The following is a 144,179-nucleotide window of genomic DNA, read 5'->3' as shown; positions in this document are numbered from 1 at the left end:
CTCCTCTTGTTTACACGGACGGGAATCCCGGGAAGGGCAGTGACCCCACCATGCATGTTGTTCTTGGTGGTGAGGAGGGGACCCTGGGCCCCTTCTGCTGATGTTGGCGTCGGGTCCACAGGGGAAAGGGGCACTAAGCAGGATGATGCCGCGTATGAGGTTGATTCCTAAGGGTACTGAAGCCTAGACCAGAAAGATACCCAGCTCTGAAACCTGGGTCTGGAACCCCTTCCCCTGAACATGCTCCCTCACTTCCCCACCACCCCTGGAGCATCTGAATCCTTAACCTAATGCTGAGGTATTTGGAATCTGAGAACTAAGCAGCTTTGAAATGTAACCCTACCCCTGAGGTAAATCAAACAAGCAGGACTTTAACCCTATATTCTGCATCCTTTGCCAACCTTTTTAGGACACCCCTGAGCTCTAACCACACCACCATCCCCTGTGCCTAAGGTTCTCCTGCAGGAGGTAGCGTCTGCCCTCCATCTCCGCAGCTGCTCTCAGGAGCACTCCAGTCCTCTCCCAGTCCTAAGGCCTCTCTCCAGGACTCTATCCCTTCTCTCCCAGAATTCATCCCCGAGCTCTAACCGTCCCTTCCCACGCGCCAGGCCCTCCCATGCCCATTAGCCACTCCTCTGCCCCCTCAAACTCACTCCCAAGGGGTCTAGAGTCCTCCCCAGTCTATATTCTCTGATTCCTACTACGGGCTCTGGTCCTTTCCCTAAGATAATCCTACCCTCAGCCTAGGACCATCTTAAGATAGTTCAGGTCTCTCCCCTGAGTCTGTGTCCTCACCTCCCCCAGGATTCTGTCAGAGGTGTTTGAACCAGAGTGACTCCATTTTGAGTGTGGCTTAGGAACATGAGGCTGAGACTTGCTGGGCTGCATTCTGAGAAATTTAAGCATTCCGGGCCTCTAGATGTTTACGGTTAAGGGACAAATGAATAATGGTTACTCAACAGACCCAGACGTGGGAGTGTTCAGATATCCTGATCTCTGGAGAACAAAGGCATTCCTAGTTTTGCTTTAAAGACAATATCAATTCTTGCAAAATAATGAAGAAAAAGGAATCCTTTATCACAAACCCTTGTAGCAGAGCACATCTCCCCATATATGTGCACACTGGACCTAGGGTGGATGCGTTCCTCCCAATTTCAGGAGTGTCCTACACTGTCTATGGAGCAGCTGTTCTTTCACCACTTCTTCCTTTCTGTTTTTGAGATGGAGTCTCCCTCTGTCACCGAGGCTGGAGTGCAGTGGCGTGATCTCAGCTCACTGCAACCTCTGCCTCCTGGGTTCAAGTGATTATCCTGCCTCAGCCTCCCGAGTAGCTGGGACTACAGGTGTGGGCCAACACACCTGGCCAATTTTGTATTTATAGTAGAGATGGGGTTTTGCCATGTTGGCCAGGCTGGTGACTTCAGGTGATCCACCCGCCTCAGCCTCCCAAAGTGCTGGGATTACAGGCATGAGCCACCACACCTGGCCCTACCACTTTACTTTCTTAATAAACTTGCTTTTGCCTTGCACTGAGGACTTGTCCTGAATTTTTTTTTTTTGAGATGCAGTCTCGCTCTGTCCCCCAGGATGGAGTGTGCAGTGGTGCGATCTCGGCTCACTGCAAGCTCCACCTCCCGGGTTCTCACCATTCTCCTGCCTCAGCCTCCCGAGTAGCTGGACTACAGGCGCCCGCCACCACGCCCAGCTAATTTTTTTGTATTTTTAGTAGAGAAGGGGTTTCACCGTGTTAGCCAGGATGTTCTCGATCTCCTGACCTTGTGATCCGCCTGCCTCGGCCTCCCAAAGTGCTGGGATTACAGGCGTGAGCCACCGCGCTCGGCCGCTGTATTCTTTCTTGTGTGAGATCCAAGAACTCTCTCCTGGGGCCTGGACTGGCACCCCTTTCCTGTAACAACTCTACTCTGTGCCCTTACCTCTTCCCCAGGACCAGTCCGCTCACCTCCCTCCCGCCCTGTCCCCACTGTGGGGCACCGCCAGGATTTGGCAGAGGTCCAGTCTGCTGGCGCGGTTCCTTCTCGAATAGGTTGTGTTTCAATATCCAACCAAGAGACCCGCTCATCTTTGATTTTCTTTATTAATATTTGACAAATAATAATTGCATTATATTGATGGAGTACAAGGTGACGTTCTGATACGTGTATACAATGTGGAATGATTAAATCAAGCTAATTAACATATCCATCACCCCGCTCCCTTATCCTTCTTTGTGGTGAGACATCAGAAACCGACCTTGTTACTGTGATTTTAATCTAATCATCCTGGTGACTGTCTAGAGTGGCGGCATATTGTAGTTTTACTCTACAGTTCCTTGAGGAGCAATGACATTGAATACACTTTCACTTATTGGCCATTTGGTGATCTTCTGTTGAGACGTGCTTAAGTTTTCTCCCCTTTAAATTGATTTTTTTTTTTCAACTTGAGGGATTCTTTATATTTTCTATGAGAGTTCCTTTGTCAGGTGTACTGTAGAGCAAATATCTTCTTCCAGTCCTGTTTCTTGTCTTTCCCCTATCTTACCAGCATCATTTGATGAACAGAACTTTGTACTTTCGATGAAGTGTAACAACGTTTTGTTTGCTGTGTTTTGTGTACTAAGAAATCATTGCGTAACCCACGGTTGTGACAATAATCTCTCAATGTTTTCTTCTAGAAGGCTCAATGGTCTTTTCCAGACTCATTGCACCCACAGGGGGTTTCCTTGTAAAAAATTCACTAATGGCAACACAAATGGTAGTAATGAGCATAAAAACAACAGTTAATATTTATTGAACTTATACAATATTCCAGTTACACTTTCAAAGACTTTACATGTACCAAACATTTAATTTCCACAATAGCAGTCTCAGGTAGATGTGACTATCCTTATGTACAAATAATGCACAATAGTGTCTGTGTGCCGGACAACGCACAGGGGTAGTGAGCCTTTGGCCCAGTAGTCTCACAGGGAGGAGGGCGGGGGATGGTGGGGACAACTGATAGAGTGGGTGCCATGACTAAAGGCTTTCTCACATGTTACATTAGCAGGGTTATTCCACAGATGCCACGGAATAAAGACAGAATGGTATTGGTAGTCTTTATGTATTCATTAAACTAACCTACACAATAAAAACGTCTACACCAAAAACAATCATTAAGAAAAAGTGATTTTTCCACAATTCAAATTTGTCTCTAGAATGACTTCTGATATTCTATAAGCAGAAGAGTGATCAGTGGGCTGGATGTAGTGGCTCATGCCTGTAATCCTAGCACTTTGGGAGGGCAAGGCAGGTGGATCACCTGAGGTCAGGAGTTCAAGACCAGCCTGAACAACATGGTGAAACCTGTCTCTACTGAAAATACAAAAATTAGCCAGGCGTGGTGGTGCACTCCAGCCTGGGCAAGAGTGAGACTCTGTCTCAAAAAAAAAAAAAAAAAAAAAAAAAAAGAGTGATCAGTGAAGGCTTTCTTATGTTAAACTGTACCATGATTTTTCCTCGTGTTGAGGAAGGAATGGATGTAGTCTAGAGGGCTTCCTACATTCTTTGTACAGCAGTCCCCTCTCACCTGAGGGGAATACGTTCCAAGACCCCCAGTGGATACCTGAAACCACAGATAGTACTCTGTTTTTTTCCTGTACATATATACGATACTGTATACTACATTTTTTCCTGTACATACGTATCTAAAGTTTGCTTTATAAATTAGGCACAGTAAGAGATTACCAACAAGAACTAACAAAATAGAACAATTGTAACAATATACTGTAATAAAATTACATGAACGTAGGTATCTCTCTCTCCCAAAATACCTTATTGTCATGTAGATCTTAGCAACCTCAGTATATGATTTTTTTCTTTTTCCTTATTGAGAACTTTCACCATTTCACTTAAAAGGAAGCACTTTGTGGCTTCTCTTTGGCATATCCGAATCACTGGCATCACTAATCTTGCTCTCTGGGGCCACTGTTAAGCAAAGTAGGGACTGCTTGAGCTCAAGCACTGTGATGCTATGACAGTCAGATCACCAAGACGGCTACTAAGTGACGAGCAGGGTGGGTAGCGTAGACAGCGTGACTGTGCTGGACCAAGCGACGATTCACAGCCCTGGCCGTTTGGAGCCGGACAGAGAGATTTCATCACGCTACTCGGAAGGGCCACCATTTGAGACTTACGCATTTGTTATTTCTGGAATTTTCCACTCAATATTTTTGAACTGCAGTAGACTGCAGATAACCAACTGTGGAAAGCGAAACCACAGATACGAGCGGGCTACGGTGTTCAAGAGGCTCTTCAACTGTTGTGGATCCTCTGATGTTCTCGGAGATGGTTCGGGTGGGTACATGCCTTCCCGCATTCCTTACATTCGTAGGATTTCGCCCCGCTGTGTGTTTTCTGATGTTGTGTAAGCTGATGGCCGTGACTAAAGCTCTTCCCACATTCTGTACACCCATAGGGTTTCACCCCGGTATGAATTCTCTCGTGTTTCACAAGGCTGGACCCATAAATGAAAGCCTTCCCACACTCCTTACATTTGTACGGGGTCTCGCCTGTGTGGATTCTCTCGTGCTGAGTGAGGTGGTAGCCACAGTTGAAGGCCTTCCCACACTCTGTGCATTTGTACGGCTTCTCGCCCGTGTGTATCCTCTCGTGCTTAACGAGGCTCGAACCCCAGCGAAAGGCCTTCCCGCATTCCTTACATTCGTGGGGCTTCTCACCGGTGTGGATCTTCTGATGCTGAGTGAGGTAATTGACTCGAGTGAAGGCCTTCCCGCACTCTTGACATTCATAGGGTTTCTCACCTGTGTGAATTCTCTTATGCTGAATGAGGCTTGAACCACAAATAAAGGCCTTCCCACAGTCTTTACACTCGTAAGGCTTCTCCCCACTATGAATTCTCTTGTGCTGAATCAGTTTATACACACGGCTGAAGGTCTTCCCACAGTCTTTGCATTCGTAGTCCTTCTCCCCAGTGTGGAATCTCTGGTGCTGGGTGAGCTCATCACCACGTCGAAAGGCCTTTCCACAGTCTTTACATTCATAGGGTTTTTCACCAGTATGAATTCTCTTATGAATAACGAGGCTTGAGCCCCATCGAAAAGCCTTCCCACAGTCTTTACACTCGTACGGCTTCTCCCCCGTATGAATTTTTTGATGTTGAGTAAGCTGATTGCCCCAACGGAAGGCCTTCTTACATTCTTTACATTCGTAAGGTTTCTCGCCAGTATGGATTTTCTGATGTTGACTAAGTTGATAGCCACGACTAAAGGCCTTCCCACACTCCTTACATTCAAAGGAATTCTCCTTATGATGTCTCTGATGTGGTCTAGGAGGGGTACCTTCTCTAGTAGCAGGCCTTTTTACATAATTGATGATCATTTGATTGACATACCTCCCTCTCGAGCGCTGCGGTCTTTCAAGCGTACCTTCACATATCCAGTTACGGCCAAGGGATTTACTTCTTCTATCTGAATTCCTTTTGGAAGCCCTTATTTCATGAATGTTCTTTTCTGAAGGTAAACCCTTATTCTCATATGCTGACTCCAAATCTGGGAAAAAAGAACATAGTTTGTTTCCTTTAGAGGGACACAAGTACACACAAACCTAACCACAAACCAAAAACTTGTCTAATAGAAATAAAAATTATCCAGTAGAATAAATGTGAATCACCCAGGGCTCTTGTTAAAATGTAGATTCTATTTCTGGCACAATACTTAATGAGAATTCCTTGGAGACATCTGTTTTAAAGTCAAACATGAAAAAGGTCCTGACAGTTAGTCCTATTATATCCTATTTTGAAGATGAAAACAAGTATTTGTAGATGATGTGATGATATGCTTGGAAAATCAAAGAAAATCAAATATAGAAGTACTGTAACAAAACAATATGCAGTTGGATAGCTGTGTGTAAAGCATTCTGAAACTGATACACATGTATGTCAGTAGTATTATTAAAAGTAACTGGGTAAAGGGCTGGGAGTGGTGGCTCATGCCTGTAATCCCAGCACTTTGGGAGGCCAAGGCAGGCGGATCACCTGAGGTCGGGAGTCCGAGACCAGCCTGACCAACATGGAGAAACCTTGTCTCTACTAAAAATACAAAATTAGCCAGGTGCGGTGGCACATGACTGCAATCCCAGCTACTTGGGAGGCTGAGGCATGAAAATTGCTTGAACCTGGGAAGCAGAGGTTGCGGTGAGCTGAGATCATGCTATTGCACTCTAGCCTGGGCAACAAGCATGAAACTCTGTCTCAAAAAAACCCAAAAAAACAAAAAACAGGCTGGGCGTGGTGGCTCACGCTTGTAATCCCAGCACTTTGGGAGGCCGAGGTGGGCGGATCATGAAGTCAGGAGTTCGAGACCAGCCTGGCCAACATGGTGAACCCTTGTCTCTACTAAAAATACAAAAATTAGCTGGGCGTGGTGGTGGGAGACTGTAATCCCAGCTACTCGGAAGGGTAAGGCAGCAGAATCGCTTGAACCTGGGAGGTGGAGGTTGCAGTGAGCCGAGATTGTGCCACTGCACTCCAGCCTGGGTGACAGAGCTAGACTCCGTCTCAAAAGAAAAAACAACAAACAAACAAACCCCATCTCTACTAAAAATACAAAAATCAGCCAGGCATGGTGGCAGGTGCCTATAATCCCAGCTACTTGGGGGGCTGAGGCAGGAGAACTGCTTGAACCCGGGAGGTGAAGGTTGCAGTGAGCCGACAGAGAGAGACTCTGTCTCAAAAAAAAGGAACTGGGTAAAAGAATACAACATTCAAAAGCAACAAAAAAGATCATCTACAAGACGAAATTTTAAAATGTGAAAAAGTTTAGAACAGTAAGAAAAAGTTTAGAACTTGAGCATCAAGGAGGGGGCTAACTGCAAAGGACTGAGAAACAGCACACGTTTAAATCTATGAGTTCATAATGATGCTAGAAAATGTTAAATGGCCAGCTTTGGAGCATGCTAGGAAACCAATCCTCTATTATAAAAACTGACAATTGGGCCGGGCGCGGTGGCTCAAGCCTGTAATCCCAGCACTTTGGGAGGCCGAGACGGGTGGATCGCGAGGTCAGGAGATCGAGACCATCCTGGCTAACACGGCGAAACCCCATCTCTACTAAAAAATACAAAAAACTAGCCGGGCGAGTTGGCGGGTGCCTGTAGTCCCAGCTACTTGGGAGGCTGAGGCAGGAGAATGGCGTAAACCCGGGAGGCGGAGCTTGCAGTGAGCTGAGATCCGGCCACTGCACTCCAGCCTGGGCGACAGAGCGAGACTCCGTCTCAAAAAAAAAAAAAACAAAAAAAAACAAAAAAAAAACTGACAATTGGCTAGGTGCGGTGGCTCATGCCTGTAATCCCAGCACTTTGGGAGACTGAGGTGGGTGGATTACTTGAGCTCAGGAGTTCAAAACCAGCCTGGGAAACAGCAAAACCCTGTCTCAGCAAAAAAAAATATATATATAAATTAGCCAGGCGTGGTGGTGTGCACCTACAGTCCCAGCTCCTTGGGAGGCTGAGATGGGAGGATGGCTTGAGCCCGGGAAGTCAAGGCTGCAGGGAGCCCAGACTGCACTACTGCACTCCAGCCTGGGTGACAGAGTAAGACCCTGTCTCAAAACAAAAACAAAAACAAAAACATAAAAGACAAAGAACAAAATTTTATCCTTATCCGATATGAACAGTGCCACTGCATGAGCAATTAGCAGATGAAACAAAGTTTGTCTTTAAATTATAACGGCTCATAAATGAAGGGGCAGTGATAGGCGTGCAGCATTTGAGCCCCCAGTGTAATGAATGTGAGCACGGTGTGATCTCGGTTCATTACAACCTCCACCTCCAGGGTTCAAGCAGTTCTCCTGCCTCAGCCTCCCAAGCAGCTGGGATTACAGGCACGACCACCATGCCCAGCTTTTTGAGACTTGCTCTGTTGCCCAGGCTGGAGTGCAGTGGCATGATCTTGGCTCACTGCAGCCTCTGCCTCCCAGGTCCCAGTGATTCTCCTGCCTCAGCCTCCTGGGTAGCTGGGATTACAGGCGCATAGCACCACACCGGCTAATTTTTGTATTTTTAGTAGAGACGGGTTTTCACCATGTTGGCCAGGCTGGTCTTGAAGTCCTGACTTCAGGTGATCCACCCGCCTCGGACTCCCAAAGTGTTGGGATTACAGGCGTGAGCCACCATGCCTAGCCTTAAAAATTTTTTGATTGAGTATTAATCAAATTTATAACAACCAGAAGTCAAAATGCTATTGAGCCAGCTGCAGTGGCTCACGCCTGTAATCCACCCTCTTTGGGAGGCTGAGGTGGGTGAGTTGCTTTAGCCCAGGAGTTCAAGTTCAGCTTGGCCAACATGGCGAAATCCCATCTCTACAAAAAAACACAATAATTAGCCGGGTGTCTTGGTGTGCACCTGTGGTCCCTGCTACTCAGGGAGATGAGGCGGGAGGATTGCTTGAGCCTAGGAGGTTGAGGCTGCAGTTAGCCATGATGGCGCCACTGCACTCCAGCCTGAGTGACAGAGTGAAAAAAAAAAAAAAACTCACCAAAAAAAAAAAAAAAAAAAGGAAAGGAAACGCTATTAATAAAGACTTTATAAAGAGAAAGGAATAAAGAACAAACAGGAAACCAGATAGGTAGGGAAAAGGTCATATTTTATTTATTTAGTTATGTATTTGTCTGAGACAGATTCTTGCTCTGTCGCCCAGGATGGAGTGTAGTGGCATGATCTCAGCTCACTGCAATTTCCACCTCCCGAGTTCAAGTGATTCTCCTGCCTCAGCCTCCCAAATAGCTGGAATTACAGGCATGCGCCACCACACCTGGCAAATTTTTATATTTTCAATAGAGGTGGGGTTTCACCATGTTGGCCAGGATGGTCTTGAACTCCTATCCTTGTGATCCGTCCGCCTTGGCCTCCCAAAGTGTTGTGATTACAGGAGTGAGTCACTGCACCCGGCCTTATTTTTCATTATTTTTGAGACAGAGTCTCGTTCTGTTGCCCAGGCTGCAGCACAGTAGCGTGATCTTGGCTCACTGCAACCTTTGCTTCCCAGGTTCAAATGATTCTTCTGCACCAGGCTCCGGAGTAGCTAAGATTACAGACGTGCGCCACCATGCCCGGCTAATTTTTATATTTTTAGTAGAGACAGGGTTTCACCATGTTGGCCAGGCTGGTCTCTAACTCCTGACCTCAGGTGATCCACCCACCTCAGCCTCCCAAAGTGCTGGGGATTACAGGCAGGAGCCACCACGCCTGACCGAGAAAAAGTCGTATTTTAAGTTTCTGTAGGCGTTATGCCTGGAGGCAAGCGGGACATGGTGGCTGGCAGGATGGAACCTGGGGACCAAAACTGTAGTGATTTGATTCTAGCTCCTGTTCCCTCTGTCTGACCACACCACTTTGTGCCTCAGTATCCTTATCTCCAAAACAGACAATGATTGTGGCTATCTCATCTGCTTGTGAGAATGAAATGAAATGTACTTACACACACAGTGCTTAGAACAGTACATGGTACAGAGTAAGCATATATATATATAAAAATATGTGTATATACGTGTGTGTGTGTCTGTATATATATAAAACATATATAAATTCCTATTTATTTATTTATTGTTTTAGCAATGGGGTCTTGATCTGTTACCCAGCCTGGAGTACAGGGGTATGATTATAGCTAACTATAGCCTTCAACTCCCGGACTCAAGTGATCCTCCTGCCTCAGTCTTCCGAGTACCTGGGATTACAGGCAGTGTCACCATAGATGGCTTAGCTATTAATATCATTGTTGTTATTTTGCTAGAAGAAAAATAAGTTTCCAGAGATGTTTACAAGATATTGTCATTCAATGTTTAACTCAAAGCTCAGGGATTGTAACTTTCAACCTCACTTCAGGTACGATACGTAAGAAATGAAATACGCCCACTTTGGTTTTATACAAATTCTGTCTGTCTAATCTACTCTACTTCAAACATATAGGCTGGTTTACTAGAACAATTCAGGGCACTGTGTCCACATGTTTTCCCTAGATGTGGGTCCCTAGAGTACCAGAGACCACCAATAGCAATTTGGGTATTGTCTCATAGGATAAACCGGTTCCTTTGAAGATGGTCATGAAATAAACATCCCAGAATTCCAACACATTCCACCGACATTAAGGAAGAGAGATGATTACAGGGGGAGTCGATGAAGGTGGGAAGGTAACCAACAGATGGGAGGGGAAGGTGTCTGATGCTCATGGCCACACCAGTAAGGCTCAATACATTTCTTTTTTTTTTTTTTTTTTTCTGAGACGGAGTCTTGCTCTGTCACCCAGGCTAGAGTGCAGTGGCCGGATCTCGGCTCACTGCAAGCTCCACCTGCCAGGTTCACGCCATTCTCCTGCCTCAGCCTCCCGAGCAGCTGGGACTACAGGTGCCTGCCACCATGCCCGGCTAATTTTTTTGTATTTTTTTTTAGTAGAGACAGGGTTTCACCGTGTTAGCCAGGATGGTCTCGATCTCCTGATCCGCCCGTCTCGGCCTCCCAAAGTGCTGGGATTACAGGCTTGAGCCACCGCGCCTGTAATCATCTTGCGGTCTGAGAGATCCATTCAATAATAAAATTTACCCCCCAGCTTCCCCGGCAGGAACACGACCTCTGTTCAAAGGTCCTAATCACAGCCCCATCCCCTTCCAAAAGTCCCATCAAGCTTGGGATCTGAGCACATACTAAGACAGAGCCGGCCTGGCTCAATACATCTCTTGGGAACAGGAAGAAGAAATTCGACTGGTTTCTTGAAAGATGGTCCTGAAATTCATAGTGGCGAGTGGATATTCCAGGAGGCAGTCTAAGTTATCTGAGGTGTGCAACTCACCCAGTGAGACCAAGTTACTGTAGTTCTCCAGCATCACATCCCAGTACAGGTCCCTCTGAGCAGAGTTCAGGCAGGCCCACTCCTCCTGAGAAAAGTCTATGGCTACATCGGCGAATGTCACCAAACCCTGAAACAGAAACCCACATATGCATGATGAAAGGAAAGGAAACAGCTTCCAGATGAAGGAGACAAGAGGCCCCCTCTGGGTAGGGTGAACACCTGTGACATGCGCACGTGGCGGTAAGGACATCAGCGTAACTGTGACGGAAGCAGAATGCCTGCCTGTCACTGAAGAGCTCTACCGCTGCAGAGAAAATGACTTGGACTGTGTAGAATCCTCAATTAGTCAAACCTGCCAGGAAGTGGATAAAACAATCCAAGCTTTCTTCTCGTTGACAAGCAGTGTCTGCTATATGTCTGCCTTGTAAGTTCTCAACAAGTGTGGATTCCTACAGCATTTTTTCTTTTAAGGGGGGAAGAAAAACCAAGATTTTTGTTTAAGATCTTTTATTTTAGAAAATAGGGTTTGCCAGGTGTGACGGCTCACGCCTGTAATCCCAGAACTTTGGGAGGCCGGGGCAGGTGGATCACCTGAGGTCGGGGGTTCAAGACCAGCCTGACCAACATGGAGAAACCTCGTCTCTACTAAAAATGCAGAATTAGCCAGGCATGGCAGTGAGTGCCTGTAATCGCAGCTACTCAGGAGGCTGAGGCAGGAGAATTGCTTGAACCCGGGAGGCGGAGGTTGCGGTGAGCCGAGATCGCGCCACTGCACTCCAGCCTGGGTGACAAGAGCAAAACACTATTCCAAGAAAAAAAAGAAAATAGGGTTTGCATGTTTGAATGTTTTCAAGCCTCAGGTTTATCATGCCAAACTACATTTTAAGCAGTCTTCCTTTTAAGCATTAAAAAAAATTCCCACACAGGGTAAGTCAGACTGTTCACTGTAGTTATTCACTTAGGCTGACCAAAACACCCAAGGCTTTCTCCCGTTCTGGGGTATGAGACCATCTCCTACTTCCACACTGGAAGATCTTCATGTTTCCTACCATCTCCAACCCAGTCTTTCCCCTGTTCCTGATTTTTGTTTGTTTTTTGTTTTTGTTTTTTTTTTGAGACAGAGTCTCGCTCTGTCGCCCGGGCTGGAGTGCAGTGGCCGGATCTCAGCTCACTGCAAGCTCTGCCTCCCGGGTTTACGCCATTCTCCTGCCTCAGCCTCCCGAGTAGCTGGGACTACAGGCGCCCGCCACCTCGCCCGGCTAGTTTTTTGTATTTTTTAGTAGAGATGGGGTTTCACCATGTTAGCCAGGATGGTCTTGATCTCCTGACCCTGTGATCCGCCTGCCTCGGCCTCCCAAAGTGCTGGGATTACAGGCATGAGCCACCGCGCCCGGCCCCCTGTTCCTGATTTAGAGGATAAGGATGTCCGATGATTTAGGATCATCTTGTGGTCTGAGAGATCCATTCAATCATAAAATTTACCCCCCAGCTTCCCCGGCAGGAACACGACCTCTGTTCAAAGTTCCTAATCACAGCCCCATCCTCTTCCAAAAGTCCCATCAAGCTTGGGATCTGAGCACATACTAAGACAGACCAGTGAAGATGAGCATCCCCTCTTATCTACTCAGAAAGCACGCTCAGTGGAGGATTCGTTCCTCACGTGGTCACATGGGACCAACATATCTAACCCATCGAACCACGGACTTGACTTAAGTGTGTCCCTCAAAGGACTTTGCTGCTTCACTGCTCCAACACTACCTTGGTCCCAAAAGGGAGCAAATAGGAGATTCTGAATCATGTGCTCTGTGATTTCCCCAAAAGGCAGATGCAGAGCTACATGGCATTATCCTTCACTGGAACAGAGAGAACTGGGAAATAGGTAATTATGAAGAGCTTGACTAGATAAAAGGCTTCAGATAATTCACAAGCAGATGCACCAAATGCAAATCTCACAGCTCAAGAAGGAAAGAGAAATACACACTTACCTGGGCCATGGTTTTAGAACTGAAGAACTGATCAGTCCTCTTGGGGTTTCCACTGAAGAAGACAAACTCGGAGGCTAGAGCTAGGGGCGGAAAAAGAGAGATTAAAACCAGGTGCACCTGGGGTCCCCATAGTCCCCGGGGATGTAATATGTAATATGACCTTTTGGCTCCTGTCTTGGCTTCCCAACACAAACACATAACCGTGACATATCTGGGAAAGGTTAAGAGTATCATGGATCAGGCTGGGCGTGGTGGCTCATACCTGTAATCCCAGCACTTTGGGAGGCCGAGGTGGGCGGATCACGAGGTCAGGAGATAGAGACCATCCTGGCTAACACGGTGAAACCCTGTCTCTACTAAAAATACAAAAAATTAGCTGGATGTGGTGGCATGCACCTGTAGTCCCAGCTACTTGGGAGGCTGAGGCAGGGGAATAACTTGAACCCAGGAAGCGGAGGTTGCAGTGAGCTGAGATTGTGCCACTGCACTCCAGCCTGGCGACAAAGCAAGACTCTGTCTCAAAAAAAAAAAAAAAAAAAAAAAAAAAAAGAGCATCATGGATCAAACCTAAACCAATCTCTCAATGAAACCTCAGGAAACCTAGCTGCAGGCAGCAGAGGAGGCTTTACTTTTTTTTTTTTTTTTGCCTCAAAGACAGGCCCAGACAATTTAACAGGAGGACTTCATTTCTGACCAGCTCCCTATCGGGGACTGATGGGTGGGATGTAGTAAAGAATGTGGACTTGCCCAAAAAGTAGTCTGGCCTTTGCCCTCTGCTGCTGAAAGTTAATCAATATTACATCTAAGAGGAATGTCTTTGTTTCTGATGGGGGCTTGCTACGCCAGAAATACTAATCAAGTGATTCAGGGTAGGAGCTTTCGGTCATGCAGTACCAGCTGACCTGGAAACTGACATTAACCATGTAGAAATCAATCAACCAACCAGTCAATCATGTCTACATGCTGAAGCCCAATAAAAACTTTCAATATCAGAGCTTAGGTGAGCTTCTCTAGTTGGCGATAGTTGGCGCCTGTTGTCACACACCAAAGACAGCAGAGTAATGAGTCCTGACTCCACAGGGACAGGACACCAGAAGCTCTGTGTCTGGAACCTTCCTGGACTTCAACTTATGTACTTCTTTTTTTTTTTTTTTTTTTTTTTTTGGTGAGACAGAGTCTCGCTCTGTCACCCAGACTGGAGTGCAGTGGCCGGATCTCAGCCGCTCTGTCACCCAGACTGGAGTGCAGTGGCCGGATCTCAGCTCACTGCAAGCTCCGCCTCCTGGGTTTATGCCATTCTCCTGCCTCAGCCTCCCGAGTAGCTGGGACTACAGGTGCCCGCCACCTTGCCCGGCTAGTTTTTGTATTTTTTAGTAGAGATGGGGTTTCACCGTCTTAGCCACGATGGTCTCGATCTCCTGACCTCGTGATCCGCCCATCTTGGCTTCGTACTTTTTTTTTTTTTGAACGGATCTCGCTCTGTTGCCCAGGCTGGAGTGCAGTGCCACGATCTTGGCCCACCACAACCTCTGCCTCCCGGGTTCAAGCAATTCTCCTGCCTCAGCCTCCTGAGTAGCTGGGACTACAGGCACACGCCACCATGCCCAGCTATTTTTTGTATTTTTAGTAGAGACGGGGTTTCACCATGTTGGCCAGGATGGTCTCGAACTCCTGACCTTGTGATCTGCCCGCCTTGGCCTCCCAAAGTGTTGGGATTACAGGCGTGAGCCACCGCGCCTGGCCACGTACTTCTTTCCTTGAGTGACGACAATCTGTATCCTTCCCTTGTAATAAACTGTAACCATAAGCATAACATCTTTCAGTGAATTCTGTGGGTACTTTTAGTGAAATTTTTTTTTTTTTAAGACAGGGTCTCAGTCTCACCCAGGCTAGAGAGCAGTGGTACAATCTCAGCTCACTGCAGCCTTGACTTCCTGGGCTCAAGCAATCCTCCCACCTCAGCCTCCCGAGTAGCTGGGATTACAGGTTGCACCACACCACTGCACTTGGCTAATTTTGTTTGCTTTGTTTTTTGTAGAGATTCGGTCTCACTGTATTTCCCAGGCTGGTCTTGAACTCCTGGCCTCAAGTGATCTTCCCACCTTAGCTTCCCAAGGTGCTGGGATTATAGGCATGAGCCACCATGCCTGGCTCTAATGAACTGTTGAACCTGAGGGTGGTTTGGGGAATGCCCCCCAACCTCGCAGTGGTGTCAGAAGTGAGGGTGGTCTTCTACCAGACTGTGCCCATGAGCCTCATAGATCAGCTAACTCTGGACGGGGAATTGTGCTCTAGGATCTGAGAGTGGGTGCTTAAGAGTATTTAATCTCATTCTGAGCCCACCCTGGTCCCTCCAGACAAGCTTCCAGGGTGAAGAGGGGCTGTATTATCCAAGCTTGGACCTCTTCTGGCCTCTAGATTGGGTGATGTTACTCAAAACATGGCAGGTGGACAAGGAACTGCTCAGGCAATATACCCAATTTTTTTTTTTGTATACCAGAGGTGATATCTGAGAGCACTTTTGGGTCCAGAAAAGCTGACAGCATAATTACACACAGAATATCCAAGTAAAATAGTAAATGGTTACTGAATGTTAAGTTAGAAAAACTATTTAAAGACATGAGAGATATTTCAGACATACTCTTAGTAGAAAAGTTAGGTTACCAAAACAGAATGACACAATAACATTTGTAAAATTCCATATATAAACACACACACACACACGCATCTCTCTATATATACACATATGCACACATGTATATATATGGAGAGAGAGGGAGAGGAGGAGAGAGGGAAGGAGGGAATGCAGACACATACACGCTGACAAACCAACCGTAAGATATCAGTAGAAAAATATAAAAAATAGAGATACAAAAACAGAGAAATAGAAAGCAGAGAAACAGAAAGGAAAAGCTGGGAAGTTCTACGACCCCAATGCAGAACAGTTAACAGAGTGAACTGGAAACTGCCATCGTTAGGCCTGCTCACAACACCGGCCCGTGGCATCTGAAAACCAGATATGAGTGTTCTCGCTCTTCTTTCACGTGTGAGAGTGGCTTGCTGCACCTAAACTGAGCCTGGTTTCCTGCTCACCTGTCCTATGCAACCTCTCCCTCTGCTGATTTTGCTTTGTATCCCTTCAGTGGAATAAATCAGTATAAACGACGATGTGGTTTACACGGAACCCTCGGTTTCCTCCGGGAGTCCAGAAGATTCAGATTGTGCGAGGCAGTGTATGCATGAACCTTGATCAAAACCTTTCGCTACCATACAAAAATTAGCTGGGCATGGTGGTGGGCGCCTATAATCCCAGCTACTTGGGAGGCTGAGGCAGGAGAATCGCTTGGACCCAGGGGGCAGAGGTTGCAGTGAGCCGAGATCACGCCACTTCACTCCAGCCTGGGCGGAAGAGCAAAACTCCGACTCAAAACCACATCAAACCAAACCAAACCTTGCACCACCAGACTCTGGTGCGCTTCCCTGGTTGACAGCATGGAACAGTGTTGCCACAATGCGATGCTGGATGAGCTAGGCACAGCCGGTGTGATGTCCCTGGGAGAGGACTGAGGAAGAGGGAGCCTGGTTCCCTGCTAACCTGTCCTATGCAACCTCTCCCTCAGCTGATTTTGCTTTGTATCCCTCCCTTCGCTGGAATAAATCAGTCACGAGTAGATCTAGATGGTGAGTCCTGTGAGTCTATCTAGAGAAACAAGGAACCTGGTGGTGGTCTTGACAACTCCTGACACACCCTGTGATCCTGAGTTTCTTAAGTGCACCTATGTGTTGCAACAACAGGCATGCATTCCCTTATCATATACAAATGTGTATTGATTTGAAATGCAGTCAGAGGCAATTAGACTCTCAAAAGACAAAGAAGGTTTCTTTTTTTTCTTAAAAAGTCTACTCCTAGCCAGGCACGGGTGGCCTGTAATTCCAGCACTTTGGGAGGCTGAGGCGGACGGATTACTTGAGGTCAGGAGTTTGAGACCAGCCTGGCCAACACGGCGAAACCCCATCTCTACTAGAAAAATGCAAACATTAGCTGGGTGTGGTGGTGTGTGCCTGTAATTCCAGCTACTCAGGAAGCTGAGGCGCAAGAACTGCTTGAATCTAGGAGGTGGGGTTTGCAGTGAGCGCAGATCATGCCACTGTACTCTGGCCTGGGTGACAGAGTGAGACTCTGTCTCAGAAATAAAAATAAAAATAAAAAAGGATAAAGGACAAAAAATGTCCAGACGTAGTGGTTCACACTTGTAGTGCCAACACTGCACTTTGTGGGGCCAAGGTGGGAGGACTGCTTGAAGCCAGGAGTCTGAGACCAGCCTAGGCAACACAGCAAGACCCCATCTCTACAAAAAATTAAAGAAGGAAAAAAATTACATAAAGTATAAAGCCTAGAAAACAAATTCCATTTATCCCAACAAAGAGTCAGTATATTCAGAATTATCTGGTCGTGAATTATCAGGGGCTGTCCTCAGAATGATGTCCCCTTCCTGGCACCTCTCTGAGTGTGTGACCTGGAATTCTCAGCCAGCCTTGACCGCAGGCTGCCTTGAGCTTTTTCTATTTAGTTTCCCTTGCTGGATTATCAACACTGTACAGGCAGCAGCTGAGTCCACTGAGTCAGACTCTCATTCCAAGTACTAACAGCCACAGCATGTGGCTTATTGCAGGCACTGAACAAATGTCTAATTTTGACTCAAAATTCCACATTCTGGAATTTATGACAAGGAAATAGCTATAGTAGTATATGAACACATGCCTAAGAATATTCAAAAAATAAGCTTTTTTCTAGGAAAGACTGTCTTTTAAACTGAGATAAATGTAGACACACACGTAGTTATAAGAAATAATAGAGAGTGGTCTTTTGTACCCTTGACCTGATTTACACCAACTGTGACACCCTGCAGAACAACAGTAAAATATCACAACTAGGACAATGATAACCCGTGGATCTTATCCAGATTTTCCAGCAGATAATGTTTAAAAAGGAAAACAATGGAAATATCTCATGGTAGAGAACACATACATAAATAATGTTGTATAATGATACGGAATACATTTACTAATGATATTGATGCACAGTAATTGAGAAAAAATTTATAGGCCGGGCGCAGTGGCTCAAGCCTGTAATCCCAGCACTTTGGGAGGCCGAGACGGGCGGATCACGAGGTCAGGAGATCGAGACCATCGTGGCTAACACGGTGAAACCCCGTCTCTACTAAAAATACAAAAAAAAAACTAGCCGGGCGAGGTGGCGGCGCCTGTAGTCCCAGCTACTCGGGAGGCTGAGGCAGGAGAATGGCGTAAACCCAGGAGGCGGAGCTTGCAGTGAGCTGAGATCCGGCCACTGCACTCCAGTCCGGGGGACAGAGCGAGACTCCGCCTCAAAAAAAAAAAAAAAAAAAAAAAAGAGAAAAAATTTATGATGAAATACCAAGGGAAGAAGGTAGATTTCAAAAATGACGTACAGTCCGGGCGCAGTGGCTCATGCGGTGGCTCACGCCTGTAATCCCGAGGTGGGCGAATCACGAGGTCAAGAGATCGAGACCATCCTGGCCAACATAGTGAAACCCCATCTCTACTACAAATACAAAAATGAGCTGGGCACATTGGCATGCACCTGTAGTCCCAGCTACTCGGGAGGCTGAGGCAGGAGAATCGCTTGAACCCGGGAGGCGGAGGTTGCAGTGAGCCGAGGTCCCGCCATTGCACTCCAGCCTGGCGACACAGCAAGACTTCATCTCAAAAAAAAAAAAAAAGGCCACAGAGCCTTTTTTTTTTTTTGAGACAGGGTCTGACTATTGCCCAGGCTGCAGTACAGTGACTGTTCACAGGTACCATCCCACTACTGATCAGCACAGGAGTTCTGACCTCCTCTATTTCTGACCTGGGCCGGTTCACCTAAGCCTGTGTTCTTAATTTCACCAAAACATCTCTTTCCACATTATATGTACCTTGTTTTATTTTATTTATTTATTTTTATTTTAGTTTAGTTTTTGAGATGGAGTCTTGCTCTGTTGCCAAGGCTAGAGTACAGTGGCTCGATCTCAGCTCACTGCAGTCTCCGCCTCCCGAGTCCCAGCGATTCTCCTGCTCAGCCTGCCAAGAAGCTGGGATTACAGGCATGTGCCACCATGCCCGGCTAATTTTGTATTTTTAGTAGAGATGGGGTTTTGCCATGTTGGCCAGGCTGGTCTTGGAACTCCTGACCTCAAGTGATCCACCTGCCTTGGCCTCCCAAAGTGCTGGGATTACAGGCATGAGCCACTGCGCCCAGCGTGAATCTTGTGTTCTATGTGAAATGGAAGATACATGTGAACATTTTTAACTATTGTCATCTTATCACCTAATTCTTTTATCTTGCAAATGTTACTTATACAGTCTTTATTTGTTACTTGTATCTATAACCTTGTTAATGTTATCCAGAAAGTCCATATTTGTAAGGCACCCGATGATTACTTAGAATTTATCAGTGATTACTGTCATGTTCCGGGAAAGAAACATTAAAATTCTAGAATCTCTAGTTATTTTATTTCTTGAGACAGATGCTTGTTCTGTCACCCAGGCTGGAGTGCAGTGGCACAATCTAGGCTCACTGCAACCTCCACCTCCCAGGTTCAAGCGATTCTCCTGCCTCAGCCGCCCAAGTACCTGGGATTACAGGTGTGCGCCACCATGCCTGCCGAATTTTTGTATTTTTTGTAGAGACAGGGTTTCACCATGTTGGCCAGGCTGGTTTTGAATTCCTGACTTCAGGTGATCTACCCACCTCGGCCTCCCAAGTGCTGTAAGCCACTGCGCCTGGCCTTCTAGTTTTTTTTTTTTTTCTTTGAGATGGTCTCACTCTTTCACCCAGGCTGGAGGGCAGTGGTGGGATCACGGCTCATTGCAGCCTTAACCTCCTGGGCTGAAGGGATCCTCCCACTTCAGCTTCCTAAGTAGCTAGGACCACAGGCACACACCACCATGCCTGGCTTGTTTTTTAAATGTTTGGAGAGATGAGGTCTCACTACGTTGCTCAGGTTGGTCTCAAACTCCTGGCCTCAAGCAATCATTCCGCCTTAGAATCTAATTTTAAAGGCTGTCTTTCTTGATAATTGGCTGCTATAGATTAGATTTAAAACTAGATTTAAAGAGTCTCTGGTGTATTCACATGATTAATTAGCAAAATTCCATGCTCCAGAAAGAAAACACATCCATGCTGAAAGGCAAAAAGGAGGACTACAAACACTAATTACAAAAACAAGGACTAGAAACAGTAATTACCTCTGCATTATACAATTATGGGTAATTTAGAGAGTGTTCTCTAAGAGCTCCTTAGGGACCAATTTTTTTTCCCCCAGCAGGCCTGCATTAATCCCATTATCATAAATTGAACGAGGCCACGAGCAGTGGCTCAGGCCTGTAATCGCAGCACTTTGGGAGGCCGAGGCAGGCAGATCACAGGGTCAGGAAATTGAGACCATCCTGGCTAACACAGTGAAACCCCGTCTCTACTAAAAAATACAAAAAACTAGCCGGGCGAGGTGGCGGGCGCCTGTAGTCCCAGCTACTCGGGAGGCTGAGGCAGGAGAATGGCGTAAACCCGGGAGGCGGAGCTTGCAGTGAGCTGAGATCCGGCCACTGCACTCCAGCCTGGGTCATAGAGCGAGACTCCGTCTCAAAAAAAAAAAAAAAGGAAATTGAACGAGATAGTCCCAAATTAAAAGAAAATACCAAACACAAACATAGTTATGGGGGAGCAGGCACACTGTAGTCATTTAGGAAACTCTGAAAGCATAGGCCTGCCTCTCAAATGGGTGTATGTGTGTACATATGTTTTGAGACAGGGTCTCACGCTCTCGCCACTGGGGTACAGTGGCGTGAACACAGCTTACTGAAGCTTCGATCTCCTGGGTTCAAGAGATCCTCCCACCTCAGCCTCCCTAGTAGCTGGGACCACAGTTGCGCATTACCAATGCTGGCTAACTTTTGTATTTTTGCAGAGATGGGATCTTGCCATTTTGTCCATCTCTCAAATGTGTCTCTATGGTAATTCCAGTACTTTCAAATATGTTACCTTGCATGGCAAAGGAAAATTAAGGTTACAAATGGACTCAAAATTGCTAATCAGCTGGCTCTAAGATATGGAAGATTCTCTTACTAGAAGCAAGCGCAGGCTGGGCGTGGTGGCTCACACCTGTAATCCCAACACTCTGGGAGGCCGAGACGGGCAGATCACGAGGTCAGGAGATCGAGACCATCCTGGCTAACATGGTGAAACCCCGTCTCTACTAAAACTACAAAAAATTAGCTGGGCATGGTAGCGGGCACCTGTAGTCCCAGCTACTCGGGAGGCTGAGGCAGGAGAATGGCCTGAACCCAGAAGGTGGAGCTTGCAGTGAGCTGAGATCATGCCACTGCACTCCAGCCTGGGCAATAGAGCGAGACTCCGTCTCAAAAAAAAAAAAAAAAAAAAAAAAAGAGGCAAGCGCAATGTAATGACCAGAGTCTTTAAACTTGGAAGAGGAGGGTCAGAGTGATGTGAAGGAAAAATGACCTATCTTTGTAGGCTTTGGTGATGGAAGAAGGGGTCACGAACTAAGGAGTATGGGTAGCGTCTAGAAACCAGCAAAAGCAAGGACATAGAATACCCCCTAGAGCCTCCAACACCCTGGTTTTGGCCCGGTGAGACCCACTTCAGACTTCTGACCTCTATGACAGTAAGATAATACGTTTGTGTTGTATTAAGCTAATAATCTACAGTAATTTGTTAAAAGAGCAAAAATAAACTGATATAAGGCCTAATACTGAAAAAGCAGTGTCACTGAAACAAGCATAACCTTCCTGTTATGGAACATCCTTTCACTGTGTCTCAGTAATACAATCAGACCTTGTGATATAATTGTGTGTATGTTGGTGTATATGTGTGTCTATCTGTGGGTGTGCATATATGTGTGCATACATAGTGTGTGTATATATAGTGTATACGTATGTGTGTGTATATGGTGTGTGTGTATACATATGTGTGTATAGTGTGTATATATATGGTGTGTGTATGGTGTGTGTGGATGGTGTGGATGTGCGTATATGTGCGTCTATATATGGTGTGTGTATATATGTGTGTACGGTGTGTGTGTATGGTGTGGGTATATATGTGTATATATGCGTGTGTATGGTGTGTGTGTGGGTATATGTAGGTGTGTATATGTTTGTATCTATGAGGTATGCGTGTGTATGGGGTGTGTGTATGTGTGTATATATATGGTGTGTATATATGTATATGTGTGTATGTGTGTATGGTGTGTATGTATGTGTATATATGTGTGTGTATGGCACGTATGTGTATATGCTCGTGTGTGTATATGTATATGTGCATTATGGTATGTGTATATGCATGCGTGTGTATATATGTGTATATATGTGTGTATATGTATATATGGGGTATGTGTGTGTGTGTATGGTGTACATATGTAGGTGTGTATATTTGTGTATATATGGGGTGTGTGTGTATGTGTGTGTATATATGTAGGTGTGTATATCTGTATATATGGGGTGTGTATGTGTGTGTATGGTTTTTATGTGTGTATATATGTAGGTGTGTATAGGTACATATATGGGATGTGTGTGTGTATATGGGGTATGCGTGAATGGCGTGTATATGTGTATATATATGTAGGTGTGTATATGCACATATGGAGTATGTGTGTGTATATGTGTATATATGGTGTGTGTACATGTGTGTATGGTGTATATATATGTAGGTGTGTATATGTATATATGGTGTGTGTGTATATGTATGTGTGTATATATGTAGGTGTGTATATGTGTGTATATATGGGATGTGTGTGGTGTGTATATACGTGTCTATATATGTAGGTGTGTATATGGGGTGTGTGTATGGTATATATATATGTTATATGTAGGTGTGTATATGTGTGTACATATGAGGTGTGTGTGTATATGTGTGTATGATGCATATATATGTAGGTGTGTATATATGGGGTATGAGTGTGTGTGTATGTTCTTGTCCATGGTTCCTGGCTCATAATCCCATAACCCTTGGTACAATCTTAATGTTAGGGCACTTTCAGCCTCAGAAGCAAGCCTCAGGAAGCAGAATCTCTCTCTCTCTCTCTCATCTTCTCTTGCCCTCCTTTCACCTGCCCAAAACAGGACTCTCACTCCAGAGAGGGTCCTGCCCTATAACTGTAGGAAGGAACGCTGCACTGAGAGGCTAAGAAGAATCTGAACAGATGGGCCTTGAGTTTCCCCCCTCAGTCTATTAGCATTAGATCAACTCTATTTGTCCAATCACATTTCAACACATTCGTGCATGCTACAGTCACAACTATCCAATGAAGTCTCCATAAACGGCCTAAGAAGACAGGGTGAGGAGAGCTTCTGGACAGCTGAACAAGAGGCGTCTGATAGGAAGGTATAAAACAACTCATCCACGTGCTGAAAAGGTGGCGCACCCCAATTCCATGGGAACAGAAGCTCCTGTGCTTGGGACTCTTCCAACTCTAGCCCTACATATGTCTTCATCTGGCTGTTCATTAGTATCCTTTAAAATATCCTTCGTAATAAACTGGTATATATGTTTCCCTGAATTATGAGTCAATCAAATACATTAATAGAAGCCAAAGAGTATAAGAACCCCAACCTGCGGAGGGTTAGCAAGATGTCCCAGAGGCCTGGTCTTGTGGCTAGTGGGGCAGAGTGGGACAGTCTTGTTCACAACCTGTGGAATCTGATGCCATATCCAGGTAGACGGTGTCCGAATTGAACTGCAGGACACCAACTGATGTCCACTACAACAGCTTGCTTCTCCCCACACATTCAGTCACAAAGCTTTTTTTTTTTTTTTTTTTTTTTTTTTTTTGGAGACAAAGTCTTGCTCTCTCACCCAGGCTGGAGTGTGGTGGCATGATCTCAGCTCATCACAGGTTCACAGCCTCCCAGGTTGAAGTGATTCTCCTGCCTCAGCCTCCTGAGGAGCTGGGATTACAGGCATGCACCACCAGACCCAGCTAATTTTTGTATTTTACAAAATTGGTTCACTTTATGGAAAGCCCTCAGGTTAAGGAGAATAGTTCTAGACCATTTGAGGCTGTGGTTCATTTTGTGGACTTGCAAACACCCATCTCAGTTACCTTCATATATACATTGCTCCTGATGTACAGACATCCAGACTCAGCACATAACAGCAGCACTCACTGCGCACTCACACTCCAGGGTGCGGGTCTATGGTTTTACACATGTTAATGCATTTCACCCTCCTCACAAGCCTATCTTCAGAAGGCTCAAAAAGCTAACAGGCAGAAACAGGACTCAGGTCTTGGTCATCTACATTTAATGTTTGGTCTTAAGTCTTATAAACACATATCATTTAATTAAAAAAAAAAAAAAGGATACTCACCTGACCCTTTAAGATGTTTAACGATTCGTCCTCCTCCTCGGGAATGCTTTTCCTGAAGGATGCCGGCCTGGGGGAAACAGAACCAGAAGGGTAACACCTGCCATATCTAATAAAACCAAAGAGAAATACAAGGCCCCGAGATGGAGTTTCTGGGAGATTCCTGAAGAGCAAGATGAGGTGATTGAGATGATGAGGCGTGGAGCTGCCCCTCCCCCTGTCTCCCACATCAGGCACGTGTCCCTCTACAGGAGGAATTCTACTCCCGAGGCCACCGTCTCCTGTCACTCAGGCGGCCTGCATGGAGAGCACTTCTGGCTCTGAAAGCGTCACCTCATGGCTGTTTCTGCCTTGTTGTCGGTGAATTTCCTGGCGGGGCTCAGGCGCTCACGTCCCTCTGTGGCCCTTGTTCTCAGGCAGGTACCACTTAGTTAGGAGGGGAAGCAGCAGAGACGCTGGAGCCACAGGTTGCGCTGTCACACACACCTGCGTCACCCAGAAGGCCCGATCACCATCCCAGCACAAGCCTGCACGGACGGCTCAGCCTCACCACAGCTCACGCTGTCCTGAGACACATCTGTGCCCCTCATACCCACTAACGCCCAGCACGGCCACGCTGTGGGCCCCGCCACCCCACACAGTGCAAAGGTGCATCCGTGGGCCACGGAGACCCGTCCTGACCGCCGCCCCACACAACCCCCAGAGTGCACCTCACAGAGCACGGTCCCTGGGACGCACCGCCGAGGTTCACAGGTGTGGGCTCCGTCGACCCACAGCCTCTGGAGCACCCCCGGTCACCAGTTATGGGGCGAGCCCGGCTGTGTCACCCCACACTCTCCAGCAAGTGCGTCACCGTCAGAAGCTCAGTGCCCGCCTCCCCTCGGAGCCATGGGCGCCAATCTCACCTGCGCGGACTGGCGGAGCCACAGCGGTTTAGTCACCAGTGCAGAAGCGCACCCAGCGAGGCCCCCATCGCTCCCAATGACGCTCGCGTGCACCCGTGTCACAGTTACGGGGACAGGGCCGCCGCGTCAGCCTCGTACTCCCACGCAAGTGCGTCATACACTAGGTCCCGCCACCCATGGAGGCCAGCGCGCATGCGCATCCTGGACCCGGGAGAGGCCTCGAGCACCCAGCTGCGAGAGCGCGCAAGCAGCAGCAGAGCCCGACACGCATGTGCGTGCACACAGATCCCGACACGCATGTACACCCAGACCCCGATACACATGTGTGCGTACACACTGACCCCCCCCAACGCATGTGTGTGGCCAGACCTTGACACACATGTGCAACCAGACCCCGACACACATGTGCGCGTGCACAGACGCTGACACATGAACACACTGACACGCGTGCGCGCACCCTTCCTACTCCTTCCTTCCTTGGCCTCTCCCGAAGCCGCGGACGCACTCGGCGGTCCCCCTACCCCAGTGCCTGGCATGTACCCCTGGGTTCCTCCCAGGAAGCGAATGCCCTACTCAGGCTCAAACACACAGGAGCTTCCGGAAGGGATGAGAGGCTTGAGGAGGACGCCGGACCATCTCTGGGGAAACCAGAGCCCCAAGCCCCGTGTCCCAGCATGCAGCGCCTTACGTTCCTGGGGGCCTCTGGGAAACGTAGTCCGGGACGGTCCCAGGCAGGGGCCTCAGGGCGCGTTCCAGGCAGGCAGCCCCACACTGAGTCCATCTTGTTCCCTGCAGACTCCCCTTCCCGACTGGGAGAGGGGCTGTGTCACCCCAGCTGGGACCCCGTCTAGCCTCTGAGCGGGGTGATGCCGGGCGAGCCATGGCTGTCCTCAGAAGGGTATCCTCTCCTAGGCCCCTCTGGAGCGTCACCTGGAATTCTCTGCAGGCCACCAGCGAGCACAGGCTGCCCGAGCTGCTTTTCGATGTCCCTTGTTTGCTGGATTGTAAACAATGTGCAGGCAGCAGTTATGCCCGGTTAGTCACGCTCTCATTCCAAGTACTAATGCCACAGGGTCTACAGGATGTTGCAGGTACTTAACCACAGTTTCATTTTGACTCAAAATCCCACTTTTTAGAATTTATCCCAAGGAAACAGCTAGAGTAGTACACACATGTATGCCCCATATGTTTGGAGATTATCTTGTGTGTGGAAGTTTTTCTTTGAAATTGATACAAGTGTAGAGTCTTAGGTAGTTGTTCACATAATACTGAGAAAGCCTATGTAACTTTCACCTGGTTACCCCATTTGGTGATTGCAGTATACAGTATAACATCACTGCTAGGACATTCACATCATCCACTGATGTTATGCAAATTTCAAGACAGTAATATATATATATATTTTTTTGAGATGGAGTTTCGCTCTTGTTGCCCAGGTCAGGATTACAGGCATGAGCCACTGCACCCAGCCAAGACAGTAATTTTTAAAAATGAAAATCTTGCAGAAGATAGAGGAAAACATCACAATAGAGTACAGAATAAATTAGTCTGCTATATAATGGCATAAAATACATTTACTAATAGTGACACTGATTCATGTAAATTGAAATAATGTATCATTAATTACTGAGAGGAAGGTAGGTTTGAAAGGGTATGTATAATTTGGGAGGAGATATTTTGGTGAAACTAAGAACACAGGCTCTATAGTATAACTTTCAAAATGTGAATCTGAGCTCTAACAGTTATTAACTGCTGGTTTCCTCACTAATAAAATTGGGATAATAATACTGTAAGGTATGACTGTCTCAAGTATCAATTATCAGAATATCTAATACAGTAATATGTAAAGATTTTTTAAGTTTGTGGTTACTGTTGATCAGTAACATTACACTGATCCTGAATCCAGTTTTAAAAAAGAAACTCACCTGCTGTTTTTAATTTTTTTTGAAACAGGGTCTCGCTTTGTCACCCAGGCTGGAGAGCAGCAGCACGATCTCAACCACACTGCAATCTCTGCCTTCTAGGCTCAAAGTCATCCTTTCACCTTAGCCTCCCAAGAGCTGGGATTATAGGCACATGCCATCACGTCTGGCTAGTTTTCGTAATTTTTTTCTTTTCTTTTTTTTTGTAGAGACAGGGTCTCGCTATGCTGCCCAGGCTGGCCTTGAACTCCTGAGCTCAAGCAATCTGCCTCCTTGGCCTCCCAAAGTGCTGGGATTACAAACAAAAGCCACTGCACCTGGCCTGCTGTTTTTTCCTTATACTAAAATATGTACTTGTCGAACCAGCTGTCAATATAGTGAATGCTAACCAAAAAGAACTTTCAGAGCCTGATGTTAAGAACGAAATTTGTTTTGTTTAAGCACATTAGGTGAAAAGATTCTAGGACACATAAGGAGGAAATGTTCCCTCTCACAAGCAAGCAGGGGAAAAGAGAGATGATTCTGCATCAAAAATTGTGCTCAACTAATATGATCTTAGAAGATGCCAAACTGGGAACATTAGCAAGAGGATGAATCATGTGTTCCATGTGTTACAGGACAGTCACGCAAACCATTTTAATTGCCATCGCACTCAGTCTCACTTATCTTGGATTTGTTATTTGTCTAGTGGGTATTTTTTACTTGTACATATAATCATGGAAATGTTACTTGTACAAGCATATTTGTAAGGCAACAGGCATCAGTGATGACTGTCATGGTCTTTGAAAGAACCATTAAAATCATAGAAAATTTAATTCTGAAAGGCTGTAGAGCCATTTGTTCCAGAACCAGATTTGTTCCAGAACCCCCCTGGATATCAAAATCCTTGAATGCTTAAGACCCTTATACAAAGTGGTGTAGTATCTGCACATAACCTATCCACATCCTCTTGTACATTTTAGATCATCTCTAGATTCTTTATAAATATCTAATGCTAATAATTTTCATACTGTATTATTTAGAATAATGAGAAGAAAAGTCTGTACATGTTCAATACAGATGTTTGCATCTGTAAAATAGGATGCAAACATCCTATTTTTTTTACCAAGGATATTTTCGACCTGTGGTTGAATCCACAGATGCAGAACTCATTCCAAGGGTGCACTATATTTTTTGATAATTTGTTGCCATGCGATTAGTTTCAGATGATGTGTCTCTAATCCTATAAGGTGTAAACATATGAGAGGTTTTCCAAAACAAGACAAAGATCACTGGCACGCCCCTCCCGTCCCCACATGCTTGCAGGTCTAATGTGACCCGTGGCTGGGCTGGATGCTTTTTATAAACCACCACTTGGAAAGTCTTTGATTCATTTACTTTATCAATTAGAAGGATTTAATGTTCCAGAAACAAAAGCACATACATGTTTAGATGGGAAGTGGAGGACTATAAACATATATACCAAAATATGATTAACAGTAATTATCTCTAGATGGAATTACGGGTAATTAATTCTGAGATTCTTCTTTATGAACTCCTTAAAGGACTGAATTTTTTTGCAGTTGGCCTGCATTAATCCCATTACAAGAAATGAAAGTTAAGGGAGTCCTAATTTTTAAGTATGATTGGCCGGGCGCGGTGGCTCAAGCCTGTAATCCCAGTACTTTGGGAGGCCGAGGTGGGTGGATCATGAGGTCACGAGTTAGAGACCAGCCTGACTAACATAGTGAAACCCCATCTCTACTAAAAAAGACAATAATTAGCCAGGCATAGTGGTGCACGCTACTCCGGAGGCTGAGGTAGGAGAAGCGCTTGAACCCAGGAGGCGGAGGTTGGGCCAAGATTGCACCACTGCACTCCAGGCTGGGCGACAGAGCAAGACTCTGTCTCAAAAAAAGAGAAAAAAAAAAAAAAAAAAAAAAGATTAACGGCCAGGCATGGTGGCTCATGCCTGTAATCCCAGCACGTTGGGAGGCCGAGGTGGGCAGATCACTTGAGGTCAGGAGTTTGAGACCAGCATGGCCAACATGGCAAAACCCCATCTCTACTAAAAATACAAAATTTAGCCGGGCTTGGTGGCGGAAGCCTGTAATCTCAGCTACTCGGGAGCCTGAGACAGGAGAATCACTTGAACTTGGGAGTCGAAGGTTGCAGTGAGTCAAGATCAGGCCACTGCACTCCAGCATGGGTGACAGAGCGAGACTCCATCTCAAAAAAAAAAAAAGACAAAATAGACTTTAAATAAAAACTGTAAAGAGAGGCAAAGAATGTCATTATATAATCAGTCCATCAGTCAAGATGATATATTAATTATAAATATGTATGCATCCAGCATTGGAGCTCTTAAATACATAAAGCAAACATTAAGAAATCTCAAGGGAGGGTTAGATTTTAATACAGTGATAGAAAAGGACTTCAAATCCTACTTTCAACAAAGGAAAGATCATTCAGACAGAAAATCAACACGGCAACATTGGACTTGAATTACACTTTAGACCAAATGCGCCTAATGGTTGTATTCTGCACCATCTCTCTAACAGCAGCAGCAGGTACATTCTTCTCAAGCACACATGAAACATTCTCCAGGATAGATCATGCTAGGTCATGATACAAATCTTAAGAAATTTACAATGACTGAAATCATATGAATGATCTTTTCCAACCACAAGGGCATAAAGCTAGAAATCAACGATGGGAGAAATTTAGGTAAATTTTAAAATATGTGGATATTAAGCAACGTGATGCTAAACAACCCATGGGCCAGGGGAGAAACTGTAAAAATATTTTCAGACAAACGTAAATGTAAACACAACATTCTCAAATCTTAAAGAATGCAAGAGAGGCAGTTCTAAGCCGGAAGTTTATAGCAATAAATACTTATATCACGAAAGAAGAAGATCTCAAACAAACATTTCAAGGAACCAGAAAATGAACAAATGGAGTCCAAAGATAGGAAGGAAGGAAATAATAAAGATTAGAGCAAAAAATAAGTAAAATACAGACTGGAAAACAATATGAAAAGATTTTTAAGGTTTTTTTTTTTTTTTGAGACAGAGTTCCCACTGTTCCCATAGACAGAATTTCTAACGTTAGAATCATTAGGCTTTTAAGAATTGAGTAAGATGTTTCTCAGGTCCCAAATTCCAGCAAAATAGCTGATGCCAAGCAGTCTGAAGACATCCACAGAGCAACAGAATCAGCGTGAGAATAGTTTCTTCATCTTCCTTTCTCATGATTGCACCCCGCACTCTTCAACCAGTGATTTCCACACTTTAAAACCCTTAAAAACCCTAGCTCCAAACTCCTTGGGAAGATGGATTTCATTTTCATCCCACCTCCTTGTTCTGCAGCCTGACAGTAAACCTTCTTTCTTTGCTGCAACCTGCTGTATAGACATGCCGTGCTCACGGGGCAACAGACCTATTACGGTTATAACATTGGCACGAAAACACACAATGGAAGAATAGAGCCCAGAAACAAATCCAAACTCATGGTCAAATGATCTTTGACAAAGGTGCCAAAATCACACAACGGGGAAAGGATGATCTCTTAAATACATGGTGTTGGGAAACTGGATATTTGCAGGCAGAAGAATGCAACTGGACCCTTCTTTTACTTCATATAGTAAAATGAGGCCAGGCGTGGTGGCTCACCCGAGGTCAGGAGTTTAAGACCAGCCTGGCCAACGTGGGGAAACTCCGTCTCTACTAAAAACACAAAAATTAGCCAGGTGTGGTGGCAGCAGCCTGTAGTCTCAGCTACTCAGGAGGCTGAGGGAGGAGAATCACTTGAACCTGGGAGGCGGAGGTTGCAGTGAGCCGAGATTGTGCCACACCCAGCTTGGGTGACAGAGTGAGACTTAGTCTCAAAAAAAGAAAAAAGAAAAAAAGAAAAATTAAGTCAAAATGGATTAAAGACATAAAAGTATGACCAGAAGCTGTAAAACTACTGGGAGAATACATAAGGAAAATTCTCCTTCACATCACCCTTGGCAATGAGTTTTTGGCTATCACACCAGAAGATCATCCTACAAAAGCAAAAATAAGTAAATGGGACTACGTCAAACTAAAAATTTCCCACACAGCAAAGGAAACAATAAAATGAAAAGGCAGCCTACAGACTGGGAGAGACTGTTTGCAAACCATATATCTGATAAGGGGTTAACATCTAAAACAGGGCTGGGCATGGTGGCTCACACCTGGAATCCCAGAACTTTGGAAGGCTGAGGTGGGAGGATCGCTTAAGCCCAGGAGTTTAAGATCAGCCTGGGCAACATGGTAAGACCCCATATCTACAAAAAATTGAAAAATTAGCTGGGCATGGGCTGGGCGTGGTGGCTCACACCTGTAATCCCAGCACTTTGGGAGGCCGAGGCGAGCAGATCACGAGGTCAGGAGATCGAGATCATCCTGGCTAACACAGTGAAATTCCGTCTCCACTAAAAATACAAAAAAAAAAAAATTAGTTGGGCGTGGTGGCATGCGCCTGTAGTCCCAGCTACTCGGAGACTAAGGCACGAGAATCACTTGAACCTAGGAGGCGGAGGTTGCAGTGAGCCGAGATCGCGCCACTGCACTCCAGCCTGGGTGACAGAGGGAGACTCCATCTCAAAAAAAAAGTAGAAAAGAAAAGAAAAATTAGCGGGGCATGATGGCATGTGCCTGTAGTCACAGCTACTCGGGAGGCTGAGGTAGGATTACTTGGGTCCAGGAGGTAGAGGCTGCAGTGAGCTGTGACCACTGCACTCCAGCCTGGATGACAGAGCAAGACCCTGTCTAGAAAACAAACAAACAAACAAACAAACACGACAAAACATAGAACTCAAACAACTCAACAGCAAAAAACCAAATAACCCTGATAATAAATGGGCAGAAAACTTGAACAGCCATTTCTTGATAGAAGACATACAAATTGCTATAAGTCTGTGAAAAATTGCTCAAGATTACTACTATTATTCAGGGCCACACAAAGTTAAACCACAATGAGATATCACCTCATACATGTAAGAATGGCTTTTATTTATTTATTTATTTATTTATTTTTTGAGACAGAGTCTCGCTCTGTCGCCCGGGCTGGAGTGCAGTGGCGGGATCTCAGCTCACTGCAAACTCCGCCCCCCGGGTTTACACCATTCTCCTGCCTCAGCCTCCCGAGTAGCTGGGACCACAGGCGCCAGCCACCTCGCCCGGCTCGTTTTTTGTATTTTTTAGTAGAGACGGGGTTTCACCATGTTAGCCAGGATGGTCTCGATCTCCTGACCTCGTGATCCGCTTGTCTTGGCCTCCCAAATGCTGGGATTACAGGCTTGAGCCACCGCGCCCGGCCCCAAGAATGGCTTTCATTAAAAAACAAACAAACAGGCCGGGCGCGGTGGCTCAAGCCTGTAATCCCAGCACTTTGGGAGGCCGAGATGGGCGGATCACGAGGTCAGGAGATCGAGACCGTCCTGGCTAACACGGTGAAACCCCGTCTCTACTAAAATAATACAAAAAAACTAGCCGGGCGAGGTGGCGGGCGCCTGTAGTCCCAGCTAATCGGGAAGCTGAGGCGGGAGAATGGCGTAAACCCGGGAGGCGGAGCTTGCAGTGAGCCGAGATCCGGCCACTGCACTCCAGCCTGGGCGATAGAGCAAGACTCCCGTCTCAAAAACAAACAAACAAACAAACAAACAAACAAAAATATGTTGGCGAGGCTGTGAGGAAAACAGGATCCTTGTACACTGTTGGTCAGAATGTAAATTAGTATAGCCATTAGGGAAAACACTATGGAGATGCCTCGAAAAACTAAAACTATCAGATGACACAGCAATCCCACTCTGGGTATATATCCAAAGAAAATGAAATTAGTATGTCATGGCGATACCCGTGCTCCCATGTTCACTGCAGTAGCATTATTCACAGTAGTCAAGATAAGGAATCAACCTACATACTTACCAGGAATGAATGAAGAAAGTGTGGTAAAGATAACACAATGCAATGCTATCCAGCTTTTACAAAGAAGGAAATCCTGTTATTGTGACAACATGGATAAATTTGGAGGGCACTGTACTCAGTGAAATAAGCTAGACACAGACAAAGGCTGCATGATGTCATTTACATGTGGAGTGTAAAAACAAAATCAAACTCACAGGAGAAGAGGGGTGGTTGTCAGGGACTGGGAGGGTGATGGGGAATGAGAAGATGAAAGGAGTGGGAATAATTTCTGGAGATTTATTGTCTAGCATGGTGACTCAGCATAATGAGTAATATTGTGTACTTTAAATATGCCAAGAGAGTAGATTTAAATGTTCTCATTGCAAATACGATTATCAGTGAGTTGAGGGATATGTTAATCAGCTTGATTTAATCCGCGGTGTATGCACAGATCAAAGCCTTTGTAGGCCACAAACATACATAAACTGTCACTCGAGACATCTGCCAACCTCTGCAACTCATTATTAAACCATATGGTTACTCACAGTTCACACAAAGGGGGAACTGAAAAAAAAACGAAAGCTGTCCGCCCAAAGAAGTCCCAGTCAATAGAACAAATTTCGATTTACTGCATATTGAAAAACATCCCTGCCTTTGGTGACACAGAAATTTGCTCAAACCCCACTCTTAAAAGTCTTACAAAACTGACAACTTTGCCAGGTACAGACTAAACAAGCTAACTTTCTCTTTTCTTGTGCTCTAAAAATCAGTCCCATGGAAAAGGCCAAAGATATCTGTTTGACTCCACCTAAAAACGAGCCCCTTCCTTACCCAAGCACGCCGTAAAACAAAGCGCTAACATGAGCCTCGAGGAGGGATTTTTCTGTACCATCAGATCTTAGAAAACCAGAGCACACAGCAGGACGTCAAAAATTTGACAAATGGGTTTGTGAATACTCAAAGGAGAGGGCTGGTCAACCAGGGGTACGGGGAGGAATATACCTGCCTGGTCCTTGCCACACCTCCTGGGAAGGAACTACTGGGATACACTGCTATTAGGGAGGATATCTGGGGCCATAAAGAGTAAAGAGTCCTAAGTCATATAAACACAAATCATTTAATGAACAAAAAAGGTACCTCATGTGGAGAGTTGACTTGAAGACATATAATATATTAGGTCAGTGCAAACGTAATTGACATTAAAGGTAATGGCAAAAACCCCAGTTACTTTTGCACCAACCTAAATAATAATGTTTTCCCCTCAGGATGCTGTTTCTGCAGGATGCCAGCCTAGGGGAAAGGAAGAACGAGACCCTAGGGTCTTTCTGGAGCACAGGCTGCACTAACAAATACCCTCCAGGGCACGCCTGCCCCCAGGCCATGCCCGAAACCAATCTGAACTGAGAGGACACTGGCATTTGTGAGTTTCAGAGTTCTTGGGGACTAACCTGTATTTACCGGATTCTAGAACACGTGGTTCTCCCAACACCGACCTACCAAGTTAGTCACCTCTGCCTCCACAAGGATTCCCACTCCCGAGGCTTCCTGTTACTGCAACACAGGAGCCTGTACGGAGAACACGTCTGGCTTGAACACTGTTATCTATGGCGATGGCTGTGCCCTTTGTGTTGGTTCAGTTAATGACGGGGTCCTGGCTCTCATGTCCCACTAGGGGCCCCTGCTCTCAGGCAGGTACCACACGGTTGGAAGGTGAAGGCAGAGGAAGCCCAGAGACAATGGAAATACAAGTGGCAGACTGTGAGTCAGTGACTGGTCTAGGACTGTGGCTGGGTGATCGGGAGCGTGGCCCACTGTGTCCATAAGGGGATGTGACAGGGACTGTGTCACCTCATCTGGGACCCCGTCTAATCTCTGGTGGGGTGATGCCAGGCGAGCCATGGCTGTCCTCAGAAGGGTATCTATCCTCTCCTAGACCCTCTGGAGCGTCACCTGGAATTCTCTCCAGGCCGCCAACCAGCACAGGCTGCCCGAGCTGCTTTTCGGTGTCCCTTGCTTGCTGGATTGTAAACAATGTGCAGGCAGCAGTTATGCCCTGTTAGTCACGCTTTCATTCCAAGTACTAACGTCACAGGGTGTGGTATAGTGCGGGCCCTCCACAAACATCTAATTTTGACTCAAAATTCCACATTTGGAATTTATGGGTCCAGGAGGAGGAAACGGTTAGAAAGACAAGAAAACAGAAGTACACAAATGTACGTGACAGAGTGATCAAAAAAAATGTTTTTCTAGGAAAGTTATTTCTTTTTCTAAAAAACTGAGATAACTGTAGATTCACATGTAGTTGTAAATAATAATAGAGACAGATCTGGTATGCCCTTAACCTGACTTACACCAGCAGTGATAGCTTATAAAACTGTAGCACAGGCCGGGCATGGTGGCTTATACCTGTAATCCCAGCACTTTGGGAGGCCAAGGCAGGCAGATCACAAATTCGAGACCAGCCTGGCCAACATGGTGAAACCCCGTCTCTACTAAAAATACAAAAATTAGCTGGCCATGGTGGTGGGAGCCTGTAATCCCAGCTACTCAGGAGGCTGAGGCAGGAGAACTGCTTGAACCCAGGAAGTGGAGGTTGCAGTGAGCCAAGATTGCGCCACTGCACTCCAGCCTGGGTGACAGAGAGACTCCGTCTCAAAAAACAAAACAAAAAAAACAAACAAGAAAAAAACAAAACTACAGTACAGTATCACAGCCAGGATACTGACATAGACTCCATCCTTGATTTTATCTATGATTTCCAGAGACTATTGTTTCAACAATGAAAAAATAGAAATATCTCACAGTATAGATTAAATTATGGTCTGCTATATGATGGCAAGGAATACTAATAATACTGACTTTTTTTTTTTTTTTTTTGAGACGGAGCTCTATTGCCCAGGCTGGAGTGCAGTGGCGTGATCTCGGCTCACCGCAAGCTCTGCCTCCCGGGCTCACACCATTCTCCTACTTCAGCCTCCTGAGTAGCTACAGGGGTAGTGGGACTACAGGCGCCCACTACCTCGCCCCGCTAATGTTTTGTATTTTTAGTAGAGACAGGGTTTCACAGGTTTAACTGTAGGCTGTTAGCCAGGATGGTCTCGATCTCCTGACCTAGTAATCCATCCGCCGTGGCCTCCCAAAGTGCTGGGATTACAGGCATAAGCCACCATGCCTGGCCTAATAATATTGATTCTTATTGAGAATTTTTTTTTTTTTTTGAGACAGAGTCTCATTCTGATGCCAGGCTGGAGTGCAGTGGTGCAATCTTGGTTCACTGCAATCTCCGCCTTCCGGGTTCACGTGATTCTCCTGCCTCAGCCTCCCAAGTAGCTGGGACTACAGGCGCGCATCACCACGTCCAGCTAATTTTTGTATTTTTAGTGCAGATGGGGTTTCACCATGGTGGCCAGGACGGTCTCGATCTCCTGACCTTGTGATCTGCCTGCCTTGACCTCCCAAAGTGCTGGAATTACAGCTGTGAACCACCACACTCGGCTTATTGAGAAAATTTTTATGATGAATTACCAAGTGAAGAAGGTAGATTAAGAAGGTGTGTATAATTTGGGCAGAGATGTTTTGGTGAAATTAAGAATACAGGTTGTGGCCGGGCATGGTGGCTCAAGCCTGTAATCCCAGCACTTTGGGAGGCCGAGGCGGGCGGATCACGAGGTCAGGAGATCGAGACCATCCTGGCTAACCCGGTGAAATCCCGTCTCTACTAAAGATACAAAAAACTAGCTGGGCATGGTGGTACGCGCCTGTAATCCCAGCTACTAGGGAGGTTGAGGCAGGACGATTGCTTGAACTGGGAGGTGGAGGTTCAGTGAGCCGAGATCGCGCCATTACACTCCAGCCTGGGAGACAGGGCGAGACTCCATCTAAAAAAAATAAAAAAACTCATAATAGAGACAGGGTCTTGCCATGCTGCCCAGTCTTGAACTTCTGGGCTCAAGCGATCCTCCTGCCTCACAGCTCCCAAAGTGCTTTGGATTACAGGTGTGAGCCACCATGCCTGTCCCCTTCTTTTTCCTAATGGTAAAATGTGGCGCCGGGCGTGGTGGCTCACGCCTGTAATCCCAGCACTTTCGGAGGCTGAAGCAGGTGGATTACCTGAGGTCGGAAGTTCAAGACCAGCCTGATCAACATGGAAAAACCCTGTCTCTACTAAAAATACAAAATTAGCTGGGCGTGGTGGCACTTGCCTGTAATCTCAGCTACTTAAGAGGCTGAGGCAGGAGAATCGCTTGAACCCGGGAGGCGGAGGTTGCGGTGAGCCGCAATTGCGCCATTGCACTCCAGCCTGGGCAACAAGAGCGAAACTCCATCTCAAAAAAACCCAAAAGTGCCTTCCTTGAACCCGCTGTCTGCGTAATCAATATTAACCAAAAATAACAGAGTCTGATGTTAAGAATGAAATTCATTTCGTTTAACAAAACAAATCCATTAGCAAAAGAGATTCTAAGAAATATAAAGAGGAAACGTTCCATCAGCAGCTGGGGACAGACACACTGTTCCGCATAAAAACATCTAATTTAACGACTCTAATCTGAGAAGATGCCAATTTAAGAACATTAGCAAGAGGCTGAATCTTGTGTTCCACAGGATAAGGGAGATACATATGAGATACTGTTATCTAATTCTTTTTCTATCTTGGAAACGCTACTTATATAGCCCATATTTGTTACTTGTACAAATAATCTTGCTAATGTTACATGGAAAGTCCGTATCTGCAAGGCACCCAGTGATTAGTGTTCATCAGTGATTATTGTGATGTCCTGGGAGAGGAACATTAACATTCTGTAATCTAATTCTAAAAGGCTGTCTTTGTTGAACAGTTGTTGCCATAGGTTAGATTCAGGTGATGTATTTCTAATCCTATAAGGTAGAAATATGTGAGAGATATTTCAAAGCAAGGCAAAGATCACCAGCATAGCCCTTCCCCTCCCAACACACACACGGGTGTAATGAGATTCATGGCTGGGTTGGATTCCTTTTATAAATGAAGATGTGGAGTCTTTGGCTCACTTATGATTAATTAGCAAGATTCAATACTCCAAAAACAAAACACACACATGCTTAGAGGCAAAGGAGAGGACTAGAAACATAAATACCATTTCAAATGTCTTTTTCTTGTTTTTTTTTTTTTTTTTTTTTTTTTTTTTGAGACACTGTCTCCCTTTGTCACCCAGGCTAGAGTGCAGTGGCATAATCATGGCTCACTGCAGCCTGGAACCCCTAAGCTCAAGTGATCCTCCCACCTCAGCCTTCTGAGTAGCTGAAACTATAGGTATGCACCACCATGCCTGGCTAATTTTTTTCAATTTTTTATTTTAGTAGAGATGGAGTCTCACTCTTGCCCAGGCTGGTCTCAAACTCCTGACCTCAAGTGATCATCCCGCTTTGGCCTCCCAAAGTGCTGGCCATTTAAAATGTTAATCAGTGATTATCTCTGGAGGGTACAATTATAGGTAATTTGGAAATTCTTCTTTAAGGGCTCCTTAGGGACTTTTTTTTTTTTTTGCCCCCAGCAGGGCTGCATTAATCCTAGTATAAGAAATATAACAAGATAGGAGCAGTGTACAGTGGCTTGTGCCTGTAATCCCAGGGACTTGAGAGGCCGAGGTGGGAAGATCACTTTAACCCCGGAGATTGAGGCTGCTGTGAACTATTATCAACCCCCCGCATTCCAGCATGGGCAACAGAACACAACCTTGTCTATAAGAAAAAAACAAAACAAAACAAAACAAAAACACATAAAAAAAGAAATATAGGCCAGGCATCCCGGTGGCTCACACCTGTAATCCCAGCATTCTGGGAGGCCAAGGCAGGCAGAGCACTTGAGGTCGGGAGCTCGAGACCAGCCTGACCAACATGGAGAAACTCTGTCTCTACTAAAAATACAAAATTAGCTGGGCATGGTGGTGCATGCCTGTAATCCCAGCTACTCGGGAGGCTGAGGCAGGAGAATTGCTTGAACCCAGGAGGCAGAGGTTACGGTGAGCCGAGATCACGCCACTGCACTCCAGCCTGGGCAGAGCGAAACTCCATCTCAAAAAAAAAAAAAAAAAAGAACATGATTATGATTATACCACATTAAAAAAAAAAGGACTATAGCTATGGGGGAGCTAGTACATTGTTGTCATGAAGGAAACTCTGAATGGATTGGCCTATGAGAGGCAAAATCACTGCCTCTCAAATATGTCAATATGGTAATGCTGGCACCTATGATTATATTACCTTACATGGCAAAGGGGAATTAAGGTTGCAAATGGACTAAAATCGCTAATGGGCTGACACTAAGATGGTGAAGATTATCCTGAGTTACCTCAGTGGGCCTAATGTAATCATCACGGTCCTCAAAGTTAGAAGACGGTAAGATGAACAGAAAGAAGTAGGGTCAGAGTAATGTGATGGAAATGGACTTGACCTGTCTTTGCAGCTTTGATGGTGGAAGAAGGGGTCATGAGCCAAGGAGTGTGGGCAGCGTCTAGAAGCCAGCAAAAGCAAGGACACAAAACACCTCCTACAGGGCGGGCTTGGTGGTGGCTCATGCCTGTAATCCCAGCACTTTGGGAGGCTGAGGTGGGCTAATTAATCACCTGAGGTCAGGAGTTCGAGACCAGCCTGATCAACATGGAGAAACCCCGTTTCTACTAAAAATACAAAAATTAGCTGCGGATAGTGGTGCGTACCTGTAATCCCAGCTACTCGGGAGGCTGAGGCGGGAGAATCACTTGAATCTGGGAGGTGGAGGTTGCAGTGAGCCAAGATTGTGCCACTGCGCTCCAGCATGGGCAACAGAGCAAGACTCCATCTCAATTAAAAAAAAAAAAAAAGGCCGGGCGCGGTGGCTCAAGCCTGTAATCCCAGCACTTTGGGAGGCCGAGACGGGCGGATCACGAGGTCAGGAGATCAAGACCATCCTGGCTCACACGGTGAAACCCCGTCTCTACTAAAAATACAAAAAACTAGCCGGGCGACCTGGCGGGCGCCTGTAGTCCCAGCTACTCGGGAGGCTGAGGCAGGAGAATGGCGTGAACCCGGGAGGCGGAGCTTGCAGTGAGCTGAGATCCGGCCACTGCACTCCAGCCTGGGCGACAGAGCGAGACTCCGTCTCAAAAAAAAAAAAAAAAAAAAAAAAGACCATCTCCTAGAGCCTCCAAGCACAAACACCTCCCAGAGCCCTGCCAACATCTTGGTTTTGGCCCAGTGAGACCCACTTCAGACTTCTGACCTCTAGGATAGCAAGATAATATATTTGTGTTGTATTAATAAATCTGTGGTAATTTGTTAAAACAGGAAAAATAAACTGATACAAGGCTTAGTATTGAAAAAAGTGTCACTGAAACAGGCACAACCTCCCTGTTCTAAAACATGTTTTCCGCGGTTTCAGTAATACAATCAGACCCTCAACACAATAATGTAGCTAAATTGCCTCTGTAGGCATCTTAATTAACGGAGTATTTTGTCCCCTCCCCGCCAAATTCTTACATTAAAATCCTATCCCTCAATGCGATACTATTAGGAGGTGGGGCCTCTGGGAGGTGATTAGGTCATGAGGGTGGAACCCTCAGGAATGGAATTAGTGCCCTATGAAAGACCCCAGAGAGCTCGCATCTCTTTCCTCCATGAGAGGACACAGCAAGATGGTGACAGTCTCCAACTTGGAAGAGGGCTCTCAACAAAACTTGACCATGCTGGCACCCTCTTCTCAGACTTCCAGCCTCCAGAACTGTGAGCAATAAATGTTTGTTGTTTCAGCCACCAGTCTATGGTACTGTGTTGTAGCAGCTGAAACAGACTAACGTAAGAATAAATTAAGGAGTGTGTGCAAAACACAAGAGACTATGGTACAAACATGTGCTCAATAAATGTGGCCAGGCTCCTCTCTTCTGAAGGATTCATGAATAATCCTAAATAATATATTAAAATGTCATGTTGGACAAGGTATTTACAAAAATCTTATTCAATGGAATTTCTAGGCAATGGAAGGATTTCCTTCATTTACTGTTGTTAATAACTATTAGTAGTGTTTAATATTATGTCAGTGCATTTTTCTTTCTTATGGCTATAACTAAAGTTACTTCTTTATGGCTGCAGAGTATTCCATGAAATGAATGTGGTATAATTACTTAACCATTTCCACCATCCTGAACAATAATTGTGGTCAAGGTACACAGTCTTCAATTCTGGACTAATGGGTCTAAATGTCTTTGGGGCATGTACACCCTTCTTAATGCCATGAAATTACAGAGTATCTCCTTAGGGTGGTGGTGGTGGGGGACCAATACACTAACACTGATAAACACATATAGTAAATATATACACAACATCCCTTGGAAAGTTGTAAGGGGAGTTAAAGGAAGGCCCTCAGGTTAAGGATAACAGTTCTAGGTCATTTGAGGCTGTGGTTCACTTTATGGAAGGCCCTCAGGTTAAGGAGAATAGTTCTAGACCATTTGAGGCTGTGGTTCATTTTGTGGACTTGCAAACACCCATCCCAGTTACTTCATATATACATTGCTCCTGATGTACAGACATCCAGACTCAGCACATAACAGCAGCACTCACTGCGCACTCACACTCCAGGGTGCGGGTCTATGGTTTTACACATGTTAATGCATTTCACCCTTCTCGCAAGCCTATCTTCAGAAGGCTCAAAAAGCTAACAGGCAGAAACAGGACTCAGATCTTGGTCATCTACATTTAATGTTTGGTCTTAAGTCTTATAAACACATATCATTTAATTAAAAAAAAAAAAAAAGGATACTCACCTGACCCTTTAAGATGTTTAACGATTCGTCCTCCTCCTCGGGAATGCTTTTCCTGAAGGATGCCGGCCTGGGGGAAACAGAACCAGAAGGGTAACACCTGCCATATCTATAAAACCATATATATAAAACCAAATATATAAAACCAAAGAGAAATACAAGGCCCCGAGATGGAGTTTCTGGGAGATTCCTGAAGAGCAAGATGAGGTGATTGAGATGATGAGGCGTGGAGCTGCCCCTCCCCCTGTCTCCCACATCAGGCACGTGTCCCTCTACAGGAGGAATTCTACTCCCGAGGCCACCGTCTCCTGTCACTCATGAGGCCTGCATGGAGAGCACTTCTGGCTCTGAAAGCGTCACCTCATGGCTGTTTCTGCCTTGTTGTTGGTGAATTTCCTGGCGGGGCTCAGGCGCTCACGTCCCTCTGTGGCCCTTGTTCTCAGGCAGGTACCACTTAGTTAGGAGGTGAAGCAGCAGAGACGCTGGAGCCACAGGTTGCGCTGTCACACACACCTGCGTCACCCAGAAGGCCCGATCACCATCCCAGCACAAGCCTGCACGGACGGCTCAGCCTCACCACAGCTCACGCTGTCCTGAGACACATCTGTGCCCCTCATACCCACTAACGCCCAGCACGGCCACGCTGTGGGCCCCGCCACCCCACACAGTGCAAAGGTGCATCCGTGGGCCACGGAGACCCGTCCTGACCGCCGCCCCACACAACCCCCAGAGTGCACCTCACAGAGCACGGTCCCTGGGACGCACCGCCGAGGTTCACAGGTGTGGGCTCCGTCGACCCACAGCCTCTGGAGCACCCCCGGTCACCAGTTATGGGGCGAGCCCGGCTGTGTCACCCCACACTCTCCAGCAAGTGCGTCACCGTCAGAAGCCCAGTGCCCGCCTCCCCTCGGAGCCACCAGAGCCAATCTCACCTGTGCGGACTGGCGGAGATGCAGCGGCTGCGTCACTGGTGCAAACACGCACCCAGCACGCCTCCCATCGCCCCCAATGACGCTCGCGTGCACCTGTGTCACACAGTTACGGGGACAGGGCTGCCGCGTCAGCCTCGTACTCCCACGCAAGTACGTCATACACTCGGTCCCGCCACCCATGGAGGCCAGCGCGCATGCGCATCCCGGACCCAGGCGCCCCGGGGCCTGGCGCTTTGAGCTGCCGGAGCGCGCAAGCGGCAGCAGAGCCGGACACGCATGTGCGCACAGACCCCTACACGTATGTGAGCGACGACAGACCCCCCCATACGTAGTGTGCTCAGCCGTTGAGGTGCCTGTGCGGGCACACAGACCCTGACAGGCGTGTGCGCAAGCACAGACGCCGACACGCATGTGTGCATGGAGCCCGACACGCATGTGCAGGCACAACAGAGCCCGACACACATGTGCACGTGCACAGACTCCGACACGTGGACACACTGGGACGTGTGTGTGCACCCCTCCCATCTCTTTCCCTCCTCCGCCTCTCCCAAAGCAGCAGACGCACCCAGTGGTCCCCCAACGCTGGGGTCTTGGGAGGGGGTGAGGCTAGAGGAGGACGCGGGACCAGAGCCCCAAGCCCCATGTCCCAGCATGCAGCACGGCGTACTCCTGGATGGTCTCTGGGAAACGTAGTCCGGGACGGTCCCAGGCAAGGGCCTCAGGGCACGTTCCAGGCAGGCAGCCCCACACTGAGTCCATCTTGCTCCCTGCAGACGCCCCTTTCCGACTGGGAGACGGGCTGTGTCACCCCAGCTGGGACCCCGTCTGGCCTCTGAGTGGGGTGATGACGGGCGAGCCATGGCTGTCCTCAGAAGGGTATCCTCTCCTAGCCCCTCTGGAGCATCACCTGGAATTCTCTGCAGGCCACCAGCGAGCACAGGCTGCCCAAGCTGCTTTTCGGTGTCTCTTGCTTGCTGGATTGTAAACAATGTGCAGGCAGCAGTTATGCCCGGTTAGTCACGCTCTCATTCCAAGTACTAATGTCACAGGGTCTACAGGATGTTGCAGGTACTTAACCACAGTCTCATTTTTACTCAAAATCCCATTTTTTGGTATTTATGCCAAGGAAGTAGCTATAGTCGTACACAATGTTGAAGTATATTCACAAAATACTTTTTTTCTGAAAATGTTTTTCTCTTTTAATTAGATAGACTTTAGATTCATATGTAGTTACAAGAAATAAAATTGAGAGATCTTGTGTATTTTTCACCTGGTTACCCCGGCTGGTGATTGTAGTACATAATACCATAACCGGAAGATTAACATTGATGTCATCCACTGACGTTACCCAGAATTTCTAGAGAATAATGTTTTGTTTGTTTGTTTTGAGAAGGAGTTTAGCTCTTGTTGCCCAGGCTCAATCAACGGTGTGATCTTGGCTCACCGCAACCTCTGCCTTCCGGGTTCAAGCGATTCTCCTGCCTCAGCCTCCCCAGTAGTTGGGATGACAGGCATGCGCCACCACGCCCGGCTAATTTTTTTTTTTGTATTTTTAAAAGGGACGGGGTTTCTCCATGTTGGTCAGGCTGGTCCCGAACTCCCGACCTCAGGTGATCCGCCCGCCTCGGTCTCACAGTGCTGGGATTACAGGCATGAGCCACCGCACCCAGTAGAGAATAATTTTTAAAAATGAAAATCTTGCAGTGGAGGATAAAGGAAAATCAGATTAAATCATGGTCTGTTATACACTGACATAGAGTACATTTCCTAATAATACTGACTTATTAATTGAGAAAAGTTCTGATGAATCAACAAGTGAAAAGGGTAGGTTAAAAAGGTACATATAATTTGAGCAGAGATGTTTTGGTGAAATTAACACAGGCTCTGTGGTCTGATTTGAGGGTATTAATCTGAGCTCTGATAGTTATTAACTTCACAGTGTGGTAAAATTTCCTCACTGGTAAAAGTGCAAGAAAGATAGTACAATGTATGATTGTTTGAACAGGATCATCTACATGAAACACACAGTCATATATAACAATTAAGGGGCCAGGCGCGGTGGCTTAAGCCTGTAATCCCAGCACTTTGGGAGGCCGAGACGGGCGGATCACGAGGTCAGGAGATCGAGACCATCCTGGCGAACACGGTGAAACCCCGTCTCTACTAAAAAATACAAAAAAAACTAGCCGGGCGAGTTGGCGGGCGCCTGTAGTCCCAGCTACCCGGGAGGCTGAGGCAGGAGAATGGCGTAAACCCGGGAGGCGGAGCTTGTAGTGAGCTGAGATCCGGCCACTGTACTCCAGCCCGGGCGACAGAGCGAGACTCCGTCTCAAAACAAACAAACAAACAAACAAAAAAACAATTAAGGTAGCTGTTATTATTAAAAATCAACAACGTATCTCAATCCATTTTCATAAAAGTAACAAGTCTGCTATTTCCTTTTAATTAGGGAGACAGAGACATGATAGTTCCTTTAAAAATCTAGCTTAAAGATTCTTATCAGCTGGGCGCAGTGGCTCACATCTGTGATCCCAGCACTTTGGGAAGCTGAGGTGGGCGGATCACTTGAGGTTGGGAGTTCAAGACCAACCTGGGCAACATGGTGAACCCTTGTCTCTACTGAAAATACAAAAGTTAGCCAGGCATGGTGATGGGTCCCTGTAATCCCAGTTTCTCAGGAGGCTGAGTCAGGAGAATCGCTTGAACCTGGGAGGCAGAGGTTGTAGTGAGCCAAGATTGTGCCACTGCACTCCAGCCTGGGTGACAGGGTAAGACTCTGTCTCAAAAAAAAAAAAAAAAAAAAAGAACATTTTAAACTAGTGCTATCTCATTTTATTTCATATACCTTTGAAATGTTACAGTCAATATTTGTTACTTGCACATATAACCTTGGGAATGTTTCCAAAGTCCATATTTGTAAGGTATCCAGTGACTATTTTCATATTCATCAATGATTAATTTTTCAAAGCAAGGAAACATGACTGGCATCTCTCCTCTCTCCACCTGCACACAGACATAATGTGACCCATGGTTGGGCTGGATTTCTTTTACAAACTATGATTTGGAGAGTTTTTGCCTCGTTTACATGATTAATAGGATTCAATGTTCCAGAAACAAAACACACACATGCTTAGAGGTGGAGGGGAAGACAGTAAACATACATACTAAGTGTTAACAGGAATTATCTTTGATGGTATAAATATGGGTAATTACGGCCGGACAGTGGCTCACACCTGTAATCCCAGTACTTTGAGAGGCTAAGGCGGGTGGATCACTTGAGGTCAGGAGTTCGAGACCAGCCTCGGCCAACATGGCGAAACCCCATCTCTACTAAAAATACAAAAATTAGCTGAATGTGGTGGCAGACGCCCGTAATCCCAGCTACTCAGGAGGCTGAGGCAGGAGATCACTTGAACCCAGGAGGCAGAGGTTGCAGTGAGCCAAGCTTGTGCCATTGCACTCCAGCCTGGGTGATAAAAGCAAGACTCTGTCTCAATAAATAAATAAATAAATAAGGGTAATTTTTAGTTTCCTCTTTGTGTGCTTTCAGGGGAATAAATATATATATATATATTTTTTGGTTACAGGCTTTCATTAATCCCATTATAAAGTATATAATTATAGGGAGCCTCAAATTTAAAAAAAGATTAGCAAGGAAAAAGGACCATTGTTATAGGGGAGTGGGTACCTTCTAGTTATTCAGGAAAGTTTGATGGACAGGCCTGTTACCGGCAGAATATATCCACATCCTACATCTGGAACCTGGGAATCTGTTATGTTACAAGGCAAGATAAATAAGGTTGCAGATGGACTTAAATGCTAACCAGCCACCCTTCAGACAGGGAGATTACCCTGAATTATCCAGATGGGCCTGGTGCAATTACAAAGTTCCTTAAAAGTAGATGAGGGAGTTCTGAAGAAGAGAAACATGTGATGACAGAAACAGGTGGGGAATGAGGTGATAGAAGAAGAACTTGACTTGTCTTTTCTGGGTTTAAAGGTGTAGGATGGGGCTGGGTGCAGTGGTTCACACCTGTAATCCCAGCATTTGGGAGGCCGAGGCGGGTGGATCACTTGAGGTCAAGAGTTCGAGACCAGCCTGGTAAACATGGTGAAACCCCCATCTGCTAAAAAAATACAAAAATTAGCTGAGCATGGTGGTGCACGCCTGTAATCCCAGCTACTCAGGATGCTGAGGCAGAAGAATCGCTTGAATCTGGGAGGTGGAGGTTGCAGTGAGCTGAGATGGTGCCATTGCACTTCAGCCCGGGCGACAGAGTGAGTGAGACTCTGTATCAAAAAAAAAAAAAGCAGGATGGGGTCATGAGCTAAGGAGTCTGGGCAGCCTCTAAAAGCTGGGAAAGGCCATGAAAGAGAATTCCTCCTAGAGCCTCCAAAAAGCAACACAGTCTTCAACTTGTTAGCCCAGTGAGACCCACTTTAGACTTTTGACTTCTAGGACTTAAGATGCCACCCCCGATCTTGAATGACCTTTCACTGTCTCTCAGCAATACATTTGTCTTAGTCCGTTTTGGCTGCTATAATAGCTGCTATTACAGGCCTGAGCCACTGCGCCCAGCATATTTTCCTAATAACATTTTCTTTTCTCTAGCTTACTTTATTGTAGGAGTATTGCATATAACATATATACCATTCTATATATGTGTTAATCGACTTTATGTAATCAATAAGGCTTCCATTCAACAGTAGGCTAGTAAATATTTAGGGAGTCAAAAGTTAAACGTGGAGTTTTGACTGCATCGTGGGTTGTTGCCCCAGCTCCATGTTGTTCAAGGGTCAACTGTACGTATATCAGACAAAATAGAATTTCAGTCAAAAACTATAAGAAAAGCCAAAGAAAGTCATTATAGAATTATAAAGGAATCAATTCATGAAGAAGATGTATCAATTGTAAATACGTATGTACCCACCATTGGATCAGGTAAATATACAAAGCACACATTACGAGATCTGAAGGGACAAATAGACTGCAATACAATAATAGAAGGGGACTTCAAATCCTACTTTCAACAAAGGACAACTTATTCAGCAGAAAATCAATAAGGAAACACTGGAATTGAATTTTACTTTAGACTAAACGGACCTGTCAGATGTATACAGAGCATCGCACCCAACAGCAGCAGAATACATATTCTTCTCCAGCACACATGAAACATTCTGCAGGACAGATAACATATTAGGCCAAATAACAGGTCTTAAGAAATTTAAGGCAACTGAAATCCTATCAAGCATCTTTTTCAATCAAGTGGTATTAAGCTAGAAATCAATAACAGGAGGAATTTAGGTAAATTCACAAATATGTGGAAATTAAACAACATGATAATAAGTACCAGTAGGTCAAGGAAGAAATTAAAAGTTTAATTTAAAAATATTTTGAAATAGGCCGGGCGCGGTGGCTCAAGCCTGTAATCCCAGCACTTTGGGAGGCCGAGGCGGGCGGATCACAAGGTCAGGAGATCGAGACCATCCTGGCTAACACGGTGAAACCCCGTCTCTACTAAAAAATACAAAAAACTAGCCGGGCGAGGTGGCGGGCGCCTGTAGTCCCAGCTACTTGGGAGGCTGAGGCAGGAGAATGGCGTGAACCCGGGAGGCGGAGCTTGCAGTGAGCTGAGATCTGGCCAGTGCACTCCAGCTTGGGTGACAGAGCGAGACTCCGTCTCAAAAAAAAAAAAAAAAAAAAAAAAAAAAAAAAAAAAAAAAAAAAAAATATTTTGAAATAAATGCAAAAGGAAACAACATCCCAAATCTTGAGAAACACAGGAAAAGCAGTTCTAAGAGGGAAGTTTATAGCAGTAAACACCTACATTAAGAAAGGAGAAGGCCGGGTGCGGTGGCTCAAGCCTGTAATCCCAGCACTTTGGGAGGCCGAGACGGGCGGATCACGAGGTCAGGAGATCAAGACCATCCTGGCTAACACGGTGAAACCCTGTCTCTACTAAAAACTACAAAAAACTAGCCGGGCGAGGTGGCAGGCGCCTGTAGTCCCAGCTACTCGGGAGGCTGAGGCAGGAGAATGGCGTGAGCCCGGGAAGCGGAGCTTGCAGTGAGCTGAGATCCGGCCACTGCACTCCAGCCTGGGCGACAGAGCGAGACTCCGTCTCAAAAAAAAAAAAAAAAAAAAAGAAAGAAAGGAGAAAGACCTTAAACAAACATTACTTCTCAAGAACCCGAAAAAGAACAAATGAAGCTCATAGTTAATGAAAGGAAGAATAAAGGTTGGAGTAAAAATAAATGGAGACTAGAGAAACAATATGGGAAGATTAACTAAACTAAGAGTTGATTTTTTGAAAAGATAAACAACATTGAAAAACCATGAGACTTTGAAAGACAAAAAAGGGAAGACTCAAAATCAATGAAACCAGAAATGAAAATGGAGACAGCTCATACCACAGAAATACAAAGAATCACGAGAGACTGCAATGAACAATTAGATACCAAAAAAATTGGATAACCTAGAAGATTAATTCCTAGAAACACACAACCTACCAAGATGGATTCATGAAGAAACAGAAAAATCTGATCAGTAATGAGTAAAAAGATTGAATAAGTAATACAGAATCTCTGATCAAAGAACAGCCTAGGACTTGATGATGGCTTCATTGCTGTATCTACCAAATATTCACAAAATACCACTCCTGAAACTCTTCCAAAAACTTATAGAGGAGGCCGGGCGCGGTGGCTCAAGCCTGTAATCCCAGCACTTTGGGAGGCCGAGACGGGCGGATCACGAGGTCAGGAGATCGAGACCATCCTGGCTAATACGGTGAAACCCTGTCTCTACTTAAAAATACAAAAAAACTAGCCGGGCGACGAGGCGGGCGCCTGTAGTCCCAGCTACTCGGGAGGCTGAGACAGGAGAATGGCGTAAACCCGGGAGGCGGAGCTTGCAGTGAGCTGAGATCTGGCCACTGCACTCCAGCCTGGGTGGCAGAGCGAGACTCCGTCTCAAAAAAAAAAAAAAAAAAAAGGCCGGGCGCGGTGGCTCAAGCCTGTAATCCCAGCACTTTGGGAGGCCGAGACGGGCGGATCACGAGGTCAGGAGATCGAGACCATCCTGGCTAACACGGTGAAACCCCGTCTCTACTAAAAAATACAAAAACTAGCCGGGCGAGGTGGTGGGCGCCTGTAGTCCCAGCTACTCGGGAGGCTGAGGCAGGAGAATGGCGTAAACCCGGGAGGCGGAGCTTGCAGTGAGCTGAGATCCAGCCACTGCACTCCAGTCCGGGCGACAGAGCGAGACTCCGCCTCAAAAAAAAAAAAAAAAAAAAACAAACAAACAAAAAAAAACTTATAGAGGAAGGAATACTCCCAATTTGCTGCAGTATTATTCACAATACCCAAGGGGAAAACAAAAAAAAATCACCCTACATGTTAATCAGTACAGGAATGGGTAAAGCAAATGTGGTATATATCACAATTAAATACTATTCAGCCTTAAAAACCAAGAAAATCCAGTCATTTGTGATAACATGGGTGAACCTAGAGGACATTATATTAAGTGAAATAAGCCAGACATAGAAAGGTCCACCTGCATTATCTCACCTATTTAAGCTTCAAAAAGCTGAACTCATAGAAGTGAAGAGTGGAATGATGGTTACCAGAGGCTGGGACAGGGGTGGGAACAGGGAGATGAACAGCTACAAAGGCTAGAGAGGAGGAATAAAGTCTGCATATCTATTTTATAACCTGGTGACTATAATGAATAACAATGTATGTGTGAAAATTGCTGAGAGATGTTAAATGTTCTAATCACAAAAATAACTAGTAAGGGGAAGGATGTGCTATTCACTTTGGTTTCATCACTCCATAATGCAAACACGTATCAGAACATAATGTTGTACATAATAAGCACATAATTTGTTTTCTACTGAATAAAAATTAAAAAAAGGATGTCATTTTAATAAACAAAACAACAATCCAAATAATTAAATAAAAAGAAAAATACAGAACTATATGTGGCCCATAAATCACAATATTTACTGCCGAACCTTTTACAGAAAAAATTTGCCAACTCTGTCCTAGATCCAGAACTCATATTCAAAATCAAACCACATTGCTTCTCACTGTGCACACAAAACAAGTGGGGGAAAAAAAACAACTCTGAAGCTGTCAGCTTCAAAGAAAACCTAGTAAACAGAACAAATTTCAATGTATTGATTACTTGGAAAACATTTATATCTTTGATGACACAGAAGTTTGCTCAAACTCCACTCTTACAAGCCTCACAAAGCTGACAACCTTGTCACATAGTCAAACCATCTACTTTCTGGCTGTGATATGAAAATCAGGTCTAGGGAAAAGACTAAAGATAGGTGGTGTTTGATTCCACTTAAAAAATGAATCCTTTCCTTGGCAAACCACATTCTAATATCAAGCACTAATGTTAAGCTCCTGGAGGTATTTGTCTATACCATCAGAGACTTAGAAGAGCAGGGCACACAGAAAGAGCTACACAGTTTGCCAAAGGGGCACGTGAATAACATTCAGAAGAGAGAATTGGTCCATGGGGAGTACATTGAGGGATATCCCTGTATGAAACCCCCACACCTCTTTGGAAAGGATGACTGGGGTAAGTTGTTATAGTGAGAATATTTAGGGGCAAGGAAAGTAGTCCTGTCTTAAAACACTAATCATTTAATGAATAAAAGGTAACTCACTTGAACCTTGATTTTAAGATGGGCAAATGATTCTTCCTCTCAAGGGGTGCTTTTTTGGAAGGATGTTGGTTTAGGGGAAAGAGGAGGATAAGAATGAGAAGCTAGGGTCTTTGTAGGTGCACAGCCTACATTAGAAAATACCTCATGAGGCACACATGCCCTCAGGCCATATCTATAACAATCAGAAGAGGGCACCGGAAGAGAGTGTTTCAGAGATTCCTGAGGTCTACATTGTATTAACAGGTTGTAGACTGTGTAGCTGTCCTCTCTGTATATGGATGGTCACCCCGCATGGGTCCCATTGCCGCCAAGATACTTGCACACCTGTCACAACTATGGGGACAGAGCAGGCACATCAACCCCACACATGCCCACGCAAGTGCGTCTTCTACTCGCACATCAGGTCCCGGGTACCTCTGCTGATGTCAACGCACATGTACACATAGACACATATTTCCACATGTGCTGGAGCACTGACTGGCCAAAATGGCCAAAATGCCAAGTGATGCCCTGTACATACCGACAGTTGTTTTTTTTTTTTTTTTTTTTTTTTTTTTTGAGACGGAGTCTCGCTCTGTAGCCCGGGCTGGAGTGCAGTGGCCGGATCTCAGCTCACTGCAAGCTCCGCCTCCCGGGTTTACGCCATTCTCCTGCCTCAGCCTCCCAAGTAGCTGGGACTACAGGCGCCACCACCTCGCCAGGCTAATTTTTGTATTTTTAATAAAGACGGGGTTTCACCGTGTTAGCCAGGATGGTCTCGATCTCCTGACCTCGTGATCCGCCCGCCTCGGCCTCCCAAAGTGCTGGGATTACAGGCGTGAGCCACCGCGCCCGGCCCCGACAGTTGCTTTGAGGTTGCTTCCTTTTACGTCTGAGGAGAACGTGAATTTTACTTCTGAACTTGTCCTTCAAGCCATGACGGCCCAGCAGAGAAGCATTAATTCACCTTACCCTATTGGTCTTCCCTTTGCATCAAACATTATTAGAAAAATACAAGTTATAAAACAAATTGTATTTACATTGGATATTACATGGAACCTGTGAATTCAGAATTAATTGGTTGTAACTCAACATCCGTGGGCTTGGATATTTGCCCCGTCTAAATCTCAAGTTGAGCTGTCACCCCCAGTGCTGGAGGTGGGGCCTGGTGGGAGGTGTTTGGGTCATGGAGGCAGATCCCTCATAGCTTGGTGCTGTCTTGGCCATGGTGAGTGAGTTCTTGCAAAATCTGGTCATTTAAAAGTACATGGCACCCCCCTGCACCTCCTGCCACTGCTGTGTCCCAACCTTACCCCTCCTTTTGCCATGTGGGACGTGCCTGCTCCCACTTCACCTTCCAAGTAAAGTGGAGTAAAAGCTCCTGAGGCCTCCCTAGAAGCCAAGCTGGATGCCAGATGTTGATATCATGCTTCCTTATCAGTCTTCAGAACCACGAGCCAATATAATCTTCATAAATGACCCAGTCTCAGGGATTTCTTGATAGCAATGTAAGAATGGCCTACCCGAGTGGGTGCTGTCAGAATGATGTTCCCTTCCTAGCACCTCTCAGGGCATATCCCCTGGAATTCTCCACAATCTCTGATCACAGGCTGCCCTGAGCTGCTTCTATTCAGTTTCCCCCCTGGCTGGGTTATAAACAACATACAGGCAGCAGCTGTGTCCTTTTAGTTATTCTCTCATTCTTTGTGCTAATATCACAGAGCTTGGCATACTGCAGACACTTAACAAGTCTGATTTCGACTCAAAAGTCTGGTCTTCAAAATTTATCTGAAGGACACAACTACAGTCATTCACAAATGTTTGTGCAAGAATATTCAGGAAATTTTTATCTGTGAATTTTCTTTAGAATAGAGATAAAGATTCACATGCAGTTGTAAGAAACAATACAGCGAGAGAGATCCTGTTTACCTTTTACCTGATTTACACCAATGATGGTTGAACTACAGTATAATACCACAACTAGGACACTGTCACTAATGCAATCAATTGATATTATTCCACTTCTCCAGAAAATAAATTTTTTTAAATTTAATCTGTCCTCTACCGTCAGATTTTTTTTTTTTTTTTTTTTTTTTTTTTTTTTTTTTTTTTGAGACAGAGTCTCGTTCTGTCGCCCAGGCTGGAGTGCAGTGGCATGCTCAGCTCACTGCAAGCTCCACCTCCCGGGTTCACACCATTCTCCTGCCTCAGACTCCCGAATAGCTGGGACTACAGGCGCCCACCACCACGCCCGGCTGATTTTTGTATTTTTAGTAGAGATGGGGTTTCACCTTGTTAGCCAGGATGGTCTCGATCTCCTGACCTCATAATCCGCCCACCTCAGCCTCCCAAAGTGCTGGGATTATAAGTGTGAGCCTGTAATCATGTAATCATGAATGCTAACTAAAAATAACTTTCCAAGCCTGATGTTAAGCATGAATTTATTTTAATCAGCAAAATTAGCAAAAACGATTCTAAGACACATAAGAAGAAAATGTTCCTTCTTTACCAGCAACTAGGGAAATAGAGACATGATTCTGCATCAGAAATCAAGGTTAAAGAATCTAACCTGAGAAGAGATACCAAATTGAGAATATTAGCAAGAGACTGAGTCATGTGTTCTACGTCATATGGGAGACTTATGTAATTATTTCAAATTATTGCCATCTTAGTCATTTCACGTATTTGGATTTCATATATCTTGGATTTGTTACTTGTACATATAATCATGGAAATGTTACTTGTAATAGTGTATATTTGGAAGGCATCAGATATCACTGATTATCATTCTCTGTCAAAGAAACATTAAAATCATTGAAAATCTAATTCTGAAAGGCTCTCTTTCTTTCTTTTTATTTTTTTTTTGAGACAAAGTCTCTGTCGCCCAGGCTGGAGTGCAGTGGCACGATCTCGGCTCACTGCAACCTCCGTCTCCCAGGTTCACACCATTCTCCTGCCTCAGCCTCTTGAGTAGCTGGGACTACAGGCGCCCACCACCACGCCTGGCTAATTTTTTGTATTTTTAGTAGAAACGGGGTTTCACCGTGTTCGCCAGGATGGTCTCGATCTCCTGACCTTGTGATCCGCCTGCCTCGGCCTCCCAAAGTACTGGGATTACATGCGTGAGCCACCCCGCGCCCGGCCTCTTTCTTTATAATCTGCTGTCATGGGATTAGTTTGAAATGGTGTATCTCTAATCCTGTAAGGCGTAAATATGTGAGGCTTTTCAAAGCAAGAGAAAGATAACTGGCCTGCCTCTCTCTTCCCCACATGTGCACAAATGTAATGTGACCCATGACTGAGTTGGATTTCTTTCACAAACTAAGATTTAAAGAGTCTTTAACTCATTTACATGATCAATTAGCAGGATTTAATGCTCCAGAAACAAACACACACACGTGTTTAGTGGGGGAGTGGGAGACAGGACACATACCTAGAAAATGTTAACAGTAAGTATATCTGGATGGTACAATTAGGAGTAGTTTTGAGTTTCTTCTTTATGAGCTCCTAGAGGACTAATTTTTTTATACCAGGCCTGCGTTAATTGCATTATAAGAAATATAACTTGCTGGGAGCAGTGGCTCATGCCTGTAATCCCAGCACTTTGGGAGGCAAAGGCAGGCAGATCAGGAGGTCAGGAGTTTGAGACCAGCCTGACCAACATGGTGAAACCCTGTCTCTGCTAAAAATACAAAAATTAGCCAGGTGTGGTGGTGGATGCCTGTAATCCCAGCTTCTCAGGAGGCTGAGGCAGGAGAATCACTTGAACCTAGGAGGTGGAGGTTGCAGCAAGACCCAAGATTGTGCCACTGCACTCCAGCCTGGGTGACAGAGTGAGACTCCATCTGGAAAAAAAAAAAAAAAAAAAAAGAAATATGAGGCCGGGCGCGGTGGCTCAAGCCTGTAATCCCAGCACTTTGGGAGGCCGAGACGGGCGGATCACGAGGACAGGAGATCGAGACCATCCTGGCTGACACGGTGAAACCCCGTCTCTACTAAAAACTACAAAAAATTAGCCGGGCGAGGTGGCGGCGCCTGTAGTCCCAGCTACCCGGGAGGCTGAGGCAGGAGAATGGCGTGAACCCGGGAGGCGGAGCTTGCAGTGAGCTGAGATCCGGCCACAGCACTCCAGCCTGGGTGACAGAGCGAGACTCCATCTCAAAAAAAAAAAAAAAAAAAGAAATATAACTTAAGGAAGTTCTAAATTTAAAAAAATGATTACTCAAGGTGAAAAAATCAGACTTACAAAGGTGCTGGTACCTTGTAGTTATTAATAAATGTTTGAACGGATAGGCTTGTGGTAAGCAGAATAAGTGTATCTCATAAATGTCCGCACCCTAATTCATGAATGCGGGAATATGTGGTGTGGCACGACAAGGGAAATTTCAGTTGCAGATGGACTGAAGTTGCTAATCAGCTAACCTTAAGACAGGGAGATTATCCTGAATTGTGCCAGTGGGCCCAATGTAATCACAGGGTATTAGAAGTAGATGAGGGGAGTCAGAAGAGAAAGAGGTGAGGACAGAGGCAGAGATGAAGTGAGGTGATGTGAGAATGACTTGCCCTTGCTGGCTTTGGTGATACAGAGTTGGGTTGGAAGCCAAGGAGTGCCAGCCTCTAAAAGCCAGGAAAGGAAGGAAAGAAAATGCCTCCGAGAGTCTCCAATAAGCAACACAGCCTTTACATCTCGGTTTTAGCCCTGTGAGACCTACTTGACTTCTGATGGCTGAAGATAAATTTTGCTGTTTTCAACTACTAAATCTGTGATGGTTTAATTGTTACAGCAGCAGAAAGAAACTGACAGTAAGCCTAATACTGGAAAAACAAAGTGATTGATGCAAATGTCACCCCCCTGATTGTGAATGTCCTTTCGCTGTGTCTTGGCAATCCTTATGGAATGAGGCGGAAGCAGTTCTAAAAGGGAAGTTTAAAGGAGTAAACATCTACATTAAAAAAGAAAGACCTCAAACACCCTAACATCACACCGAAAGGAACTAGTAAAAGAAGATCAAACTAAGCCTAAAGTAGAACAAAATTAATAATTAAGGTAAAAGCAAAAATAAGAGTAGAATAAAAATAGAAAAACATCAATGCTGCCGGGCGCGGTGGCTCAAGCCTGTAATCCCAGCACTTTGGGAGGCCAAGACGGGCGGATCACGAGGTCAGGAGATCGAGACCATCCTGGCTAACACGGTGAAACCCCGTCTCTACTAAAAAATACAAAAAACTAGCCGGGCGAGGTTGCGGGCGCCTGTAGTCCCAGCTACTCGGGAGGCTGAGGCAGGAGAATGGCGGGAACCCGGGAGGTGGAGCTTGCAGTGAGCCGAGATCGCGCCACTGCACTCCAGCCTGGGTGACAGAGTGAGACTCTGTCTCAAAAAAAAACAAAAAAAAACCCCCCAAAAAACAAAAAACATCAATGCAACTAAGAGTGGATTTTTGAAAATATAAACAATTCACAAATGTTTAACTAGACTAACAGTGAAAGAATGAGAGAATGTTCAAATAAAAATATTGGAAATAAGAGACATTACCATTCATACCACAGAAAAACACAGGACCACAAGAGACTACTATGAAAATTTCTACACCAAAAAATTGAATAATGTAGAATAAATGAATAAATTCATAGTAATATACAATCTACCAAGATTGAATCATGAAGAAATACAAAATCTGAACACACTAACAACACGTAAGGAGGTTGAATAAGCAATAAAATATCTCCCATGAAAGACCAGAACCTGATGCCCTCACTGCTGAATTCTACCAAACATTCGAAAACCTAATACAATGCTTCTCAAACTCTTCCAGAAAATTCAGGAGAAGGGATTATCTCCAAGCTCATTTTATAAGACCAGCATGACCAAACCAAACAAGGACACTGCAAGACAAGAAAAATCACCAGCCAATACCTTTGATAAACATAAAAGCAAAAATCCTTGGCAAAATACTAGCAAACTGAACTCAGTAGCATATAAAAAGGATTATTCACCATGATCAAGTGGGATTTATCCCAGGAATGCAAGTATGGCTCAACATATACAAATCTATAAATCTGATACAGCACATTAACAGAATGAAGGATAAAATCCATATGATCATCACAATAGATGCAGAAAAAGCATCTGAAAAAATTCAACAGCCTTTCCTAATAAAAACTCTCAACAGATTAGGTATTGAGGAATGTACCTCAATATAATAAAGGTGATATAACACAAGCACATAGCTAACATCATAATCAATGGTGAAAAGCTGAAATATCAGGAACAAGACAAGGATTCCCACTCTTACCACTTCTAATCAATGTAGTACTAGAAGTCTTAGGCAGAGCAATTAGGCAAGAAAAAGAAATAAAAGCCAATCAAATAGGAAGTGAAGAAGTTAAACTGTTCCTGTTTGTAGATGACATGATCTTATTCATATAGAAAACCTTAAAAGCTCCACCAAAAAATGATTAGAAATAATAAATGAATTCAGTAAAGTAGTAGTATGCAACATCAACATTAAAAAATCAATAGTATCCCTTACAAAATCAATGTGCAAAAATCACAAGCATTCCTATACATCAATAACAGAGAGCCAAATCATGAGTGAACTCCCATTCACAATTGCTACAAAGAGAATAAAATACCTAGGAATCCAACTTACAAGGGATGTGAAGGACCTCTTCAAGGAGAACTACAAACCACTACTCAACGAAATAAAAGAGGGCACAAACAAATGGAAGAACATTCCATGCTCATGGACAGGAGAATCAATATCATGAAAATGGCCATACTGCCCACAGTAATTTATAGATTCAATGCCCTCCCCATCAAGCTACCAATGACTTTCTTCATAGAATTGGAAAAAACTACTTTAAAGTTCATACGGAACCAAAAAAGACCCCGCATTGCCAAGACAATCCTAGGCAAAAGAACAAAGCTGGAGGCATCACACTACCTGACTTCAAACTATACTCCAAGGCTATCGTCACTAAAACAGCATGGTACTGGTACCAAAACAGAGATATAGACCAATGGAACAGAACAGAGGCCTCAGAAATAACACCACACATCTACAGCCATCTGATCTTTGACAAACCTGAGAAAAACAAGAAGTAGGGAAAGGATTCCCTATTTAATATATGGTGCTGGGAAAACTGGCTAGCCATAAGTAGAAAGCTGAAACTGGATCCCTTCCTTACATCTTATACAAAAATTAATTCAAGATGGATTAAAGACTTAAATGTTAGACCTAAAACCATAAAAACCCTAGAAGAAAACCTAGGCAATACCATTCAGGACACAGGCATGGGCAAGGACTTCAGGACTAAAACACAAAAAGCAATGGCAACAAAAGCCGAAATAGACAAATGAGATCTAATTAAACTAAAGAGCTTCTGCACGGCAAAAGAAACTACCATCAGAGGGAACAGGCAATCTACAGAATGGGAGAAAAATTTTGCAATCTACCCATCTGACAAAGGGCTAATAGCCAGAATCTACAAAGAACTCAAACAAATTTACAAGAAAAAAACAACCCCATCAAAAAGTGCGCCAAGGATATGAACAGACACTTCTCAAAAGAAGACACCTATGCAGCCAACAGACACAAGAAAAAATGCTCATCATTACTGGTCATTGGAGAAATGCAAATCAAAACCACAATGAGATACCATTGCACACCAGTTAGAATGGCAATCATTAAAAAGTCAGGAAACAACAGATGCTGGAGAGGATGTGGAGAAATAGGAACGCTTTTACACTGTTGGTGGGAACGTAAATTAGTTCAACCATTGTGGAAGACAGTGTGGCGATTTCTCAAGGATCTAGAACTAGAAATACCATTTGACCCAGCAATCCCATTACTGGGTATATACCCAAAAGATTATAAATCATGTTAATACAAAGACACATTCACACGTATGTTTACTGTGGCACTATTCACAATAACAAAGACTTAGAACCAACCCAAATGTTCATCAATGATAGACTGAATTAAGAAAATGTGGCACATATACACCATTGAATACTATGCAGCCATAAAAAAGGACGAGTTCATGCCCTTTGCAGGGACATGGATGAAGCTGTCCCTCAGAAACCATCATTCTGAGCAAACTATCACAAGGACAGAAAACCAAATACCGCATGTTCTCACTCATAGGTGGGAACTGAACAATGAGATCACTTGGACACAGGGCGGGGAATATCACACACCCTCCTTTTGGACAGTGGGGGCTGAGGGAGGGATAGCATTAGGAGAAATACTTAATGTAAATGATGAGTTGATGGGTGCAGCAAACTAACATGGCACATGTATACCTATGTATCAAACCTGCATGTTGCGCACATGTACCCTAGAATTTAAAGTATATTAAAAAAAAATCAATAGTATCCCTATACACTAACAACTATTTGAAAAAGAAATCAAGGCTGGGCATGGTGGCTAATAGACAAATGAATTGCATCAAATTCAAAAACTTCTGCATAGCAGAGCAATCAACAGAGTGAAGAGAGAACCTATGGATTAGAAGGAAATATTTGCAAACCATACATCTGATAAGCAGTTAATATTCACAATATATAAGAAACTCACACAACTCAAGAGTGTGAAAAAAAATGTGATTAAAAATTGGGACAAAGGCAGGGCATGGTGGCTCACACCTGTAATCCCAGGACTTTGGGAGGCTGAGGTGGGAAGATAACTTGAAGTCAGGAGTTCAAGACCAGCCTGGCCAACATGATGAAACCCCATCTCTACTAAAAATACAAAAATTAGCCGGGCATGGTGGCGGGTGCCTCTAATCCCAACTACTTGGGAGGCCGAGGCAGGAGAATAGCTGGAACTTGGGAGGCAGAAGTTCCAGTGAGCTGAGATCATGCCATTGCACTCCAGCCTGGGGGTCAAGGGCAAAACTCCATCTCAAAAGAAAAAAAAAAAAAAAAAAAAAAAAATATATATATATATATATATATATAGTATATTTGAAAATTGCTAGGAGAATAGAGTTTAAATGTTCTCATGACAAAAATAATTAGTGAGGGGATGGATACGTTCATCAGCCTGATTTAATCATCTCATAATGTATACATATATCAAAATGTGTACACAATAAATGCAATTTATATTTGCCAATTATATAAAAATTTTTTAAAAAGTCAAAAAAATAAATAACTGCAATAATAAAAAATAAACAAAAGACCAAAGATATCTGGTGTTTCCTTCCACGCAAAAATAAATCCCTTTCTGACCAAACCACACTGGAATATAAAGTGCTAGAATTAATCTCTTCTATACCATCAGATTATTAGACAATTTGTAGACACTTTAGAAGAGGGTGGGTCAATGGAGAATACACGGAGGAATGACCTGCACAGCCCTGTCCCTCCCTTGGGGAAGAATTAGTGGGATAAATGGCTATTTGGGAAGACACGGGCCCAAGGAAAGTAAATAGTCTTCAAGTTGTATAAACACAAATCACTGAATGAACAAAAGGTAACTCACCTGAAACTTGACTTGAGGACCGATACAGTTCTTCTTCCTCCTCCGGGATGCTTTTCCTGAAGGCCAGCTGGCCTGAGGGGAAAAGGAAGATTCAATGAGGCACGAGGACCTTTCTGGATCACAAGCTACGTTAGAAAATAGCCAACACGTCCAGGCGCGGTGGCTCACGCCTGTAATCCCAGAACTTCGGGAGGCCGAGGGGGCGCGGATAATGAGGTCAAGAGATCGAGATGATCCTTGGCAACACGGTGAAACCCCGTCTCTACTAAAAATACAGAAATTAGCTGGGTGTGGTGGCGTGCGCCTGTGGTCCCAGCTACTCGGGAGGCTGAGGCAGGAGAATCGCTTGAACCCGGGAGCCGAGATCGCTCCACTGCACTCCAGCCTGGGCCACAGAGCAAGACTATGTCTCAAAAAAAAAAAAAAAAGAAAAAAGAAAACAGGGCACACCTGTCCCCAGACCACAGTTAAAATCATTAAGAAATAAGAGAGCACAGGCATCTGAGTTTTTCAGAGAAATGCTGGAAAACTCTAGGAATTGGGGTTCTGAAACATGGAGCTGCCCCTCTCACCGCCTCCCATGTCAGGTACCTCTTTCTTCCCCAAAAGGAATTCTGTTCCCGAGGTTACTTCCTCTTGTCGTCCAGGTAGTGTGCATGGAGAGCACTTCTGGCTCCAAAATTGTCATCTTGTGACTACTTGTGAAGTCTTCTTCTTGGTCATTTTCACAACAGTGTCGAGGCTCTCACGTCACTTTGGAACCACTGCTCCCTAGCAGGTACCACGTGGCTGGAAGGCGAAGGCACAGGAAGCCACGGAGACACTAGAAAGACAGGTGACACGGTCGCACACACCTGTGCTCACTCAAAAGGCCACGCATCCAGGCCCGATCCCGACCCGTCACAGCTGCACACTCGCTGGTCCTTTCACACCCACGGACGCTCACAACAGAGAGACACCGTCCGTCCCAGTCAACCCGACAGAAGTGCAAAGGCACATTTCAGAGACACGGAGACCCGTCCGGGCCGTGTCACCCCTGCAGAACCCACCAGCATTGACCTCGCACAGAGCGGAGGTGCAGAGACACAGCCCGGCTGTGTCACCCCTACAGATGCCCTTACAGCCCGGCGCTATGGCCCTCATAGACGTCCACACACACCTGTGTCACAGTTTAAGGGGACAGAGCCCAGCCGCGTCAACCCCGCATGCCTCACAGCTACGGTAAAGGGGCTTGTTCGCATTACCCCCACAGACGAAGACAATTATCTCAGTCACTGGGACACGGCGGGGCCCCGCCAGGCAGCCTCTCACTCATTCTCACACACACACACACACACTCCCACTCCCCTGCCCACCGCTCCCGAAGCCCCAGGCCGAAGCTTTTTCATTTTAGGGTCTCCTCATCCCGAGTGGCTCCCTCACCGCCATTCCCCGCGGAACCCTGCCCTGCCTTCCTCCTGGGAGGCAAATAGCTCCCGGCTCGAGGCCTAACCACACCCAGGACATCAGGAGGTGAAACAAGGTCTCAGGCGCAGGTGGGATATGGTCCTAGCAAAACCATTTTTTTTTTTTTTTTTTGAGACGGAGTCTGGCTCTGTCGCCCAGGCTGGAGTGCAGTCGTGCGATCTCGGCTCACTGCAAGCTCCGCCTCCCGGGTTCCCGCCATTCTCGTGCCTCAGCCTCCCGAGCAGCTGGGACTACAGGCGCCCGCCACCGCGCCCAGCTAATGTTGTGTATTTTTTAGTAGAGACGGGGTTTCACCGTGTTAGCCAGGATGGTCTCGACCTCCTGACCTCGTGATCCGCCCGCCTCGGCCTCCCAAAGTGCTGGGATTACAGACGTGAGCCACCGCGCCCGTCCCAAAACCATTTTTAAAAATCCCGCGAGCATGAAGCGCGCCTCTCAGCCGGCCACCCGGCTCGCTCCTCATTGGACTGTGCCCCAAGGCCCTCTGGGAAATGTGGTCCGTAACCAGAGAAGCTTCGACGTAGCTGGAAGGGCGCCCGTCAGTGTTTCCAAGCATGCAACTCTACACGGTGCTAATAGAGCCGTGACCCAGAGGCCTCGGGGAAATGTAGTCCGTAACCCGGGAATCCACAGAGTTGGAAGCGGCCGTCAGGGTTTCCCAGCATGCAACTCTACGCGGCCCTAAGGACGTCGTGCCTTGAGGGCTTCTGGGAAATGTAGCCCGTAACCCGGGAACCGACGTATCTGGAAGGGCGCCCATCAGTGTTTCCCAGCATGCAACTGCACACGGCCTAATGGAGCCATGCCCCAGAGACATCTGGGAAATGCCCACTGCCCTGGAATCCTTAGCGCTTGAAGCACTGCTCTCAGAATGCACTTCGTCGGTGTTTCCTTGCACTGTTAGAGCAGCTGCTCCCCATAGACTTCTGGGGAAGAGTATTTCAGATTGGGAGAATCTTCAAATGCTGGAAGCCCTGTCGGCCTTATCTCGCCCTGAAACTTTGCTTGCTCCTAAGGAGCACCACAAAAAATTCCTGGGAAAAGTGGTTCAGGCTCTGGGAGCCTACAGTTCTAATTGCTTACAACTTGCATTTGGGATCCGTCCATAGGGAAGGCGTGTTCCCGCGTCCTGCTGGGAAGGAAATGTAGTCTGAAACGACCAGAAATCACGCCCGTAATCCCAGCACTTTGGGAGGCTGAGGCAAGTATATCAGCTGAGATCAGGAGTTCGAGACCGTCCTGCCCAACATGGTGAAATCCCATCGCTACTAAAAATGCAAAAATTAGCCAGGCGTGGTGGTGTGTGCCTGTAATCCCAGCTACTTGGGAGTCTGAGGGAGGAGATAGCTTGAACCTGGGAGGCAGAGGTTGCAGTGAGCCGAGATCGCGCCACTGCACTCCAGCCTGGGCGACAAGAGCAAAACTCTGTCTCAAAATAGTAATAATACACCCAGAAAGCTTAAAAGCTCTGATTTGGGAAAAGTTCAAAAATTTCCCAGCACGCAACACGGCCCTCCTTCAAAAAGAGCTGTGCCTCCAGAGGGTTCTTGGAAATACAGCCACACGCTGGAAATGCCACTAGAAAGTGTTAGGTAGGGTGTTCACGCGTGAGATTTTGGGGACGTTTCAGCACTGCTCTTCCCCCCACCCCCACCCCCCCAGTAGATTGGGGAGCTCCAGGCGCGTGTGTAGGGACCTTGAGTAGGTCCAACGGGAGTGACCCAGTCCTGACTGGGTCTGTGTGAAGGCTCTCTGTAAGGGCAGGACTTTGCGTTTTTTTGGATGTTCTCCCAGGCTTGAGAGCACCGCCTGGCTCTTCGAATGTCTCTGTGAGTGTTATCTTGGTATGGGCGGGAGGGGCCTGGGCTGTATGGCTTGCTGCCCGGTAGGATATTGACAAGATGTTCTTATGATCAGGCGGTTTGGCGCTTTTTCCTGTGGGATGTCATCAGGGTGTTCCTTGGACCTTTGCCCAGAAAGATATGATAGGGATGGTTTTTTAGTTGGGCCTTTTCCTGGTAGGATATGATGAGAATGTTTCTTTAATTGGGTCTTTGTCCACCTTGTAGTCAGGTGGTTAGGCAGGATGTTTCTCACTGCCTGAACCCCTGTGAAATGTTTCACTTTGACCAAGGTCTGCGAAAGAGCAGGAGGCTTACAAAATGGTGCAATTTAGACTAACACGGGGGTGGGAGGTGCTTTGTCCTCAAAAATATATGCTGTTGTTGGGAGAGAACCATTGGTGGATGTGACTGGATTTGTGATTGTGTGGACTCATCAGGGAGCCTCGTGGAGTTGAGGAAAGGGAGGGCGCCTGTGAGGTTTTTGGCCATGATTATGACATGGATGAGATTGTATGTTTCTATGAATGTGTGGGTAATACTACTGTATAGGTCATCCTTGACATAAGTAACTCCATCTTAGAAAAAGACTCCATCTTGTATTCCACAGGGCACTTTGCCAACAAGGACAAGATGTTTTGATAAATAAATAATAAAGACTGCATCCAATCAGATAAGGACATAAACAAGCACATTCTTCCACCATCTGTCCTCCCCAGAGGACTCTGTGGCCATAAAAGGACTCTGTGGCTTGAAATAATCATCGTAACTGACAACCATCCTGCTGTCATTTGTGATGAGCACTTGGCATCTGCTGCTGAAGCCTCAGAGACTTCTCCTTGTGAGACCAATGGGCCTGCCCAGCTCTGACCAAGAGATTCTTTTTGTCTTTGTTCCTCTCCCTAGATTGACTTATTAACCCTTTCTCCTATCTCTTTTCTCTTGGTGTTAAACATTACTTTGTTTATTGTGAAATGTTTAATCTATAACATTTATATATATTGATTAAGTACACTACTATGTATGGTTTGCAATATTGACTGACTCGTGAAGTGTCTTGAACCCGTGTGCCTACGGCTCTGACTAGCAAGTAAAGGGGCAGTACCAAAGAGAATTGCTCATCAGGGTTCTCCAGAGAGACAGAACTAATAGGATATGTGTCTATACGAAAGGGAGTTTATTAGGGAGAATTGGCTTACATGATCACAAGGCCAAGTCCCATGACAGGCCATCTGCAAGCTGAAGAAAAAAGAAGCCAGTAGTGGCTCAGTCCAAGTCCAAAAGCCTCAGAAGCAAGGAAGCCAACCATGCAGCCTTTGGCCTGTGGCCAGAGGCCACAGAGCCCCCGGCAAACCACCATTGTAAGTCTAAGAGTCCAAAGACCAAAGAACCTGGAATCTGATGTCCAAGGGCAGGAGAAGTGGAAGGAAGCATCCAGCACAGGAGAAAGATGAAAGCCAGAAGACTCAGCAAGCAAAGGTATCCCACCTTCTTCTGCCTTCTATGTTCTACCCGAGCTGGCAGCCAATTGGATGGTGTCCACCAACATCAAGGGTGGGTCTTCCTCTCTCCATCCACTGACTCAAGCGTCAGTGTCCTCTGGCAACACCTGCACAGACACACCCAGAAACCTTTACCAGCTGCCTAGGCTTCCTTCAATCCAATCAAGTTGACACTTAATATTAACCATCACATGCCTCTTTGGGAACTCCAGGCAGCTCATGACTTTTGTGATTGAAATAGCATCAATCACAGCCTGACACTGTGGAAAGATACAGATGTGTGTGGACCTGGTTATCTCTGGACCACTGGTGGTTTGCTGGGGGCTCGGGCCTTTGGCCACAGGCTGAAGGCTGCACTGTTGGCTTCCTTGCTTCTGAGGCTTTTGGACTCGGACTGAGCCACTACTGGCTTCTTTCTTCCTCAGCTTGCAGATGGGTTATCATGGGACTTTGCCTTGTGATCGTGTGAGCAAATTCTCTCTAATAAATTAGAGATAAACCAAATCTCAGCAGATTTGAACCTGCGTAGGGAGAGAGAGGACATAAACAGTCTCCTGGTCTGGGCTGAGTCGTCTGTTGATCTTGCAAGGAAGAATCTTTGATGTGGGTAGAAACTTTGGCAGCAGATGTCAAGTGCTTATGACAAATGACAGCAGGACGGTTGGCAGTGAAGATGGCCATGTTGAGCTGCTGAAGCCCAGCTTCTTTTATGGCCAGAGTCCTCTGGGGAGGACTGATAGTGGAAGAATGTGCTTGTTTATGTCCTTATCTGCTTGGATGCAGTCCTTATTATTTATTTACTAAGCAAAACATCTTGTCCCTGTTGGCAAAGTGCCCCATGAAATGCAAGATGGAGTCTTTTTCTAAGATGGAGTTACTTATGTCAAGGATGCTCCGTACAACTACTAACAGCTCTACAACTATTATACAACTCTATACAACAACTGTTTTCATTTTGATGGTTGTGCTATTGTGTGCATTTTCTAGTGGTGTTATAGAACTCTGTTGGGGGATTTGTCCAATGGCATTGCAAGTCATTACTGTCTGTGATGATCTTAGCCCACTCTACCACGTGTGCCTGTGGAATTATATCTCTGTGAGTGTGTCATTGTGAACATAAGCCCAGTCTCATCTGAAATAAAGTGAATAATGCTGTTTCTTTTGAGAACATCAAATTTGTTAAAATTTGGCAAACAAATTCTCAATTTATCTGGCACTAAAGTAGAGATTTCATATTGAATCAATATATTGTATTTTTATGGAGAAGTATGTAAGTCAACACAACCTGTTTTTTAATCTTTAAATAAGAAAGAAGATAAAAAAGATGCCACTTTAATCCGAAATAAGCAACATAAAAGCAGCAGCTGCTTTGTCTCTTTCGCAAGTTGAAAGGAGTTAGCTTCCATTTTCCTGTGCCATTTAGGGGCCTGGATAACTATGTTTAAAAAGCTCTGGACTACACATTTAACTTTCCTCTTGGACATAGGTTTAGGGCCTAGAATCAGGAAGTCAGGGACCCTCCTGGATGTTAGGTGAGGCATCTTGATCTTTTCATTCTCTGAACAAGAAAGGTTGACTCAGAAAACACAAGTACTATGTTTCAGAGTGTTCAGTTTATCCTTCAGAAACTACTTGCTTTTTTTAAAACCATAGACAATTAATACTTTTTTTTTTTTTGAGACGGAGTCTCGTTCTGTTGTCCAGGCCGGAGTGCAGTGGCGCAATCTCGGCTCACTGCAATCTCTGCCTGCCAGGTTCAAATGATTCTTCTTCCTCAGCCTCCTGAGTAGCTGGGATTACAGGCATGCATCATCACGCCCAGCTAATTTTTGTATTTTTAGTAGAGGCAGGGTTTCACTATGTTGGCCAGGCTGGTCTCAAACTCCTGACCTCAGGTGATCCGCCCACCTCGGCCTCCCAAAGTGCTGGGATTATGGGTGTGAGCCACCACGCCTGGCCCAATAAATACATATTTTAATGAGCACTCTAAAATGCAAAACTAGCCTGCCACATCTTAGTCAGGACCTGGATTCTGAAGCCTCCCCAGAAACGAAGAAACGAATATCATGCAATATTTCTCTTTCTGTGTCTTCCTTATTTCTCTTGGCATAACATCTACCAGCTTTTTTCCTGTTGTCACAAATGGCGGGATTTCTGTGTTTTCATGGCTGAATAATATTTTAATGTGTATCTATCACATTTTCTTTACCCCTTTGTCCTTTGAAGGAAATGTAGGTTGTTTCCATGTCTTGGTCATGGTGAATAATACTGCAGTGAACATGAAGGTGGAGATAGAAGGGGTTTAAAAGGCGCTTCAGGGCCGGGCGCAGTGGCTCAAGCCTGTAATCCCAGCACTTTGGGAGGCCGAGATGGGCAGATCACGAGGTCAGGAGATCGAGACCATCCTGGCTAACACGGTGAAACCCTGTCTCTACTAAAAAATACAAAAAACTAGCCGGGCGAGGTGGCGGGCACCTGTAGTCCCAGCTACTCGGGAGGCTGAGGCAGGAGAATGGCGTGAACCCAGGAGGCGGAGCTTGCAGTGAGCTGAGATCCGGCCACTGCACTCCAGCCCCGGCGACAGAGCGAGACTCCGTCTCAAAAAAAAAAAAAAAAAAAAAAAAAAGGCGCTTCAAAAGAAGTCAGTGCAGCCAGGCGCAGCGGCTCATGCCTGTCATCCCAGCACTTTGGGAGGCCGAGGCGGGCGGATTACCTGAGGTCAGGAGTTCGAGACCAGCCTGACCAACATAGAGAAGCCCCGTCTGTACTAAAAATACAAAATTAGCCGAATGTGGTGGCGCATGCTTGTAATCCCAGCTACTCAGGAGGCTGAGACAGGAGAATTGCTTGAACCCAGGAGGCGGAGGTTGCAATGAGCCGAGATCGCGCCATTGCATTACAGCCTGGGCAACAAGAACAAAACTCCATCTAAAAAAAAAAAAAAAAAAAAAGTCAGTGCTCTACACTGAACGAAGGATGGAGGGTGATGGAAATGCTCCCATGTTAAAATGACTCAAATGCTGCTGTCTTACTGAAGTTTGGTACTTTCTGTAGGATAGAGAATTTTCACTTTGTTCTGTGGCTTTGGTAAATTTCAGAAGTCTAAAATGATTGATTTGAGTGACTTTGCTAGTATTTTCATCATTTTGCCAAGGAGACTTGGTTTCTTGTGGTTTGCATTCATCAATGTCAGAAGCTGATCTCTCTATTCAATCTTGCAGGTTTTTTCTTTTTTTTTTTTTTTGAGACGGAGTCTTGCTCTGTCTCCCAGGCTGGAGTGCAGTGGTCGGATCTCAGCTCACTGCAAGCTCCGCCTCCCGGGTTTACACCATTCTCCTGCCTCAGCCTCTCCAGTAGCTGGGACTGCAGGCGCCGGCCACCTCGCCCGGCTAGTGTTTTGTATTTTTAGTAGAGACGGGGTTTCACCGTGTTAGCCAGGATGGTCTCGATCTCCTGACCTCGTGATCCACCCGTCTCGGCCTCCCAAAGTGCTGGGATTACAGGCTTGAGCCACCGCGCCCGGCCAATCTTGCAGTTTTAAGTAATGCATTGAACAGTCACATAACAGAACGTTGAGCAGGAGAACTAAATTTCTAATGTAGTCAGAATGGCAGGCACTAAAGGAATTATTTTACAATAAGCCTGTGTCCTTTTTATTAACTGTTCAGTGGAGAAGTTTGGAGTCTATAAACTTATAATAAATGTGGCCTGTAAGAACTACAGATACTGGAAAGCTTCTCTGAGGATGTAATTTCTAATTTGATGAATAAAACATTCTCTTTAATTAACTTGGCAAGGAGAAGGCTTTGGCCGGGTGCAGTGGCTCCCACCTGTAATCCTAGCACTTTGGGAGGCCAAGGTGGGCGGATCATGAGGTCAGGAGATCGAGACCATCCTGGCTAACACGGTGAAACCCCGTGTCTACTAAAAAAAATACAAAAAATTAGCCCGGCATGGTGGTGGGCGCCTGTATTCCTAGCTACTCAGGAGGCTGAGGGAGGAGAATGGCGGGAACCCGGGAGGCGCAGCTTGCAGTGAACTGAGATCTGGCCACTGCACTCCAGCCTGGGCGACAGAGCGAGACTCCATCTCAAAAAAAAAAAAAAAAAAGGCTTCAATAAAAAGAAAAACAACTATGCCTGGGGCGGAGCTGGCGTGGAAATAAGATGGCGGACATTGGACATCATTGAAGGCCTGGTGCTGTGGTTTAGTCCATGTGCCAAGAGCAAAAAGTTATTTAAAATACATTAGTTAGGGCTAGGCACGGTGGCTCATGCCTGTAATCCCAGTACTTTGGGAGGCCAAAGCTGGTGGATCACCTGAGGTCAGGAGTTCGAGACCAACCTCACCAATATGGTGAAACCCCATCTTTACAAAAATACAAAAAAATTTGCCGGGTGTGGTGGTGTGTGTCTGTAATCCCAGCAACTCGGGAGGCTGACGCAGGAGAATCCCTGGAACCTGGGAGGCAGAGGTTGTAGTGAGCTGAGATCACGCCACTGCACTCCAGCCTGGACAACAGAGCAGGACTCCCGTTCTCAAAAAAAAAAAAAAGAAAAAAAGAAAAAATATATTAGTTATTGGAGAATATCAGCATATATAAATGTGTTGTCAGGCAAAAATCACAATAACCTGGATACAGACACATGGAAATATGTTAGGAAGCTTCTTAAGGTGTTCAGGAGGGAGCTGTGAAATATAACTTAGTGATATTGGGGCAGGATAATGGGAGAAAATATGTTAAACCATGTATACCCTACCTGTGATTAGGAGTTTATATCCAAAATATATAAGGAACACCCACAACTCAAAAGCAAATATGGTCATAGTAGTAACCCTATTAAAAATGAGCAGGCCGGGCGCGGTGGCTCAAGCCTGTAATCCCAGCACTTTGGGAGGCCGAGACGGGCGGATCATGAGGTCAGGAGATCGAGACCATCCTGGCTAACACGGTGAAACCCCGTCTCTACTAAAAATACAAAAAACTAGCTGGGCGAGGTGGCGGCACCTGTAGTCCCAGCTACTCGGGAGGCTGAGGCAGGAGAATGGTGTAAACCCGGGAGGCGGAGCTTGCAGTGAGCTGAGATCCGGCCACTGCACTCGAGCCCGGGCGACAGAGCGAGACTCCGTCTCAAAAAAAAAAAAAAAAAAAAAAAAAATGAGCAAAGGGGCTGGGCATGGTGGCTCACGCCTGTAATCCCAGCACTTTGGGAGGCCGAGCAAAGTGGATCACCTGAGGTCAGGAGTTTGAGACCAGCCTGGCCAACATGGTGAAACCTCATCTCTACTGAAATACAAAAATTAGCTGGGCGTGGTGGCTAATCACACCTCTCTGGGAGGCGGAGGCTGCAGTGAGCCGAGATCGTGCCATTGCACTCCAGCCTAGGCAACAGAGTGAGAGTACATCTCAAAAAAAAAAAAAAAAAAAGAAGGGGGGGCACCTGAATAGACTAATCATCAGGAAATGCGAATGAAAATCGCAGTGAAGTATCACTTCCCATGTCTGAGGATTGCTGGTATTAAAAAGACAGATATGAGGATGTGGAGGGAAAAAAAAAATACCCCTGTACACTGTTGTTGGGACAGTCAGTTGGCAGAGCAATTATTTCTTAAAAAATCATAAAAACCATCGAGTTGCCTCACAAGTTATAATTTAATTTTACTCAAAACAATATGAGAATTAAAATTCCTTTTAATTTTAAAAATCAAAATGACCATACAATCTAGCAATCCCACCTCTGAGTGTGTATCTGAAGGAAATGAGTATTTCCAAGAGATATCTGCACCCCCGCGCTTGCTGCAGTGTTACTCGCATTAGCCAAGGCACGTCACCATATGAGTGTCCTTCATGATGCACGCATGAAGACGCTGTGAGACAGACAGACAGATTTCTCAGCGGCTGAGAGGGTTTTAGAGCTCCTGACACCCAGAGAGGAATTGGGGACCGAAGAGGATGCAGCTTTTCATTACCAAAGCTGAGGAGGTCCAGAAGGAAGAGGAGAGGCCAGTGGGCTCACCTCCAGGCGCCTGCTGAGACTCCAGAGCAGGGTCCGTGGGAACGAGTCTGATGTTTCTCAACCACGTGCTTCCTTAGCAGAGAACTGTCTAGATTAGCGTTTCCCAGCGTTTTTGGCACCAGGGACTGGTTTGTGGAGGGCGGTTTTTCCACAGACAGGGGAATGGTTTCAGGATGAAACTGTTCCGCCTGAGATCATCAGGCATTAGTTCGATTCTCATAAAGAGCGTGCAACCCAGATGCCTCGCATGCGCCCTGCACAGCAGGGTTCCCACTCCTCTGGGACGCAGGGGCGCTGCTGATCTCACAGGAGGCCAGCTCAGGTGGTCACGCTCTCTCACCCGCTGCTCACCCCCGGCTGTGCGGTCCTGTTCCCAACAGGCCACCCACGGGGACCGGGCCGCAGCCCAGGAGTGGGATCCCTGGTCTAGATTAGTGCAGCTTGACTTTGGAAAAGAAAGAAAAACCCTCTGATGTGGGCACATCAGGCAGACCCATGATTTCCGCCTTCAGAGCTCCCCGCGGGCCCTCACTGGGTAAGGACAGTCAGCAGCCCAGGTCCTGCTCCCCAGGGGACCACCGGCCACCACTTCAGAAAAGCCAGGGGATCTCCCTGCACCCTAGGTCTGAGGCCATTTGTGAAGACGTAGCTCAGGTGCAGATTCAGCAGGCACAGTCCCCGCGGACCCCAGAGCAGCTTTCTGGGCTCACCCAGCTCCGGGGCCTCCGTGCACCATGGTGCAGACCTTCCAGGCCTCAGCCACCCACGCACCTGTGTCTTCCCTGCTGAGGGGGCCTCCTCCCAGCCCCACTGGCAGGTGCTTGGGGCCCATCTCTGGATGAAGGAGAAGCTCAGAGCTCCTCCCAGGACGGAGACAGGCCTGCCTCTTCCCCGGACAGGAGATAACGGACCCTGTCGGTGGATGAGACTGGGCTTGAGATGGGGTGCCCGGCCCTGTTCAGCAGAGGGTGCTGCTCTGAGAGTCACAACAAAGACCTGCCCCTTCTCAGATTGCTCCAGATGCCCAGCACGGACGACTTTAGACACACTGTGTTAATACATGTTAGATCCTGGGGAAGGAAAATAGGAAAATAACTTGAACGATATACTCAGAATGGTGAACTGTGTGTTTCATTGAGGATGAACATGACTATTCAGTTTCATGTGAGATATTTGCTGTCTTTTGGATGCATCCTGAGAGTCATGCATTTCTGTAGAATCACAACAAATATTAGGGTGTAATCATCCATATGTGTTTGTATATTATAAAGTATAGCAAAAATTAATATATATATTTGTATCCTTCTACTTTAATTCAGAAAAGACTGTCTTTTCAGTCTCTCACCTGCAGCTCATTCAGGACTCACACCCACAAACGTGAAATGCATCTTTATTGAGAAAAGTTTTTTACGCTTAATGACATCATGGAAAAACCATCTCATTGTTTGATTTTTACTTGTTTTATATATAAACTGAGTCAAGATGTATTAAATGCTTATTGATTATGTTTATTTAGTTTTTGGTTGACTCATATTTTTGCTTGGATTTAAACTTTCTTCTATTTTATAGTTTTAATTTAGCCTATTTTACTATAGGTTATTAAATCTAACATACATATTGTCAGTTGCTTTACATAGTTATGTTTTATGTATTTTCCTATTTTCATTTTACATGGTGATCATGCAATCTTTTACCATATAAATGTATATATGTTGAGTAGGGAATATAAAAGTAATTGGGTATATCTTTTCCTTATAATTTCCATATTGTATAGTATGAGATAAATGTTAATATTTCTAAGTATTTTATACTTTAGATAATTACCTATTGATCCACAGGGAGCTTGTTTTGCCGCATGTGTGGGTTACATAATGTTTTCTCTTCATTTTTGCTTCATCTCCACCCTGATTTCCCTCAACCCAACAGCGCTTGTTGTGGATATGGAATAGTAGTCATTCCAGTGAATGGGGAAAATTGAGGGGTTTATGTTACAAATCAGTTTGAACCCATGACATGGCCTTAAATTATCCACAGCAGGTACTTACATATATATGAAATCATAATTTACAAGTTAGATTTGGGGTGAGGAATGAAATTACAAAATGATAATAAAAGAAGATATACTTTGGAATAATTTTAACAAATATGTGAAATGTATATAAGAAATAAGTAGAAAATTTCTGAAATACATGAACATACACATAAGAAGTTACAGCATGGACTTGGGTAAAAAATTCAATATTATAAAAATAAATTGTTCATAAACTCATTTATAAATTTAATTTGATCCAAATATAGATACATTCAGTTAGGAAGTATGGATGTTATTGCAAGAATCTCATAGATGAAAACACAAATGAGAATAACCAAGAAAACTCTGGAAAAGAATGAAATGAGGGTAGCTACCCCTGCAAGACATGTTGGTTGATGGACAGACTGATAGATGGGTGGAGCTCAAAACTCAGAAATAGACTGTAGTGCATAAGACACATTACAAAGTGACAAAATAGATTCTTCACAAAATATAGCAAAATAGTCCGGGCGCGGTGGCTTAAGCCTGTAATCCCAGCACTTTGGGAGGCCGAGACGGGCGGATCATGAGGTCAGGAGATCGAGACCATCCTGGCTAACACGGTGAAACCCCGTCTCTACTAAAAATACAAAAAACTAGCTGGGCGAGGTGGCGGCACCTGTAGTCCCAGCTACTCGGGAGGCTGAGGCAGGAGAATGGTGTAAACCCGGGAGGCGGAGCTTGCAGTGAGCTGAGATCCGGCCACTGCACTCCAGCCTGGGTGACAGAGCGAGCCTCCGTCTCAAAAAAAAAAAAAAGAAAAAGAAAAAATATATATATATATATATATATAATAGCAAAATAAAACTCTGATTAAAAATAGAGCTATATGGCAAAAAAAAAAAAAAAAATGTATGTTTCAATCAGGTTAATTCTGACAGGTTGTGCTGGGCCTTCTGAGATTTCTGTGGATGGACAGCTCCCACTCCCGCCCCGAGTTCCCTAATGTGTCCTTTTTGCTGAAGTCACTCCCCACCATCACTCGAATTGGAAGTGGGTAACATTTTCCTCTGAATCCTTTTTCAAGAAACTCAGAATAAAGAAAGCCTATCTATACATGCTCCTCAAATGATGATTGTCAGCGCTTCTCTGCCAAGAAAGAACAAAGACTGTCACACCCACAGAAGCAGGATGTGCCGTCACATAGGACACTTCTCCATGAGCTCTAACATGGTTTGCTGTGTGTCCCCACCCAAATCTCATGTCTAATTGTAATCCCCACGTGTCAGGGGAGGGGCCTGGTGGCAGGTGATTGTATCATGGGGGCAGATTTCCCCCTTGCTGTTCTGCTGATAGTGAGTGCGTTCTCATGAGATTTGATGGTTTAAACGCGTGTGCTTTTCTTGTCTCTCTGTCTCTCCTTTTCACAATGGTAAGACATATGTTGCTTCCCCTTCTGCCATGATTGCAAGTTTCCTGAGGCCTCCCCATCCATGTGGAACTGTGAATCAGTTAAATCTCTTTTCTGTACAAATTGCCCACTCAGGTAGTTCTTTGTAGCAGTGGGAAAATGGACCAATAGAAGCCCAGAGTTTCATCTTCCACGTGTGATTAGAGCTTTTCCAGGCTCTGCATTGCTCTGCAGATCAGCCCTACCACAAGAGGCTTAGCTGTGAGCGTCTGACCTCCAAAGTGGCTGCTGAAACTGTGTCCTGCTACTCTGCTCTCCTGCAGGGATCCGGCCCGCTCTAAATAATCTCTTCCAGGGCTCTAGGATCTTTCCTGGATCCATCTACCTCCTGTAGATACACATGTAATATATCAGGCACAAGTTTTGATTCTCGTTAGGACTCCTGCCATCTCCAACCACCTTCTCAATGCGTATGGTGTTGCCATCTGTTCTGAGAGACCCCATCTCAGGGATTCTCTCTGCACCAACATAATGAAATTAGTTCACTGGGAAAAGGAACAGAAAAGAATCAGGCTATGCTGGGGGCTGGGTCTGGAGTTCCGTTACTTGATTTGTTTCTCTGGTTTATCCAAATAGGAGTAAACATACATTCATCTCTACGTGGGACAAAAACAGGGGGAGACGCAGCTCACAGAGCAAGGAGGACAGGTGGGCACTGAAAGAGCACACTCCTCACTAGAATCCCATACCTGCATCCCGGAGGGAGGAAGAGTCGCAAAGGATTCCTCCAGGTGACGTGGAGACCAAACACACAGGAACCCCCAGCACCTGCCCTGCCATCTGGCTTAACTGGAACTAACACAGTCCTGGCCCCACACGATTTCCAGTGAGTCTCTTTCTGGGACTCACGGAGGTGATTATGGGAGACAAAAGGCAATGAACGTCCCTCCATTCTTCAGAGCTCCTAGGACCTAAGCTGATTGCTCTCCAGGTTTCAGGTTGTCACTCTCCCTCTCCCTCCACAGAATCAGTCAGTCCCATTCTGGTACCTAGAATTTCACCTTTATTCTCATCTTCGCCTACTGTCTCCAAGACACTTGTCCCTAAGAGCAAGGTGAAACGGGGATAAAGATTTTTGTATAAACCTTAATTGGAACTGACTTCGCGTCCCATAAACTCGCTTTTAGCTGGGCTGCCACTCATCGTGGGCAAAGTAGACTGGCCTGGGGCTGCTGTTCAGAGAAAGAATGACAAATTGTGCCAAGGAATGGCCAGAGGGAGAAATCTCATACTTTGGAAATAGATTCATAGCCCCCAGTGATTTCATGTGATCCTGGAGGCTGTCAAGAACAGATCGTTTCTTTTGGAGACAGCCACATTCAATCAACAAATTACCTAAACAACGTTGATGGATTAAGAGGGGAAACAAGGAAGTAAAATCAGACAGATGGCCCATTTTCAGTAGATTTGGTGATTAAAGTCTCAGTATGTCAGAGTGAAGATGGTCCCAAAAGTCTAAAAGATGACATGAATTAGTTTCAAGGGACACGTGGTGTGGTTGGAGTCAGCTGGCATGACACTAAAGGTGGTGACAGTGGCGCTGAAGGTGGTGACAGTGGTGAGACATGACTGAAACCTCCAGAAGTGGGTCAAAAGTCCAATGCACTCATTCTGCCAGGAATGGTCATGGGCCTCCCCAACCGCGAGGTGAACAGATCGACTTTCCCCAAGAACCACAAGCCTGGCCTGCAGTGACAAGCTCTGCATGACACACATTCAGGCTCCGTCCAGAGCTTGATTATGGGCAGGTGCTGCAGAACACAGTCCCTTCCCGTGGACTCCTAAATGAGGGATGCGACTGTCAGATCAGCAGCTGAGACTGTTTCCAGTTTGCAGCCTCAAAGAGGATGTGCTTCATCAGACAGTCTCTGGTTTGAGTGGGGATGAATGAATAGCTAGAATGTGGGCAGTGGCCAAAACCCTGAGTTTTGACGATTTTTTTTTGTAACCTCCATGTTCAAGCAATTCTCCCATCTCAGCCTCCGAAGTAGCTGGGATCACAGGTGCCTGCCACCACGTCCAGCTAATTTTTTGTATTTTTGGTACAGATGGCATTTCGCTATGTTGGCCAGGCTGGTCTCGAACTCCTGGTCTGAAGAGATCCACCCACCTCAACCTCCCAAATGACTGGAATTACAGGCTGGAGCCCCCACGCCCGGCCCCGAGTCTGACCATTGAGCAGAGAGGCTGCCCCTGCTGCAGGTTCCACGTGGCTGGCACTGAGCCTGAACAGTCTCTGTTGTGGACACCATGAGGAATCTACTTCTCTGACCCACCAGTGAACGTGGACCAGACATTTAGGGAGTACGTGCTAAATTTGGGACCCCATAATGCCACAGCTTTGCTTCCGACAGTGGAGAAGAACATAACATTTTCACCGACAATAGATCTTGATTTTTCCTTTAGTGCTCAGATGTTCCTGGACTGGTCCATTTTCCTTCTGGAATATACCATGTCTGTATAATAAGCAAGGCTTTCGGGGGCTTTTGTAGAGTTCGGACTAACCCATTTCAAAATTGGAATATCAAGCTGGGGAGCCTCATGCTGTCTGTGGGTCAGGATTTGGTGATGACAAGAGCTCACTAGCAAGCTGACAGATAATAATCAAAATCAGTGTGACCATTATTGTGTCAGGGTAACTAGGACCCCACGGGCACCTCTAGGTGGAGGCTGCCTCCCTTTTCCAGAGGCTGCAGATGACAAAATCATCAGCCACAACTGTTGTCCACCACTGGAATCATTGAGCAACGTAAGTCAGCTCACACAATTTCAATAAACCTTCCCCGGAAAACAGAAGGTTGCATTTCTTTGGGTTCTGTCAGTTACCTCTGCTGGCAGAGCGGGGATCACACCCCACACAGGAAGACTGAGAGCAACTCCTCTCACCTGCCGAGACACAGAACATGATCTGCATAGTGAGGATTTGGGACAACAGAGGCTAGAGGCAGTCATAGGAATCCTAATAACTCGCCCCCAACTAGTGGCAAATGGCAGGAGAGTTAGTCTCACACGTCCCTGCCTGCACCCCACCCAGATTAAGAATTTCCTCTGGTACATAGGGACAGGAAGCCCCAAAACACGCAACACACCAATTCCTGCTGTTGATTCTGATGCAGAAACTGAACAGGACATTGAATTAGCACAAACCCTCTCTGTTGAGTTTGGTTCTTGTTTTTGTGTTTTGTATTTTTCTCTATGTAAACACAGACTAATAAGTATACGCTATACAATGGCATGGGTAAGGGACTCCCAGGGTCCAGTAGACCAGAGGAAGCTAGGATAGGAGTGTGTGTGTGTGTGTGTGTGTGTGTGTGTGTGTGTGTGTGTGGTAGGGGCAAGGACAATGGGGAGGTGTGCTTCTTTTTTAGCTTTTCAGAGCGTGGTCGTGCGGCATTTCTTTCTTTCTTTCTTTCTTTCTTTCTTTCTTTCTTTCTTTCTTTCTTTTTTTTTTTTTTTTTGAGATGGAGTCTTGATCTGTCATCAGGCTGGAGTGCAGTGGCACCATCTTGGCTCACTGCAGCCTCCGCCTCCCAGGTTTAAGTGATTCTCCTGCCTCCACCTCCTGAGTAGCTGGGACTACGGGCGCCTGCCACCACACCCAGCTAATTTTTGTATTTTTGGTAGCGACTGGTTTCACCATGTTGGCCAAGATGGTCTCAATCTCTTGACCTCATGACCCGCCCACCTTAGCCTCCCAAAGTGCTGGGATTACAGGCGTGAGCCACCACACCCGGCCTATGCTGCATTCTTAGCATTGCAGCATCCAGCATTTGGTGACTGTTCAGGGTCACAAGTTTGTCTCTTTCTGCCTGTTTGCAGCCACACTTCACCCCACCATCCTTAGCACCTTTGCCCACTCCTGCACCTACCGACCCTTCTTCCTGGAATCCACTTAGGTTGGTGACTTAAATCCTTGCATGCAACAGGACTAAAAGCGTTTCAGGCCAGGTACGGTGGCTCACGTCTGTAATCCCAGCATTTTGGGAGGCACAAGCGGGCAGATCACTTAAGCGCAGGAGTTCGAGATCAGCCTGGGAAACATGGCACGAGGCTGAGATGGGAGGATTGCTGGAGCCCAGGGCAGGAAGGTTGCAATGAGCCAAGATGGCACCATTGCACTCCAACCTGGGCGACAGTGAGATTCCATCTAAAAACAAAAATGAAAACAAAATAAAATGAAAAAACGTAGTTTCAGTGTCTTCCTCCCAAAAACCTCTAAGCTGATTCCACTTTATCCACAGAGCTGCTGCAGTGCAGTGTGGGTGGAGGGAGGGATCAGGAGGTACAGACGGAAACAGTGACCCCTGCTGGCAAGCGCAGCACTAACAAGCCTCGTTTCATTAGAGTTGAGCACGGCCTGTTGGCCGCTGTCAGCTCAACCCCATGAATTCAGTGTCAGCTTCGGGGACTCCTTGTTCTTTCTCCTCCTACTAGCAGGAGAATGAGCAACAGATAAATCACATTCGGACAGTTCATTTCAATCCTCCCTCTCACACAACAGCCCCATTTAAGGGTTAGAGAGTGGAGGAATCTTACTCTCATTTCACTCCAGTTTGGGTGAGAGAATTTGCTGCTTGTTCCAGAGAGCGGTTTTCTGTCTGCTAACCACGCCGGCGAAGAATCTTTCTACCTTCCTCTTACACAAAGTCATACCTGTCTCAGCATCACCAGAACTATCAGAACTTGCAAAAGGTTTTGTATTTTAACCTTACTTGCAAGTCAACAAGTAAGATTGTCAGTTTATGGATGTTGGCTGAGGGCATGTGATTTCTGGATATGAGAAAATACATATTTTATTATTCATCAAGAAAATGGCAGCAAGAACTTCGCATGTGCACACATTCCCCCGTCTACTCCAAGGGACACGGGGATGAGGCATGTGTGCTTGTACACCGTTACTTTCTTACAACGTTTACGTTTCAGTGTCTTCCTCCCAGAAACCTCTAAGCTGATTCCACTTTTTCCACAGAGCTGCTCCAGTGCGGTGTGGGTGGAGGGAGGGATCAGGAGTTAAAGAAGGAAACAGTGACCCCTGCTGGCCAGCACAGCACTAACAAGCCTCATTTCACAACCGTGTTTATGGGTCTATAGACATCAATGAAGAAACATAAACATTGTACAAACATGTACAATTCACATGTTTCTGAAAAGATTAGGGGGTTTTGTGGTACTCAGCCAAGCAGAGCAAAGCTTGGATACACTGGAGTCTCCACTGATGAGAATAAAGGGGCTGACATTTGGGAAACTTGCATTGATCATTGCAGAGATGTTCACCACCAACTGACTGGGATTACTCAAAAGACCCAAACAAACTTGAAAGGTGAAGACAGAGTGTAAAAGGACACAAAGGTGCTCACCAGGAGGATGGTTTTGGTAGCTCTGGACTCAGGGGAGGATGTGGGGGAGACGCTGCTTGTGCCTGTGCAGGATGCAAACGATGGAGCTGCTGCCCCAGAGCGCGAGCCCCAGACAGATCACATCAGGAAGGACAGCAGTGCCGCGTGCCGCGACTCTCTGGTGTCCTGGTGATGAGCAGCAGAACAGTATCCCAGACCTTTGGTCTTTGTGGTATTTTTGCTACGCCGCTTGCCAGTCACGTGCATGAGAACAATGCTATTCACCAGCATGTGGGGGAGCCAGCTGGGGAATACACAGGAGCCAGCGTGCTTGGGGGCGTTCCCTTTAAACTTTGCCCACCTGAGCTCCCGGGGCTGATGGTGATGGCCTGGAAGACACTCAGGAGGCAGGTGCTGCCAATGGACACTCCCCCGCCCACTCTGTGGACATAAAAAAGAAATTTACATCCAGAATCATTCAGGAAATACCTAAACCCAAAAGCTGCCATTGTCTGTGGGACTCCTCTAGGGAGGAGGAATAAGGTGCTGGTTACAATTAGGTGTTTAATAATCAAATCTGTGGACCTTAACCTGCACCCAGGGATGTAAAAGAACAGATAATGGTAAATAAGAGAGAAAATCCCCAGGATTCCAAGTACAGTCTGCGATAAGAACATCATTCCCATTGCCACATCCCAGCAGCCATTCTGTCAGTTCCCACAGGCTGCTACTTATCTTCAGAGACACAGGATCCTGCAGGGAACATGATGCATGAGCGACATTTAAAAGGCAGCTGGTACTTGGTGGGGGCTGAGATGGGAGGATCCCTTGAACCCAGGAGGTTGAGGCTGCAGTGAGCCAAGATCCCACCACTGCCCACCAGCCTGGGTGACAAAGTGAGACCCTGTCTCAAAATAAATAAGTAAATAAATAAATAATAAAGTCAGCTGAAATGCAATAGAAATACTTCATAAAGTTACTTTCTATTATGAAGAGTTTGCCATCTTTGGATGTGTCCCATTTTAAGTGTATTTGCAATGAATTGCTCTTTGCTATGAAGAACAGACGTGTATTCACCTCCTTAGTCTTCATAATCTATGAGCCAGGCACCACCATTATAAAGACCAAGAGGACTCAAGCACAGAGAGATGACATGATTTGTGTAAATTCACACCGTGTTTGGGGTGGAATGGGGACTGATCTTGTCTGGGCTGGTTTCAGAGTGCATTAACCACCATTCTCTACTGTCAAAGCCAGTTAGTGGAGTTCTTCCAATAACGAACATACATATTCAATTTCTATTTAATACCTTGTCTGTGTATTTTACGCAGGTGACATTTAATTTTATAATTTTGGTTTTGACCAGTTTCCATTGATGTATACAATATTACCCCATAGACTGATAGCAATTATGAATAAATCTTTAAAGACCTTGATAAAATGTAGATCCACTGATTGGAGTATAAAATTACAGGAATCTGCCTCATGACTAAATTAGATTTAAAAGATTGACCCCATATCAGGACAGCCACAGAGAGACTCAATTCTTTTTATGCCAAGAAAGAAAGTACGATGGCACCTACCACAGGAATTAATGGACAATCTGATATCGTGTCCCAACTACGTAAAGTGAAACACTAGAGGATCATAAAATAGAGTCAGGTAGAAATTAAATTATCATGATATTCAGTTCATATACTCATCAATTAATGAGTACATACATTAACTAAAACAGTAAGTGTTGAGGCGAGATTTGTAAAAGGTGTTAATATAGAACATATATGGAAAGTTAAATCTGTAAGGCATGGGGTCTTGTGCATTTGATAAATTGAAATAGATTTGGAGATTAGATTTCCTTCATTTTTGCTTCTTTTAATCATTACTTGCTGCTTTGTCCTTTATTTTCATGATTATAGTATTATCAAACTATTCAATAACTTCATTTTTTATAAACAGTATGTCCCAGAACACTCATACAATTACGCAGATCTAGGCTTTTCTTTTTTTTTAAGCTCTCTTTTTTTTTTTTTAAGCTGCCTCTCTCCCTGCATACCATGAACACAGTGCAAAGGCGAGGATCTTGCATGCTGGCTTTCCCCCATCTCAGGCTTGTCCCTTTCAGAATACTGAGGAGGAGATGCAGAAGGATGAGGAAATAATGCTGATCTAAATCGAGAAGGGCCATTTTCTGCGTCACCTGGATACTCCAAATCACAGCTTAGTTTCCTTTTAATTCATAAGGCTAGAGAGTTATTTGAGCCATCATGTTAATTGGGAATCCCCTGTGTCTCCACGGAGGAGTGGCCAGTTCCACCCAGTAGAACTTCCTGGGTACAAGAAGTTCTGCTCAGGGTCATCCACCTGAGATTCCACCTGGTTTCCCTGGATTCTTGTAAATGGGCGGCCTTCGGCAAAGGAATCATGCCGTTTCCCGGCAGCGAACATTCTGTGTCTCTCTCTAGGTGGTAGTCTGGCTCTTTTATTTTGAAACCAGTTATCAATTACAAACACGGGACAAGAGGCTGTCCAGCCAGTTTTTCCCTGGTTGTAAAATTACGATAAGGATTCTGTGCAAATGACTGCTCAAGTACACTCAGCTTATCCTTGGTAAATTTATGCCATGGTTTTACACTGCCTCTTCCCTGTCTTACTGTTCTTACTTCACTATGACTGTCAATGGGAGATCCATTGGAAGTTAAGATGAATCTCTAGTCCAGGTTCTGAAAGAGTCGAGATTTCCTTCGTTTTTAAAAGACTTTGAAGTTCAGGGGTACATGAGCAGGTTTGTTACATAGGTAAACGTGTGTCATGGGAGTTTGTTGTACAGATCATTTCATCACCCAGGTATTAATTCTAGTATCCATTAGTCATATTTCCTGATCCTCTCCCTTCTTTCACCCTGCACCCTCCAATAGGCCACAGTGTGTGTTGTTCCCCTCTACGTATCTGTCTTCTCGTCATTTACCTCCCACTTACAAATGAGAACATGTGGCATTTGGGTTTGTGTTCCTGGGTTAGTTTGCTAAGGAAAATGGCCTCCAACTCCATCCATGTCCCTGGAAAGGACACGATCTCATTCTTTTGTATGGCTGCATAGTATTCCATGGTGTATAGGTACCACATTTTCTTTATCCAGTTCACCAAGTCATGGACATTTTAGTTGACTTCATGTTTGCTATTGTCAATAGTGCTGCAACGAACATACACATGCATGTGTCTTTATAATAGAACAATTTATATTCCTTTAGGCATATATCCAGTAACGGGATTGCTGGGTTGAATGGTATAACTGTCTTTAGGTCTATTTTCTGGAAGACAGAGCGGCGAGTTCCAAAATTTCTAATGTGAACTAATGGCTTCATGTTCTTCCTTTTACTTTTTTTTTAATCTCTCAAAATCCTTCTTAGGTACGTTGCCTGATTCCATTTATCTGCATATAACCTAAACCATCAAAGGTCTGAATATTATAAGGAAACCTACTTTGGGTGGAAAGATTTCTCTGGGATTCAGAGAATCCACTGAGACATACCTGGTGTGCGTTCAGTCCCTGACATACCAGAGCTCAGTATTTCCTGCTTCCTTCTTGTGAGACCCTCTCTGCCTCCAGGAATCAAGGAGAAGACACTCCAAAATCCCTTTGGAGATGCTATCTAGGAATCGGTAAATGTTTTCTTGGTAATTACAATGGAGAAAAAGTTTAAAAAACAGAATAGCTTCCTAGGACTGCACTGTCATAGCTGTGACAGGTAAAATGCTCATTGCAATTGTGAGAGCAGGTGAGGTCACAGAACCACAAGCCCATGTCTAGCAGCCTGGCTGCTGCCCTCTCATATAATAAATACTGACTGGCATGACCAGCACCCTTTGAGCTCACCATCCAGACAGAAGGATGGGTCACGTGAGTATTTTGTATTTCAGTTTGACAGGTAGAGTCCGCAGTAGAAGGAGGTATATAAGAAGTCCAGATATGGCCAGGTGTGGTGGCTCATGCCTGTAATCCTAGCACTTTGGGAGGCCTAGGCAGGCAGATCACCTGAGGTCAGGAGTTCAAGAACAGCCTGGCCAAGATGATGAAATCCCGTCTCTACTAAAAATATAAAAATTAGTTGGGCGTGCTGGCGTTTGCCCATAATCCCAGCTACTTGGAAGGCTGAGAGAGGAGAATTGCTTGAACCCGGGAGGCAGAAGTTGCAGTGAGCCGAGATCGCAACACTGCTCCTCAGCCTGGACTACAGAGCAAGACTTGGTCTCAGAAAAAAAATAATGAAATCAATCAATTAATCAATCAACTTGTGAGCATAACTGAATACCAAATTATAATTTCATAGAAACATATAGTTTACCAATATTTAAATACATATTACTATATAATTATATTGATGTTTAGTTATATGTTAAATATCACCAATATAGTTCAGCAATATATAGTATACCAATTTCTCTTAACAGAAATATCCCAAATGGTAATAATTTTCTAGCTAGATTGACAAATTACTTTCTCAGTGCAAAATTAGTTTACTGGTCCTATAATGTTGTAGCCAGGTCTCCAACTCCTGGTACTACTCCTGTGTTTATGCTGTTACCTGCCAAAAGGAAATTGGCTGGTAATTTACTGATTAATGAAGGTTACCAGTCATTTGATTTTTTTTTTTTTTTTTGAGACCGAGTCTGGTTCTGTCCACCAGGCTGGAGTGTAGTGGCATGATCTTGGCTCACTGCATCCTCAGCCTCTCGGGTTCAAGCGTTCCTCCTACGTCAGCCTCCTCAGTAGCTGAGATTATAGGCACCACCACCATGCCCGGCTTCATTTGACTTTGAAAGAGAAAACCTGTGTGTAATCCCAGCATTTTGGGAGGCCCAGGCCGGCAGATCCCTTGAGGTCAGGAGTTTAAGACTAGTCTGGCTGACATGGTGAAACCCCGTCTCTACTAAAAAATACAAAAATTAGCTGGGAGTGGTGACGAGTGCCTGTAATCCCAGCTACTCTGGAGGCTGAAGGAGGAGAATCGCTTGAACCTGGAGGCGGATGTAGCAATGAGCAGAGATCGCGCCACCGCACTCCAGCCTCGTTGACAGATCAAGACTCAGTCTCAAAAAAAAAAAAAAAAAAGAAGAAGAAGAAAAGAAAAAGAAAATAAAGTTATCCTGGATTATCTGGGTGGGTCCTATGTGGCCTTGAAGCAGAAATGTATGTCAGAGAGATGCAGTAGAGGAGGAAGTTAGGACCCAGGAGCGTGAGGGTGATTTCACGTGCTGGATTTTGAATATATGGGGACCAGGAGAAAGAAATGAATTCTGACAACAATCCGAATGAGCTTAGAAGGAAATTCTGCCCCCACAGTCTCCAGAATACAGCCCATGGCTCTGACTTTGATTTTGGCCTTGTGAGACCAGACAGAGTACCCAGAAAAACCCGACACATTTCTCATCCATGAGCTGTGAGAAAATAAATGAGTGCTATAGTAAATGGCTGGTAAACTGTGGCAATTCATAAATAGAAAATTAATACACACCTGAACAAATGTAACGATAAAACATTTAAACACTAAAATAAAAAGTAACCATTTATATCGACATAATAATTTTCATCAGTTTGAGGTGTATCCTTACCCTACACAATTTCATAGAATATCTAAAACTGCATCTGAAATCACATACAAAATATATATGTATATACACACCATTCAGATATTCTGTTCATTACTCAATATTTAAATATAAATTTACAGAGTTACGTATCTGTCTAATTCAGTAGCTGTCCTCAGTCAGTGATGGGTTTGTTTTGTTTTGTTTTGAAGATGGAGTTTCACTCTTGTTGCCCAGCAGGAGTGCAATGGTATAATCTCAGCTCATGGCAACCTCCGCCTCCCGGGTTCAAGTGATTCTCCCGCCTCAGCCTCCCTAATAGCTGGGATTACAGGCGTGCACAACCACGCCCAGCTACTTTTGTATTTTTAGTAGAGAAGGGGTTTCACCATGTTGGTCAGGCTGGTCTCAAACTCCTGACCTCAGGTGATCTGCCTGCCTCGACATACCAGTTGCAATAGATCAATGCATTTTTTAAAACGCCACATCAGATTCCATGGTGATTGTGAATAAACCATGTCATTGCAACACTCCTGTTCACACATCGACAGGACTGTGTCCATCTGTTTCCTGCCAGAGCACACATCACAGCATGTGGATCACGCTGATTGAGCACCTGTGGTGACCTGTGTGGTCCTTGGATAGATTATTATTGCACCATGGTGACTGCACATTCTCCCCAAGACAGACAACTGATAACAGACCTTGCGAGTAGCCATAAAATACCACATCCCAACAAATGGGCACCCAGGTAACTCCACCCAGTACCGCCTCCTCTAGGCCCCTGTCATCCTGTAGAAGGCCAGAAAAGAATGGGATTTGCACGAAAATCTAAGGTAGTTTTCACTGGGAGCCCGCAGTTTGTGGAGGGAAATGGGAACTGCTTTATATGGGCTTTTCGCGGGGCGTCAGTCCATCCCATATCCCCACTGCTGTAAGAAAATTTGGGGGCATCTCTGGGAAGGCACCTGAAGACAGAGTAGAAACTCACATTTTGATTTCCAGGTAGGAACTTACCATAACTGATTCTCTTCCGTGGCAAAGAATTATTATATGATATTTGCTGGAATTTTTTTGGTTTGAGATGGAGTCTCACTCTGTCACCCAGGCTGGAGTGCAGTGGTGTGATCTTGGCTCACTGCAAGCTCCATCTCCTGAGTTCAAGCGATTCTCCTGCCTCAGCCTCCCAAGTAGCTGGGATTACAGGCATACACCACCGCACCCTGCTGATTTTTATGTTTTTAGTAGAGACAGGGTATCTCCATGTTAGTCAGGCTGGTCTCAAAGTCCCAACCTCAAGTGATCAACCCACCTCGGCTTCCAAAAGTGCTGGGATTACAGGTGTGAGCCACCGTGCCCGGCCTCTATGTAGCTTTATTTTCGTCTTTGTAGCTATCTCATTTAGAAATAAAACAGGAGGCAGGTTTTTCTGATGCAGTTCTCAGGTTGACCTTTCTCTTTGAATTAGTAATTTTTATTTTCCTTTCACGAGCTTGTGACAGACATAATGCTTTGACACACTGATACTGCTTTATATAGATTTTCCATAACAGTAAAGTCCAAGGATCTGTCATGAATTGGGTTAGGAGAGACAAGAAGATTCCCAGGAGACTCCCAGTCTCAAGCAATCCTCCCACCTCAGCCTCTCAAAGTGCCAGGACCACAGGTGTGATCCACCGAACCCAGTGGATTCTTGATCTCAAAAAATAAAAAATAAAAATAAAAATAAAAGGCAATACAGAAATTAAGGTACTCTATGGAATTATATAATTTCCCTTTTTTATTTTGAAATGAAAAGTCTCACATATTTATTACTAAACGCAGCCAACCAATGGGTTCATAACAGATTCAGAGAGAAAAAATATATTCCCAATAAAACACGTCCAACTCTCCAGATAGTGGTGACATTTTCAGCTTGATATGGTAACATGATTGTGACGCCCAGACAGCATAAATATGTGTGCCATCTCATGTGCACTTCCTTATAGACCCAGCTTGGTTCTTCTCCGATGTCTCCTTTTGGAGTTGTACCTGATTTTCTTACCAGTTTTCATCTAAATCCACTGGGGAATGGAACGATTTTGCTTTTGTTTCTTGGCCAGGAATCGCTTAATCCTGAAAGTCCTGTGAGAAGATCTGGCGAGAAGCGGGGTCAAGTACACAACCACGAGAGGAGAGGAAGAGAAGGGGCTTGACATCTTTTTTTTTTTTTTTTTTTTTTTTGAGACAAATTTTCACTCTTGTAGCCCAGGCTGGAGTGCAATGGCACCATCTTGGCTCACTGCAACCTTCGCCTCCCGGGTTCAAGTGATTCTCTGGCCTCAGCCTTCTAAGTAACTGGGATTATAGGCGCCCGCCACCATACCCAGCTAATTTTTGTATTTTTAGTAGAGATGGGTTTTCACCATGTTAACCAGCCTGTTCTTGAACTCCTGATTATTGTTTCTGCTGTTACCTGTCAGTCCTCTTCATTGTGGCACAAACAAGATTTTTTTTTTTTTTTTTTTTTTTTTGTAAAACTGATGTGGAGGGGGCACGGTGGCTCACGTCTGTAATCCCCGCACTTTGGGAGGCTGAGGCGGGCGGATGGCGAGGTCAAGAGTTCAAGACCAGCCTTGCCAATATGGTGAAACCCCGTCTTACTAAAAATACAAAAATTAGCTGATGTGGTGCGGATGCCTGTAGTCCCAGCTACTAAGGAGGCAGAGACAGGATAATCACTTGAACCTGGGAGGCAGAGGTTGCAGTGAGCCAAGATCGCGCCACTGCATTCCAGCCTGGGAGACAGAGCGAAACACCATCTCAAAAACAAAACAAAACAAAACAAAAACAAACAAAAAAACTGATGTGGATGCAGTGCCTGCCACTCCATGCATCACCTTCAACATTGTCTTGTCCCAACTCAAAGTAAGTTATCCATTTACAAACTGTTGATTTCTTTTACGCATCGTCTCCATAAACTTTTCATAAAGCATCAATGATTTCATTATTCCTCCACCCAAATCTTACCATAAGTATTCTTTTTTTGAGCCAGTATCTTGCTCCATCACCCATGCTACAGTGCAGTGGCATGATCACAGCTCACTGCAGCCTTGACCTCCCAGGCTTGAGCCATCCTCCCACCGCAGACTCAACAGCAGCTGGCCCTGCACGCATATGCCACCATGCCCAGCTAATGTTTGTATTTTTTGTAGACAAGGGGATTTCACCATGTTGCCCAGGCTGGTCTTGAATACCTGGGCTCACATGACCCACCTGTCTCGGCCTCTGAAAGTGCTGGGATTACAGGCCTGAGCCACGGCATCTGGTCTCATTGTAAATTTGATGCTTCTTTTTGTTTCAATTTTAGCAGGATTTATATTGCTTTGATAGAGTCTCTCTTTTTTTGGAGACGGAGTTTCGCTCTTGTTGACCAGGCTGGAGTGCAATGGCACAATCTTGGCTCACAGCAATCTCTGCCTCTCGGGTTCAAGCCATTCTCCTGCCTCAGCCTCCAGAGTAGCTGGGACTACAGGCGTGCGCCACCACGCCTGGCTAATTTTGTATTTTTAGTAGAGACGGTGTTTCTCCATGTTGGCGAGGCTGGTCTCAAACTCAGATCTCTCTCAGGTGATCTGCCTGCCTTGGCCTCCCAAAGTGCTGGGATTACAGGCATGAGCCACTGCGTCCAGCAGATAGAGTCTCTTTTCAAACTCATGTCTTATCCTTCTGAGTGCCTCAAACTAGATCCTCTTCAGACATGTTATAACAGATTTGTACCAGTTTATTTTGGTGCAAAAACTGGGAAATTCACACACGATTTTTCTCTTAATATGCAAAATACATATTTTTCCATGAACTTCTTGAAGATCCCTTGTACTAGCAAACTGTATTCAAGAGGATATAGAAAGGATTGCAGATATTCAAGTGCCACTTATTTCTGGAATGCAAGGATGGTTCAACATATTCAAGCAAATCAATGTGATATTTCACTTGAACAAAATGAAAGATGAAAACCACATCATCTCAATAGTTGGGGAAAAAGTATTTCACAAAATTCAACATCCATTCATCATGGAAATCCTAAACAAAATAGATAGAAAAGGAAATTTACTTCAACAATAGAAAGACCATCCATGAAATGACCAACGAGTAGATAACGAGGCAAGGACCATGGAATGCTTTTCCTGTAGGATCTCACATGATGCAAGAATGCTCTCGCCCCTTCTATTCAATCAATAGTGGCTGTCCTAGCCAGAGCAATGAAATAGCAAAAGAAATCAAACCCATCCAAATCAGAAAGAAAGAAGTCAAATTATATTTGTTTGTAGATGACACGATCTTCTGTGTAGAAAATCACAGAGTCAGTCAAAATACTACTGGAACTAACAAATACATTCAGTGTATCTGCACAATACAATATCAGCACCAAAAATTAGTTGAATTTCCATACATTAACAATAAACAATTTTAAAACAAAATTGAAAAACACTTCCATTTGCTAGAGAACTTAAAGAAATACTTAGGAATAAAAGTAAAAAGGTGAGAAGTTTGTACCTTGATATCTACAAACATAGATCAATATGATTAAAAACATATACAGAGATATAACCCATATTGATGGTTTGGAAAAATTAATGTTGTTAAATAATTATATAACCCAATGTGATTTAGATTCAACACAATACCCATAAAAATCCCTATCAGTTTTTGTTAAAGAACAAAAAGCAAACTGGGAAAAGTGGTTCATGTCCGTTGGTCAGACTGATCTGAAACTCCTGACCTCAAGTGATCTACCTGCCTTGGCCTCCCAAAATGCTGGGATTACAGGCATGAGACACTGCGGCTGGCCCAGTCCTCTTAACATAAACACTTTAATGTCAATTAATGCTTGATGGTTTGCTATACTCATTGCATTTGGAACAATTACCTCAAAAATGAATTTTCTGATATTCTGCAAGGAGTGAAGTCGGCCTGAAAACCTTGCCACACTGATGCCATTTGTAAGATTTCTGTCCAGTATGGATTCTCTGATGTGTAATGAGGTGTGAACGTGAAGTAAAGGCTTTGCCACAATCATCACACTTGTAAGGTTTCTCTCCTGTATGAATTCTCCTATGTTTTGCATACGATGAAGCATGACTGAAGACCCTGCCTCAATGATGACATTTGTAAGGTTTCTCTCCAGTATGTGTTTGCCAATGAACTGCAAGGTATGGCCGATGTCTGAAAAATTTGCCAATTATTACACTTGTATGATCTCTCTTCATTATGGGTTCTCCAATGATTTGCAGCGGTTGTAGCCTTACTGAAGCCTTGGTGACAATCATTACATTAGTAAAGTTTCCTTCATCATGGAGTGCCTGATGGTGAATAAGTGTTGACTGCTCATTAAGGCTCTGCCAGACTTATTATGCTTGTAAGGGTTCTCTCCAGTATAAATTCTAGTATGTTGTACCAGGTGTGAATCACGCCTGAAAGCCTTGACACAAACTCTTACAATTTTATGGTTTCTCTCCATTATGAACTTTTATGTCTTTCATGGTTTGAATTGTGACTGAAAACTTTGTCACATTCTTCACCTTTGTAAGCTTTCTCTCCAGTATGAATTCTCCTGTCTTTCGAGGCTTGATTTGCTACTGTAAACTTGGTCACATGCTTCACATTTCTAAGGTTTCTCTCCACTATGAAGTCTATGATGACATGCAAGATTTGCTTTTTGATTAAAAATTTTGTAACATTCATTACACTTGTAAGGTTTCTCTCCAGTATGAATTATGAACTACAAAGACTGAATTGTGATGGAAGGTCTTGCCACACTCATTGCACTTGTAAGGTTTCTTTCCAGTATGAATTGTATTATGATGTGCAAGCTTTCCTTTTCAATTAAAAACTTTGCCACACTCACTAAACTTGTAAGGTTTCTCTCCAGTATGAAGTCTATGATGACGTGCAAGGTTCGCTTTTTGATTAAAAACCTTGCCACATTCATTACACTTGTAAGGTTTCTCTCCAGTATGAAGTCTATGATGACGTGCAAGGTGTGCTTTTTGATTAAAAACCTTGCCACATTCATTACACTTGTAAGGTTTATCTCCAGTATGAAGTCTATGATGATGTGCAAGGTGTGTTTTTCGATTAAAAACCTTGCCACATTCATTACACTTGTAGGGTTTCTCTCCAGTATGAAGTCTATGATGACATACAAGGTGTGCTTTTCGATTAAAACCCTTGCCACATTCATTACACTTGTAAGGTTTCTCTCCAGTATGAACTGCTGTATGAATTACAAGGGCTGAAATTCGACTGAACTTCTTGCCACACTCATTACATTTGTAACCTTTCTCTCCAATATGAATAGCCTTATGAATTACGAGGGCTGAATTTCGACTGAATGTCTTGACACACTCAGTACACTTGTAGGGTTTCTCTCCAGTATGAAGTCTATGATGACGTGCAAGGTTCGCTTTTTTATTAAAAACTTTGCCACATTCATTACACTTGTAAGGTTTCTCTCCAGTATGAAGTCTACGATGGCATTTAAGGGTTAACTCCTGACTAAACGTCTTGCCACACTCATTACACTTGTAAGGTTTCTCTCCAGTATGGAGTCTACGATGGCATGTAAGGGATGACTTCCGACTAAAGGTCTTGCCACACTCATTACACTTGTAAGGTTTCTCTCCAGTATGAAGTCTACGATGGCATGTAAGGGATGATGTCTGACTAAAGTTCTTGCCACACTCATTACATTTGTAAGGTTTCTCTCCAGCATGAATTCTCCTATGTCTTTTAAGGTTTGATTTGAAACTGAAAGCTTTGTCACATTCTTCACATTTGTAAGGTTTCTCTCCAGTATGAAGTCTACGATGGCATGTAAGGGAATACATCTGGCTGAAGGACTTGCCACACTCATTACATCTGTGAGGTTTCTCACCAGTGTGACATCTACGATGGCATGTAAGGTTTCGCTTCCGATTAAAGAGCCTGCCACATACATCACATTTATATTGTATCTCTCCTAAATGGATTATCTGATGTTTCCTTAAGAGTGAGCTACAATTAAAGGCTTTGCCACTCTCATTACATTGGAAAGACTTTTCTCTCATGTGTACCTCCTGTTTTTGTGTGAGTAATGAAGAATTCACGAAATTATTCCCATAGTTATTAGAAATACAGGTTTTGGGTCTACAAGAAATTATTTGAGATGTTGGAACTGAGGAAGCATCATTGATAGACTTCTCGACTTGGCTACCAATTTTCCCTTCAGTCTGAAATATGTGCAGTTCAGGCAGATGTGAATGAAAGCTTGATCCAAGCTGATCTTTAATAGGCTTGTTTCCAGCATGCCTTTGATCATATCGGTCTGTACTACCAGTCAACTTTTTGATTTTTGTCATGGGTGCTTCATGGCTATTTCTTTCATCTTCTTGCCACTGAAACTCAAAGTTATGAATATCTTTCTCAATTTCCTGAAAGCAAAAGTCTCCAATGTGATGACTTTCATGTCTTTCCAATGTTCCTGTGTGGATCACTTCTCTATTGCTTTGTGCAGTTGACAAGAACTCCATCATGCATTTGGAAGAGATATCTACAAAATATAAACACCAGTAGGTGTACAGATGGTAAATCATACTGAAATGTGTAAATATGACACAAAAAATACTTATTTTAAACTTCCCAAACATGATCTTCAAAGTTTAGGAACACAAAAGGAGTAAGATTCTTTAATAAATAAAGGGCTATTACATGTGCTTCAAATCATTTCTATGGAAGCTTATTTCCAGTATCATGACAAAACACTGACAGGGCACAAATGTGTGTAAGCCTAAAGTCAGGAGTATTTTTCCACTGTGACCCTAAAGTGTCTAACAGTTTGCAAAAAACATATCACTGTCAATCAATAAAAAGTATATATTCTTCATATTTACAGCATATTTACTGTATGCAAATAAATGCTAAAGGACCACAGGATATACGGTATTGGTAAACAATCCACAACAAGCTCATGTAAGAATAACCAAAATCAATGGAAATTCTATATTGTCAAACAATCATAGCACTGAGAAGATAAGAAAAGATTACAAAATTTAGCCAGGTGTGGTGGCCTACGTCTGTAGTCCCAGCTACTCAGGAGGCTGAGGCACAAGAATTGCTTGAACCCAAGAGGCAGAGGTTGCAGTGAGCTGAGATCGCACCACTGTGCTTCAGCCTGGGTGAAAAAGTGAGACTTTATCTCAAAAAAAAAAAAGTTAATACAATATTTTCCTGAATAACTGTCATAAAATTACCTGTATCTATGCAGAAAAGGCACATTGTGACTTTTTTTTTTAAGTTTGTATTTTTATATTTTTGAGATGAAGTTTCACTTTGTTGCTGGAGTGCCATGGCCCGATCTCGGCTCACTGCAACCTCCACCTTTTGAGTTCAAGCCATTCTCTTGCCTCAGCCTCCTGAGTACCTGGGATTACAGGCATGTGCCAGCATGCTTGGCTAATTTTTGTAATTTTAGTAGATATAGGGTTTCACCATTTTGGCCAGGCTGGCCTTGAACTTTTGACCTCAATGATCCACCTGCCTCAGCTTCCCAAAGTCCTGGGATTGCAGGCATAAGCCACAGTGCCCTAGTTAATGTGACATTAATGCCGGGTGCGGTGGCTCACACCTATAATCCTAGCACTTTGGGAGGCCGAGGCAGGTGGATCACCTGAGGTCAGGACTTTGAGACCAGCCTGACGAACATGGAGAAACCCCATCTCTACTAAGAATACAAAATTAGCTGGGTGTGGTGGCTCATGCCTGTAATACCCGCTACTCGGGAAGGCTAAGGCAGAAAAATCACTTGAACGCAAGAGGTGGAGGTTGCAGCGAGCCAAGATCACGCCATTGCACTCCAGCCTGGGCAACAAGAGTGAAACTCCATCTCAAAAAAAAAAAAAAAAAAAGTGACATTAACTAGTGGACTGTGTCAGTTATGTTGCATACCACATACCGAAAAGCCTTATGTACAATCATAAAAATTAGTTAGTAAAATATTGTAACCCATAAAACTAGCAAGCAAATAACAAGTACATTTATACAACCTGCAGAATTCCAAACAACTCCCTGTTAAGAAAAAAGCCACAACTTCTATTTACCACCAGCACACAATATAAGAACTGAAATACGGCCAGGCGCGGTGGCTCAAGCCTGTAATCCCAGCACTTTGGGAGGCCAAGACAGGTGGATCACGAGGTCAGGAGATCAAGACCATCCTGGCTAACACGGTGAAACCCCGTCTGTACTAAAAAATACAAAAAACTAGCTGGGCAAGGTGGCGGGCGCCTGTAGTCCCAGCTACTTGGGAGGCTGAGGCAGGAGAATGGTGTAAACCCAGGAGGCGGAGCTTGCAGTGAGCTGAGATTCGGCCACTGCACTCCAGCCTGGATGACAGAGCAAGACTCTGTCTCAAAAAAAAAAAAAAAAAAAAAAAAAAAAAGAACTGAAATATATGTTAAGATCACTACCTTCTGATGTATGAGGTCAAAAAAATACACAGCATTATAAGGAATAGGAATTAACTAACGGCAGGGCACGGTGGCTCACGCCGTAATCCCAGCACTTTGTGAGGTCAAGGTGGGCAGATCATGAGGTCAGGATTTCGAGAGTAGCCTGGCCAACATGGTGAATCCCTAACTCTACTAAAAATACAAAAACATTAGCTGGGCATGGTGGCGTGCACCTGTAATCTCAGCTACTTGGGAGGCGGAGGCAGGAGCACCGTTTGAACCTAGCGGGCCAAGGTTGTAGTGAGCCAAGATCGCACCATTGCCCTCCAGCCTGAGTGAAAGGGTGAGACTTCGTCTCAAAAAAAAAAAAAAAAAAGGCCGGGCGCGGTGGCTCAAGCCTGTAATCCCAGCACTTTGGGAGGCCGAGACGGGCGGATCACGAGGTCAGGAGATCGCGACCATCCTGGCTAACACTGTGAAACCCCGTCTCTACTAAAAAATACAAAAAGCTAGCCGGGCGACGTGGCGGCGCCTGTAGTTCCAGCTACTTGGGAGGCTGAGGCAGGAGAATGGCGTGAACCCAGGAGGTGCGGCTTGCAGTGAGCTGAGATCCGGCCATTGCACTCCAGCCTGGGCGGCAGAGCGAGACTCCGTCTCAAAAAAAAAAAAAAAAAAAAAAAAAAAAAAAAAAAAAAAAGAATTGACTAACAGTGTCAGAGGGTGCAATTATGATGTCACAGCTACAATTATGAAATAGCCAGGAAATACAGCAATTCTAAATACATGCATTGCCCTTAGTTATCTAGTTCACTAGCATAAAATATAAAACATAGAATGTGCACTGGGAAAATTTGTAAACTGAGATCAGAGAAAACATTGTACATAACAAGATGCACAATAAAAACAAACAATATGATGCAGGCTCCCTGGTCTGAATGTTCTTATTGGCCAAAAGCCATGTTCAGAGTGCTTATTCTCCAATAGAATGTTCCTGCAGATGGGGCCTTTGAGAGAATCTGGTCATGGGTGTTGACGACTCATGAATAGGACTCGTGCTTTTATAAAAAGAGATATTAAAGAGCTCATTTCCTGTTCCTCTTTCCACCATGTCAGGACATGGCAGGAAGATGGCTGGGCTAAACAATGATGAAGGCTCTCACCAGGAACAATTTGCCTGGCACCTTGCTCGTGGATTTCCCACTCTCCAAATTCATGAGAAATAATTTTCTATGTCTGAAGCCTCCCAGTTTATTTCTTTTTCTGTTTGTTTTTGAGACCGAGTCCCACTCTATCACCCAGGCTGGAGTGTAGAGATTCTCCCGCCTTAGCCCAGAGTCTTACTTTGTCGCCTGGACTGGAGTGCAGTGGGGCAATCTTGGCTCACTACAACCTCCACCTCCCGGGTTCAAGTGATTCTCCTGCCTCAGCCTCTCCAGTACTTGGGATAAGAGCCGTGTGCCACCATGCCCAGCTAATTTTTTTATTTTTAGTAGAGATGGGGCTTCACCATGTTGGCCAGGCTGGTCTCAAACTCCTGAACTCAGGTGATCTGCCCATCTTGGCCTCCCAAACTGCTGGGATTACAGGCGTGAACCACTATACCTGGCCAATGTTTTGTATTTAGTAGATTCAAGATTTCACCATGTTGGCCAGACTGGTCTCAAACTCCTGATTTCAAGCAATTTGCCCACCTCGGCATCCCAAACTGCTGGGATTAGAGCCATGAGCCACCTTGGCTGGTCAGTCGAAGGTATTTCTGAGAGGACAGTGAAATGACTGGGACACGAAAGGAGGCATCTCATCAACATCACCGAAGGCTGACAAATCTTATTAGGCAAAGGAAGTTTAGGGTCTGTACTATAAATCTTGCAATACTTGAAGCCATCTAATAGCAATAACATGTTTTAAAAACTTTGAGGCCAGCCGGGCACAGTGATTTACATCTGTAATCCCAGCACTTTGGGAGGCTGAGGCAGGAGGATCACGAGGTCAGGACATCGAGACCATCCTGGCTAACACCGTGAAACCCTGACTCCGCCTCTACAAAAAAAAAAAAAAATTAGTCGGGTGTGGTGACACGTGCCTGTAGTCCCATCTACTTGGGGGACTGAGGCAGGAGAATCACTTGAACCCGGGAAGCAGAGGTTGCAGTGAGCCAAGATTACGCCACTGCACTCCAGACTGGGCAATAGACTGAGACTCCATCTCAAAAAAAAAAAAGAAAAAAGAAAAAGAAAAGAAAAAGAAAGAAAGAAATGAAAGAAGTCTAAAGAGTCACTCCAACCCACAAATATATATAAAGTTCTGCAGTAAAGGTAAACTAAAAGACACCTGTAATCGCAGTAGTTTTGGAGGCTGAGGTTGATGGACCACCTGAGAGCTTTTGAGATCAGTCAGATGAAAAAGGAGAAACTGTGTTTATTAAAATACAAAATTAGCCAGGCGTGGTGGCACACGCCTGTAATCCCAGCTACTCGGGAAACTGAGGCAGGAGAATCACTTGAACCCGGGAGTTGGAGGTTGGAGTGACCCGAGATTGTGCTATTGCACTGCAGCATGGGCGACAAGAACAAAACTTCGTCTCATCAATCAATCAATCAATCAATCAATCAATAGGCAAATAAAAGGACAGATACAGACACTGTTATAAGGACACCTTTTCTTCATCATTCAACTTTTTTTCCTGTTATTTAGAAGAGAAAAGCATGAAAACACAATATACGTATATGTTGATGAAAACGCAACATACACAGAAATAATTCTGACATAAACAAAGAATTCTGGTAGAGAAACAGTAGTTTTTGCAGGTTATGGAATTTTTTTTTTTTTTTTTGAGACACAGTCTCATTCTGTCGCCCAGGTTGGAGTGCAGTGGCACAATCTCAGCTCACTGCAACCTCCGCCTCCCAGGTTCAAGTGACTCTCCTGTGTCAGCCTCTTGATTAGCAGGATTACAGGTGCCCACCACCATGTCCGGCTAATTTTTGTATTTTTAGTAGAGACGGAGTTTCACCATGTTAGCCAGGCTGGTTTTGAACTCCAGACCTCAGTTGATTTGCCCGCCTCGGCCTCCCAAAGTGCTGGGATTACAGGCATGAGCCACTAGTGCACAAGGATCGGTTGAGCTGGAGAGGCGGAGCCAGTTGCAGTGACCCAAGATGGCACCACTGCCCTGTAGCCTGGGCGACACAGTGAGACTCCGTCATAAACAAACAAACAAAAAAGTAAGTAAGAAGAGAGCCAAACATGTCTGCACAAAAAAGCAATTAAACACAAAAAGTAATAAATGAGAAATGAAGAACAAAAAAAAACCTACAAGAAATACAGATAATAAGTAACAGAAAGGCAACGGTAAGGTCTTCTCCATCAGGAATACTTCAAATGCAAATATTTAACTCTGTACTCAGAAGGCAAAGACTGGCTCAATCAACAGGAACCAACTACGTGTTCTCTGCAGAAGACTCATATTGGCCTTAAGGACACACGTATGCAAAAATTTTAAAAATAAAAGCCAATAATCAGTTACGGGGGTTGGCGCCTGTAATCCCAGTTACTAGGGAGGCCGAGGAAGATCTCTTGAGCCCAGGAAATCAAGACCAACTTCAACAACACAGCAAGCACCTGTCTGTTTAAAAAAAAAAAAAAAAAACTAAACTAAAAAAGTAGCCGGCATGGCAGCATGCACCTGTACCAGCTACTGGTATTGGCTGAGGTGGGACAATCACCTGAGCCCAGGAATTCAAGATTGCAGTGAGCCCTGATCACACCATTGCACTCCACCCTGGGGGACAGAGCAAGACACTGTATCTAAAAAAATGAGAAAATACAAAGATACGCAAGAGCGCATCCCCACTTCTGGAGGGAAGTTCTCCTCACCCAGGGAGACCAGGTTCCTATAATTCTCCAGCATCACGTCTCTGTACAGAGTCCTCTGAGCAGGGTCCAGGCATTTCCACTCCTCCTGAGAGAATTCTATGGCCACGTCCCTGAATGTCAACAGACCCTGAAATGAAAACACATTTTAAGCAAATGGTTATGGGAGGAGTTCTTACCTTTACAGAAAATGAGAAGAGGAGAGAGGGGAAAGCAGGGATTAATTGCAGTGAATGTTCTGACAAATCTGAGGGATTTTCCACCACGTTTTGTCTTCCCAGTTGTGTTTTATTGTACTTTTTTTTTTTTTTTGAGGTGGAGTCTCACTGAGTTGCCCAGGCTGGAGTGCAGTGGCGTGTTCTCAGTGCACTGCAAACTCCACCTCCCAGGATGAAGCGATTCTCTTGCCTTAGCCTCCTGAGTAGCTGAAATTATAGGTGTGCACCACCACGACCAGTAAATTTTTGTATTTTTAGTAGAAATGGGGTTTCACCATATTGGCCTCAAACTCCTGACCTTGTGATCCGCCTGCTGCAGACTCTCAAAGTGCTGGAATTACAGGCGTGATCCACCGTGCCCGGCCCAGAAACTTTTATTGACACACCAAGTGACATTCAGTATCTAGATGAGACAGAGTATGAGTGATGTCTTCAGAGATGACAGCATCCATAGTGCAAGATCAGAAACTAAAATCCTTCTGGGCACAGTGGCACATGCCGGTTATCCCAGCCACCCAGGAGGCTGACGCAGTAGAACTGCTTGATCCTGGGAGGCAGAGGTTGCAGTGATCCGAAATCGTGCCACTGCACTCCAGCCTGGGCAACAGAGACTCCATCTCAAAACAAAAAAAAATTAGCCGGGCATGGTGGCAGCCACCTGTGGTTCCAGCTACTTGGGAGCCTGAGGCAGGAGGATGGCTTGAGCCTGAGAGTGGAAGTTGCAGTGAGCTAAGATTGTGCCACTGTGCTCCAGCCTGGGCAACACAGTGAGACCCAGTCTCAAAATAAAATAAAATACATGAAAACTAGATTACTCAAAGGATGAAAATCCATTATATATATATATATGTCAACAAAATAATGAAACCTACACACACACAAAACTAGATGTTAATACAAAGGGTTGTCATATTCCCCAGATTTTCAAACTGTAAAAGTTGTTCAAAATATATACATTTGTGTGTATGTATGTATATGTGTGCGTGTGTAATGTGTGCATGCGTGTGTGTATCTATATATAAAGTGTTTAAAAATATAAAAAGTAGCAAGTTTTGTTTAATTGAAGAGGAATCTCATCTTGCTGGAAAAGGACACTTTGGCAGTTGGGGGCAGGGGGGATCTTGTGGGATCTAAGAAAACAGGAAATGCCTCATCCTAGAGGAAGCAATCACCTTTCAACTGCCCAACCTGGAGGAATCCTCAGATATCTGTAGTAATGCGGGGCGTGCGCAGAGGCAGCCACTATGGCACTCTTCACACAGGGAAAAATCGCAAAGGACCCACATGTTGTCATTCAGTCCATTTCCAATGCAGATGGCAAAGAGCAAGGTAGCCATGTTTACTAACAGGACAACATGTAAATTCACAACCAGCAGAATCAAATATCAAAGTAAAATATTTACTGGAACACAAAGAAGAAAAAACAGACCCTGGGGTCTACTTGAGAGTGGAGGGTGGGAAGCAGAAAAAATAAATACTGGGGTTGGATGCAGAGGCTCATGTCTGTAATCCCAGCACTTTGGGAGGCCGAGGCGGGTGGATCACTTGAGGTCAGGAGTTCAAGATCAGCCTGGCCAACATGGTGAAGCTCTGTCTCTACTAAAAATACAAAAACTAGCAAGGCGTGGTAGCAGGCTCCTGTAATTTCAGCTACTCGGGAGGCTGAGGCAGGAGAATCGCTTGAAGCCGGGAGGCGGAGGTCACAGTGAGCTGAGATCATGCCATTAATAACTCCAGCCTAGGCAATAAGAGCAAAACTCAGTCTCAAAAAAATTAATTAATTAAAAATAACTATTGGGTACGGGGCTTCACACCAGAGTGATGAAATAATCTGTACAATGAACCCCGATGACACTAGTTTACCTGTGTAACAAACCTTCACACGTAGCCCCAAACCTAAAGTGAAAACATAAATATAAAAACTTTTTTTCTCTTTTTTTTTTTTTTTTTTTTTTTTTTTTTTTTTTTTTTTGAGACGGAGTCTCGCTCTGTCACCCAGGCTGGAGTGCTGTGGCCGGATCTCAGCTCACTGCAAGCTCCGCCTCCCGGGTTCAGGCCATTCTCCTGTCTCAGCCTCCCCGAGTAGCTGGGACTACAGGCGCCGCCACGTCGCCCGGCTAGTTTTTTTGTAGTTTTTAGTAGAGACGGGGTTTCACCGTGTTAGCCAGGATGGTCTCGATCTCCTGACCTCGTGATCCGCCCGTCTCGGCCTCCCAAAGTGCTGGGATTACAGGCTTGAGCCACCGCGCCCGGCCTTTTTCTCTTTTTTTGAGACGGAGTCTTCTCTGTGCCCAGGCTGGAGTGCAGTGCCACAATCTCAGCTCACTGCAACCTCTGCTTCCCAGGTTCAAGCGATTCTCCTGCCTCAGCTTCCTGAGTAGCTAGGATTACAGGCATGTGCCACCACACCCGGCTAATTTTTGTAAAAAAGTATTTTTTTTTTAATTTACTGCAAAATTTTTTTCTAAGTCTCATAACGATGCAGAAATACACGTGTACAAGACTAGCTCTGACACCTGGCACAGAACTGACAGTAGCGGCTCCCCAGTGAGGCTGGAAGGAAGGTGGAGGACGTGACAGGGAACAGAGATGCCTATGGCCAAGGGTCTAAGCTGCAGCTTTGCTTGGAGTTTTACCACTAAATATATTCATCACGTGATGTTTAAATATAAAAATATGTATTTAATAATAATTGGTGGGGCTGGGCACAGTGGCTCATGCCTGTAATCTTAGCACTCTGGGAGGCTGAGGTGGGCAGATCACCTGAGGTCAGGAGTTTGAGACCAGCCTGGCCAACATGGTGACACCCGTCACTAATAAAAATACAACAGGCCGGGCGCGGTGGCTCAAGCCTGTAATCCCAGCACTTTGGGAGGCCGAGACAGGCGGATCACAAGGTCAGGAGATCGAGACCATCCTGGCTAACACGGTGAAACCCCGTCTCTACTAAAAAATACAAAAAACTAGCCGGGTGAGGTGGCGGGCGCCTATAGTCCCAGCTACTCAGGAGGCTGAGGCAGGAGAATGGCGTAAACCCGGGAGGCGGAGCTTGCAGTGAGCTGAGATCTGGCCACTGCACTTCAGCCTGGGTGACAGAGCGAGACTCCGCCTCAAAAAAAAAAAAACAAAAACAAAAACACAAAATTAGCTGGGCATGGTGACACGTGCCTATAATCCCAGCTAATTGGGAGGCTGAGGCAGGAGAATCTCTTGAACCCGGAAGGTGGAGGTTGCCATGAGCCAAGATCATGCCACTGCACTTCAGCCTGGGTGACAGAGCAAGACTACATATATTTAAAATATAATAATATCATCACAATATAATAATAATAATACAAGTTATAACCATGTTTAATGAAAACATCTGTTTCACAAGCCTCTCCACAGTAACACCACAGACTCCATGAGCTTAATGCACTCAGAATGGTTTAATGAATCTCCTGTTATTATTTAGGTAGATTTCCTGTTCTTAATGATGGAATAAAACACCTTGTATCATTCATGTCTTGTGTATGAACTTTCCATTCTAATTAGTAAGATTTTTGGAGTCAGAAACACAGTAACTCACTCAATTACCTCAAAATCTAGTATAAAATCAGGCAGAAAATATTTTCCCCTTATTGGTCTCCTTTTCTAGAATTTACCATGTATGTTGTGCACATGAATACGTGACTTCCATTGGCAGCTGCTCTACTCCTGGTCCACAGAGAGCTGACAGTGCATCCAGATGTGGCCCCTGAACAATCCCTGCTGCCCAACAGCACTGACACCACGGGACCCTCACCCCGTCTCCATCCATGTCTGGTGTGAGCCCTTCCCAGGCCCATGCCCAGTGCCGCCTCTTCCCAAGTTCATGTCACTGGGTCATAAGAGATGGAATCTAAGTGAGATGAGAGGGACTGAGGGAAGGCACCGGTGAATGTGAGCAAACCTGTCAGGCAGGACACTTCAGACTCAGAGAAGATTCCCAACTCCAAGGCCCAGCGTTTCTGAAAGGAAGGAGACAGAACAATCCACCGAGAATATCATCTCACCTGAGGAAGAGCCATCCCTGACTCCTTTGCTTTCCTCTTCTTCTTCCAAGTTTCTTCCTCATGTACCAAGAGTCTTTAGAAGTCAGTCCTGAATGTTAAAAATATGTTGCTGATTGCTCAGAATCAAGACACCCCGTCCCTGTAACACAACGACACATACAAAGGAGACCTCACCCTGGGAAATATGGTCCCCTCTGCTGCCCACCACACCAGGGACAATAAACTCTTACAGGAAAACTCCTGCTCCACTTCTGGAGAAGTCCACACATGCACTGCAGCAGTGGGGAGCTGGGTTGGAATGAGCTCCCCTTCAGGGCACAGACCAGACCTGACCAAACCCCATGCAGGTGCTGGGTGTGGTGGTTCACACCTATCATCCCAGCACTCTGGGAGGCCGAAGTGCGTAGATCTCTTGAGCTCAGGAGTTTGAGACCAGCCTGGGCAACGTGGTGAAACCCCATCTCTACCAAAAATACTAAAATTTAGCCAGGCATGGTTGTGCTCATCTGTGTCTGTGGTCCCAGCTATTTAGGAGGCTGAGGTGTGAGGATCGCTTGAGCTCAGGAGTTCAAGACCACTCTGGCCAACATGGTGAAACCCTGTCTCTACTAAAAATACAAAAATTGAGCCAGGCACAGTGGCTTATGCCTGTAATACTAGCACTCTGGAAGGCCAAGGAAGGTGGATTACTTGAGATCAGAAGTCAGAGATCAGCCTGGCTAACGTGGTGAAACCCCATCTGTACTAAAAATACAAAAAGTAACTGGGCTTGGTGGGTGTCCATAATCCCAGCTACTCAGGAGGCTGAGGCAGGAGAATCACTTCAACCCAGGAGGTGGTGGTTGCGGTGAGCCAAGATCATGCCACTGCACTTCAGCCCGGGTGACAGTGTGAGACTCAAAAATAAAATGAAATAAAATAAAAATAAAAAATAGGGCCGGGCACGGTGGCTCAAGCGGTGGCTCAAGCCTGTAATCCCAGCACTTTGGGAGGCCGAGACCGGCGGATCCCGAGGTCAGGAGATCGAGACCATCCTGGCGAACACGGTGAAACCCCGTCTCTACTAAAAAATACAAAAAACTAGCTGGGTGAGGTGGCAGGCGCCTGTAGTCCCAGCTACTCGGGAGGCTGAGGCAGGAGAATGGCGTGAACCTGGGAGGCGGAGCTTGCAGTGAGCTGAGATCCGGCCACTGCACTCCAGCCTGGGCGACAGAGCGAGACTCCGTCTCAAAAAAATAAATAAATAAATAAAAATAAAAATAAAAAAAAATAAAAAATAAAAAATAATTAGCTGGGTGTGGTGGCACACACCTGCAATCTCAGCTACATGGGTTGCTGAGGCATAAGAATCACTTGAACCCATTAAACAGAGGTCACAGTGAGCCAAGATCATCAGACTGCACTCACAGCCTGGGCAATACAGTGAGATCCTGTCTCAAAAAAAAACAAAAACAAAAAAAAACAAAAAAAGCGTTTCTGATGTGACTGATGCAGAGATAATAAAACCTGAGTAACGTGATAGAGACTGAAGGGCAAAGGGAACTCCAGATGGGGGTGGGAGGGCATGGGAGACAGCTCTGAGCCTAGACCTGAACGAGGAGGAAAGGGACAGTGCCGTGGTCATTTAGGGACACAGGGTAAGAGCAGGGACAATGACCTGAGACAGGAAGGGTTTCAGAGTTTGGGAAAAGAGAAAAGCAAATGTGACCGGGGCAGAGGGAGTCAGGGGAGGAGGGCAAGCTCCCAGCAGGCGGCTGGACACTGGCAGGGGCCCTGGACACAGGGCTGTGGAGCCAGAGTGAGGAGCTGGGCTTTTGTCCTGGGGAACACAGGAAGCTGGTGGAGGGTTCCCTGCCAAGGACTAACATGACTGCTTTAGATTTCGCTGTGATATCCTAACACAGAGAAAGGCCCCGATGATGGTCTCTATGTTTGAGTCTATACCTCTGTTTCTTCCATTCTTTTGCGTTTATTTGTCATTTTTAGGGTACTGCATCCCATTAAAAATTCTAATTACAATTGGACACTCCCCTCTCCCAGAAGAAAAGCCACACCCAGACACACACTCTATTTTGCCAATCATTTCAGGGGCCAGGGTCACTCGCGATGAGCTTTTCTGGTCTAGCCCCTCATCTCCAAGTTGCAGGGAGGCTCCCTGGGCCTCAGAGAAAGAGAAATTTTCACCAAGCTACCCTGAGAAGGTCTGAGATGAGTGAGAAGGTGCCTGAATTCTTACATAGGGGCCTGTAAGGGCTAATGGGAAGGGCTGGTCTTTAACACCCCATCCTTGAAAGTTAGAGAAGCATCTTTCACATGCCTGGGCTAAAGAAACTTCTTTTGCAAGGTTCTGATGCCATTAATTCCTGACATTTAATTCTTCCTTACAAGAAAATCACACTTACAGTTATAAAATGCAGAAGCGTGAACACACAGCTATTGACCTTGAAAACTGTGAAAAGAATGTCAGCTGTAGAACTAAGACGTAAGCAAATTTTTTCAATGAAGAATACATGGGTGGCCAGGTGCAATGGATCATGCCTATAATCTCAGCACTGTGGGAGGTAGAGGCAGGTGGATTACCCAAGGTCAAGAGTTTGAGACAAGCCTGGCCAACATGGTGAAACCCTGTCTGTACTAAAAATCCAAAAATTTAGCCAGGTGTGGTGGCGGGTGCCTGTAATCCCAGGTACTTGGGAGGCTGAGGCAGGAGAATCACTTGAACCCAGGCGGCAGAGGTTGTAGTGAGCCTAGATCGCATCATTGCACTCTAGCCTGAACAACAAGAATGAAACACCATCTCAAAAAAAAAAAAAAAAAAAAAAAAAAATACATGGGTGCTTTTAGAATAGCATTCCATGTTGGGGAAAACCTGAGGCAAGGCTTGCTAGTCTGATATAATATAAAAAGAGTCTTGGAATGTGCTGGGGTCCAGGGTTAAAACCCCTTGTGGCCTTTGGAACACCAAGCTCTGTGCCAAAGGGTGGAAGGTTGCCCTGCTGCACCACAATCTAAGCCCAGGGCATAAAATGCCTCATGGCTTGGATGGAATCCAGGGCTCAGGGCATAAAACCCCTTGTGGCCTCTGGAATGTGCCCAGACTTGCTGGTTCCTTGCTTCTACCACTCCCAGGCTCATAAAACGATTATATCTTAAACTAGAAGAACATGTTCCCCATGATCTCAAGTACATGTTCCATATAAATGCTAAACCACACACCTATAGATCATGTGCTTGATGCACCACTTCCTTTCAACCCCCCCAGTCGCACCACCTGCTTCTTTGTTTGACCACCAATAACTAGTGTGGGCTTCCAGAGCTTGGGTCTTTTGCAGCCTCCATACTAGCGTTGGCCCCCTGGACCCACCTTATGCATCCTTAACTTGTCTTTTCTCATTCCTTTGACTCCACCGGACTTCGTAGCCCCCGCGGCCTGGTGTTGGGTCTGGCCACCCCAACAGTTCCATGCCAATCCAGCCCATCTTTCAACATGAGTCCAGAAGGGACCAGAGGGCCTTGAGGGAAGCATGCACTTAATAGCTCACACTCAAGATGTTCACAGACGACATAAGGAAAGAAAACTGAAAAATAGACTAACTGGTTAAACTGCATTTTGACGTTAAGGTAAAAGGTCACCGACATCATTACCAGGTACACACTGACACAATCAACCTTCTGTATGAGGTACCAAAGATTTCCAATAAATAATGAAGACTGGAAAGCATACAGACCTTGATCTCAACCGGACGCAACTAGTTTCAAACAGAAACTATTTTGAAATTGTTTTTTAAAAAATCTAACAAATTCTGGGGTCAACAGGAAAATAACTGGAAAATGTACAGAAAAAAAATGATGTGAGCTGATTATAGGATGTGACAAAGGAGTCTTCCAGAAGTGATTATTTATTTTTTTTAATCACAACATGCTTTTTACAGACATTATGCATTATGCTCACATTCCCTTAAATGTTGTTTCCAAAGGTTCTTAGTCTGTAGCCCAGCTGGAATCTCCGGGAAGAGGCAGAGGAAGTTTGGCGAAAAAGACACAGGGGAGGAGGGGGCGGTGCAAAGAGAAAGCAGCCTTCCAGTTAAAGATCAGCCCTCAGGTAAAGGTCAGCTTCGGGCAGGCTGGCCTCAGGCGGAGTCAGGGTCAGAGGGAGGAGCAACAGCAGGGGGGGAATGGCGTATTCTACATCTCATTCAGGTCAAGCAGAGTCTGGTCCCGCATCCTTTGCGTACAGAGGTGTTCCTCTTTGGTGCATTTCACTTTATCTTCCAAGTCCTCAATTGTCTTTTTGAGCTTGGCTACTGATCTGTCATCAAACTCAGCACAGGTCTCTGCCTCCTTGAGATTATCAGTAAGAATCTTCACCTCTTCCTCACATTTGTCTTCTTTTTGAGAGTACTTTTCTTCAGCTGCACTCAACACTTCAGGTTCTGGTCCATCAGTCTGATCTGCTCATCCATCTCTCGGCAACAGGACTCAGCCAGCTCAGCTTGTTCTTCTGTGCCTTCCATGTCTCCTTCAATGATCACCAACTTATGAGTCACCTCTTCATGCTTCCTATCTGCCTCTTCTGCAATGTGCTTAGCTTCTTTGAGTTGGATTTCCTGGAGTTCCATCTTTTCTTCAATTTTTAAGGCCTGGTTTTCAATAACCTTTATACCTCTTTCATTCTCATCAGCAGCTTTTTCCACCTCTTCCAGCTTTTGCAGGGCAGTGGCCAGGTGATCCTTAGCACAGTCCAGCTTCTCTTCAATCAGCTGGATCCTACCATTCAAGGAAGCCACCTCAGCCTCAGCCTGTTACTGGGCCCACCTTTCTCCCTTACCTTCTCTCTGGAGGCGCTCAGCTCGCTCCTCTGCATCATCCACCTGCTGCTGCAGAACCTGGATCTTGCGCTTCACTGCCTCAATGGTGGAGACCCCAGCCATGGTGCCCACCCAGCTACGCGTGTGCTCCGGTTCCTGCCTCCTCCATTTGGCATTGCAGCCTCCTCTCCCATGATTATGTATTAAAAGAGAAATTTTAAAAACTAAGATTTATCTCAGCCGGGTGTGGTCGCTCACGTCTGTAATCCCAGCACTTTGGGGGGCTGAGGTGAGTGGATCACCTGAGGTCAGGAGCTCGAGGCCAGCCTGGCCAACATGGTGAAACCCCATCTCTGCTAAAAGTACAAAAATTAGCTGATTGTAGTGGTACGGGCCTGTAGTCCCACACACTCGGGAGGTTGAGGCAAAAGAATCGCTTGAAGCCAGGAGGCGGAGTTTGCAGTGAACTGAGATCATGCCACTACACTCCAGCCTGGGTGACTGCGCAAGATTCTGCCAAAAAAAAAAAAAAGAGTAAAGAAAGAAATGAAGAGGAAACAAAGAAAATAAAGTAAATCTATTACACATGAGAACAAATGGACTTTTGATGTCCCTTTTGTTTTTTATTTTATTTTCTATTTGCTTGTTTGCTTTTGTGAGATGAAGACTTGCTCTGCCACCCAGGCTGCAGTGCACTAGCACAATTTCGGCTCATTGCAGCCTCTACCTCCCAGGTTTAAGTGATTCTTGTGCCTTAGCCTCCTCAGTAACTGTGACGACAGGTGCACACCAGCACACCTTTTTGTAATTTTAGTAGAGACTGGGTTTCACCATGTTGGCCAAGCTGGTCTTGAACTCCTGACCTTAGGTGACCCACTCACCTCTGTCTCTCAAAGTGCTGGGGTTACTGGCAGGAGCCACCATGTTTTGATGTCCCTTGTAAAAAGTTCTATGTAGGCCAGGTGCGGTGGCTCAGGTCTGTAATCCCAGTACTTTGGGAGGCGAAGGCAGGAAGATCCTTTGAGCTCAGGATTTTGAGACCAGCCTGGGAAACATAGTGAAATCCATTTCTACAGAAAAAAAAAATTGAAAACTTGCCCGACTTGGTGGCTCATGTCTGTGGTCCCAGCTACTCAGGAAGCTGAGGTAGGAGGATCGCTTGAGCCCAGGAGGTCGAGGCTGCAGTTAGAAGAGATCACGCTGCACTTCATCCTGGGCGATAGAGCCAGGCCCTGTCCCAAAATATTAATTATTAATTAATTTAATGTTAATTAATTGCATAATTATTACATAACAATTGTATTATATAATTATTACATAACAATTGTATTATGTAATTATTACATAATAATTGTATTATAATTATAATTATAATAACAGAAACGGATTTTTTCCCCCACATCACTGCACCACTTCCTACCCCACCCTGCGAAAAGGGAATAGAGTAATTCACAACTGAGTAAGTCACTGCCCTCTGGCTGAATAGGGATTCCAAGTGGAAGCTGACCTCTATGCCAAGATTTATAGAATGTACATGCCTTATAGATAGGGATTTTAAAATTCTCAATCTCATCTGTATAATTTAAACAGATTTTAAGTTATTAGATTATATACAGAGAAGTCAACATGTCACAGGTAATCATATGCAATGAACTCACCCACTCATCTGAACCCAAAGTCCCCCATCCCTTTATTCTTTTGAGACAGGGTCTCGCTCTGTTGACCAGGCTGGAATGCAGTGGCATGATCTCAGCTGACAGCAGCCTAGACTTCCTAGGCTCAAGTGATCCTCCTGCCTCGGCCTCCAGAGTAGTTGGGAGTACAGGGTGCACCATCATGCCTAGTTAAATTTATTTGTTTATTTATTTTTGGCCGAGACGGGGGGGGGTCTCACTATGTCGCCCAGGCTGGTCTCGAACTCCTAGACTCAAGCAATCCCCTTGCCCCAGTCTCTGAAAATGGTGGGATTACAGGAGTGAGCCACTGCACCCAGCCCCTTTTTCAGGCACCAACGCAACCTCACACTCAAGAAGAAGAAAAATTATTATTTCAGTTAGTTAAAGAAATTCCTGGAGTACAGGCTGAGGATAACCCACCTGGGTTAGCTGTAAATCATGCACCAGTAGCAGAATTAAAACTAGGAGCAACTCCCGTTTGGGTTCATCAGTACCCAGTTCCCCAAAAGTCCATACAGGGCATCTGCAAACATTTAGAACGGCTCTATAGACATAAGATTTTAGTCCAATGCCAGTCACCTTAGAACACCCCACTTTTGCCAGTTCAGAAGCCATTGCCAGGGCCAGGGTCTAATGAATATAGGCCGGTACAAGATTTGCATGCTGTAAACCAGACCACGGTAACTATCCATCCAGTGGTACCTAACCCGTACACTTTGACTGGACTTATTCCAGCAAGAGCTAGTTTACAGTCTTAGACTTAAAGGATGCTTTCTTTTGTATCTGTCTGGCAGCAGTTAGTCAGCCAATGATTTCATAAGACAAAGAAGTGTCACAGCTCACCTGGACTAGACTTCTACAAAGGTTTAAAAACTTTCCCACCATCTTTTTTTTTTTTCTTTTGAGATGGAGTCTTGCTCTGTCACCCAGGCTGGAGTGCAGTGGTGCGATCTCAGCTCACTGCAACCTCTGCCCCCCGGGTTCAAGCAATTCTCCCACCTCAGCCTCCCGAGTAGCTAGGATTGCAGGTGCCAGCCACACCAGGCCAGTTATTGTATTTTTAGTAGAGACGGGGTTTCACCATCTCGGCCAGTCTGGTCTTGGACTTCTGACCTTATGATCCACCCGCTTCGGCCGCCCAAAGTGTTGGGATTACTGGTGTGAGCCACCATGTCCAGTCCTCTCCCACAATCTTTAGAGAAACATTAGCCTCAGACCTCATGGCCTATACCCCACCAAGTAACAACTGCGCCTTGCTGCAGTCTGTAGATGAGCTTCGTTTGCCGGCCCCAACCTCAGAGGGCTGTTATCGGGGAACCCAGGATCTCCTCCATCTCCTATAGAAAGCAAGTTACAAAATATCAAAAAGGAAAGCCCAAATTTGCCATGAAGAGGTTACATATCTAGGTTTCATAGCGAGCCACGAGGAACACTGGCTTGGCTATGAGAGGAAGCAAGCCGTTTGCGCGCTTCCGACCCTGACCACCCTACATCAAATAGGAATTTGCAGAGACAGCAAGATTCTGCCACATCTGGATTCCAAAGTTTCCACTGATGGCTAATATGATTGTTAATATGAAGCCACAAAAGGAGGAGAAAAGGAGACCTTCCTTTGAAAAACTAATCAAGAAATAGCCTTCAAACAGATCAAGGAAGCTTTAACCCAGGCCCCAGCCTTGACACCACCAGACATAACTAAGTCTTTCTCTCTATATGTTCATGAATGAGAAAGAATGACTACAGAGGCTCTGACTCAACGTACAGGATCATGGCACCGCCCAGCGGCATATTTCTCCAAACAACCAGACTCCGTGCTGTTAAGATGGCCTCTTTGCCTTAAGGCATTAGCTGCCACCATCTTGTTAACACAAGAAGATAGCAAATTCACTCTAGGACAGCAACTAAGCGTCCAGGTGCCACATTCAGTCATAACTGTGATGGATCAAAGAAGGCATCATTAGTTATCAAACCCGAGGACGACGCGGTACCAAGGGCTTCTATGTGAAAACCGTCACACAACTTTAGAACAGTAAACACCCTAAACCCCGCAACTCCGCTCCCAGTCAAACCGGGAGCTCCCCGTATGACTGTGTTGAAACAGTAGGTGAGGTATTCCCCAGTGAGAAAGATCTTACAGACAGACCTCTCCGAGACCCAGATGTCAAGTACTTCACAGGTGGAGGCAGTTCTGTGCTAGAAGACGTTCGACATGCCAGGTATGCAGTGGTAACACTAGACTCAGTAGTAGAGGTTCAGCCTCTGTCTACTGGAACATCAGCTCAAAAGGCAGAATTAAAAACCCCAACAAGAGCACTGTTGCTAGAAAAGACAAGAAAGTCAATTTTTTTTTTTTTTTTTTTTTTGAGACGGAGTCTCGCTCTGTCGCCCAGGCTGGAGTGCAGTGGCCAGATCTCAGCTCACTGCAAGCTCCGCCTCCCGGGTTCACGCCATTCTCCTGCCTCAGCCTCCCGAGTAGCTGGGACTACAGGCGCCCGCCAGGTCGCCCGGCTAGTTTTTTGTATTTTTAGTAGAGACGGGGTTTCACCGTGTTAGCCAGGATGGTCTCGATCTCCTGACCTCGTGATCCGCCCGTCTCGGCCTCCCAAAGTGCTGGGAGTACAGGCTTGAGCCACCGCGCCCGGCCAAGAAAGTCAATATTTACACTAATTCTCAGTATGCTTTTACTACACTGCATGTACATGGAACTATATATTAAGAGAAAGAGGAAACAGCTAGAGGATTAATTAACAGCTAGAGAAAACAAGTAAAGTACAAAGAAGAGATTCTACGGTTCTTAGAGGTGTATAGGCTGCAGAAAAAGGAGCTGTAATGCACTGCAGAGGGCACCAAAAGGCAAGGACGCCAGAAGCCAAAGGAAACAGAAAGGCAGACAGAGAGGCAAAGCGGGCAGCAACGATCATGCCACATTTTAAAGAGGAAGTCTTAGCTATGCCTCTCCTCCCAAACCTCCTTTGCAAGAAGGTCCAAGTTATACTCCAAATCAAAGAGCCTGGTTTGCCCAAGAAGACAAAATATATATTAAAAGAAGGTAGTAAATTACCTTTGATAGGAGACTAGCCATTCCAAAGATGTTAGCTCCTAAGTTTGTGAAGCAAATCATCAGAAACTCATATAAGAAAAACAGCATTTGAAACGTTATGAAAGTGCCATTCCTTTTTTTTTTTATTTTTTTTTATTTTGAGACGGAGTCTCGCTCCATCACCCAGGCTGGAGTGCAGTGGCGCAATCTTGACACACTGCAACCTCTGCTTCCTGGGTTCAAGCGTTTCTTCTGCCTCAGCCTCCCTAGTAGCTGGTATTACAGGCGCCTGCCACCACAACCGGCAATTTTTTTTTCTTTTTCAGTAGAGACCGGGTGTTAACATGTTGGTCACACTGGCCTTGAACTCCGGACCTCGTAATCCACCCACCCTGGCCTCCCAAAGTGGTAGGATTACAGGCGTAAGCCACTGCGCCTGGCCACGAAAGTGCCATTTCTATGTGCCATGGCTCTGTGCTGTCATTTGAGCCGTTTGTAAACAATGCTTAACCTGTGCTCAGAATAACCTGTGACAGGGGCCCACTTGGCCCCCAAGAATTCAGGAAGTAGGAGCCAGGCCTTGTGAAAACTTGGTTATAAACTTTACCAAACTGCTCCATGCCAGAGGCTATGGGCATATGCTAGTGCTTATTTGCACCTTTTCAAGGTAGGTTAAGGCTTTCCCCATCAGGAGAGAAAAAGCAGAAGAAGTGACTAAAATACTGATAAAAGACATTATCCCCAGGTTTGGACTGCCTCTAACTTTAAAGTCAGACAATGGGCTGGCATTTGTAGCTGAAATAGTGCAAGATTTAACAAGACTGCTAAAAATAAAATAGAAGTTATGCCTAGCCTATTGGCCAGAAAGTTCAAGAAAAGTAAAATGTATGAACTGGACACTAAGCTGCTACTGAAGAAATCTTGCCAAGAAACTCATCTGAGATAAGATCAGGTGTTTCCTATGGTCGTCCTCTGAGTCAGGTGCACCCCCACCAAACAAACTAGGTATTCACCCTATGAAAGTTTGTTCAGTCGGCCTCCTCCAATCATAAGTCAAATTAAAAGTGATCTCCAAGAACTAGAGGAATTAACTTTAAGAAAGCAAATGCAGGCTTTAAGAATACCCATGCAAAAAGTCCATAACTGAATACGAAAAAGAATGCCCATAAGTCTGACAGATCCAGTATACCCCTTTAAACCTGGAGACTCTGTTTATGCTAAAAAGTAGAATCCCGCTTCTCTAGGACCCTATAGGATGGGCCCTATACTGTAATCTCATCCACACCCACTGCTGTTAAACTTGCAGGAATCGTGCCTTAGATCCACCACAGTCAGCTGAAACCAGCAGCTCAGGACAAGTGGACCAGCCAGCAAGACCCAGATCATCCAACTCGGCTGATTCTGAGAAGAGACCAAGCTGCTGCTGAGGACGACAGCCCTGCTCTGGTCACTCCGGAGGCTGACCAGTCTATGCATGGCTGAAGCTGGAGGGAACAAGCGCTGCTCTAGTCACACATTGGAAGCTGACTAGTCTTCTACGCACAGCCAAAGCTTGAGGACTCATCATGTAAGTAAATGTGGTTAGAAATCTTAAGACTAGTAGTTTTCCTTGTAACACTACCTGTTTTATTCTTGTTCTGTCGTTGTGCTCAACCTCCTCCCCCAGGCAAGGCCCTCTTCTGTCCTTGCTGCATATGAATATGCTGTCCATTGTTTTGCTGTTGTTACTCCCCTTAACCATGTTAGAAGAAGCACCTATAGAAACGTGTCCCCACTGTACACATACTACCTGCTCAGGGAAGAGGATAACTAAGACTCTATTGTTCCATAGTTATTAGGAGTGTATAAGCCCTTGCTTAAAAACTTGTACTTATAAAGGCCAGGCACGGGGGCTCGTGCCTGTAATTCCAGCACTTTGGGAGGCCGAGGCGGGTGGATCACCTGAGGCTGGGAGTTCGAGACCAGCCTCACTAACACAGAGAAACCCCATCTCGAATAAAAAGACAAAATTACCCAGGCACGGTGGTGCATGCCTGTAATCACAGCTATTCAGGAGGATGAGGCAGGAGAATCGCTTGAATGCAGGAGGTGGAGGTTGTGGTGAGCCATGATCATGCCATTGCACTCCATCCTGGGCAACAAGAGTGAAACTTCATCTCAAAAAAAAAAAAAAAAAAAAAAGACTTGTACCTATAATCAGACCATCTACTCAGTTTGTGACCCAGGAAATAACCAACCTTATGTATGTTATAACCCCAAATTTTCACTTGGTGAATAGTTTAAAATTTATGCAAGGTCAAAAGAAAGTCCCCTCTTAAACCAAACCAAGGTCCCTCCCTTTTACCGATGGCCAGCAGCAGGCCTAGACTCACCCGTCTGTGGTAACCTACCTGTACAAAGATACTATAGAAATGACTACAAATACGTATGCGTGCCACCTTGTCCCCCTGGGACCCAGAAAAAGATGGTGAGTATTGCATATCGCGGCACCCCAGCACACAACAAAGGCCAATTATGCTTACCGAAATGCCGGCAAAACCAGATTGTGAAACAAAAACCTGTCGTCCTGTAAACTGCACCATTCTAAAGCCAGACTTACCCATGCGCACTGCGGGTTACCCCACACATGTCTCCACACACCTACCCAGCAACCTACCGATACGTTATCAAAAAGGAACCCGGACCAGCAACAATTCCGAGTCTTTAAATCATTCCATAAGCACGTAGACCAGAAGTTACCAGAGCCTCCTCCTTTAGCTCAAAACCTGTTTGCTCGGGTAGTGAAAACATTGCCAGCAGCTTAAGCGTTTCCTCATGTTACGTTTGTAGAAGGACTAACATAGGAGACCAGTGGCCTTAAGATGCAAAAGTGTTCATGTCACAAGATAATTTAACTCTAACTGACTCTTCCCCCAAACCGATGCCCACAAGTTCAAGCACCTCGCTCTTAAAAACTTCCATTATCAGGAGATACTGTGCTGTTTGCTAAGGAAAAGCTTTAACGGACTCAGTAGAAGAATTCACTTGTTTACAACAGCAATACTATAATAAAACACTAAAGAAAACTTCGTGGCAAGGCAAAGATGACTCCAGATCACCTCATCCAAATCCATTCTCCCGTTTCTCTTCCCTAAACCACACCTAGTATCAGCTTGAAGCTCCCAATACCTGGCAAGCACCCTCCGGTCTCTATTAGATCTGTGGGCCGTGTGCCTGCCACCAGCTGCCAGGAAAGTGGACAAGGGCTTGTGTACTTGAAACAATTAGACCATCTTTCTTCTCACTCCCACTGCAACAGGGAGAAACTTGAAGGTATGCTGTGTACAATAACATTAAAGAAAAAAACAAAAGGGATATAGACATAAGAAAAGACATAAAGATAGAAGATTAGAAAGATACAGATTGGCCCCTGAAAGACTAATTCAGTACTCTAGGCCAGCTACCTGGGCACAAGGTAAGTCATAAAGCTACCGCACCCCAATTTACACGCTAACTGCATCACAAAATTGCAAGCAGCACTTGAAATCATCACTAATGAAACAGAAAATGCATTAGACTTACTGACCCAGCAAGTCATGAAAATGAGAAATGCCATCTACTAAAACAGATTAACTTTAGACTACCTCCTAGCCCAGGAAGGAGGAGTATGTAGAAAGTTTAATCTAATTGCTGCCCGGAAATCGATGACAATAGGAAGGCTATTAGAGAAATAACTGCCAGAATGAAAAAAATTAGCCCATGTTCCAGTCCACACTTAGACAAAGTAGGCTCCTGAGTCCCTCTTTAGAGGCTGGTTTTCCTCCTTCAGTAGGTTCAAAACCTTAATAGAAGTAGTTCTAGCCATACTAAGAATTTGTTTAATGCTCCCTTGCCTCTTACCTCTCCTTGTTAAGAACATTCAATCAACGATAGAAGCAATTGTAACCAGGCAGACTACGACTCAACTAATAGCTCTATGTGAATATCAGCCTGTGCCTAAAGAAGAAAACCTGTTCTTTCATGAGGAATCCAGTAAGTGATGCTTTCTATTAAAATCTTGTTTATAAAAAGCACCAAAGGGAGAAAACTGAGGCAGAAATTTAAAAAATAAATATGCAGTCATTCACTCCAGGAAAAGTAACAGGCAAGGCAAGTGTTAAAAAGAAAAGAACCAGTTTTCCTCTGCCTAGCAAGCTCACTTCAAGGACAGTTATAACACAACGCTGTTTGAGAAGTCTAAGCCAAAGGAACGGGCTCCAGACACCTCCCCTTTAGAACAAGAGTGAAAAAAGAAAGAAAGAACGAAGGAACAAATGTGTGTATTTAGCTGTTCTTGTTTTCTTTCAATGCAGCTACAAGGCCACCAGCTATGCAAGGCCACAAGTTATGCTATGCTACAGATTACATGACCTATCACTATATGATTAACTGCTTTTATTTTGCATCTATAAGCCTGCTTATAAAACCCCACTCTGTCTTTGTTGAAATGCTCAGCTTTTTAGATGTAAATCCACTGAGCCGGTGCGTACCTTAAATAAACATCCTCCTTTCTCCCCCATATCAGTCTCTCTAGTCCTCAGTTTGCCACAACACCATCTCTGTGCCTCCTCTGCTCTCCCCGTTAAATTATCTCTTCCCTTTATACCCCTCGTCCCCACTGTCTGGCAGCCTAGATCCCCAGGTGTCCTCCCTGCTGTGGTTCTCCCTCTGTTCTCCTTGCCACCAGCACCACTCTGCTCCATCTGCCCTGGCTCCAAATCCCTCCTCCTCTCCCTCACTCTGATGAGCCTCCCTCTTTGCTGTCCCTCTCCCTACCTTGCTGTCCTTCATCTGTCTGTCCTTCTTTTTTTTTTTTTTTTTTTGAGACAGAGTCTCGCTCTGTCACCCACGCTGGAGTGCAGTGGCATGCTCTAGGCTCACTGCAATCTCTGCCTCCTGGGTTCAAGCAATTCTCCTGCCTCAGCCTCCCCAAGTAACTGGGATTACAGGCACCCGCCACCACATCTGGCTAATTTTTGTATTTTTAGTAGAGACAAGGTTGCCCAGGTTGGTCTCAAACTCCTGACCTCAAGTGATCCACCTGCCTCAGCCCTCCAAAGTGCTGGGATTACAGGTGTGAGCCACCGCGCCCGGCCATCTGTCTGTCCTTCTAGCTTTTCTCTGCATTTCTTCAGTTGCTTTTCTCCTCCTGCTTTATTATTATTATTATTTTTCACTTTTGCTATCTCTTGGCAAATCCCTAACCCATTCTCCACTTTGCCATCTCAGTCTTTCTCATTCTTTTCTGTCTCAGGTTTTCTACTGGTCTCTGTCTGTCTCCTGATCCCTTTGGCCCACACAATCACAGGAGAGTTTGGAGTAAGATGCCTGCATACCAGGGGAGCGCATTTTCAAGGGGCTGGAGCTGGGCAGGGAAGAACAAACACCCTGTGTCACAGGATGTGGGGAAAAGAAATAGAGGTCAAATTGTTACTGTGTCTATGTAGAAAAGGAAGACATAAGAAACTCCATTTTGATCTGTACTAAGAAAAATTGTTTCTGCTTTGAGATGCTGTTAACCTGTAACTTTAGACCCAACCCTGTGCTCACAGAAACATGTGCTGTATTGAATCAAAGTTTAATGGATTTAGGGCTGTGCAGGATGTGCCTTGTTAACCGTATGTCTGCAGGCAGTATGGCTGGTAAAAGTCACCGCCATTCTCCATTCTCGATTAACCAGGAACACAATGCACTGCGGAAAGCCTCTGCCCAAGAAAGCCTGGGTATTGTCCAAGGTTTCCCCCCACTGAGACAGCCTGAGATATGGCCTCATGGGAAAGGAAAAATCTTACCATCCCCCAGCCTGACACCCATAACGGGTCTTTGCTGAGGAGGATTAGTGAAAGAGGGAGCCTCTTTGCAGCTGTGATAAGAGGAAGGCTTCTGTCTCCTGCTCGTCCCTGGGATTGGAATGTCTCGGTGTAAAGCTGACCATTCCCATTCCTTCTATTTTCAGATAGGAGAAAACCGCCCTGTTTTGGATATGTACACTGATCTCCTCTGTCCTACAATGTGGTTAAAGACATGTTTCCCCCACTAAGTGTCATGAATTCCGAAATGGCTCTGCTCCAAAAGATCTGGAATCCTTTGTGTTAAGTGTTGCACACAAAAAATGGAGGTGAGATATGCTGGCAGCAATACTGCTCTGTTGCTCCTTGCTACACTGAGATGTTTGGGTAAAGAGAAACATAAAGCTAGCCTGCGTGCACATCCGGGCACAGTACCTTTCCTTGAACTTATTCATGATACAGATTCCTTTGCTCACATGCTTCCCTGCTGACCTTCTCCCCACCTGTTGCCCTGATACACACCCCTAGCTAAGATAGTAAAAATAATGATCAATAAATACTTAGGGAACTCAGAGGCTGGCACCGGTGCGGGTCCTCCCTATACTGAGCGCCGGTCCCCTGGGCCCACTTTCTCTATATTTTGTCTCTGTGTCTTACTTCTTTTCTCAGGCTCTCGTCCCACCTGACGAGAAATACCCACAAGTGTGGAAGGGCTGGCCCCCTTTAACAGGACAGGCCCTGGCCACCTCCCCAATGTGCGCTCAGGGGAAGCCGTGACTGGTGAGGGGAGACCTAGGGCGCATCAGGGCCCCGGCAGTAGGAGGGAGGTGGGGGGGGCGAGGGCGCCTTAAGACAAGGGTGGGGTCTGCAGGATCCCAGGACCAGACAGAGGAGGCGGCCTTCCCGTGACTGGGGCCGCGGTTCTACGCTCCACGGGCGGAAGAGGGTGAGAATCCACCTATCGGGTGAGGACTTTAAAAAGCGCGGGGCGGGAGGAGTCAGAAAAAGGTTTAGAGCAGAAAAACTGCGCCATAGAAAGTGTATACACTGCCCTACAGCAGCAAGACCCGGGACGGGGCCAGCCTCAGGGCAACCTTAAACCCCAAAGGAAGCGACCCCCGGACTCTCACGGGGTCGTCTCAATTTGCTCTAGGTGAAGGAAGATGGCTGAAAATCTCCAGGTTTGTGGCGACCCCACACCCCAGGTACAGAAGCGCCAGGGACCGGGGAAGCGCAGACTTAATACAACACAGAGCTAAACTCACGCGCTGCGATGGGACCGTCACTCCACGCGATCCGCTTCCGGGTTTTCGCGCATCTGCGCGCAGGACAAAAGCCAGGCCTGGGTGGGACCCGCGAGGAGGTGGGCGGGGCCTAGGCGAGGTAGGGGCGGGGCGCGGGGCGGAGAGACTTTGCTCTTTAGAACCGGCAGAGGGCGGGGCCGGGGCGGGGCCGGGGCGGGGCCGGGGCGGGGCCGGGGCGGGGCCGGGGCGGGGCCGGGGCGGGGCCGGGGCGGGACCTGTGAGTTCCTCACCTTGGCTCTAGCGCCTGTTTTAGGGTTTTGGAGTCGAGACCCACCAGAAAGGCTGAGGCATGATTTAAAAACCCTGCAATTGTCTGGAATGGGCATGTAAACTAGAATGTGAAATGCAAATCCCTGCCTGGGCCAAAGGTGCAATGTCATGCTGACGGCCCACAGAACAGAATAGAAATTCTCTCTCTTTCTATTCTCCATTCACTGGGTGGGGGGAAAATCCACCCTGTGCTCAGCTTCAGAGACTTCCCTAAAGCCACCGCCTGGGATGCGGGACGGAGTGCTCGGGCCGGCGAGGAGTGAGGTGACCACCTGCTGGATAAACACAGCAGGGATGCTGGCGCGGGGGCGGGAACCTGAGGTCCCATCTACTCAGGAAGCAGCGGCGGGAGGATCGCTGAGCCTGGGCGACAAAGTAACACCCGCTCCCGCAGGGCTCCCTTCCTCCTCTCTCTTTTTTTCCTTTTTTTTTTTATAACAAAAATACAATTTTGATTGCGTGAGATAAGGATCCAACATTATTCTTTTCCATGTGGATATCCAGTTAGGTGTCTCAGCACATTTGTGGAAGAGATTTATTAATTTTTTTATTTACTTATTTCTTTTGTTTTGAGGCAGAGTATTTCTCTGTAGCCCAGGCTAGAGGGCAGTGACGGGATCTGGGCTCACTACAGCCTCTGCCTCCTGGTTTCAGCGATTCCCCTGCCTCAGCTGCGGAGTACCTGCCATTACAGGCGCGTGCCACCATGCCCGGCTAATTTTTGTAGACGGGTTTCACCATGTTGGCCAGGCTAGTCTCAAACTCTTGACTTCAACTGATCCGCCTGCCTCGGCCTCCCAAAGTGCTGGGATTACAGGCGTGAGCCACTGCGCCTGGTCCAACAAATACCTTTTACTTCACTTTCTAATTGTTGAGAAAATATAATTGAAAACAAAACAAAATCTTCCCCCAAATGACAAAACATCTGCACGACGATAATAAAGAAATAAAAAAGTTATTAATAAATAAGCCTTAGACCAGAATGTGATGGGAAATAGAAGCAAACAGCTGAGAGGTTGAAAAAAGAGAAACTTCACTGTTCTGTACAACCCATTAAGTTCATGTTTTCAAGATAAACACTAATCAGTCCTCAGGGAAGAGCACTTGACAACACCCTTGGTCACACATAGTTCATCCTGGCTCTACTTGGTAACGGAGGTGACCATCTGTGTCAGCTAATGAGCTTCATCCAGAGGGAGGGGGAGAAACCCTAACCCATGTTTCTTTGACAAGTGTGAGTTTTACAACATGGCGACAGGTGCCGTCTCTAGTGAGGCTGCTAAAATTCAACAGAAACTGATGCCAGCAGTAAATAATAAAATTTAGAATTTATGATTAAGTATACAACTTATCTGAACACAAAGCATGAGGATAGCCACCTGGAAACATCAACTCCTAATGAATGGGATCAGCGTTCCAAAGTGGAGACATTAAGGTTTCACACACAGGGAAAGACAGAGAAGCTTTAGCAGAAGCACCATATTTTCCATTCAAGACCAGTGCATAGGTTGCAGCAAGTTGATTGGTGACGGATTAATACACTTCAAGGAAGGTTACTTTATCACTCCAGAAGAAGGGACTATGATGCCAGGAGGTCTTATCTTTGGGGCTGCTTAGTCTTCCTAATTATTTACTTTATTACTTTACTTTATTATTTTATTTAATAAAACTCTTTTCCTGCAAATAAGAGCAAGACTCGCCCAGGTTGGGGTGCAGTGGGGCGATCTCGGCTCACTGCAACCTCTACCTCTCGGATTCAAGCAGTTCTCCTGCCTCAGCCTCCCAAATAGCTGGGATTACAGGTGCACGCCACCATTGTTTTTTGTTTGTTTGTTTGAGATAGTCTCGCTCTGTTGCCTAGGCTGGAGTGCAGTGACACGATCTCAACTGCTTACTGCAACCTCCGCCTCACGGGTTCAAGTGATTCTTCTGGCTTAGTCTCTTGGGTAGCTGGGAGCCTAGCTAACTTTTGTGTTTTTAGTAGAGATGGGGTTTCACCATGTTGGGCAGGGTGGTGTCAAACTCCTAACCTTGTGATCCACCTGCTCAGCCTTCCAAAGTGCTAGGATTACAGGTGTGAGCCACCATGCCCAGCCTTTTGTTTTGTATTTTTAGTAGAGAGGGGGTTTCACCATGTTGGCCAGGCTGGTTTTGAACTCCTGACCTCAGTGATCTGTCCGCCTCGACCTCCCAAAGTGGTGGGATTACAGGTGTGAGCCACCACACTTGTCTGGGAAAACTCGTAGAAGTTACGCCTGTAATTCCACTGGACTCAAGTTGCATGAACATATTCCTCTCAAGGTGTAGCAGGATCAGCCATGGACAAAAGCCCTCGGAAACCGGTTAAAGAAGGAAGTGGCTTTATTTGGCCGGGAGCATCAGCAGACTCGCGTTTCAAGAACTGAGCTCCCTGAAGAAAGAGTTCCTGGCCCTTTTAAGGGCTTACAACTCTAAGGGGTTCCACGTGAAAGGGTCGTGATAGATTGAGAGCACATGTGGTTAGAGTTGGGTGTTTAATCTTTTAACCTCAGGCCTGGTCATCAGTGGCACCGGCTGGTCTTGCCACTGACTTTATTCCTGTTGTTTTTCAGCTTTTACTTCCTCCTCTTCAGAGACAGGAGACAGTAAGAGAAATGGCCTCTCTCTTCAAAGCCTCGGAATTATTTAAAGGCCATAGCTTTAAATTGGAATTATTTGATGTTTGAATTACTTAATTTCCTACTGAGATACAGGTACTATCTCCCTTGTATTTTGCCTTTCAAAGAGAGCTCCCAAGTCCTTCAGAAATACATCCCTGGGTCATCAAGCTGAAAAACGGTTTAGTTCGTTTCTAAAAAGTACCACTTCAGACCAGGCGTGGTGGCTCTCACCTGTAATCTCAGCACTTTGAGAAGCTGAGGTGGGCGAATCACTTGAGGTCAGGAGTTTGAAACCAGCCTTGTACCTGGAAGTTGAAGGCTGCAGTGAGCCGAGATCGTGCAATTGCACTCTAGCCTAAGCAACAAGAGCAAAACTCCATCTACAAAACAAACTAAAACAAAACAACAAAAAAAACCTCAGAAGACAGAGAAAATCCATTTACAAATTTTCTAAATAAGTGTCCTAAGAAAAGAGACGAAAGGAAAGCAAATCTCTTATTTTCAAAGGAGGAATTACATCTCTCATTTATTTGCTTGTTTGTTTGAGACAGGGTCTAGTTCTGACACCCAGCTAGAGTGTGGTGGTGAGATCAGGGCTCACTGCAGCCTCCAACTCCCTAACTCAAGTGATCCTCTCACCTCAGCGCCCCAGCAGCTGGGACCACAGGCATGCACCACCACACCTGGCTGATTTTTTTTTTTTTTTTTTTAGTAGAGAAGACGTCTCACTACGTTGCCCAGGCTGATCTTGAACTCCTGGGCTCAAGCGATCCTCCCGCCTCGGCTTCTCAAAGTGCTGGGATTACAGGTGTGAGCCACCGCTCCAGGCCCTGACTTTATTTTCATGAAATATGAAATTATCCTGCACTCCTGCGTGTAATAGGCAGTTTTGCATGTCACCTTTCAGTTTCCATTATCCACTCAAACAACCCAGGACCTTGCTTAGTTCAATAAGCCGTGCTAATTGTCAGTCCTCGCTGCAACCAGCGCCCCACTCCACCCCTTTACCGAGGTCCCTGCCCCTCTCCCCCGCCCTGCCCCAGACTGAGGAGAGCTTGACCCGCCTGCAGGATGCGCGACTCTACCTGCTCCAAAAAGGTTCTTTGCATTAAAACTGTTTTCAACTCAAGAGGAAAAGCGATTCAACGTTCACTACAGGTGGCCCACTACAATATGTTGTTTTACCTTCGATTGTTCGAAATACGAACTTAAAAGGGACAGGAAGCATCCCTGTGATATTAGGGGTAATATCATGGCACATCAGAAACAATCCACCAATCAGAACCCAGAGGATCCAGTCCTGGAGGGCAAGAGGATGAGCGAAGGCGACATCCATGGCCCAGCTGAGGAAAGAACCCGGACCCGCCCCTCCAGGACCCGCCCTTCAGGGCCAAACCCCTTCCAGACCCCACCCCCAAGATGACGATAACTCTCTGGTCCCGCCTTTCCCTGCTGTCCAGCCCGGCCCCCAGGCAACCTCCTCCCTCTTGCCCCGCCCAGTCCCATTCCAGGCCCCACCCCCACCGTCTAACCAGGCCCGGTTTCCAAAGCGGCCTCCACCCTGTCTCCCGGACCCAGCACGTGTTCTGGCCCCGCCCCCTCGGCGACCTTTTCCCCTCCCGTTCTCTCCCAAGGGTCCAGGGCCGGCCCACCGTTGTTCTGCAGCGCCCGGGGTTGACTCAGGTGAGTGTTCTTTTGTCTTTCTGCTTCAAACCTGCCTTTCGCAGCATCCCAGCCCCGAGTCCCGCTACACCAGAAATCTTGGTGCTTGGGGATGTTAAAATCCCCACGTGACTGCCTCAGTGACTGCATTTTTACATAAATAGGGCAGGGGAAGCAATCAGATAGGCATTTGTCTCAGGTGTGCAGAGGGATGGATTCTGTCCCACACCTGTGCAGATAAGCTACCAGTTTACATTGCCAGGGAGAAATGCAAAATAACTATTTTAGGGTGGAGATCTTGAGGTTCCCAGTTTGTGAGGGGAGTATATAGCTTTTTTCTCTCTCTCTCTCTCTTTCTTTCTTTCTTTTTTTTTTTTTTTTTGAGACAGAGTTTCACTGTTATTGTCCAGGCTGGAGGGCAGTGGCGTGATCTCGGCTCACCACAACCTCCGCCTCCTGGGTTCAAGTGATTCGCCTGTCTGTGGGGAAAAGAAAGAGAGATCAGATTGTTACTGTGTCTATGTAGAAAAGGAAGACATAAGAAACTCCATTTTGATCTGTACTAAGAAAAATTGTTCTGCTTTGAGATGCTGTTAACCTGTAACTTTAGCTCCAACCCTGTGCTCACAGAAACATGTGCTGTATTGAATCAAAGTTTACTGGATTTAGGGCTGTGCAGGATGTGCCTTGTTAACAATATGTTTGCAGGCAGTATGCTTGGTAAAAGTCATCGCCATTCTCCATTCTCGATTAACCAGGGACACAATGCACTGCGGAAGGCCCCAGGGACCTCTGCCCAAGAAAGCCTGGGTATTGTCCAAGACAGCCTGAGATATGGCCTCGTGGGAAAGGAAAGACTTACCATCCCCCAGCCTGACACCTGTAAAGCGTCTGTGCTGAGGAGGAGGAGGAGTGAAAGAGGGAGGCCTCTTTGCAGTTGAGATAAGAGAAAGGTTTTTGTCTCCTTCTCGTCCCTGGGAATGGAATGTCTCAGTGTAAAGCCGACCGTTCGTTCTATTCTGAGATAGGAGAAAACTGCCCTGTGGCTGGAGGTGAGATATGCTGGCAGCAATACTGCTGTTACTCTTTGCTACACTAAGATACTTGTGTAAAGTGAAACAAATCTAGCATATGTGCACATCTGGGCACAGTACCTTTCCTTGAACTTATTCGTGATACAGGTTCCTTTGCTCACATGTTTCCCTGCTGACCTTCTCCCCACCATCACCCTGTTGCCCTCTGTTGCACTCCCCTCACCAAGATACTCCATTGTAATGCTAGGAGATTTCAGCATCCCACTTCAGTAATGGGTAAAACAACAAGAGAGCTGATCAATAAAAAAGTAGAGGGAGACTGGGCATGTGGCTTATGCCTATAATTTTAGAACTTTGGGAGGCCAAGGTGGGCAGATCACCTGGGGTCAGGAGTTTGAGACCAGCCTGGCCAACATACTGAAACCCCATTTCTACTAAAAACACAAAAATTAGCTGGGCATGGTGGTGCATTCCTGTAGTCCCAGTTACTTGGGAGGCTGAGGCAGGAGAATCACTTGAACCCAGCAGATGGAGGCTGCAGTGAGCCGAGATCGCACCGCTACACTTCAGCCTGGGTGATAGAGCGAGACTCCATCTCAAAAACAAACAAACAAAAAGAACCTGATGATTAAATCCTTAAAATCTTAGCATTGCAGCATCCAGCATTTGGTGACTGTTCAGGGTCAGAAGCTTGTGTCTTTCTCCCTGTTTGCAGCCACACTTCACCCCACCATCCTTAGCACCTTCACCCACTCCTGCACCTACCGACCCTTCTTCCCGGAAACCACGTAAGTTGGTGACTTAAATCCTTGCATGCAACAGGAGTAAGAGTTTTAGGCCAGGCTCGGTGGCTCACGTCTGTAATCCCAGCACTTTGGGAGACCCAAGTAGGCTGATCACTTGAGCCCAGGAGTTCAAGACCAGCCTGGGAAACATGGCAAAACCTTGTCTCTACAAAATACAAAAAAAAAAAAAAAAAAAAAAAGCCCATGGTGGTGAGGCACACCTGTAGTCCCAGCTACTTTGGAGGCTGAGATGGGAGGATTGCTGGAGCCTAAGGTGGGGAGGTTGCACTGAACCAAGATGGTACCATTGCACTCCAGCCTGGCCGACAGAATGAGATTCCCATCTCAAATAAAAAAAAAAAAAGAAAGAAAGAAAGAAAAAAGGAGTTTCAGTGTCTTCCTCCCAAAAACCTCTAAGCTGATTCCACTTTTTCCACAGAGCTGCTCCAGTGCGGTGTGGGTGGAGGGAGGGATCAGGAGTTAAAGAAGGAAACAGTGACCCCTGCTGGCCAGCACAGCACTAACAAGCCTCATTTCACAACCGTGTTTATGGGTCTATAGACATCAATGAAGAAACATAAACATTGTACAAACATGTACAATTCACATGTTTCTGAAAAGATTAGGGGGTTTTGTGGTACTCAGCCAAGCAGAGCAAAGCTTGGATACACTGGAGTCTCCACTGATGAGAATAAAGGGGCTGACATTTGGGAAACTTGCATTGATCATTGCAGAGATGTTCACCACCAACTGACTGGGATTACTCAAAAGACCCAAACAAACTTGAAAGGTGAAGACAGAGTGTAAAAGGACACAAAGGTGCTCACCAGGAGGATGGTTTTGGTAGCTCTGGACTCAGGGGAGGATGTGGGGGAGACGCTGCTTGTGCCTGTGCAGGATGCAAACGATGGAGCTGCTGCCCCAGAGCGCGAGCCCCAGACAGATCACATCAGGAAGGACAGCAGTGCCGCGTGCCGCGACTCTCTGGTGTCCTGGTGATGAGCAGCAGAACAGTATCCCAGACCTTTGGTCTTTGTGGTATTTTTGCTACGCCGCTTGCCAGTCACGTGCATGAGAACAATGCTATTCACCAGCATGTGGGGGAGCCAGCTGGGGAATACACAGGAGCCAGCGTGCTTGGGGGCGTTCCCTTTAAACTTTGCCCACCTGAGCTCTGGAGGCTGATGGTGATGGCCTGGAAGACACTCAGGAGGCAGGTGCTGCCAATGGACACTCCCCCACCCGCTCGGTGGACACACAAAGGAAGTTTACATCCAGAATTATTCAGGAAATGTCTAAACCCAAAAGCTGCCATTGTCTGTGGGACTCCTCTAGGGAGGAGGAATGAGGTGTTGGCTACAATTAGGTGTTTGATAATCAAATCTGTGGACCTTAACCTGCACCCAGGGATGTAAAAGAACAGATAATGGTAAATACGAGAGAAATTCCCCAGGATTCCAAGTACAGTCTGCGATAAGAACATCATTCCCATTGCCCCCTCCCAGCAGCCGTTCTGTCAGTTCCCACAGGCTGCTACTCAGAGGCACAGGATCCTGCAGGGAACGTGACGCATGAGCGACATATAAAAGGTAACTAGTACTTGGTGGGGGCTGAGGTGGGGGGATCCCTTGAGCCCAGGAGATTGAGGCTGCAGTGAGCTGAGATCGTGCCACTGCCCACCAGCCTGGGTGACAAAGTGACACCCTGTCTCAAAAAATAAATAGAAATACTTCATAAAGTTCCTATTATGAAGAGTTTGCCATATTTGGATGTGTCCCATTTTAAGTGTATTTGCAATGAATTGCTCTTTGCTATGAAGAACAGACATGTATTCACCTCCATAGTCTCCATAATCTGTGAGCCAGGCACCACCATTATGAAGACCAAGAGGTCTCAAGCACAGAGAGATGACATGATTTGTGTAAATTCACACCGTGTTTGGGGTGGAATGGGGACTGATCTTGTCTGGGCTGATTTCAGAGCGCATTAACCACCATGCTCTACTGTCAAAGCCAGTTAGCGGAGTTCTTCCAATAATGAAGATACATATTTAATTTCTATTTAATGCCTTGTCTGTATATTTTACACAGGTGAGATTTTATAATTTTGGTTTTGACCAGTTTCCATTGATGTGTAAAATATTGCCCCATAGACTGATAGCAATTATGAATAAATCTTTAAAGACCTTGATAAAATGTAGATACACTGATTGGAGTATAAAATTACAGGAATCTGCTTCATGACTAAATTAGATTTAAAAGATTGACCCCATATCAGGATAGCCACAGAGAGACTCACTTCCTTTTATGCCAAGAAAGAAAGTACGATGGTACCTACCACAGGAACAGTCTGATATCATGTCCTAATGATATAATGTGAAACACTCGAGTATTGTAAAAGAGAGTGGGTAGAAATGAAATTACCACTATTTTCAATTCATATAGTCATCAATTAATGCATAAATAAAAGTGTTGCGGCGAGGTGTGTAAATGGTGTTAATATAGAACATATACAGAAAATTAAATCTGTAAGGCATGGAGTCTTGTGCATTTGATAAATTGAAATGGCAGATTTGGAGATTAAGATTACATTTATTTACTGTTTTTTTTTGAGATGGATTCTCACTCTGTCGCCAGGCTGGAGTGCAGTGGCAGAATCTCGGCTCACCGCAACCTCCGACTCCTTGGTTTAAGCGATTCTCCAGCATCAGCCTCCCAAGTAGCTGGTATTATAGGCACATGCCACCACGCCCAGCTAATTTTTGTATTTTTAGTAGAGATCGGGTTTCACAATGTTGGTCAGGATGGTCTCAATCTCCTGACCTTGTGATCCACCCCCCTCGGCCTCCCATATTGCTGGGATTACAGGCATGAGCCACTGCGTCTGGGCACATTTATTTATTTATTTATTTTTATTTGGAGATGGAGTCTTGCTGTGTTGCACAGGCTGGAGTGCAGTGGTACCGTCTCAGGTCACTGCAACCTCCTCCTCTTGGGTTGAAGCGATTGTCCTGCCTCAGCCTCCTGGGTAACTGGGACTACAGGTGCGCACCACCATGCCCGGATAATTTTGTATTTTTTGTAGAGATGGGGTTTTGCCATGGTGGCCAGGCTGGTGTCAAACTCCTGACCTCAAGTGAACCGCCCACCTCAGCCTCCCAAAGTGCTGGGATTAGAGGCATGAGACACTGTGTGCAGCCTCTATGTAGCTTTTTTAAAATCCTTGTAGCTATCTCATTTAAGAAAAAAATGGAAGGCAGGTTTGTCTGACGCAGTTCCCAGCTTGACTTTTCTCTCTGGCTTAGTAATTTTTATTTGCTTTCACAAGCTTGTGACAGACAAAATGCTTTAACACACTGATACTGTTTTATATAGATTTTTCCATAACAGTAAAATCCAAATGTCTGTCATAAACTGGGTTAGGGGAGATGAGAAGATTCCCAGGAGATTCCTGGTATCAAGCAATCCTCCCACCTCAGCCTCCCAAAGTGCCAGGACCACAGGTGTGATCCACTGAAACCAGTGGAGTCCCGATCTCAAAAAAAAAAAAAAAGAAGAAGAAAGCAATACAGAAATTAAGGTACTCTATGGAATGACATCATTTGACTTTGTTTTTTGAAATGAAAAGTCTCACATATTTATTACTGAACCCATCCAACTAACACGTTCATAACAGATTCAGAGAGAAAAAAATATATTCCCCATAAAACACGTACAACTCTCCAGACAGTGCTGACATCTTCCGCTTGATATAGTAACATGATTGTGATGCTCAGACAGCATAAATATGTATACCATCTCATGTGCAATTCCTTATAGACCCAGCTTGGTTCTTCTCCGATGTCTCCTGTTGGAGTTGTACCTGATTTTATTACCAGTTTTGATCTGAATCCACTGGGGAATGGAACAATTTTGCTTTTGTTTCTTGGCCAGGAATCGCTTAATCCTGAACGTCTTGTGAGAAGACCTGGCAAGAAGCAGAGTCACGTACACACACCACGAGAGGAGAGAGGAAGAGAAGGGGCTTGACTTTTTTTTTTTTTTTGAGGCAAAGTTTCGCTCTTGTAGCCCAGGCTGCAGTGCAATGGTGCCACCTCAGCTCACTGCAACATCCGCCTCTGGGGTTCAAGCGATTCTCCAGCCTCAGCCTCCTGAGTAACTGGGATTACAGGCGTCCACCACCATACCCAGGTAATTTTTGTATTTTTAGTAGAGATGGGGTTTCACCACGTTAACCAGCCTGTTCTTGAACTCCTGAATACTGTTTCTGCTGTTAGGTGTCAGTTCTCTTCATTGTGGCACAAACAAGATTAATTTTTTTTTTTTTTTTGTAAAACTGATATGGGGTGGGGGGTGGGCGCAGTGGCTCACTCCTGTAATCCCCGCACTTTGGGAGGCTGAGGCAGGTGGGTGACGAGGTCAGGAGGTCAAGACCAGCCTGGCCAAAATGGTGAAACCCCATCTCTACTAAAAATACTGCAGACATGTGCCACCATTCCCAGCTAATGTTTGCATTTTTTGTAAAGAAGGATGTTTCACCATGTTGCCCAGGCTGGTCTTGACACCTGGGCTCACGTGACCCATCTGTCTTGGCCTCTGAAAGTGCTGGGATTACAGGACTGAGCCACTGCATCTGGTCTCATTGTAAATTTGATGTTTCTTCTTGTTTCAATTTCAGCAGGATTTATATTGCTTTGACAGAGTCTCTTTTCAAACTCATGTCTTATCCTTCTGAGTACCTTAAACTAGAGCCTATTCCGACATGTTATAACAGATTTGTACCAGTTTATTTTGTTGCAAAAACTGTGAAATTTATGTACAATTTTCTCATAATACACATACTACATATTTTTCCATTAACTTCTTGAAGACCTCTTGTACTAGAAAACTGTATTCAAGAGGCTATAAAAAGGATTGTAGATATTCAAGTGCCACATATTTCTGGGATGCAAGGATGGTTCAACATATTCAAGCAAATCAATGTGATATACCACTTGAACAGAACGAAAGATGAAAACCACATCATCTCAATAGATGGAGAAAAAGCATTTCACAAAATTCAAAATCTAATAATCATAGAAATCCTATACAAAATAGATAGAGAAGGAAATTTACCCTAACAATAGAAAGACCATCCATGAAATGACCAACGAGTAAATAACCAAGCTGGGAAAATGGCATGCTTTCCTGTAGGATCTCACATGATGCAAGAATGCGCTCACCCCTTCTATTCAATAGATACTGGTTGTCCTAGACAGAGCAATTAAGTAGCAAAAGAAATAAAACTCATCCAAATCAGAAATAAGTAAAATTATATTTGTTTGTAGATGACACGATCTTCTGTGTAGAAAATCACAAAGAGTCAATCAAAATACTACTGGAGCTAACAAACACATGCAATGTATCTGCACAATACAATATCAGCAGCAAAAATTAGTTGAATTTCCATACATTAACAATGAACAATTTTAAAAGAAAATTATAAACACTTCCATTTGCTAGAGAACTTAAATAGGAATAACTGTAAAAAGGTGAGAAAGCTGTACTTTGCAATCTAAAAACACAGATCAAAATGATTAAAAACACATATATGTGTGTGTATATATATATTTATAACCCATATTGCTGGTTTGGAAAAAGTAATATTGTTAAATAATTATATAACCCAATGTGATTTAGATTCAACACAATACCCAGAAATATCCCTATCAGTTTTTGTTAAAGAAACAAAAAACAGGCTGGGAAAATGGCTCCTGTCTGTTGGTCAGGCTGATCTCAAACTCCTGGCCTCAAGTGATATATCCACCTTGGCCTACCAAACTGCTGGGATTACAGGCGTGAGCCACCGCGCCCGGCCCAATACTCTTACATAAACACTTTAATGTCAATTAATGCTTGATGGTTTGCTATATTCATTGCACTTGGAACAATTACCTCAAAATGAATTTTCTGATATTCTACAAGGAGTGACATCAGACTGAAGACCTTGCCACGCTCATGACATTTGTAAGACTTCTGTCCAGTATGCATTCTCTGATGTCTAATGAGGTGTGAACATGAAGTAAAGGCTTTGCCACAATCATCACACTTGTGAGGTTTCTCTCCTGTACGAATTCTCCTGTTTTGCACAGGATGAAGCTTGACTGAAGACCTTGGCACAATCACGACATTTGTAAGGTTTCTCTCCAACATGAGTTTGCCAATGAACTGCAAGGTATGAATGATGTCTGAAAAATTTCCCGCAATTATTACACGTGAGATCTCCATTATGGATTCTCCAGTGATTTGCAATGGTTGTAGCGTTACTGAAGGTTGTAATGTTACTGACAATCATTACATTAGTAAAGTTTCCCTATACCATGGATTGCCTGATGAGGAATAAATGTTGACTGCCCACTAAAGGCTTTGCCACACTCATTACACTTGTTTCTCTCCAGTGTGAATTCTAGTATGTTGTGCCAGGTGTGAATCATGCCTGAAAGCCTTGTCACAAACTCTTACATTTGTATGGTTTCTCTCCAGTATGAATTCTCCTGTCTTTTGAGGCTTGATTTGGGACTGTAAACTTCATCACATGCTTCACATTTCTAATGCTTCTCTCCAGTATGAATTCTATGATGACGTGCAAGCTTTGCTTTTTGATTAAAAACCTTATCACACTCATTACACTTGTAAGGTTTCTCTCCAGTATGAATTCTATGATGACGTGCAAGGTGTGCTTGTTGATTAAAAACCTTGCCACATTTATTACACTTGTAAGGTTTCTCTCCAGTATGAAGCCTATGATGACGTGCTAGGTTTGCTTTTCGATTAAAAGCCTTGCCACATTCATTACACTTGTAAGGTTTCTCTCCAGTATGAACTGCCTTATGAATTACAAGGGCTGCATTTTGACAGAAGGTCTTGCCACACTCATTACACTTGTAAGGTTTCTCTCCAGTATGAATTGCCTTATGAATTACAAGGACTGAATTTCGACCAAACGTCTTGCCACACTCATTACACTTGTAACGTTTCTCTCCAGTATGAACTGTCTTATGAATTACAAGAGCTGAATTTCGACTAAACTTCTTGCCACATTCGTTACACTTGTAAGGTTTCTCTCCAGTATGAAGTCTATGATGACGTGTAAGGTTTCCTTTTTTATTAAAAATCTTGCCACATTCATTACACTTGTATGATTTCTCTCCAGTATGAATTCTCCTATGACTTTCAAGGTTTGATTTGAATCTGAAAGCTTCATCACATTCTTCACATTTGTAAGGTTTCTCTCTAGTATGAGTTCGCCCATGAACTGCAAGGTATGAATGATGTCTGAAAAATTTGCCACATTTATTACACTTGTAAGATCTCTCTTCATTATGAATTCTCCAATGATTTGCAATGGTTGTAGACTTACTGAAGACTTGGTGACAATCGTTACATTTGTAAAGTTTCCCTAGACCATGGATTGCTTGATGGTAAATAAGTGCTGACTGCCCACAAAAGGCTTTGCCACACTCTTTACACCTGTAAGGTTTCTCTCCAGTATGAAGTCTACGATGGCATGTAAGGGATAACTCCTGACTGAAGGTCTTGCCACATTCATTACACTTGTAAGGTTTCTCTCCAGTATGAAGTCTATGATGGCGTGTAAGGGATGACATCTGACTGAAGGTCTTGCCACACTCATTACACTTGTATGGTTTCTCTCCGGTGTGAATTCTCCTATGTCTTTCAAGGTTTGATTTGAAAGTGAAAGCTTCATCACAATCTTCACATTTGTAAGGTTTCCCTCCACTATGAAGTCTACGATGGTATACAATGGATGACATATGACTGAAGGTCTTGCCACAATCATTACACTTGTAAGGTTTCTCTCCAGTATGAATTTTCCGATGTCTTTCAAGGTTTGATTTGAAACTGTAAGTTTTGTCACATTCTTCACATTTGTAAGGTTTCTCTCCAGTATGAAGTCTACGATGGCATGTAAGGGTTAACTCCTGACTAAAGGTCTTGCCACACTCATTACATTTGTAAGGTTTCTCTCCAGTATGAAGTCTACGATGGCATGTGAGGGATGACGTCCGACTAAAGGTCTTCTCACACTCATTACACTTGTACGGTTTCTCTCCAGTATGAATTCTCCTATGTCTTTCAAGGTTTGATTTGAAACGGAAAGCTGTGTCACATTCTTCACATTTGTAAGGTTTCTCTCCAGTATGAAGTCTACGATGGCATGTAAGGGATGACGTCTGACTGAAAGTCTTGCCACATTCATTACACTTGTAAGGTTTCTCACCAGTGTGACATCTACGATGGCATGCAAGATATTGCTTCCTATTAAAGACTTTGCCACATACATCACATTTACATTGTTTCTCTCCTAAATGGATTATCTGATGTTTCCTTAAGAGTGAGCTATAATTAAAGGCTTTGCCACTGTCATTACATGGGAAAGATTTTTCCCTCATGTGTACTTCCTGTTTCTGTGTGAGTAACGAAGAATTCCGGAAATTATTCCTATAGTTATTAGAAATATGAGTTTGGGGCCTACGAGAAATTCTTTGGGCTGTTGAAACTGAGGAAGCATCGTTGATAGACTTCTCAACTTGATTATCAATTTTCTCTTCCGTCTGAAATATGTGCAGTTCAGGCAGATGCAAATGAAAGCTTGATCCAAGCTGATCTTTAATAGGCTTGTTTCCAGCATGCCTTTGATCGTATCGGTCTGTACTACCTGTCAACTTTTTGATTTTTGTCATGGGTGCTTCATGGACAGTTCTTTCATCTTCTTGCCACTGAAACTCAAAGTTATGAATATCTTTATAAATTTCCTGGAAGCAAAAATCTCCAATGTGATGTCTTTCCAATGTCCTTGTGTAGATCACTTCTGTATTGCCTTGCGCTGTTGATGAGAAATCTTTCATCGTGCATTTGGAAGAGATATCTACAAAATATAAACACCAATAGGTTTCCAATTAAGTACAGATGGTAAATCATACTGAAATGTGTAAATATGACACACACAAAAATACTTGTTTTAAACTTCCCAAACAAGATCTTCAAATTTTCGGAACACAAAAGTGTAAGATTCTTTAATAAATAAAGGTCATTATATGTGCTTCAAATTATTTTTACGGAAGTGTATTTCCAATATCATAACAAAACACTGACAGGGCACAAACATGTGTAAGCCTAAAGTAAGGAGTATTTTTCCACTGTGACCCTAAAGTGTCTAACAGTTTGCAACAAACGTATCACTGTCACATCAATGAAAAGTACATATTCTTCATATTTACAGCATATTTACTGTATACAAATAAATGCTAAAGGACCACACAATATACTATATTCATAAATAATCCACAACAAGCTCATGTAAGAATAATCAAAAGCAATGGAAATTCTGTATTGTCAAACAATCATAGCACTGAGAAGATAAGAAAAGATTACAAAATTTAGCCAGGCGTGGTGGCCCACAGCTGTAGTCTCAGCTGCTTGGGAGGCTGAGGCACAAGAATCGTTTGAACCCAAGAGGTAGAGGTTGCAGTGAGCCGAGATTGCACCACTGTACTTCAGCCTGGGCGACAAAGTGAGGCTCCATCTCAAAAAAAAAAAAAAAAGAAAAAAAGTTAATACAACGTTTTTCTGAATAACTGTCATAAAATTACCTATATCCATGCAGAAAGAGCAAGTTGTGACATTAAGAAAAAAAAATTTAGTATTTTTAGTATTTTTATATTTTTGAGGTGTAGTCTCGCTCTGTTGCAACAGGCTGGAGTGCAATGGCCCAATCTTGGCTCACGGCAACCTCGGCCTTTTGGGTTCACGCCATTTTCCTGCCTCAGCCTCCTGAGTTCCTGGGATTACAGGCACACACCACCATGCTTGGCTAATTTTTGAGTTTTTACTAGAGATTAGGTTTCAACATGTTGGCCAGGCTGGCCTCGAACTTTTGACCTGAAGTGCTCCACCTGCCTCAGCCTCCCAAAAGTCCTGGGATTGCAGGCATAAGCCACAGCGCCTGGTGGCACTTTGTGACATTAACTAGTGGACTCATGTCAGTTATATTGCATACCACATACCAAAAAGCCGTATGTACAATCATGAAAATTAGTAAAATATTATAACCCATAAAACTAGCAAACAACACTTTGGGAGGCCGAGACGGGCGGATCACGAGGTCGGGAGATCGAGACCATCCTGGCTAACACGATGAAACCCCGTCTCTACTAAAAAAATACAAAAATCTAGCCGGGCGAGGTGGCGGGCACCTGTAGTCCCAGCTACTCTGGAGGCTGAGGCAGGAGAATGGCGTAAACCTGGGAGGTGGAGCTTGCAGTGAGCTGAGATCCGGCCACTGCACTCCAGCCTGGGCGACAGAGTGAGACTCCGTCTCAAAAAAAAAAAAAAACTAGCAAACAAATAATAGGTACATTTATACAACCTGCAGAATTCTAAACAATTCCCTGTTAAGAAAAAAGCTACAACTTCTACTTACCACCAGCACACAATATATGAACTGAAATACCTGTTAAGATCACTACCTTCTGATTTATGAGGTCAAAAAAATACACAGCATTATAAGGAATAAGAAGTGGCTAACGGCCTGTAGCGGTGGCAGATGCCTGTAATCCCAGCACTTTTAGAGGCGGGTGGATCATGAGGCCCGAGTTCAAGAGTAGCCTGGCCAACGTGGTGAAACCCCAACTCTACTAAAAATACAAAAACATTAGCTGGCCGTGGTGGTGGGCACCTGTAATCCCAGCTACTTGAAAGGCTGAAGCAGGAGAATCGTTTGAACCTGGGAGGCGGAGGTTGTAGTGAGCCGAGATCGAGCCATTGCACTCCAGCCTGAGCAACTTAGTCTCAAAAAAAAAAAAATTGACTAACAGTGTCGGAGGATGCAATTATGATGTCACAACTACATTTATGGAATAGGCAATACAGTAATACTATATATGTGCATTTCCCTAGTTACCTAGTTCACTATGCATAAAATATAAAACAGAATGTGTACTGGGGAAACTTATAAACTGAGATCACAGAAAACATTGTATAAAACAAATTGCACAATAAAAACAAACAATATGACGCAGCCTCCCTGGTGTGAATGTTCTTCTTGACCAAAAGCCATGTTCAGAGTTCTTATTCTCCAATAGGATGTTCCTGCAGATGGGGCCTTTGAGAGAATCTGGTCATGGGTGTTGACGACTCATGAATAGGACCAGTGCTTTTATAAAAAGAGATATTAAAGAGCTCATTGCCTGTTCCTCTTTCCGCCATGTCAGGACACAGCAGGAAGATGGCTGGGATAAACCATGAAGAAGGCTCTCACCAGGAACCAATCTGGTTGTCATCTTGCTCTTGGATTTCCCACTTTCCAAATTCATGAGAAATAAATTTCTGTGTCTGAAGCCTCCCAGTTTACGCTATTTCGTTTTTTGTTTGTTTTTGAGACTGAGTCACGCCTGTCACTCAGCCTGGAGTGTAGTGGCAGGCTTCTCCTGCCTCGAGATTCTCCCGCCTCAGCCCAGAGTCTCACTTTGTCACCCAGACTGGAGTGCAGTGGGGCAATCTTGGCTCACTACAACCTCCACCTCCTAGGTTCAAGTGATTGTCCTGCCTCAGCCTCTTGATTACTTGGGATAACAGCTGTTTGCCACCATGTCCAACTAATTTTTGTACTTTCAGCAGAGACAGAGTTTCGCTATGTTAGCCAGGCTGGTTTTGAACTCCTGACCTCAGGTGATTTGCCTGCCTTGGCCTCCCAAAGTGCTGGGATTACAGACTTGAGCCCCTGGGGCACAAGAATCGTTTGAGCCCAAGAGGCGTAGCTGGCTGTGGTGAGCCAAGATCGCACCACTGCACTGTAGCCTGGACAACAGAGTGAGACTCCATCATAAAAAAAAAAAAAGTAACTAAGAAGGGAGTCAAAGCATGTCTACACAAAAAACCAATTAAACACAAAAAGTAGGAAATGAGAAATGAAGAAGAAAAAAAAACCTACAAGAAATACAGATAATATGTAACAAAAACATAATGGTAAGATCTTTTCCATCAGTAATACTTCAAATGTAAACATTTAACTCTGCACTCAGAAGGTAAAGACTGGCTGAATCAACAGGAACCAATTACATGTTGTCCACAGAAAACTCATATTAGCTGTAAAGACACACATATGCAAAAATTTAAAAAATAAAAGCCAATAGTTAGGTATGGGGATTGGGGCCTGTAAGCCCAGCTACTTGGGAGACCAAGGAGGATGTCCTGAGCTCAGGAGATCAAGACCAACTTCAACAACACACGAAGAATCTGTCTCTAAAAAAAAAAAAAAACTAAAAAAGTAGCCCAGCATGGCGGCATGCACCTGTACCAGCTACTGGGGGAGGCTGGGGTGGGACAATCACTTGCGCCCAGGAATTCAAGATTGCAGCGAGCCCTGATCACACCACTGCACTCCGCCCTGGGGGACAGAGAGAGACACTATACCTAAAAAAAGAAAGAAAAAAAAAGAGAGAAAATACAAAGATATGCAAGAGCACATTCCCACTTCTGGAGGGAAGTTATCCTCACCCAGGGAGACCAGGTTCCTATAATTCTCCAGCATCACGTCTCTGTATAGAGTCCTCTGAGCAGGGTCCAGGCATCTCCACTCCTCCTGGGAGAATTCTATGGCCACATCCCTGAATGTCAATAGACCCTGAAATGAAAACACATTTTAAGCAAATGGTTATGGGAGGAGTTCTTATCTTTACAGAAAATGAGAAGAGGAGAGAGGGGAAAGCGTAGATTTAGTTGCAGTGAATGTTCTCACAAATCTGAGTGAGGGATTTTCCACCACGTTTTGTCTTCCCAATTGTGTTTTATTATACCTTTTTTTTTTGAGATGGAGTCTCACTGAGTTGCCCAGGCTGGAGTGCAGTGGCGTGTTCTCGGTGCACTGCAACCTCCACCTCCCAGGATCAAGCGATTCTCCTGCCTTAGCCTCCTAAGTAACTGAAATTACAGGTGTGCAACACCATGACCAGTAAATTTTTGTATTTTTAGTAGAAATGGGGTTTCACCATATTGGCCTCAAACTCCTGACCTTGTGATCTGCCTGCTGCAGACTCTCAAAGTGCTGGAATTACAGGCGTGATCCACCGTGCCCGGCCCAGAAACTTTTATTGACACACCAAGTGACATTCAGTATCTAGATGAGACAGAGTATGAGTGATGTCTTCAGAGATGACAGCGTCCATAGTGAAAGATCAGAAACTAAAATTCAGTCAGGCATGGTGGCACATGCCTGTTATCCCAGCTATGTGAGAGGCTGACGCAGCAGAACTGCTTGATCCTGGGAAGCAGAGGTTGCAGTGATCCAAAATCGTGCCACTGCACTCCAGCCTGGGCAACAGAAACTCCATCTCAAAAAAAAAAAAATTAGCCGGGCATGGTGGCAGGCACCGGTGGTTCCAGCTACTTGGGAGCCTGAAGTAGGAGGATGGCTTGAGCCCGAGGGTGGAAGTTAGTGAGCTAAGATCGTGCCACTGTGCTCCAGCCTGGGCAACACAGTGAGACCCAGTCTCAAAATAAAATAAAATACATGAAAACTAGATTACTCAGTATGAAAATCCATTATACATATATATATATGTTAACAAAATAATGAAACCTACACAGACTCACAAAAAACTTACATGTTAATACAAAGGGTTGTCATTTTCCCCAGATTTTCAAACTGTAAAAGTTGTTCAAAATATATACATTTGTGTGTGTGTATATGTATGTATATGTATATGCGTGTGTGTATATTGTGTGTGTGGGTGTGTATATATATAAAGTTTTTAAAAATATAAAAAGTAGCAAGTTTTGTTGACCTGAAGAAGAATTCCATCTTGCTGGAAAATGACACTTTGGCAGTTGGGGGCAGGGGGGAATCTTGTCATATCTAAGAAAACAGGAAATGCCCCATCCTAGAGGAAGCAATCACCCTTTCAACTGCCCAACCTGCAGGAATGGTCAGATATCTGTAGGAACGCAGGTGTGCGCAGAGGCAGCCACTATGGCACTCTTTATACAGGGAAAAATCGCAAAGGACCCACATGTCATTCAGTCAATTTCCAATGCAGATGGCAAAGAGCAAGCTAGTCATGTTTACTAACGAGAGAACATGTAAATTTTCACAACCAGTAGGACCAAAAGTCAGAGTAGAATATTTCCTGGAACACAAAGAAGAAAACAGCAGACACTGGGGTCTACTTGAGGGTGGAGAGTGGGAGAAAGGAGATAAGTTGAAAAAATAACTATTGGGGGCCGGGCACGGAGGCTGACACCTGTAATCTCAGCACTTTGGGAGGCTGAGGCAGGTGGATCACATGAGGTCAGGAGTTCAAGACCAGCCTGGCCCACATGGTGAAACCCTGTCTCTACTAAAAATACAAAAATTAACCACATGTGGTGGCGGTCACCCATAATTTCAGCTACTCAGGAGGCTGATGCAGGAGAATCACTTGAACCGAGGAGGCGGAGGTTGCAGTGAGCTGAGATCATGCCATTATACTCTAGCCTGGGCAACAAGAGCAAAACTTAGTCTCAAAAAAATAAATAAATAAAAAATAACTATTGGGTATGGGGCTTAATACCAGAGTGACGAAATAATCTGTACAACAAACCCTGATGACACTAGTTTACCTGTGTAACAAACGTTCACATGTGCCCCAAACCTAAAGTAAAAGCAACCTGTCAGGCAGGACGCTTCAGACTCAGAGAAGATTCCCAACTCCATGCCCCAGCGTTTCTGAAAGGAAGGAGACAGAACAATCCACCGAGAATATCATCTCACCTGAGGAGGAGCCATCCCTGACTCCTCTGCTTTCCTCTTCCTCTTCCGGATTTCTTCCTCACGGACCAAGAGTGTTTAGAAGTCAATCCTGAATGTTAGAAATTTGTTGTTTATTGCTCAGAATCAACACATCCCCCTCCCTGCAACACAACCACACATACAAAGGACACCTCACCCTGAGGAAATATGGTCCCCTCTGCTGCCCACCGCACCAGGGACAATAAACTCCTACAGGAAAACTCCCACTCCCCTCCTGAGAAGCCCCCACACACGTGCTGCAGCAGTGGGGAGCTGGGCTGGGATGAGCTCCCCTTCAGGGCACAGACCCAGACCTGACCAAACCCCATGCAGGCGCTGGGTGAGTTGACTCACGCCTGTCATCTCAGCACTGTAGGAGGCTAAGGTGGGTAGATCCCTTGAGCTCAGGAGTTTGAGACCGGCCTGGGCAACATGGTGAAACCCCACCTCTACCAAAAATACAAAAACTTAGCCAGGCATGATGGCGCACATCTGTGTGTCTGTGGTCCCAGCTACTTAAGAGGCTGACGTGGGAGGATCACTTGAGCTCAGGAGTTTGAGATCAGCCTGGCCAACACGGTGAAGCTCTGTCTTTACTAAAAATAAAAAAATTGGGCCAGGTGCAGTGGCTCGTGCTTCTAATACTAGCACTCTGGAAGGCCAAGGTAGGTTAATTACTTGACGTCAGGAGTTCCAGACCAGCCTGGCCAACATGGTGAAACCTTGTCTCTATTAAAAATATAAAAAGTAACTGGGCCGGGCGCGGTGGCTCAAGCCTGTAATCCCAGCACTTTGGGAGGCCGAGACGGGCGGATCACGAGGTCAGGAGATAGAGACCATCCTGGCTAATACGGTGAAACCCCGTCTCTACTAAAAAATACAAAAAACTAGCCGGGCGACGAGGCGGGCGCCTGTAGTCCCAGCTACTCGGGAGGCTGAGACAGGAGAATGGCGTGAACCCAGGAGGCGGAGCTTGCAGTGAGCGTCTATAATCCCAGCTACTCAGGAGGCTGAGGCAGGAGAATCGCTTGAACCTGGGAGGTGGTGGTTGCAGTGAGCCAAGATCATGCCACTGCACTCCAGCCTGGGTGACAGATTGAGACTCAAAATAAAAATAAAAATACAATAATTAGCTGGGTATGGTGGCACACACCTGCAATCTCAGCTACTTGTGAGGGTGAGGCATAAGAATCACTTGAACCCTGGAGACAGAGGTCACAGTGAGCCAAGATCATGAGACTGCACTCACAGCCTGGGTGATGAAGCGAGATTCTGTCCAGAAAAAAAAAAAAAAGCATTTCTGATATGATTGATGCAGAAATAATAAAACCTGAGTAACGTGACAGAGCCTGATGGGCAGAGGGAACTTCCGATGGGGGTGGGAGGGCATGGGAGACATCTCTGAACCTAGACCTGAACGAAGAGGAAAGGGACAGTGCTGTGATCATTTAGGGACCTAGGGTAAGAGCAGGGACAGTGACCAGAGACAGGAAGGGTTTTGACATTTGGGAAAAAAGAAAAGCAAAAGTGACTGGGGCAGAGGGAGTCAGGAGATGAGGGCAAGCTCCCAGGAGGAGGCTGGACACTGGCAGGGGCCCTGGACACAGGGCTGTGGAGCCACAGTGAGGAGTAGGGCTTTTGTCCTGGGGAACACGGGAAGCCGGTGGAGGGTTCGCTGCCAGGGACTGACATGACTGCTTTAGATTTCGCTGTGATATCCTCATACAGAGAAAGGCCCCAAAGATGGTCTCTGTGTCTGAGTCTACACCAGTTTCTTCCATTCTGCTGCTTTTTTTTTTTTTTTTTTTTTCATTTTTAGGGTACTGCATCCTATTTAAAATTCTAATTACAACCGGGCACTCCTCTCTCCCAGAAGAAAAGCCAGACCCAGACACACACTCTATTTTGCCAATCATTTCAGGGGCCAGGGTCACTCAGGTTGAGCTTTTCTGGTCCAGCCCCTCATCTCCAAGTTGCAGGGAGGCTCACTAGGGCTCAGAGAAAGAGAAATTTTCACTAAGTTACCCTGAGAAGGTCTGAGATGAGTGAGGTGTGCCTGAATTCTTACATGGGGCCTGGAAGGGTTAATGGGAGGGTTGGTCTTTATCACCCCATCCTTGAAACTTAGAGCAGCATCTTTCACATGCCTGGGCTAAACAAACTTCTTCTGCAAGGTTCTGATGCCATTGATTCCCGACATTTCATTCTTCCTTACAAGAAAATCACACTTACAGTTATAAAATGCAGAAGCGTGAACACACAGCTTTTCACTTGAAAACAGTGAAAAGAAGGTCAGCTAGAAGTAAGACATAAGCAAATTTTTTCAAACAAGAATACATGGGTGACCAGGCACAATGGATCACGCCTGCAATCCCAGCACTTTGGGAGATCAAGGTGGGTGGATCACCTGAGGTCTGGAGTTTGAAACTAGCCTTGCCAACATGGTGAAACCCATCTCTACTAAAAATACAACAAATTAGTCGGCCGTGGAGGCAGGCACCTGTAATCCCATCTACCTGGGAGGCTGAGGCAGGATAATAGCTTGAACTCAGAGGCAGAGGTTGCAGTGAGCTGAGATCGCGCCATTGCACTCCAGTCTGGGTGACAAGAGCGAAACTCCATCTCAGAAAAAAAAAAAAAAGAATACACGGGAGCTTTCGGAACAGAGTTTCATGCCAATCCAGCCCATCTT

General features: G+C 45.1%; 3 protein-coding genes and 4 pseudogenes across 14 annotated transcripts; all 7 read right to left on the bottom strand.

Annotated features, from left to right (window-relative positions):
• Window positions 1-2,076: 2,076 nt before the first annotated feature.
• Window positions 2,077-42,882, bottom strand: ZNF331 (zinc finger protein 331). 11 transcript variants are annotated; one of them, XM_010380718.2, is made up of 6 exons: window positions 42,665-42,882; window positions 41,736-41,802; window positions 24,226-24,292; window positions 12,822-12,901; window positions 10,837-10,963; window positions 2,077-5,545 (listed from the first exon to the last, which is right to left on the bottom strand). In XM_010380718.2, the coding sequence occupies exons 4-6, from the start codon at window positions 12,828-12,830 to the stop codon at window positions 4,290-4,292; spliced, it is 1,392 nt and encodes a 463-aa protein (XP_010379020.1). In that variant the 5' UTR covers window positions 12,831-12,901; window positions 24,226-24,292; window positions 41,736-41,802; window positions 42,665-42,882; the 3' UTR covers window positions 2,077-4,289. The 11 variants fall into 11 exon arrangements, with proteins under 11 accessions (XP_010379020.1, XP_010379021.1, XP_010379023.1 ...); XM_010380719.2 differs by having other exon boundaries at window positions 42,470-42,675; XM_010380721.2 differs by lacking the exon at window positions 42,665-42,882 and adding an exon at window positions 42,498-42,614.
• Window positions 42,883-80,255: 37,373 nt separating this feature from the next.
• Window positions 80,256-82,903, bottom strand: LOC115900755 (annotated as a pseudogene).
• Window positions 82,904-89,616: 6,713 nt separating this feature from the next.
• Window positions 89,617-91,574, bottom strand: LOC115900700 (annotated as a pseudogene).
• Window positions 91,575-91,836: 262 nt separating this feature from the next.
• Window positions 91,837-120,292, bottom strand: LOC104676053 (zinc finger protein 813). Of its 2 annotated transcripts, none has more exons than XM_030942064.1 (4): window positions 120,233-120,292; window positions 103,637-103,724; window positions 99,388-99,514; window positions 91,837-93,614 (listed from the first exon to the last, which is right to left on the bottom strand). In XM_030942064.1, exons 2-4 carry the CDS (start codon window positions 103,649-103,651, stop codon window positions 91,906-91,908), a joined length of 1,851 nt encoding a protein of 616 aa, XP_030797924.1. In that variant the 5' UTR covers window positions 103,652-103,724; window positions 120,233-120,292; the 3' UTR covers window positions 91,837-91,905. The 2 variants fall into 2 exon arrangements, with proteins under 2 accessions (XP_030797924.1, XP_030797925.1); XM_030942065.1 differs by lacking the exon at window positions 120,233-120,292 and adding an exon at window positions 95,348-95,465 and having other exon boundaries at window positions 92,730-93,614; window positions 103,637-103,723.
• On the bottom strand, window positions 103,693-108,725 carry LOC115900696 (annotated as a pseudogene).
• Window positions 120,293-131,122: 10,830 nt separating the features above from the next.
• LOC115900698 lies at window positions 131,123-133,159 on the bottom strand (annotated as a pseudogene).
• Window positions 133,160-133,218: 59 nt separating this feature from the next.
• LOC104676038 (zinc finger protein 845-like) lies at window positions 133,219-142,693 on the bottom strand. The gene is made up of 4 exons (XM_010380727.2): window positions 142,641-142,693; window positions 141,470-141,557; window positions 139,219-139,345; window positions 133,219-135,589 (listed from the first exon to the last, which is right to left on the bottom strand). Exons 2-4 carry the CDS (start codon window positions 141,482-141,484, stop codon window positions 133,248-133,250), a joined length of 2,484 nt encoding a protein of 827 aa, XP_010379029.2. The 5' UTR covers window positions 141,485-141,557; window positions 142,641-142,693; the 3' UTR covers window positions 133,219-133,247.
• Window positions 142,694-144,179: the final 1,486 nt, after the last annotated feature.

Source organism: Rhinopithecus roxellana, chromosome 12 (genome assembly GCF_007565055.1).
Source record: "Rhinopithecus roxellana isolate Shanxi Qingling chromosome 12, ASM756505v1, whole genome shotgun sequence".
Taxonomy (NCBI): domain Eukaryota; kingdom Metazoa; phylum Chordata; class Mammalia; order Primates; family Cercopithecidae; genus Rhinopithecus; species Rhinopithecus roxellana.
This window is presented reverse-complemented; position numbering and strand designations above follow the sequence as displayed.

Bases quoted from the DNA above. Each gene is read 5' to 3' on its own strand.
- LOC104676038 (XM_010380727.2), bottom strand. The intron at 135,590-139,218 runs GTGAGGATAACT...TATATTTTGTAG, and splicing joins TAGGAACCTGGTCTCCCTGG to ATATCTCTTCCAAATGCACG.
- ZNF331 (XM_030913076.1), bottom strand. From the start codon at position 25,908: ATGGACTCAGTGTGGGGCTGCCTGCCTGGAACGCGCCCTGAGGCCCCT. The intron at 10,964-12,821 runs GTAAGTGTGTAT...TTTCTGTTTCAG, and splicing joins GTTCTAAAACCATGGCCCAG to GGTTTGGTGACATTCGCCGA. The intron at 5,546-10,836 runs GTGAGTTGCACA...CTTTTTTCCCAG, and splicing joins CAGTAACTTGGTCTCACTGG to ATTTGGAGTCAGCATATGAG.
- LOC104676053 (XM_030942064.1), bottom strand. The intron at 93,615-99,387 runs GTGAGGAGAACT...TATATTTTGTAG, and splicing joins TAGGAACCTGGTCTCCCTGG to ATATCTCTTCCAAATGCATG.